A 144,179-nucleotide genomic window follows, 5' to 3' on the forward strand; every position below is an offset into this window, starting at 1 on the left:
TTACTCACTCTGTGAAATCTGCGGGGGCCTGGGGGAGTTCACCGGGGCCAGCATTGCTTTAATGGGCCATAAAAATTAGCATTGGCTCCTCTGGAAAAAGTCACGCCATGCGGAGAGAAGAATGTTAATAAAAAAGAGGCTAAACCCACAGCCCTCCTTTTCTTGCATTGGAAAGGCTCACTCACGGCTGTCAGCTCAGTCCCCTCCTCTAGTCAAAATCAGCTTCCGGCATTGGGGTGGGGTGGGGGGCTGAAGGAAAGAAAGATCTGAACACCCCAAGAATGGAGAATCGAGATTCCCCAACAACCCAGACGCACTTGCTTGAAATTGGGTGCCAAGAGAGGATGGAGGGGTTCTGAGAGGCTCTGTGCTCCAAGGTTTAGGGTCAGGCAGAGCCTGCGGAGTTGTGGGGGTCCTGCAAAGTAAGGGGGCGGGGGGCCTCACCTCAGAGAAGGTGCCTGGCCACTTTAATTCTGTCAAGATTCCCAGAATATTAAAACATGAAAAGGTGTCCGAACAGGGCCACAAACGGTGGCATATATTATGTTCTTAACAAATTAGCCCTTTTAATACACAAACAAACCAAGAAAAAGGCAATTGTGTGAATCCAGGACTTCTGCCCTGACCGGTTTGGCTCAGTGGATAGAGCGTCGGCCTGTGGACTGAAGGGTCCCAGGTTCGATTCCGGTCAAGGGCATGTACCTTGGTTGCAGGCACAACCCCTGTAGGGGGTGTGCAGGAGGCAGCTGATCGGTATTTCTCTCTCATCGATGTTTCTAACTCTCTATCCCTTTCCCTTCCTCTCTGTAAAAAAAATCAATAAAATATATTTTTTTTAAAAAGTGTGACTTCCTAGAGCCCTGCAGGTGGCAAGGATGGACATGGGACACGCACGCGTGTCTGGCAACGTCTTTCTATTTTGTCAGTGGATACAGTCGGGAAGTCAGAGGTACTGTCTAAAGTCTAAATTTGAGTCCTTCATGAATGGGGAGGAGCCCTCCTCTCCTTGCTCGGGTACTCGGAGCTAGGAAGCCACAGCTGGCCATCCTATGCTGTGTTACTGCTTGTCCTGCTTTGCTATGGAGCAGACTGAGGGGCGCAGAGGGTGGGGTGGCTTAGCATGAGTTGGCAGCTGGATGGCTGGCTCTCTGGGGCCTCTCCAAACACCAGGGTTTGTTCAGGACATTTTCTCGGAGTCGCCCTGGTGATAAGACTGGCGGGAGCCGCTAAGCAAGCCAGGTTTTAGATTTAGAATCTTACCCCCAGAGGTTTGATTTCAGAATTTGCAAGTTCCTTAACACAACTACTGTGGCTTTGACAGAACTGTAGTCATTCTGGGAACCAAAGCACCAGAGACAATGATAAACAAAATGCTGAACCTGCTGCATAAGACTGAGGGAAGCTTTATTCTCTGGCTCCCCACTGCTGCATTTATTTATTCACTCAACCAGTATGTATTGCGCCCCTTTAAGGACCAGGCCTCACGCTAAGAGCTGGAGAAATAATGGTGAGCAAACACAGGCCTGGTCCCCTCCCAGGTGAAGCCTGCAGTGCAGTTGCGTGGCCAGGGACCCCAACTGAAAACCACAAAGCCGTGTCAATAGCCATGCAGTAAGTGCCTGAGAGGAGAGGTGCATGGGACTGTGAGCGCATGTTTATGGGGTCTGAATTGGTTAGGCAGGACAGGGAAGCATCTCTGAAAAACAGATATTGAACTGGATCTGAGGGGTGAGATGGTAAAGAGGAAAGGGAAGGCTGTTTGGGGAAGCAACAATGGCATGTGTAAAGGCCCTGAGGTGGAAGAAAGGAGAATAATGCAAACTGATAAGGGCTGGAGCAGAGTGGGGGAGATATAGGTGGTGCCCAGGAGACCAGGGGCACAGTGGGGCTGGGGCTGGGGCAGGGGCAGGGGCAGGGGCAGGGCGACCTCGCAGGTAGGCAAGAACCAGTCCCCTTGTGCAGGGCATCTGGGTCTCAATGGTTCTTTTCTTTCCTTTTCCCTTCCCTTCCCTTCCTTTCCCTTCCCTTCCCTTCCCTTCCCTTCCCTTCCCTTCCCTTCCCTTCCCTTCCCTTCCCTTCCCTTCCCTTCCCTTCCCTTCCCTTCCCTTCCCTTCCTTTCCCTTCCCTTCCCTTCTCTTCCCCTTCCTTCCTTCCTTCCTTCCTTCCTTCCTTCCTTCCTTCCTTCCTTCCTTCCTTCCTTCCTTCCTCCTTCGTTCCTTCTTTTTTATTGACTTTAGAGAGAGAGGAAAGGAAAGGGAAAGACAAAGAAACAGACTGGCTGCCTCCTGCACGCCTGGCACTGGGGATCGAGCCTGCAACCTTGGCGTGTGCCCTGACCTGGAATTGAAGCGGTGACCTCTAGGTGCACTGGACGACGCCCAACCAACTGAGCCAGCTTTTTTTCCTTTCTTTCTTTTTTTTTTTTTTTAAGAGCAACTAGAAGTCACTGAGATGCAGCGGGAGGAGACTGGGGATGCGGGAATCACATTTGCATTTTGAAAGGTCACTCTGGCTGCAGTGTGAACATCTTAGAAAGTAATTTCTGCTTTGCAAATCCAATATGCAGGGTCAGTATTCAGTTACTGGAAAGAGAAGCTGGAGTCTTACAGATCTGAGTTTGAATCCCAGGTTCATTTCCACCATGGCCTTGGGCAAGCCAGCCTTTTAGAGCCTCAGTTAGCTCAAATATAAAATGGGATAATAGCCCTAACCAGTTGGGCTCAGTGGATAGAGCATTGGCCTGCAGACTCAAGGGTCCCAGGTTCGATTCCGGTCAAGGGCATGTACCTTGGTTGCGGGCACATACCCAGTAGGAGGTGTGCAGGAGGCAGCTGATCGATGTTTCTCTCTCATTGATGTTTCTAACTCTATCCCTCTCCCTTCCTCTCTGTAAAAAATCAATAAAATATATTTTAAAAAAATAAAAAATAAAATGGGATAATAATACCTCCTTCTGTCTTGTTGTGAGGGTAAGGTAATTAAAGTTAATAAAAGTCTTGCTTGACACAAAACTCTTCTTGGGATTTTCAAAAGTAGAAACCCACTTTGATATTACATACGGCATGAAACCACCAAAACTCCAGTCATATGGCCTTTCAGCTCTGCTTGGAGAAAACATCTTGGACTTCACTTGAACTTCACCTTAGAAATACCTTCTCCCACTTTGAAATAAGAACAGCACAATAATAAAACAACTGCTTGTACAAGGTGCTGCAGTCATGCCTCCTGGCTTGGGCATTTATCAGATGATAGACCATGGAGAGATGAACAAGCCAAAAACATACAAATAACAAGTGAGCTTTGTAAGTATAGAAACAAAGAGGTAAGCCATTGGCTGTTTGGTAAGTGGATGTGTTGGTGATGAATAAGTGACTGCCAGTATCTTATATTTAGCCAGAGTGGGGCTGGTAGATCAGTCCAGGATTGGACATTTCTCATTTCCTAAATAGCCCAGGGCCCTGCTACAGTGACATTCCAGTTGACCGTAAGTCAAGGGTGTTGCCCAAAAGACTCAAGAATCAACTTTAAGAGGCTCTTGTTGGCCAGTGATAAGACAATGTGAGCACCAAGGATATGAATGAAACACATCAAATAGGTTGAAATTCTTGAGTTTATAATGACACTGAAAAAAATGTTAATTACTATTGCAAGGTGATACGAAACCAATATGAAACCTGGATTCTAATCCTACTTTCCCATTCTCCAGCTGAGTGACTTGGAAACTTCCCTCTCTGGTTCTGAGGGGCAGGAAGGGTTTCTAACATCCTGCAGGCTGTGGATTCTTACAATGATTAAGAGATTTGGGTCCTGCAGCCTGACTGTCTGGGTTGGAATCTTAGTTTTCCCATATGTATCCTTGGGATATACATTGAGTGGCCAGATTATTATGATCTCTGAACACATAATAATCTGGCCACTCAGTGTGAGTGTGTGTGTGTGTGTGTGTGTGTGTGTGTGTGTGTGTGTGTGTATTAGAGGCCCGGTGCATGAATTTGTGTATGGGTGGGGTCCGGCCAGCCTGGCCAGGGGGAGGGGACATGGGTGGTTGGCCGACCTGCCTGTTGGTCGAACTCCTGGTCGAGGGGACAATTTGCATATTAGCCTTTTCTTATATAGGATATACATTGAGTGGCCAGATTATTATGCGTTCAGAGATCATAATAATCTGGCCACTCAGTGTATATCTAGATTTTGTAAAACGTAAAGAATGCTTACTTTAAAGGGTTCCTGTACTAAATGCAATCTATAAACATTGAATACATAGCCTCTGGCTCAGTGAGGGTGAGCTGTTTGGAGCCTAAAGGTAGATTTCTAGATAACACATAGTAAACGCCAAATAAGAAGCAGGATTTCAAATAGCTAGAAGTGTGAAGAAAACACCTCACAGCAAATTTATGGAGAGCAACTTTCCAGGAAGGTGGGCTGCAACCTTAAATTGGTTGATTGGGCTGAGGGTAGTTGCCTGCCATGGAGGCAGGTGTGATGCAGCCTTCCAAGTGGTTCTCAGCTTGGCTGATTTCATCTCCCTCTCCCACGGTTCCCCATTTGGCAGTGTCTGGGGGTTTTTGGTTGCCACAACTGTGGGAGAGGTCCTTCAGGCATTTAGTGGGTAAAGGACAGAGCTGCTGCTCAGTATCCTACAATGCATAGACCTCCCACACATCAAAAATGACCTAGCTCAAATGTCAATAGTGGCAAGTTTAGAAACCCTAACATAGAGAGAACAGCAAGGGTAAGGGTCCTGAGCCAGAAGGGAGTTTTCTGTGATCAGGGTGCAAGTGAAAATCCAGTGTAGATGAGTTAACCAAGAGGAAGTGATGGAGGCTGGGCTAGAAGATAGAATGCTTTTTAGGGCACAGTGTGGAACCTGGAATTATCTCCAAAGCAGTGAGCCGCTCTTGAAGAGTTTTAAGTAGGGGAGGAAGGTAACCCATGTAATGCGCGATGTACATCTAAGAGTTTAAATAAATACTGTCTATTATTATTTTTAATAAATATATTTTTATTGATTTCAGAGAGGAAAGGAGAGGGAGAAACATCAATGATGAGAATCATTGGTTGGCTGCCTCCTGCACGCACCCTACTGGGGGTCGAGCCCACGACCCGGCATGTACCCTTGGACGGAATCGAACCCGAATCCTTTAGTCTGCAGGCCGACGCTCTATCCACTGAACCGGACCGGCTAAGGCAAATACTGTGTATTATCATCATCCCTTGTCTATGCTCCCTGCTTGGCCCCAGCCAGAATCCGGGTCTCAGCGTGGCCGCAGTGACTCCTCCTGGCCAGCAGGGGGCGCAAGCCGCACTTGGCCTCCGGCCGCTCGGGGCGGGCCTCCTCTTGCCGTCCTCCTCTCTCGTCTTCTCCCTTCTGGAGAAGTCGGGAAGGTGGCAGCGGCGGCGGCGGCGGTTGTCCCGGCCGGGCCGGTTGGTGTGGCCGGTCAGTCCGCGCTTCTCAGCGCCCGCGCCGCGCCCAGCCCAGTGGACTCGAGCGGCGGCGGCGGCCAGCCCGGTGCGGGGCGCGCGCTGACGGAGGGCGGCGGCCGCGGCCAGGGCGGCCCGTGGGAGCGCGGGCCCCCGGCGCAGCGCCGCCCGGCTCCCGGCCCTGCCGGCCTGCTCCCCGGGCGCCGCGACCATGGCGGCCAGCGCCAAGCGGAAGCAGGAGGAGAAGCACCTGAAGATGCTGCGGGACATGACCGGCCTCCCGCACAACCGAAAGTGCTTCGACTGCGACCAGCGCGGCCCCACCTACGTGAACATGACGGTGGGCTCCTTCGTCTGTACCTCCTGCTCCGGCAGCCTGTGAGTGGGGCGGCGGCGGCGTGGGGAGAGGCCCGCCGGGCCGGGGTAGGGGCTCCGGGCGGCCGGGGCGGCCGTTGGGGTGCGGGTGGGCGGGTGGGCGGCCGAGGACGGACGCTGGGATGCGCTTGGCCCCGGCTCCGGGCTGGGATGAGCTTTCGCTTTCGCCGGGCGAGGGTCCAGGCTCGTGCAGCCTCCGGGGTTGGGGCGTGGGCGGGCTGCGGGGGGAGGACGGGGCGCCCGGGGTGATCATCTCTGGCCCCCGCGGAGCCGCCGCCTCCGGGTCCCGGCCCATTGGGGCGCTGACCGGTGCCGCCGTGGGGGGAAGGCCGGGGGAGAGGAGCCGGAGAGGCGTGCTGGTCCTTAGGTGCCCCGCCCCTCGGCGGCGGGCGGTCGGCCCGGCGAGGCACCTGCAGGCGCCGCTGGAGTGGGCTGTGGGGAGCTGGGGTGGGAGCGGCAGGGAGGACGCCTCGCCTGGGCTTCCCCCCGCGGGTCCAGAGCCCCCGAGTCCCTGGGAGAAAGCTGGCACTTAGATAGAAATAGTAACAAGATTAAAATGTCCTGATGGCACAGGCGTGAATCCCGAGGGAAAAGTTCGGGAGGCTTATTTCTGGCGAGGGAGGAGAGAGAAGCAGATGTGAGGTGGAAGGGGTTTGAGCGTCAGGGTCCAAAGAGCGTCCTGAGGAGTTTGGGGAAAGTTTTAATGGAAAGAAGGCATTGGCCAGGAGCTGTGTCATTCCAAACATGGTGGTGGTATCCGCACGATTTCCCTACCGATACCCGAGTGTCCTGGCTGTGCACGGGAACGGGGAGAGGTGGAGAGACAGCATTGTCGAAGAAAAACGGAGGCCACCGTCTTGACTTACTGGGGCGGGTGGTATTTGTTTATCTTTGCTTCAGTAAGCTTTATTTTGGTAAGATTTTTGTTGCTGTGAAATTTCTTTTGGAAAGTTTGCAGATGGTTTGGGAACTGATAAGTTGCTTTTATGCAGTAATTATGTATAGATTCAAAGTAAGTTAATTGACGAAGTAAGGCTTACTAAATGCTAAGAGCTTTATTGTTCCAAAACACCTAGTTTTTTCATTTGTACTGTTCTTTCAAATAATTTGGTTACTACACACACAGACACAACCTTTGTAATATTAATACTGAGACAAAGTACATGGCATAAGAGAAAACATATTTGGAAAATGCAGGACATGTCCAGTAGTGTACGATTTCCTTTTTTTTTAAGTTGGGCACAAAGAGGCATTATTAGTCTTCTAAGACTGTTATTTCTTCAACAAACATTTACTGGTGCCTCGTAGGTTCTGTGTGAAGGTGTGGGGTGTTCTAATAAATACAGCAAAGTTCTTGTTCTTCTGGTGCTTACATTCTAGTGGGGGAAATGGTAATTAGATGAGAAAAATGTCAGGGGTAAGTATGCACTAAAATAGTATGATAGGAGAGACCTCCTCTGAGAGTTACTTTTAGATGGTAGTCAGGGAAGCACTGAGAATTTGACAAGTAATGATATTACTGAATTACCCCAGCATGGGAGGGCTAGGTTGGTATCTGAGATTGTCTGGTTCATGATTGTCACTTACAAATAGTTAAGTGACTTACGTGGGCAACTTTGCTTCTAAAAATGAAGTCAATAGTCCAATTTTTTAGATGTATTTGACATTTATTATGTGCATAATGTCTTTTACTAAACACAGGGTCCTTTGATATATTTTAAGTATTTGGTTTGAAAAATATATGTATTTACTCTTCTGGATTTTGACATTTCTTTGTAGCCCTTTTTAAGTATAGTGGGGAACATTTAATTTATTGCAGCAAATGCATAATATCAAGAAATATTTACAAATTTCTTTCTAGATTCCATGTCTCAGAAGCATTCTATATAAAAGTATACCTCACTGTGATGACAATTGGTTATTTCAGTGGGGTTTAATCTATAATAGATAGTGCTTCAGATTTCTGTTTAGTGGTGATTCCACACGTATTTATTGGTCACTTGGCCTGTGTCAGACATTGTGGGAGGCATTGGTGTTAGGTGGATCCTCCTATCCTTAAGGGGCTTGCATTCTAAGTATATACATTTAGTTATAATACATTATAACATTTCCTTTCTTTGAATGAGCTATCCGTGAAATATGTAAATGGTAGAGAAAATTTCATAGAGGACTTGATGCCTAAGCAAAAACCTTCAAATCCAAGATCCATTTGGCAGGTAGGTTCATGGAGTTGAAAGAACAGGTATTTATGAGCTATATAAACCTGGTTTTGAATCCTGGTTCCACTACTAGCTATGTGGTATTGAGAATGCCACTCAGTCTCTTTGAACTTGAGTTTCATCATCTATGAAATGATTTGCCCTGTAGGTTTTGGATGTAGATTAGGTTTCAGTATTTGAGATAATGTGTCTAACATTTCGTACAATGTCTGGTTCATGATAGATGCTCAATAAATGAGAAGCATTGTTAACAAGGTGGAGAGGACATTTCCCAGGTAGGAAACAATATATGAAAGACATCAAAATGAGAATAACTTTATAAAAATCAGTTTTGATTTTTTAGATATAACTCAAAACCTGACTCAGATTGGTTTAAAAATATGAAGGGGATGATTGTTTGGTTTTAAGTAAGGCTTTATCCAATGGCTTAATGAGGTTGCCTAGATTTCCCTCGTCCAAAGATGGCTGCCTCCAGCTCCCGAAGCTGCATACTGTCCTTCCAGCTTGTCCGGACGTTCTGCAGTTCACTCCTGGTTAGCTTGAACAAGTGCCTTTATTGGACACCTGTTCTATGCTGACTTCATTGGAACTACGAGGATCCCCAAATAGAATTCCCAAGTCAGAAATCTGGTATTCTTGGGAAGGAGGGAATGGATACTGGATCAAATGTCTACTGCAGAAATATTGAAGGGACAGTAAGCTTCTGAGGATTTTTTTTCTTTCAAAATCAATAATGCAGGAAAATAATTTAAGGGTAACATAACTATTGAATTTAATAATAATTAAATATTTATTATTTAGATGACATGGCTTAATTGAAAGAATGTGAATTTTGAAGTCAGATTTCTTACACCTCCGCTAGCTTTATGACTTAGGGCAAGTATTAGCCAGGCCATAATGTGTGCAGATTGGCCTGGAGCCATCCTCTCAGCCTCAGTTTCTTCATTTGTGGTAACGATGATAGAAGGTTGCTATGAGGATGAAATGGTACAATTAAAATATTCATTGAACGCATACTAAATGTGAGGGCAGGGCTTAAGTAGTAGATATAAAACGGGTGGGCAAAAGACAGATACAGTTGTTTGTATGGGAAATCGTATAAAAATAAAAGGCTAATAATAAGAGGCTAATGTACAAATTGACCAAACAGCGGAATGACCGGTCGCTATGACGCGCACTGACAACCAGGGGACAGACAATGCAGGAGCTGCCCCCTGGTGGTCAGTGTGCTCCCACAGTGGGGAGCGCCGCTCAGCCAGAAGCTGGGCTCATGGCTGGCGAACGCAGAGGCGGTGGTGGGAGCCTCTCCCGCCTCCACGGCAGTCAGACACCCCCAAGGGCTCCCAGACTGTGAGAGGGCGCAGGCTGGGCTGAGGGATGCCCCAAGTGCACGAATTTCGTGCACCAGGCCTTTAGTAAATACAATTATCTATATATATAAAAGGCCTGTTGAGTTAACGCTGTGATGCCCAAGATTGGACTCACCAGGAGGTGCATTGATGGGTCCCGTGGCGGTGCCGGCGGCCGGGGCTCTGGGTTCTGTGGCACCGGCAGGCGGGACTCTGCTCTGGGTCCCACGGCATCGGCGGGTGGGGCTCTGTTCTAGGTCCGCAGCTTGTGGCTCGCATGGTGGCTCGCGACAGCGGTCTACTCACGTACGATTTCGTGAGTGCTGGGCCTCTAGTTAGTAAATAATAATACAAGAAAACTGTGTTTCGTGTACTCACAAGTCTAAACCTGCTTTTGCCCACCCCTGTATATTAAAGAGGGCATGCTAGCCTGCCATTCCGAAACCTTGATGTGTCTAGAAAATGCCAATACACAGTAAATGATGTATACTATCAGAATTCTAAACTTTTAAGGTAGTCACATCTTTCATCATTAACTTAACAATATCTTTGTTTAAATAAATTACAACTAGACTCAGCTAATATTGTCTTTATTTTCAGAGGGCTATCCTGTATTTGTGTATGATGTTCATCAGAGTACATAATTCATTTCAGATTGTGAAACTTGAAAATAGACTTTAGATTTAGATATAGCTAAACTTTTCTTTATTGAGGCAGAATGGGGTGATGTAGCAGATTGATTTGTCACTGTCAGGTCCTATCAACAGAAATACTTTCATTACAACCAATAATAAAACATTGCCTTCCTGTTAAATACTTAATTTTAGAACAAATGGTTTGTTTTGTGTAGACTACATTAGTATAATCAGTGAATAATATAAGAATTGTTCTATCCTTAAAAAATGATTCATAGCCCTGGCAGGTGTTGTCCAATGGTTAGAGTGTCGGCCTGTGAACTTGAACTGGAGGGTCTCAAAGTTCGATTCCCAGTCAAGGGCATTACCTGGGCTGTGGGTTCACTCCCTAGCCTTGGTCAGGAGCATGTAGGAGGCAACCAATTGATGTGTCTCTCTCACATGGAAGTTTCTCCCTCCCTTCCACTTTCTGTTAATGAGAAAAATATCCTAGAATGAGGATTAACAACAACAAAGTTATTCATTAATCTTTTAGAAAGTGTTTAGATAAAAAAAAATAACATTTGAGAAATATATATTTTGTTTTGTTTCTCTTACTACCAGCTATTTTATGTGGACAGTACATTTAATCTTGGAATTTTACTGGTGGATAAATGTAGCTGGTTATTAATTTTGTGTGCATTTTGATTTATGGTGAATCTTGCAAGAATATTAACCTTTCAAAATTAAAGTTGAACAGATGAAGAGAGGCATTTTACTTATTTTTAAATAGTTACTAGAGGCCCGATGCATGAAAATTTGTGCAAGAGTAGGCCTTCCTTCCCCCGGCTGCCAGCACCAGCTTCCCTCTGGCACCCGGGACCTGGGCTTCCCTCCTCTGGCTGCCCGCAGGCACCTGGGACCCAGGCTGGCTTTCTTTGGGCTTCCCACAGGCACCCGGTACCCAGGCTGGTTTCCCTCGGGCCTCCTGCAGGCACCTGGGACCTGGGCTGGCTTCCCTCCTGCCTGGCTTTGTCAGGAAGGACGTTTGGTCTAATTAGCATATTACCCTTTTCTTATTATAGATTATTAATATAGATAGATTAGCATTAGATTACAATCAAATATCCTTTAGGAGCTCTGCTTATATATACTATTTAGTTCCTCATGAGGTCATAGTCGGCAGTGACTTACATCCTTAAATTCCTTTTCACTTAAACAAAAGTTTTTATTGATTTTAGAGAGAGGGAGAGAGAAACATCAATGTGAGAGAGAAACATGTATTGGCTGCGTCCATCACATCCTCTACTGGGGATCTAGCTGCAACCCAGACATGTGCCCTGACCAGTAATCGAACCCAGTGACCTCTCAGTTCATGGAACAATGCTCAACCAACTGAGCCACTCCTGCCGGTCTCCTTTTCACTTTTTTTTAGTACTATAACGTGGTTACATTCAGGGAGATACTTTGACACTGTAGTACAATTTAAATTTACTGTACTAGTAAGTGGGAAAACTATTTGATACATTTTCAGTTGCTAAATTTTGTAGGCTCTATGATGGGGGAAGTAGGAAAATCAGTACGACTAATAATATGAGAAGATATGAAAATTCTTCCTAATTTCTCTCTTCAAATCTTTATCTCTTACTCAATAAATCTTGGTGGCTCTAACTTGGAACACTCACTTAGAACAGTTGTGTTCAGTAGGTATGTATTTCTGCAAGAGTGCTAGTATATATTGAAGAAACTTGGTATTTTGGGGAAATGTAAAAAATCACTCAAGTTTTCTAGGAATGCCTTTTTTTTAATCAGTTAAAGAAAACACCCTATAAGTATATGTTAAGTTTAATATTGACAAGAACTGTTTATTTTTCATTCTTTTTTGTTTAATTTTTAATTCAATTTTTATCAAAAGAATACATGCATATAATTTAAAAATAGGAAGGCTTATAGTGAACAATAATAGACATCTGTTACCTTCTTCCATTTCTTAATACTATAGACAGTGATGCTGGACTGTTGTCTGTTTCCTCTTTCTATTTTTGACCCTCCAAACCCCCCAACCTTTGTCTGATTCATTTGGTAATCTTTCAAGGGTTCTGTGGTGGGAACCAACTTCTAGCTGGCTTCTCCCACCTCTGCAGGAGCTTCCGTTTTAGCTTACTCTGTAAAGTCAGTTACTGCTGGTATACTAACATTTTATCTTCCAAATTTTGTTATTCAAGAGCAATAGTGTGCTTTGGGGCTCCTCCCTTGTTCTCTTTCCCAATGTCTCTTTCTTGGTTAATGCATTTTATGCCTTTGCTGTTATTTCAGAGGTGTTTAGAGAGATAGTAAAGACATTCTTGAGTTTTGTCTACTCTTTACTGGAATATCTTAATTAAGTTGTTACTTGCGTATTATTTTCTAGATGCTTGCCCTAAGTGTTAAAAGGATGTTACAGTGTAATATTTGTGATTTTCAGAAAAACAAAATAACAACTGTGTTTTACATCATGGTGTGTGTTTGTGTGTGTGTGTGTGTGTGTGTGTCTGTTTTCAGTGTTTTAAAGTTGGGTTCTGGATGATATTAAATAACTAGTATTGGAATAGATTTAAATCTCAAGTTAACTTTATTACTTTATGCCAACCCCATAAATTTCCATAGCCTATTGGCAATATTTTACCAGCTTCTCCCCCAGCAGGGGAAAAACAATTTAATAACACTAACTAAATAAGCTTTCTTATTCATCCAGCACACATTGTTATTTGAGATGAACAAATGGGTATTAGCAAGATTGTTTGAAGCATAGTTAAGAGCAGCATACTGGTGGACATATGGAATGAGTCACACCATCTGGTTGCAGTGATACCTGGGTGGTGGTCGTTAAAACTCCCAACTCCTGGGGATCTGCATATGACTTAATTATACTGTAAAAACATTGGACTCCACCAGTAGGTGAGTTTGGAAGGTCTTAAAACCAATTAACTGGCAAACATCTTTCAAAATATCAATACTGCTATTATTAAATGTCATTATTTAAATTAAACTGGAGACTTAAAATGTGTTTTTTTGGGGGGGATTTAGAATGGGTGGTACCTCAATAGTGGCACTGTAAAAATGATGTGGTATACTTGCTCAACACTTATTCAATAGTTATGACTAATGTCATTACAGTAAAATGTTTTACAAACACTGAATTCACATGACAGCTAGACAAGGTTAGAGAAAAAGGGAAGTAACATTAGCTTCCAGGAATACACCTTAAAAATAATTAGATACATAAAAATTCATTTTTGATCAGTTAAAGATTTTGTTCATTAATGATATCTTGTAGGTGGAGATGTTCTGTTAATGAGAAAAAAATTATTTTAATTACTGTAAAAATTTTGGTCACTATAGATACTAATATGGAATCAGAACTACAGTGTTTTATTTTTTAAGTTACCATACAGTAAAATTAACTTTTTTTGTTGTATAGTTCTGTGAGTCTTAACATATAGGTATAGGTTTATGTAACTACCACCATAGTCAGAACATGGCAATGTTCCATCACCCCTCAATCTTAAATCTTGTCTTAACTCAGTCCCTCGCAATTACTGATTTGTTCTCCAACACTGTAGTTTTTCTTGCTGAGAATGTACTGTAAATGGAATCATCCTATCTAATAAAAGAGTAACATGCAAATTAACTATCACTGCTATACCCACAAGCCACGCCCACCAGCCAATCAGGAGCGAGCATGCAAATTAACCCAACCGAGATGGCTACGGCCACGGAGAGAGCAGGATGCTTGAGTTTCCCCGGCAATGGAGGAAGCCAAGCTTTCCACACACCCTGGTGGGCCCAGGCCTCCACTCAAGGCTACAAAGTTTCAATTATAGAAGATAAATAAATCCCAGCAAAAATGGCTGCGGCCACAGAGCGAGCAGGAGGCTTGGCTCTGCTCAAGGCTACAAAGTTTCAATTATAGAAGATAAATAAATCCCAGATACCAGGGCCTTCGCTTGGGTCACCAGGTGGGCGTGGCCGGCCTGCAAACCACCACAGGCCCCTTGCCCAGGCCACCCCATGCCCCAAGGGAACCCCCACCCTGATCCAGGATACCCTTCAGGGCAAACCAGTTGGTCCCCACCTGTGCACCAGGCCTCTATCATATCTAATAAAAGAGTAATATGCAAATTGACCATTACTCCAACACACAAGATGGGTGCCACAAGATAGCCAGCAGGGGAGGGCAGTTGGGAGGGACAAGGCCTGCAGGGAGGGCAGTTGTGGGTGATCAGGCCATCAAGGGAGGGCAGTTGGGAGGGACCAGGCCTGCAAGGGAGGGCAGTTGGGGGCAATCTAGCCTGTAGGGGAGGGCAGTTAGGGGTGACCAGGCCGGCAGAGGAGGGAAGTTGGGGGCGACCGGGCCTGCAGGGAAGAGCAGTTGGGGGGACAAGGCCTGCAGGGGAGGGCAGTTAGGGGTGACCAGGCCTGCAGGGGAGGGCAGTTGGGGCAAACAGGCTGGCAGGGGAGCAGTTAGGCATCAATCAGGCTGACAGGGGAGTAGTTAGGGGGTGATCAGGCTGGCAGGCAGAAGCGGTTAGGGGCAATCAAGAAGGCAGGCAGGCGAGCAGTTGGGAGCCAGCAGTCCTGGATTGTGAGAGATGTCTGACTGCCCATTTAGGGCAGTCGGACATTCCTCGAGGAGTTCTAGATTGGAGAGGGTGTAGGCTGGGCTGAGGGACACCCTCCCCCCTCCCACCCCCCCCCCCCCGTGCACGAATTTTGTGTACCGGTCTTCTAGTACAGTATATATAACCTTTTCAGATTGCCTTCTTCACTTAGCATAGTACCTTTAATTTTAAAGCTGACATTATTGCAGATGTCCCCCTCTCCCCTCTTTGTGTACTAGTACCTCCACCCACCCCCACCTCCCTCTCCCTTGGCCTTCACCACACTGTTGTCCCTGTCCATGGGGTATACATATATGTTCTTTAGCGAATCCCTTAACCTTCTTTATTCAGTCACCCCCCAACTGAATAAAATCCCCGCCCCTCCACCCCCAGGCATCGGCCAGTCTGTTCCGTGTATCCGTGCTCTGATTCCATTTTGTTTGCCAATGTATTTTGTTCATTAGATTCCACATATTAATGAGATCCTATTTGTCATTCTCTAATAGGCTTATTTTGCTTAGCATAATACTCGACAGGTCCATAGTACTTTTAAGATTAATCCAGGTTAGTCATTAATGGATTCCAATAGTTTTCATTTCTCCTTATTGCTGAGTAGTATTCCATTGCTTGTGTATTTTCCATTTGAGGGACAATTGGGGTGTTTACAATTTTTTATGTATATGAATAGACTGGTACAAATATTTATGTACAGATTTTTGGGTGATCATAGATTTTTTTTAACCTCCCCCGAGAATATATCTATTGGTTTTTATAGAAAGGAACGGGGAGTGGGAGGGGGGAGAGAAACATCAACGTGAGACAGAAATGTTGCTCGGTTGCCTCCCATACTCAACTTTGACCAGAGATTGAACCTGCAACCTACGTATGTGCCCGGACTGGGAATCAGATCTGTAACCTTTTGCTGTAGGGGACAACGCTCCAACCAGTGAGCCACCCAGCCAGAGCAGTAATGAATACCTTCTTTAAGCATAAATAGACCTTGTGATATGGTAGGGACTCGAGATATAAGAGTGAACAAGCTATATACATTGTACTGCTTTCATGATTACAGCTGTGTAAATAACTTAAAAAGAATCAAGGATTTCCTCATCTAACGATTTGAGAAGTATAGGAGTATCATTCTTTGCTCTAAGATTTCTCTCCAAAACATAAACCCTTGTAACGTTGTTTGACATATTTTCATAAAAAGGTAATTTATTTGCCTTCTCTATTTTTAAAAAGGCTACTTTAAGGGGAGTGGAATGGTAAAGGGTTTACTGGAATAAGGAAGGAGGTATTAGGGAACAAGGAGAGACGAAGTGGCTATGTGAGAATGGAGGGAGTAGTGAAATTTGAGAGAACAATAATAAGTTCTCCTTAAATTGTTTCGGAGCTAGGTAGGTGTAAATACATATCATAGATGAATAAGTGTCCCTAAAAATGGTGAAGTTAGTTTAGTTCTCATGATAAGGATGAGGTGGAAAACAGTGTCATGCTTTAAATGAATAATAAGGATTTTTGTAAATTTTCACTTGGAAATTTGTTATCTTTAAAGCTTTAATTTGTTATTGAAAATTGTAAAGATGCTTAAAAGTAATTCATACTGTAGTTGTTTCTTTATAGTTAAGGTTGAAAGTTTTACTAGGATGAAATTTCTGTGATCGTTTTCTTCTTCTATGCAATCTCCATTTCTGTGGTATGACTTACCAAGACCTAGAAGGAAAATAATTTGTTTAAAATTTAAACCAAACCTAACTCAACACAGAATTCTCTACTGAAATGTGAAGCAGATAAAAGTGCAATAGAGTGTGCCATCTATCTCTGAAAGTTAGAGGGAGAGAAAGAAGGAGCAGGATATGAAGGTTGAGGGGCTCTCTTATGAATTCTCCTTATTGTTTTGATTTAAAATAACATTACATACCATATATAATTACTCAGAGGTGTTTCCAGAATATTTTTGAAAGACTTTTGGTCCGTAATTTTACAGCACTGATAAATTTCAGTTAGCGTGGATGATTGCAAGATGACTATTCTGTAAGAATATTGATAATCTGCTCTACAACCTGGATTCCAAATGACCCCTTTACCAGAGGACATGACTGCCAAAGTAATTTTATGAAACTTTGTATAAATTACTTTATTACTTTGCAGAGATTATTTGACCCTTATTCTTCTGGATGGAGTAGCCACTTTGTGATATTTGGACAAAATATAAATAGATCTTACTCTCTCTGAGCACATTTCTGTTCACTTTTTTATGTGCATGATAAAGCATCAAGAAACTCAAGATATAGCTTCTTAAGGCCGTCCGTATAGAAAAGACATCAAGGCTGTAAAAGATCTTAAAAATCATTTAATCATGTATCTACCTATTTTTTCGATTCCCTTCTCCAGGGCCCTACTGTTTTCTCTTGAACACTTACTGCCTCATGAGGTGATTAATAATGTCCCTTATTATCAAACCTCACTTGAATTGATGAAGAGATAGAACTTTATTCTTATTGTTAATAACTTTGCTTCCTTAGGTTAGTTTAATTTTCTAAATTAGCCTCACATTTAAAGATATAGCTATTTGATCAGAGTATTTGTGTAGCTCCATACATAACACATTATCATATTTTCTTTAAAAAATGAAAATATTTAAATCAATTACTTTTTAAATTCTTTACCATAGGGCTCTCCCACAAATATTGTCTTCTCCCATCATCAAAACACACTAAAGCACTGTTTGTGTTTCCTAGAAGGTCATGTGTTATAGGTACTATGTGTTTCTAACTAGGTAGTCACTGAATTTATCTCTAAGTATATTATTTAGTGTGGTTCTAGCAAAACTTAGCTTGACATATCTGTTGTGGAGATTAATAGTTTAAAATAATTTTTAAAGATAACCTTTAGTTTATGAAATAAACCATTGTTCCAAGTTTAAATGTGCTAGCTAAAAATGTTTTGCATTGATGTGTAATTTTAAAATTATAGTATATAATAGTAAATTTGTAAAATATTTTCTCTCTTAGGCGAGGGTTAAATCCACCACACAGGGTGAAATCTATCTCCATGACAACATTCACACAACAGGAAATTGAATTCCTACAAAAACATGGAAATGAAGTAAGTGTTTTTACAATTTCAACTTTTTTGTTGGCAGCCATTTTAATAAGATTTAATAAGTTGTTGAGAATGGTGAATTTCACTGTCTAAAAAAAGTTATTTTTGTATTTTATATTTAGGATTTTAGTATATACTCATTTAATTTATTTAGAATTAATGTTTGCTATCTAAGTACTTTGCTTTAACCTGAGGTAAAATATATATATTTAAAATTCATCAGTGATGACTATAAAAGGCATTTTAGAAGATGTCTAGTATTGGAGTAACTGTTAGTCTTTGCTTTAAAAGATTTTTTAAAAAAAGAACTTTATGGTGTTATCGTAAACTTTTGTAAGTTTTCACTTGAGGTTCCCTCCTTCCTATATACTACATTTTATGTGATGTTTAATGTCATATTGAGCTGGTGCTCACAAGGGAGGAGGCTGGTAGTTCTGAGGGTACAGCATAGTGTCCTGGGAAACCCAATAGTGTAAATATTTGGAGAGGAGTGTTGTCCTTCTACTCTGCTTTATTGGGCTTCCAATAATTCCCTTCTCTTTGTTTGCTTTTTTGTTTTTAGTTCCATATTTTGCATTAGTAAAAGTTGGTGATGTAATATTTTTTAAAAACTATTACAAAAAAATCACAAAGAAAGCAGGCATATTTTATAACCTGGAGTAAGGATGAGCCAGTCACCTAATTAATTAATAGCCATTATACTTTTATAGGCAACTCTTATCATTTCCGATAAAGGAAAGAGTAGTTCTGTTGTGTTCTGGTTGTATGTTTTTGATACAAGAGAAGTTAAGTGTTAAGATTTTGTTAGTTTCAATCGTCTCTTTCACCTTCAGAAGATGTATGCAAGCATTTTGCACTCTACCTGTCTTCTAAATACTTGATAATAATATCTTAAAATTGCTTGCCTACTTGTGATGCACATGTGTTTTTGGTTCTATAATAGTGAAGAAGTGTAAATTCAAGATTATATGAAATATTTTTAAGTACATGGATTTCTAGAAGTGAGCACTTTATAGTCTCCAAATTTTACTGATAACACATTTTGAGTAATCAAGTTCCGGACTGATTGTGGTACATTATAGGAAAATCGAAACTAGAAGAAAGGGCAGAAAGTTTGTAATGACAGTTTAGTATAGAATAATATATTTACAGGTTAAAATACAATTTGGACTATTTGTATAAATTTTAGAATTAGCCTAGTACTGAAAATTTCAAATTACTTTCTTAGAATGTTGACCTAGTATGCAAAATTTTGGATATCAGAATGAAATCAGAAATAAAAGTATATTATTGTTTTTTTAGATTAAAAGTCTAATGACTGTGACAGAATCGGAAAAGTAACAAACAGTTCATTGGGGAAATAAGTAAAAATATCCAAACTTGTTAGTTGATAAGTTTAGGTGTGTTGCCAAAATATTAAGATTTCTCAAAAAAAAGTTGTGGTAATGACACTTAACATGAGATCTCTCTTAAATATTTTTAAAGTGTACAATACAGTGTTACTGACTATAGACACAGTGCTACAGCAGATCTCTAGCACTTACTCATCTCACAGACTGAGCTTTATACCCATTGAACAGCACTTCCCCATTCCCCCTCCCAGCCCCTGGCAACCACTGCTCTGCTTTCTGCTTCTATGAGTTTGACTATTTTAGATCTCATATAAGTGGAATCATACAGTATTTGTCCTTCTGTGACTGGCTTATTTCACTTTAGCAAAAAGTCCTCAAGATTCATCAATGTCTCGCATATGGCAAGGATTTCTGAAGGAACATTTTTTAAGACTATAATATCAAAATGAATTTAGAAAATATGAAAGGCACTGGTTGATTTTAGGCAACCCATTATGTCAAAAGGTAGAAACAAAATATAAATATGAGAGATGACTGGAATGGGTTCATGACTCTTAAATTCTAAAGAGTCAAATTTATAGGCCACTTGGAAATCCTCATCATGACAGTCACTGAGCTCAGTACTATGGATGCTGTCACAGATCTGTGCATCGGCTTAGCTGACATAACACTACAGTTGAATTGAGGGAGACAGATATGTAACATATTACAACACGGCATTAGATAATTAAGATGAGTAAGAATTTCAGAAGTTATATGGTGACAAGGAGGGTGTTGGGAAGCTCTCACAAAGAACATGACACGTTTGCTGGTTTTTGAGAGAGAGTAGGACTTAGGCTGGTAGGAAAAGGTATTGAAGGCAGAGCAAACAGTGCACAAAGAAAAGGGGAAATTTGTAATAGTTCTTACTGTTAGAAAACATACTGACCTTTTAAATGCTTGTTGAGGAATACAGGCATACCTTCTTGTGTCCCTAAGGACATCTTAGAACCAAAATATTCGGGTAGGTATACTTGATTCTTTACAATATTAGCAATATCTGTGTTCTTAAAAACTTAAGATATGTGTAAAATGTGAGGACTAATATTATGAAGTGCAGGATGGTTGGTACAACTTCATAAAAATACAGACTTCAACTGCATGTGCTTTATCATCAGTTTATCATACTTAAAACTTTAAATCAATGGTTCTCAACCTTCCTAATGCCGCGACCCTTTAATACAGTTCCTCATGTTGTGGTGATCCCCAACCATAAAATTATTTTTGTTGTTACTTCATAACTGTAATTTTGCTACTGTTATGAATCACAATGTAAATATCTGTGTTTTCCGATGGTTTTAGGCGACCCCTGTGAAAAGGTCGTTCCACCCCCAAAGGGGTCGCGACCCACAGGTTGAGAACCACTGCTTTAAAACTTACGAATAACATGCATACAGAAAAGTATACAGATTTTAACTTATTTCAAAATATTTTGACTATGTTTGTAAAGAACCATACTTAAATCACATACAATTTTGGATTAAAAAGGCACTATCATGCATCTTGTATGTGAATGGCTTCACACGTGAAGATGAGTGCTTCTGAAGTTAAAAGATCGAAAGTGTATTGACTTTGGAAGCAGTCTTGGATCTTCTGCCCCCATGTGGGAGTTTTAGTGTTCTGAGGAGCATGTTGAGTTGTCACGCCTGGGGGTGTTACTGGCTTCAGCAGGTAAATTCCATGGTTATTGGATAGCTCAAGTTGTGTTGAACAGAAATAACCTACATTACACATGCTTTTCATGTTCTTCCAGACATTTTTATATGGGAAACACCTGTTAACAATCATCTGCATGTATAACTTAGGTCTATTTTACATGCTTACATTACAACTGTAAACAACTTTTTGCCAAAGAAAGTCATTCTGCCAAGTCCAGAATTAGGATGGGAGGGGACTACCAAGTTACCTGGCAAAGGGCATGGGCACAGGGAAGCCAGTAATTGAGACCATTAATGCAGTGGCTTAGTACATGTGACTATCTAGAAATGATTTCACTTTTCATTCAGAACTTTGAAAATTGTTTATTGTTTGGAGAATCACAACACTGATGGCAACACAATTCATGGTATTTGGGTCATTAATAAAGTATATCTGTATTGGTCGGCTTTGGTAGCTGTGGTAAGCAAGTAGTGTTATTACATTATGTATCAAGGGCACGATTGATATTTCTAACAGTATATCATTAGTTTCTACAGGTATGGCTTACAAATTAGTTTACTAGTTAGTATCCTCAGATTCCAACAGTGTGTTCAGTGGAGCAGATATGTATGTTTTTAGGTTATGGAATATAGTATGCCAGAATTTAGTAAAATATTTTGCAGCAAAGCAGTTTGCATTTAGCATTTGTTGAAATGGTTTTGACATTTATTCTAAAATTAAAATATTTCCGCATGTTATCTTATAATGCTTTCTTTTGTATTAGAAGTTGCTTTAAAAGAGAGTGTGTGTATGTAGTGGCTTCCTCCATATGTCCTCTTGTGATATAGATAAATCATGGCTCTATAGTTAAAAGAAATTTCACTCTTGGGTTAACTTCTGATTATCAGAGTTAATGGAAGGAGGGCTGATGAACCGTGCCAGAGATAATTCAATAAAAAGAAAATGTAGAAGTAATTTTATTTTGAAACCTTCAGTTTTTCTTTTCCAGTAACAAATTTACTTTCCTGATTTTTTTAGGACTGAGAGTAAAGGGTTACTACTGATGCTCCACAGGCATATTAAACTACATGTAGAAAGAAAATCATGCATTGATTGACAGTATTTGACCTTTATGCTAGATTATAAAAATAACCCCAAACATCAACTATTGTTTTATTGTTGTGGTTGTTAATCCTCACACGAGGATATTTTTTCATTGATTTTTAGAGAGAGTGGAATGGAGGGAGGGAGTGGAAGAGAGAGACATTGACATTGATGTGAAAGACTAGTAGCTATTTCCTAAAGCATCCTGTTCTATAAACTATAATAAGTGTTGGTCATTCTCAGTACAGAGTAGTGGTCTCTGAAAAGTGGAAGGCCAGTAGCAGAAAGAGCCTAAGGGACATTATCAGAGCAGAAACAATAAGCTTTTGAATGAATCCTAAATCAGTGCATGGAACTATTATATCTTTTGATTATAAACTAAGCAATCTTAAATTGTTTCTCTCTAGGGAAATAGATAAAGTTGGGTGTGGCTTGTTAAATATTTCTTGAAAGGATCAGATTGGACATGGCAGGTTAAGATTGTTGGACAAAGTGCCTCTGAGCCTCAATTTCTACAAGTATAAAATAGTAACAATATCATCTTGATGTAAAAAGGTTGGACTGCTTTGAACTCAGGCAACCTATGAAAATTCTCAGCATAGCTCTAACCGATTTGGCTCAGTGGATAGAGCGTCAGCCTTCAGACTAAAGGGTCCCAGGTTCGATTCCAGTTAAGGGCATGTACCTTGGTTGTGGGCACATCCCCAGTAGGACGTGTGCAGGAGGCAGCTGATCAATGTTTCTCTCTCATTGATGTTTCTAACTCTCTATCCCTCTCCCTTCCTCTCTGAAAAAAAAAAAAAAGAATAAAATGCATATTAAAAAATAAAAAAGAAAATTCTCAGCATATTTCTTGTTGAATAATAGAGATTCATATGCTTATTGAATCAGGATCTAAGATAGAAGATGTTAATAGGATTATTAATATTAGTTTTACTCCTTGCTCAGAGTAGTTTAATTAGGGAGATTTTTCAGTTTTCATAAGTGTCATTTATATTAATATTAGAGGCCCAGTGCATGAAAATTCATGCACTGGAAGAGGGGGTCCCTCAGCCCAGCCTGCCCCCTCTCACAGTCCGGGAGCCCTCAGGGGCAGAGGCGACCCAGTGATCAGGGGAAGGTGACGCCCCATCACACTTCTGCTGCTGCCACTGCCAGCAGCGTAAGCCTCAGCCAGCCCTTGTTACCTGAGCCTTGGGCGGCTCTGGGCGGCTGGGCAGCCACCATCTGAGGCTTGCCTGCACCTTGGGCTGGCCCTGGGCAGCTGACATCTAAGGCTTGCCTGCACCTCAGGCCAGCCCTGGGGGCTGGGGGACTGAAGGGACTGGGGACTCCAGAGGCAGGTGCGCAGAGCGGCCAGGCCCACCTGGGGGCGGGCCTGGCCTTGCCCGCATGTCTGCCGCCCCGGCAGGGCTGAGGGGACTGGGCGCCATCATCTTGTGGCTATGGGCACCGCCATCTTTGAGGGTGTGGTAGTCAATAAGCATATTCCCTCCTTATTGGCTGTGGGCGCCGCCATATTTGAGGGTGGGGCAGTCATTTAGCATATTCCCTCCTTATTGGCTGTGGGCGCGCCATCTTTGAGGGCAGGGCAGTCAATTAGCATATTCCCTCCTTATTGGCTATGTGGGTACTGCCATCTTTGCGACAGCGTGAGGGTCAATTAGCATATTCCCTCTTTATTAGATAGGACTAGAGGCCTGGTGCATGAAATTCATGCACAGGTAGGGTCCCTAGGCCTGGCTGGCGATCATGGCTGATTTGTGGGGCGACCAGCGGGGTGATCCGGGTGGCCCCTGCTCGCACCACCTTGGCTGGCCTGGCGCGGCTCGCTGGTCGGGGCCTGCGGGCTGGGGGAAGCTCCTGTATTGAGCGTCTGCCCCCTGGTGGTCATAGCGACTGGTCATTCTGCCGTTCGATCGATTTGCATATTAGACTTTTATATAAATAGATATATTTGTGTTATGTATTTAAATTCCTTGAGCATTTTAACTTTGAATTTATGTGAGCTTAAATAATAATAAAAACTGGCAGTTTTTTTACATGTTAAATGTCGTCATTGAGTGGCAGAGTTAAGTTTCATACTTAATAATTCCAGGATTTACATGTACCTTGTTGCTTATAGCAGAAGTGGAGAAACTTTTTTCTGTAAAGGGCCAGGTAATAAATATTGTAGGCTTTGCAGGTCATCTATAGTCTCTGTTGCATATTTTTGTTTGAAATTATAACCCTTTAAACGTGTGAAAACGATTCTTAGATGAAGAATAGTTCAGAAACAGGCCAGTGGTCCTATTTGATCTGTAGGTGGTTGGTTGAAGACTCTAGTCCAGCCATGGGCAAACTATGGCCCGCGGGCCAGGTCCGGCTGTTCTATCTGGTTCTCTTGCTCTCCCCTCCGCTCCTTTACTTTGAATTTATATTAGTTCACACAAACACTCCATCCATGCTTTTGTTTCGGCCCTCAGTCCAGTTTAAGAACCCATTGTGGCCCTCGAGTCAAAAAGTTTGCCCACCCCTGCTCTAGTCTGTAAAATTCCAATGTTTTCAGTTCACAATATAAATCCTTTTATAACTGGCTTTTTCTTGCTTCATTCCCAGAAGAAATGTTTAATAACAGTGACCTCGGTTTTTGTTTTCCATATCTGCTCTCTGTATTCCAGTCTTCTTGCCATTTTGCTGATGCTATTTTATTTATATGGAATCTTTTTTGCAAGGCCTATCAGAATTTATACTTTCCTGTCAAATCTTCTAGGAGTCTTTTAGCCCACAGGGATGAAAACCTCCACTCATATTTTAAACTCCTCAAAAAAAAAAAAAATAGCATTCACTATAAGATTTTACATGTGTTTTTGTTTTTATTGCTCTCATTGTTTCTTCTTTATTAGTCATTTCCATGCCATAATCTTTCATACTTGTTCATTATACCTAGAGCAGTGAGAATATATAAGAATATAATATCTAAGGGAATTTCAAACTTTATACACGTTAGTTTTATTGGACCTAACTTGTGGTTTTAAAAAAACATTAAATTTAAAATATATTTTGGTAAAAAATCTTGGGTCCTGCTCCCCAGAGATTCTGACCCCAGGAGCATCTGTATTTCAGCCAGAATCCCATGTGATTCTGATGTTGACTGCTGTGGACCACCTTTGAGAAAATCAATATAGAATCTAAAGGTTCCAGACTAGGGCTCAGAACCTGTGATCTGGTTTTAGCAACACTAATTGATGAACCTCCTCACCTTGGGCAGACTTCTTTTCCTTAGCTTCATTTTCCTTGGTAATCCATGGTAAGCACCTGTCCTGCCTATTTCATGGGGTTGATTTGAAGATAGTGTATGTGAAAATGTTTAGAAACTGACGTAACATGAAATGTAAGATGCCAGTTTTATGTGCAAAGATACCTTTTCAATTGATTCCTAAGCTCAGAGAAAAATAGCATCATATAGGAAAATAGTGTGCTTTGAACTGAATTCAGTGTGTTTAGTGTAGAGAGAAATTTTTGCTGAATTTCAGTCAATATGATGGTATTATTTTTCCATGTTGAGCACTCTTTTTTTTAATTTAAATTCTTTATTGTTCAAAGTATTGCATATGTCTCCCTTTTTCCCCCATTGACCTCTCCCTGGCCACTCCCACCCCCCAGCACATGCCCTCACCCCCCTACTGTCTGTGTCCATTGGTTATGCTTATATGCATGCATACGAGTCCTTTGGTTGATCTCTTACCCCACCTCATACCCTCCCCTGCCTTCCCTCTGAGGTTTGACAGTCTATGTCTCTGAATAAATTTTTGTTCATCTGTTTACATTGTTCATTATTATGATAGTATTAATAAATGTGAAAAGTTAGCTCATTAATGATGATAATAACATTAAAACATTAACTATAAAAATTTAATTACTTGAGAGAATATCTACCTAGTGAGGTATTTGAGGTTTAAGACCATCTAACTAAAATATTGAGGCACACTGTTGAATTATTTAATTTTTGATTATTTGTAAAGAAATACACATATGTATTTTGAAATAAAGGCATGGTGTTAGAGTTCTATCTTAGTTCTAGCTGAATCTAATCAGTATTAACATAATAACCTTTAAAATATACAGTGTATTCTTTTATACTAATTGTGGGCTTTCAGAGAATAATTAACAAAAAGAATGTAGGAAATGTTATATTTGCTTTGTACATGCTGTAATATGTGGGTCTTTTTGAATGATGACCGACAACCCAGAGTATCTAGAAGGAGCCAGATGTTAGTTTGTGACTACTCTGAGCATTTATTTAACTTTTTGTTGCATTGATATCCATTCCTCTCAGCCATTCTAGCTCCCTCTCATATCTCAGCTTTTCTTATTTCTTTCTTGTCAGTAAGTGTTATCTTTTTTAAAGTCTTATTTGAGTCTAATCTATATATATAAAAGCCTAAGCAACTGTTATGACGGAACAACCGGTTGCTATGACGTGCACTGACCACCAGAGGTCAGACACTCAACTCAGGAGCTGCCCCCAGACCAATGGGGCCTGCCAGCCAACCTCCTGGCCCTTTCCCCTGGCCAGGCTCCCAGGCTGGGATGGGGAATCGGGGTTGGGTGGCGGCAGACACGGCCCCTTTCCTAGGGGGACCGAGGGCCAGCTCCCTCCTCGGGGTCAGCGGCTAACCTCCCCGGTCTGACCGACCAGCCGGTACATATGATGCGTACTGGCAATTTAAAAATAAATGCTGACTCGCTCATGCGCAATACATATAAAGCTCTCGGCCCCAGTCACATGCGTGTTTTAATTTTATAATACTACTAGTGGCCCTGCACGAATCTGTGCGCGCGTAGCTCATTGCCAGTCACACGCATGTTTTAATTTTATGATACTACTAGTGGCCCTGCACGAATCTGTACACGTGTAGCTCATTGCCTCTTGCCTCAGCTGGCCATCCTGCCCACCGCCGCTCATAGCTCTCCGCCACATGTAGCTCACTGCCCCGCCCTCTTGTAGCTTTCCACTGCTTGTAGCTCACTGCCCTGTCCTCCTGCTGTTTGGTCATTACATGTCACGGTGTAACGACCGTTTGCATACTACCTCTTTATTTTATAGGATATCATATATACTATTTTGATATGTAATTTTTTGCAGTAACGTTATTGCACAAATCTTCTAATAATTTCCTTTCAATGTGCACAAATCCATACACCGGGCCACTAGTTAAAAATATAAATTGTTAAGAGTTTTTTGTTCTTTTAAAAACCTTGTTAATGGAGATGTTCATATATCTACAAAAGTAGACAGAATAATATAACAAACTTCCATTAACATACAGGCTTATCCTTTTTTTATTCTTTGGAAGCAAATCCAAGTCAATACAATTTCATCTGTAAATTAATCAGCTAATTTATCTCTGAAAAAAAAAGGGTTTAAAAAATAACCATAGTACCATTTTTTTGTACATAAAAGTTAACAGTGATATAGTTATTTATCCAGTGTTCAAATTTCTTTTAGTTGCATAAATTTCCCCTTTTTCCTTCCCTTGTTTGTTTGAATTATGATGCAAGTAACGCCTACATGTTATGAATGGAAATATGGGTTTTAAAACTATACTGCTGATAAAGGATTGGAGGCTCAAAAGATCACAATCTGATCTGCAAAGGCCTGGCTGGCAGGCAACTTTTTGGGGCCTGTATTACTTGATCTGTAGGAGAGAGTCAGGTTTGTGTCAAGACAGGGAGAAACAGTGCTTAGACCTGGTGGCTACTCTGGGTCTGGATACTCTGTAACCTGGGGGCCCTTCCATCTTATTAAGTCCTTGGGAAACACTGCCGCTCAGGGGGGGTTGCAGGCCTTGGAGCAAACTCATAACACAGGTGTTCCATGGTATACATCTCAGTTTTAGTCCTTCACCTATGTCTTTTCCATTGCTCCAGCATCTGCTGCTGCTCAGGCTCCTGAAAATTGATGCTGGATTCTTACTACAGAGCAGGGAGCCTGTTTGGCTTTTAGGACAGTATCTGGCATTCATCTTGGCAACAGAGGGTGCCATCTGGTCGTGGGGTGCTTTATGAGCTGGTAAGAAGAAACTTGAAATAGGCTCTGGGCCCATAGATTTTTGAAGGATTGCTGATGACATTCTTGGTTCTGTTTCATGAAATTCAAGCCATCCTGCGCAGGCAAGATCAGCTGTGTATAAGAGTAGCCAGAGGCCATGTCTAGCAGGAACTTATTGAAGATTTAGATACGTTTTTTCAGTATTCTACTGGACCATGGATCCCACTAATTCCCCTAGGACTAGCTCATACTGGCCTGTAATGCTGGGATCTTTTTAGGGATGGGGTGGCTGCGAGCATCCATCTGGTACCAGAACTTGTTCTACTTTGTGCCATCTAGTGCAGTGTGGTGCCATAGGTCTTAGCGCAGGTGAGTAGCGTCTCCTGGTAGTGTGAATGCTGTGATGCAGCACCTGCTCTGCTTGCTGGGGCGGGGGAGATTGGATTGGGGTGAGCGTGATTGATTTGGGGTGAGGGTGATTGGTTCGGCTACCTGCTTCAGTGACTCTCAAAACCCCCACTCATGAATGGCCATTATAAGACTCTGATCTCGGTCAGAGGCTGCTCAAAGCCATGGCACAACAGCCAAATCTGTATTCCATCCTCCCCCCCCCCTCCCGCCAACATTTTATTATGAAATATTCAAATATACATAAAATTTGAGAAATTATGCAGGCACAGTAAACATTGTGCTATATTTAGCAAATATCTATGTATCCATTAGCTAGTATCCATTAGCTAGTCATCTTATATTTTTTATGGCATTTCAAAATAAGTTGCAAATGTTACTTCACATTACACCTAAAATCTTTAGTATATCATTAATTACAATTCATTATTTGTTAATTTTTTGAGCTATAATTTACATATAGTGAAATGTAAAAATCTTAAGTGTTACCTTTAGAATAGTTTTGATAAATGCATCTAGTTTGGTAATCCGAAGCTCTATAGAGATATAGAACAAGACCATCATCCCAAAAGTTCCCAGACATCCCTTCCTATTTAATCCCTTCCCCTTCCAGAGGCACCCACTGTTTTGATTTTTACTCATATTCATATAAGTTATAAAGAATGTGCTTTTTGTGTGTGCAGAAAACTTTGAGTTATGCAGCTTGTTCCTCTATTACTGAGCACTATTCTGTTGTGTGAATATATCAATAATTTATTCATTCTTCATTGTCAGATATAAGTTTAGTGAATATTTTCTCTCAGTCTGTGGCTTACTCATTTATTTTTATGTTGGTGTCTTTTGATAAGCAGAAGTTTGCTTTTTAGTAAAATAACAATTCATAATTCTATACTTACTACTTTCTCTATTCTCTTAAGAAATCTCTGCCTGCTCTCGAATGAGAATAATCTCATTTTATATTTTAGAAGCTCTGAAAGCTTTAGTTTTTTATGTTTACATCTATGAATCATCTCATTAATTTTAGTGTATGTATCATGTCAAACAAAGTTCAGATATTTTCATGAATCTATATTGTTTCAGCTTCATTTGTTCAAAACACTTTCTTCAATGGATTGCTTTGGAGTCTTTGTCAAAAATGAGATGACTTTATAAATATTAGTATGTTTCTGGGCTCTCTATTCAGTGTCATTTATTTATTCATTGGTACTTAGGCCAGTATCACACTGTGTTGAAGTAAGTCTTGAAGCCAGCTAGTGCAAGCCCCTCAGTTTCATTTTGTAAAAGGTTGCTTTACATATTCTGGGTCAGAGGTGGCAAACTATGGCCACCCAGCCAAATTTATATGGTCATTAGAGGCCCGGTGCACGAAATTCGTGCGCGGGGGCGTGTGTCCCTCAGCCCAGCCTGCACCTGGGTCCTCTCCAATCTGGGACCCAACTGCTCGCCTGCCTGCCTTCCTGATTGCCCCTAACCGCTTCTGCCTGCCAGCCTGATCACCCCCTAACTACTCCCCTGCCAGCCTGATTGATGCCTAACTACTCCCCTGCCAGCCTGTTTGCCCCTAACTGCCCTCCCCTGCAGGCCTGGTCACCCCTAACTGCCCTCCCCTGCAGGCCTGGTCACCCCTAACTGCCCTCCCCTGCAGGCCTGATCACCCCTAACTGCCCTCCCCTGCAGGCCTGGTCACCCCCAACTGCTCTTCCCTGCAGGCCTGGGTCCCCCCCAACTGCCCTTCCCTGCAGGCCCGGTCACCCCCAACTTCCCTCCTCTGCTGGCCTGGTCACCCCTAACTGCCCTCCCCTGCAGGCCTGGTCCCCCCCAAATGCCCTCCCCTGCTGGCCATCTTGTGGCAGCCATCTTGTGTTCACATGGGGGCAGCCATCTTGTGTGTTGGAGTGATGGTCAATTTGCATATTACTCTTTTATTAGATAGGATAGAGGCCTGGTGCATGGGTGGGGGCCAGCTGGTTTGCCCTGAAGGGTGTCCCGGATCAGGGTGGGGGTTCCCTTGGGGCTTGGGGCGGCCTGGGCGAGGGGCCTGTGGTGGTTTGCAGGCTGGCCACGCCCCCCTCGCCCCCGGCGACCCAAGCTTGAGGCCCTGGTATCTGGGATTTATTTATCTTTTATAATTGAAACTTTGTAGCCTTGAGTGGAGGCCTGGGCCCGCGAGAGTGTGTGGAAAGCTTGGCTTCCTCCATCGCCGGGGGCAACTCAGGCCTCCTGCTCTCTCCGTGGCATCAGCAATCTCGGTTGGGTTAATTTGCATACTCGCTTCTGGTTGGCTGGTGGGCGTTGCTTGTGGGTGTAGTGGAGGTACAGTCAATTTGCATATTACTTTTTTATTAGATAGGATTAGAGTGATCTACCATTGTTTGATATGGAGAGCAATTCAGTTGTCCCTTTCTGTCCTCATAATCCCCCTCCCCTATTGGAAGCTGCTGGTCCCAGTCTTCTTTGGGAGTTGATGACACAGTCACCTTTGGCCAGCTGCTCAAATGATAACTGGGCTCTTGGGAGGACAGAAAGGAACACTGGGATCTGAGTGCCACTGGGACAGAGAATGAGAGTGGCCCAGGGTGGTTATTCAGATATCTGTTTCTTGTATCAGTTTTGATGAGTTGTATTTTTCAGGGAATTTGCCTGTTTCATCTCAGTTGTCATGTTTATTGATGTACAGTTATTCATAATAGTTCCTATTTTATAATGTATACGTGCGTGGTTAGGGTCCCTAGGCCTAGCCTGGCCCTCGTTGCTGGCCTCTGCTGCCCTGCGACGCTACATGAAGCTCTCCGCCCTGGGACGCTATGCGATGCTCATGGCCCCTCGACTGCTCCGCAAGGCTCCTCTCGCCCCGCCATGCTCCACGAAATTCCTCCTGCCCCACCACTGCTCCATGAAACTCCCCCCGCCCCACGATTGCTCTGCGAGGCTCCTTTCGCCCCGCCACTGCTCCACACAACTCCCCCCGCCCCACCACTGCTCCGAGAGGCTCCCCCCGCCCCTCAACTGCTCTGTGAAATTCCCTCCACCCTGCACCTGCTCCGTGAGACTCCCCCCTGCCCCTTGACTGCTCCGCGAAGCTTGCTGCCACCCCATGAAGCTCGCTGCTGGACGCTCTGCAAAACTCCCACTGCTGCTCCGCAAGGCTCCCCCCGCCCCGCGACTGCTACGCGAAATTCACTGCCGCCGCCGCTCAACAGTCACCAGCCACGCCCACTGCCACTTCTCCCTCATGGTGAGCGGCTCAGGGGTGGGGGGGGCAGTCGTCCATTCAGTCGTGACAGCACCTAGCTCTTTTATATATTAGGATAGGGTCTGTAATAATTTTGCTCTATAAACTATGACTTTGGGTTATTTGCTTTCCTTAGCTTGTTAAGGTGTAACCTAATGTCATTGATTTGAGAACTTTCTCTTCTAGTATTATTTTAAAGCAGTAAATTTCTCTAAGCTTTGCTTTAACTGCTTTGTACAAATTTTGACATGTTGTATTTTATTGTTCAGTGCAAAATGTAAAGAATTATCTGATATTTATATTGTTCCTCTGTAGTGATATGTCAATTTGAAGCTTTTTAACTTTTTAAGAGTGTGACTTTAATGTCTCTGTAGTGTGTGTGTGTTTTTTCCTTCTTGGGGTTTGTTGAGCTTCTTAATCTATAAATTTGTTTTTCATCAAGTTGTACATTTTTTTTACCATTTTTTTCTTCAAAAATTTTTTTCTGCTTCATTCCTGCTCAACTCTTCATCTGAAGCTTCAAACTGCATTTATGCTAGACATTTTGCTATTGTTTCACAGTGCCCTGAAGCTCTTAATTTTTGTATCAGTCCTTCTGTTCTTCAGGTTTTATTAATTTACTAGAGACGCGGTGCACAAATTTGTGCACCAGTGGGGTCCCTTGGCCTGGCCTGTGGGATCGGGCCTACACTGGCTCTCCAACATCCCCTGAGGGGTCCTGCATTGTGAGAAGGCGCAGACCAGGCCAAGGGACTCCACCGGTACACGATCGGGGCTAGGGAGGGACGCGGGTGGTTAGCCAGCTGGGGAGGGACTGCAGGAGGGTTCTAGGGCATGTCTGGCCCATCTCGCTCAGTCCTGATCAGCCGGACCCCAGCAGCAAGCTAACCTACCAGTCGGAGCATCTGCCCCTTGGTGGTCAGTGCACGTCATTGCGAGCAGTTGAGTGGCCTTAGCATATCAGCATATTACACTTTGATTAGTTGATGGACGAGCGGATGACCAGACACTTAGCATATTAGGCTTTTATTATATAGGACTAGAGGCCCGATGCATGAAAATTTGTGCAAGAGTAGGCCTTTCTTCCCCTAGCTGCTGGCACCAGCTTCCCTCTGGCACCCAAGGGCCACATGCAACCCACAATGAATATTTTTGTGGCCCAGCCAATATAACAGTATGTAAAAAATGTTTTAATAAAAATTTTGTAACTTAATTTTTACAATATCATGTTATACAGAATTATTAATAACGAACTACAATGTTCGCTAATGTCTGATTACTGTAATCGTGTTGAATTCATTTCCCTTACGCGCAGGCGCACTATTTCTGATTGCCACGTCATTAGTCTTGTACTGACTTGTTTGGTGTGCGCAACAGGAAATATTTTGCTTTCGGAGAACAAGAAAAATAGGTTTATTTGCGTTACGTTTATTAATTTGTGCAGTTATTTAGTGTCTGGTAAGTTAATGTTCAAGAAAAAACATTAATTTTTATTAAAATGTTCTGTTATTTTATGTTAACAATTACTCATTTATTTCAGCCCTTTGTATTCAGCATGTCTCTATCGAAATAAACCTGTGTTTCTATGAAAATTGAAGCTTTTGTTTTTTTGCGGCTCACTTGTTTATTTGGCCCTTGTTAGCCTTTGAGTTTGACATCCTTGCTCTAAAGAACCTTTTTGTGATAATTGGCTGTGGATTAGATAATAATAATATAAAATGTTGATTTCCTGATTTTGATAATTTAGCTGTGGTTATATAAAAGAATTCTTATTTTGAGGAGATACACATTTATGGGTGAATGTTCATGTTTCTAATTTAACCAGTTAACTGCCACGATATTTTGAATTTAATTAAAAAAGGTCCACAGCTTTCGTCTATAGATGCTTATAATTTACAAATGATTAAATGGTTAGGAAAATTTGTATCTAGAGAGAATGATTTAGCATTGTTAACAGTAGAGACTGAATAAAGAGTGTATGTGACTTCTTTCTACTATTGCAGCTTTCTGTAAAACAGACTATTTCATAAGAAAAAAACAGGCAAAACTGAATTGTAGTGTTTAAGGATGTATACACTTGGGGTGGACAATAAAAAAACAAGTGATTGTAAAAATTTTAGAAAATATAGCTGACTATGTATTTAACATTTAAATGTGTAAGGACTTGATAGACTAAAAGCAGTGGAAGAAATAAAGTAAAAATTGATAAATGTAACTAGCTAAAACGTGGAAACTTGTTAAAGACATCAAAAACAAAATTAAAAGGCAGAATAATTGTTTTGTTACCCATACAGGGTAATTTGACGTCTTAGTTTGAGAAAGTAGGGCAGTTTTCCCAAAACTATTCTGACTTCAAAAATGAAATAAATCTTCATTTATAAAACTATAGTTTGTGAAGCACATTCATGAATAAACCAAGCTAATGCACCTTACTGAGGGAAGAAGAGAGGAAGGCTTCCTGTCCCAAGAAAACCACAAAATGCACAGCTGATTGGACCAGGAGTGAACACCTAACCCTGGGGGCTGGTGATTAATCAGATCCTCTCTTAGGAAATTGAATTCAGGCTCACAGAAACTGGATTTAAGTGATCAATCACTTGATGTGCCATCTAATGAATAAACAGAAAAAAAATTACTGAGATAGAAAGAGCAGGATTAGACATGGTATGAGAAACAAAAGTCATAATCTTTGTGTTTGGGGTGGGAGTGTGTATGTGATGTGGAGAGAGGGCTTTGGAAATAGATACTCAGACCACCTGGGTCCCAAATATCTTCCTATTTGCAAGCCAGGTTCCCATAAAGTTTTTTGTCTTGTTTTCTTCAAGCATTGTTTTATGCCTCTCTAAACTTGTTTTATCTGATCTGGTGGCTGGATTGTGGTTCTTTGCAGCCTAACTGGAATACAGTTCCATCTGACATTAGAGACATTAAATGAAATAAGGCATGGAATGTGCTGAGTTGTGTATACAGCCTTTTACTAAGCCTCCACAGTAGGTGTCTGAATTAGAGCTACTGGTCTCCTTCACAACCCACAGACACTTGCAAGTAAGTTTTATCGCTATTGACACTGCTTAATTTCTCTCTAGTGTTCTAAATATTTGCTCCCCTTATCTTTTCTATTTCTTTGTACTTATCAGTTATTTAGAAAACAAGTGTTGCCCTGAATGGTTTGGCTCAGTGGATAGAGCATCGGCCTGCGGATTCAAGGGTCCCAGGTTCGATTCCGGTCAAGGGCATGTACCTTGGTTGCGGGCACATACTCAGTAGGGGGTGTGCAGGAGGCAGCTGATTGATGTTTCTCTCTCATCGATGTTTCTAACTCTCTATCCCTCTCCCTTCCTCTCTGTAAAAAAAACAATAAAATATATATTGAAAAAAAAAAAAGAAAACAAATGTTAAACACTTATTAATCTTCCCTGAAACTTACTTTAGTACTTTTTCTCCTTTATTCAAGGGAATATGTATGTATAGTAAATTGTCCTCCTCACTTTTGGAAAGTCCTTCCTCCAGGGAAAGGCTTCTTTCTTTTTATGCTCATTTCTAATATTCTCCCTGCACATTACATAACCAGACTCTAAAACAGGATTTTACTTATTACTCTATTTAAATTGTTACTGTTCTTGGATGCTGGGATGGCATCATAGTAAGTCCGTGGTTTCAGGTAAGTTGGGTAGACAGACTTTTTCTATAAAGGATCAGATAGTCAATATTAGGCTTTGTGGACCATATAGTCTCTGTTGTAACTACCGAAAAAGCAGCTATAGGCCGTAGATGAATGAGTGGGTGTGGCTGTGTTCCAATTGAACTTTAGCTGCAAACATAGGCCTTAGGCCAGATTTAACCTGTGAATTGTAACTTGCTAACCTCTGGCCTATATATGATGAGAATTTGGATCAGTTAATTTATTACTTCTGCATGAGTAAGTTGGTAAGTTAAATATTCTAGGTCAGCATGTATACTTCAGATGGAACAAAGGAGAAAAAGATAATTATACTGTACATATATTTCAGGACTGTTAGGAAGTTGCTTTCACTCATGCACCAGATATTTATTTTGTGTCTACCATAGTATGCAAGTAGCAGTGGCACTGAGTTACAAATAGTGGTGACTCAGAGAGAGAAGGTTCCTGCCTTATGAAATTTACATTCAGAAACTGTGATATAGAGGGCATGAAAATAATATGTTGGGATAAGTGGTATTTGAAGTTTGGTATGGTGGATGTTGCCTCTTTGGATGGGTTGGTGAGGGAAGACTTTCTGGGGAGGCCTGTGTTACTGGAAAGAGTGATGCTGATTGGAGTTTGGAGAGTTAATCAGGATATTAGAATCCTGTGGGGCCCAAATTGGCTGTGATGAATAATTTGACTCTTATGCTAATGAGGAAGCCATTATAAGGTAGTTTGTTCTTAAATTGAAAAAAACAAACACTGGATTAAATAAATTGGATTTGATATTTCATAAATCTGGTAATCCTTCACGTATCCTTGTTTCTAGTTCACAAAGGCTCTGGTGTCTTAATGATCTGCACATATAGCCGGTTTTCAGTGACTCATAAGTTCTAGTTCTTGCAAGTACATTTTTATAAAACCAAATTTTAAGATGGAATATACCGTATAGTTGTGGAATGCAAAAAAAAAACAATTTTCCTCCCATCTTTTTAGGTTCTTCTGACTGGGCTAATAATCAAATGAGACAAATTAACAGGAGAAAATGTCTAAAATTTATTATGGATGTTCATGCAGGGGTGTCATAAGAATATGAGACCTGAAATCCAGTGGACAGTTAAGGTTTATATGCCATTCTGAACTAAGGAGTGGAAGGGGACAAAGGTCTGGGATTTCAAAGGCAAAGTAAGCAATTCACAGGTAAAGGAGAAGGAGCAAACGTGGTAAACAAATTCTTGCTGAGCCACCCAGAAACAGCAGGACACAGAGGGAAGTCAAAGGATAGGCCTTTGCCAGATTTCTCCCTGTCTTCCCTATTGAGTTTATAGTGTAATGCAAAGGAGATGCCCCCAGATTTTTCTTTCTAAATTCTTTTTGGCAGATAAGCAGGAGAGTCAAAGGTTCTTTCTTAGTCTTTTGTTTTGTAATAACTAGCTTAAAATCAATATCCCAAAAGGCAAAACTTTGGTCCCCTTCACAGTCTAAAAAGATTCCCAATTTCTATATGTGGATACAAAAGTTGGACGATGGAGGAGGCTGATAGGAAAAAAAAAGATTCATTTGAAATATGGTGTTGGAGAAGCACTCTGTGGATACCTTGGACTGCCAGAAAATACAAACAGGTGGGTCCTAGAGCAAATTAAGCCTGAAACATCACCGGAGGCAAAAAACGACAAAACTGAAGCTGTCCTAGTTCTAGCACATCATGAAAACGCAGGATTCTTTGGAAAAGACAATAATGCGGGGAAAATAGAAAGTAGCAGGAAAAGAGGAAGACCAAATATGGGATGGATTGACTCTGTAAAAGAAATCAGAGGCATGAGTCCACAGGAGCTGAGCAGGATTGTTGAGAATAGGACATTGTGGACATCACTCATTCATAGAGTCGACAGGAGTCAGAGCCATCTCCTAGGCACATAAAACACACCTAGAATGATGACTATAAATGGCAGGACTGACTGGAGCTTTCTCCTGCATAAGACACATGGATAGTGTTTTTGTTTCTGCAAGCATATAATGAGTATATATTCTTCAGATAGCCTCCTGAGAAATATCTATCAGTTAGTGGTCTAGAACTCTAGGGTAGTCCTGCAAATATAGTCTGGATGAGTATAGGAAATGTTAACAGTGGACTTGTTTTTCCAGTATATTTAACTTGAATCATTACATATGTTTGATAAAGGTATTGGAGATACTTTTCGGACTGGATTTTTTTTGGAGAAAAATTTAAGGCAAAAGTTGTTTTTTCCTTTTAGTGCAAAATAATATGTTGATTGTAGAGTTGTGTATAAATTCATGGTAGCTCTCCAGAGAGCCTTTAATGGTATTTCCCATTTGTTAATATTTATTTCTAGTCCTTTTTTCTTTCTCTCTTCAAAATGTGGATATTAGTTACTTGTTCATCAATTATTCAATTCTTCAAGTGTCCAATTATTCCTGTATTTTATGGGCAGTATTATGAAATGGTGTAATTATATCTTACACACAGGAGGAGGCAGTAATCCTCCATCTTTCCATTAAGGAGAGAAAGGACAATAAGTCTGAAATCTAGTTGGATGTATATAGATTGGCTTAATGAAAAAAAAAGATTTTCTAATTTCAGAGCATCTTTCTGTCTTTTCCATATTTTTATATCTTTCTACATACAGTTTGCAAGCAGTCATGTCACATATTTATTCTTTGTATACTTTTTATGAAAATAAGTGCCTGAATAAATGAAATATCCATTCCAGTAATTTTCTGCTTTATTTTGCTGTCCCTGAAAGGATTGATTACAAAGCTGTATTATCACTACCCTTATCTATTTTCCTTCTCAAACCTGATATAACACTGTTTTCTTACCTTTTTATATATGAGTAATTGAGAATTGGTAAGGAAATTTCCTGGTTTTGGTGTTCCTAATTGAGTTTGTTAAATTGTTTGCACTGCATATATTTATTTTGATTTGGGTGCTGTGTTGGAATACCTTTCATATGCCCTTACAGCTGGAATCTTTACCAGCTCTGTCTCCAGGCAGCTAGTTTGTCTGTATACACAAATGGGCTTTCTTGCCTCCTGGCTTCTAGTTGGATCTGGTCTGACTGAGGGGGGACATTGTCAACAGATCAAAGGAAGGAGGGAGAGGTTAGGATACTTCTTAACTTGGTTCCTGTGGGACATCCACAGTCTGGCTCATCCTTCCATTGAAAGTCACAGCTCCATCAAGTAGCCCTTTTGTTTAAGGTTCTGCTGACCTCTTCTCCCCTCCCCCCATCTCTCCCTTTCACTGTGGGTGGTGGTTAGGCCCTGCTGTTACTAACTTTGGGGTACAGTACTCGTGATTTCTTCACAGCCTACCTATGCTTTGTAAACAGTCTCTATTAAACTTTACCCAAACCCAGTGTGCCATTTGTTTCCAGTGGCAATCTGATTGATAAGTATACTTTAAAATATTTTAGATTGTCAGTATCTATTCCAATTGCACTTCTAAAGTGGATTAGCACTAGAATAAGGAAACATTATTCTGACAATTTGATGGATTTATTCTCTTAGCTGGTATGTGGCTATTTTTAATTCCTCTGTAAGATCTGTTTTTGAGTAATATGCTTACAATTATGGCACTACCCACTGTTTTAAGCATTGTGGGGAATTCAGAAGTAAATGAGATATATTCTCAGTAATTGTAATATAAGGCAGTTTGTAATGAGTTTCATGTGAGAGGCACAAAGTGCTATGGAAGCTCAGAGGAGAGAGATTGTCCCATCAGGACCACTTTGATTCTATCTGCAGCAGGAATAAATGGAGACCCCATTACATTGCCTGTGTTTCTTTCTGGTGAGATTTCTACTTCCCGGTCTTGCTTTCTTCATCACTCCATAATCCACTGCAAACCACTTAAGAGACCAGGCCCCAAAGTAATAAGTAACACTATCTAAAGTTCATTCTGTATGCCTGTTCTGAGTGCAAAACATATGTTAACTCATTCCTATCAACATTCCTGTGAAGCAGGTACTATTATTAAACAGAGTTCCCTTGTCTAGGCTTATAACTACCACAACCACTACATTATTCTGTAATTAGGACTGATTATCCACTCCCCCACAGAGGTCATCATAACTAATTCCATCATGTGGGAAGCCCTTTCACATGATGGCTTTTAGGTATCTGGGTCCTCAGTGATGTTTCTGGTCCTCCAGGTCCGTGTTCCTCAAGTCAATAGATTTTATCACTTGCTGTTTCTTACTACAGTCATATCAAGCAGCTCCCCTCATTGATTATGGATTTAAGCACCTTATGTGTCTTTTTTTCCACTAGTGTAAGTCACTTCTGCCAATTCCAGTGTCCATATAAGCCAGATTATTATCATAATCTATAATAATAAGAGTAATATGCTAATTAGACCAGATGTCATACCCAGTGTCCTTCCTGACAACGCCAGGGCCAGAGGGAAGCCAGCCCGGGTCCCGGGTGCCAGAGGGAAGCCCGTGCCAACATCCAGGGAAAGGAAGGCCTACTCTTGCACGAATTTTCGTGCACCGGGCCTCTAGTAATAGATAATTTGGTTTCCTGAATTCCTTGACTTCTTATTTCCAGTGAGTTTTCATCCTATTTTAGACTTGATCAGTAACTATATCACCTCTCAGATTTCAAGTTCAAGCATCCTGTTCTCTCACCTCTATTTCTTTCTTCCCAGCTCATTTCTCTCATTTTTTTAAGTCAAGCAGCTTTGGGACAACTGTCAGGACCTCCAGCCCACTGAAGTGAAACTTCTTTCTTGTCCATCATTCATCATATTCTCGTGTTTGTGAGTCTACCTTAGATTCCATGGCCTGTTCTAATCGTTCCCTTTGAACTCACCATATTTTACTTAATTAAAGCCAACACTCTACCTACTTTGTACCTAAACAACCAAGTGAGCCTGGAGGAAAACACACTATTCTGACTAGTTTCATTTTTAATACTCATGAACACAGATCCTAAATGCTGCCTGCAGTTGTAGTGGATTCACTCTATTCATCTTCAACCTTGACAAGCCTTCCCTTTTGAGTTGATGATGTTTATTATTTTGCTAAAACAAAAAACAAAGAAAGCAAAATAAGCAGAAAATAGAACTTGATACTTTCCTATCAGCAAATCTACAAACCTGAAAGAGCATTTCTAGGGAGCAGAAACGAACTTTTCAAGGACTAAAATGTGACTGGGTCACAGAAACTATAGACACTATGTCCCCGGAACACTGTCTCTGTTAAAAGAACCTTGCCTAGTAACAGGTTTAGTGTCTTAAGTAAATTTGAGAAATGCCAGAAGTGTAAAGTGTATAATGTGTGTGTGTGTGTGTGTGTGTGTGTGTGTATACACACACACACATATATATATATAGAAAGGAAGTTTCCATCTTCTGGCTGAGATTTTTCTAAAGCATTAGTTTGGCCTCTTTCACAATCACTTGGAGGGCTTGCTACTTCCAGAGGTTCTGATTTCATAGGTCTCCTTGGCTCCTGAAAATTTACATTACAACAAGTTTTTAAGTGACTCAGATGCTACCAGATGCTACCAGTCCAGGGAATTAAGGAATTCCATTTTGAAAGCCATTTCACTTAAGAACTCCATTGACAAGAGTGGCAGATAAGGTTTAGGATTTTGAGCAACCTATAAAATAGCCTTTGTGGAGTAATGTAGCTAGAAATAAGAGCTAAGAATGTGAAGAAGCTCTGTTAGTGACACAGCATTAATTTGTAGTGGACCCAAGCAGTTAGTTTGAATGATTTTCCCTAGCAGTTTGTCCTGTCCAAGAGAAGGAGCAGAACTATCAGCAATAGTAAACAATTTTGCGCAAATCCTACTGGCTGCTCATGTCAAATATAAGTTTACCATCAAGCACTCCATTTTGCTTTGTATTCCCATGATGAGTGCCAAGACAGTAACTTTATCATCTCTCTTCAGTCCATCTTTTTAAAAAATGTATTTGTTATTGTTGATAGTATTGTAGGTATCTCCCATTCCCCTCCCCGTTTACCCCCCTTCTCCCTGTTCAATCCATCTTTTTAAAATGTGTTTGTATGTTATTTTTTATTCACTAGTAGCCTGGTGCACAAAATTTGTGCACAGGGAGGGGAGGGTTCCTCAGCTTGGCCTGCACCCTCGCCAATCTGGGACCCCTCAAAGGATGTCCTACTGCCGGTTTACAGGGATTGGGCCTAAACCGGCATTCGGACATCCCTCTCGCAATCCGGGACTGCTGGCTCCTAACCACTCACCTGCCTGCCTAATTGCCCCTAAAGTCCAGAAGGTCTCCTGGATGGTCTCCCAGTCTAATTAGCATATTACCCTTTTATTAGTATAGATAAGAGTCCTGGTGCACAGGTGGGGGCCAACTGGTTTGCCTTGAAGGGTGCCCCGGATCAGGGTCGGGGTCCCGCTGGGATGCCTGGCCAGCCTGGGTGAGGGGCTGAGGGCCATTTTCAGGGCGGGGGTCCCTGCTGGGGTGCCTGGCCAGCCTGGGTGAGGGGCTGATGGCTGTTTGCAGGCTGTTCACAGCCCCCGGCGACCCAAGCTCCCAGTCCCTCCTTTTTTGCTTTTTTTTTTTTTTTTTTTCCAGCGCCTTCTTGAGTGGAGGCCAGGGCCGCCTGGAAGCAGGTATCTGGGATTTATTTATCTTCTATAATTGAAACTTTGTAGCCTTGAGCAGAGGCCAGGGCAGGCAGGAAGCTTCGTGGCCGCTACCATCTTTGTTGGCTTAATTTGCATAGTCGCTCCTGATTGGCTTGTGGGCGTAGCGGAGGTATGGTCAATTTGCATGGTTTTCTTTTATTAGATAGGATTAACTAGAGGCCCGGTGCATGAATTCATGCACCAGTGGTGTCCCTCGGCCTGGCCTGTGGGATCGGGCTGAAACCAGCTCTCCGACATCCCCCAAGGGGTCCCGGATTGCAAGAGGGTACAGGTCAGGCCGAGGGAATCCACCAATGCACAATCAGGGCCTGGGAGGGACTTAGATAGTTGGCCAGCTGGGGAGGGACTGCAGGAGGGCTCCAGGGCATGTCCGGCCCATCTCGCTCAGTTCCAATCGGCCGGACCCCAGCGGCAAGCTAACCTGGTTGGAGTATCTGCCCCCTGGTCGTCAGTGCACATCATAGTGAGCAGTTGAGTGGCCTTAGCATATCATTAGCATATTACACTTTGATTGGTTGAATGGACACTTAGCATATTAGGCTTTTATTATATAGGATTGTTTTTGTATATGGTAGTTAACAGGGGTTTTGGAATGTAAAGTCTAAATGTTTATGTTATTTATTATCCTGAACTAATTCTGTCAGTTATAGTTAATAATTCTTTGGGCAAATGACTACCATATCTCTTGTTTTCTTGTTTGGGAATTTTTAAAATAGAAAAATTAGCCTGGCTAGTGTGGCTCAGTGGTTGAGTGTCAACCCATTAACCAAGAGGTCACTAGTTTGATTCCTGGTCACAGCACATGCCTAGGTTTCAGGCTTGATCCTCAAAAGGGGGTGTGGAGGAGGTGCTGATCAATAATGTTTCTCTTTCACCTATGTTTCTAGCTCTCCTCCCTTCTTCTTTCTCTAAAAATCAATGGAAACATTTTTTTTTAAAAATAGAATTATAAACTTCCACTTTTCCTGTTTTGAATGTAACTATAAAGTCACAGAATCTTTTAAAATTACATTTTGGGAGAATTATTAGTCAGTTTTCTGGCTAAGGACAGTCTTCTTTTTAAGTAGCTAAATACTATTGCAGAAGCTGGGTCACTACAGGGTTTATGGCATTTCTGGCAGTAAGTTGCATTACCATTCCTGGGTGTCTGCACTTTTCTGTCTTTGCCTCTTAAATGTTTTTATAATGAGATTTCATCTTGGCCCAGGCCTCGCAGTGATGTGTCACCTTTTCTGCCTTAATGAGGTTATAGTAGTATTCGTATTGAAGGAGCCACAAGAAATGTTTTGAAACATGGTTGGTATTTGATAGGAAAAGGGGTGAGTCTTTTTTCCTGTTCTCCCTTACCCACTTTAGTGAGCAGGTAAGATTGAGAAAGATGCTGCATTTCCTTCTCTGATTTCTCAAATTTCTGTCAAGTTTTGAAGCTAGATACTGTGTTCTTTTCGCAGTATTAAAATAGGTTATTCTTCAAAATAATACAATTTTGGAAACTTGTGGATTTGTTTTTATAGCTTTATTGAGGAATAATTAATTATAAGAACTTTTACTTATTTCCAGTGTTTAATTTGAAGAGTTTTGACCTATGTGAAGCTATGACTATAATGATAAGATAGCACACATTTTCATCATTCCCAAGGGTTTTTTGTGTCCCTTTGTAATGTATCCATTTGATCTGCTTTCCATCACTATAGATGAATTTACATTTTCTAAAAATTTAAATGAATAGAATCATACAGTATGTACTTTTGGGGGTGGATGTCTGACTTCTGTCAATCAGCATAATTATCTTGAGGTTTATTTATGTAGTTGTTTGTATCAATAGTTCTTTTTACTGCTGATGAGTCTCCTATTTGGATATTCCAAAATTTATCTATTTACCTGTTGATGGACATTTGGGTTATTTTTCTTACAGTTTGGAGGTATTATCAACAATGCTGCTGTGGACATTTGTGTACAGATCTGAGTGTGGACATGTGCTTTTATTTTTCTTGGATAGATACTTAGTAATGGGATTGCAGGGCCATATGGTAGGTGTATGTTTAATTTTTAAGAGATTGCCAACTTTCTCAAAGTGGCTGTACCATTTTACATTCTTGAGAGTTCCTACTGTTCCACATTCTCACTAATACAAGATACGGTCAAATCTCTTTATTTTTAGCCATTCTAGTAGTATCTATGTAGTGGGATATCAGTGTTGTTTAATTTGCATTTTCCATATGACTAATGGTGTTGGGCTGCATTTTGGTAAAGTGGTTATAAAATTTTCTGCCCATTCTTTTGAACAATTTTTTGTCTTTATTATAATTGAGTTTTAATAAAATTTTTGTATTTTCTGGATTCAAGTTTCTTCAAGTTCTTACATGTTTTGCAAATACTTTTTATGAGTTGGTAGCTTGCCTTTTCATATATTAGTTTTTTGAAGAGCAACTTAATTTTGATGAAGACTACTTTATCAAATTTTCTTCATTGTTTTCTTTATGCTCTTGTGTCCTATTTGAGTTCTTCATCATTTCATTTCTTTGATTTGTCTAAAAAGTTAAATAGCTCAGATTCTCATTTTTTAGCCATTAGGAGGAAAAAAAGCATAGGAGGCAACTATACAGCTAGAGTTGTATCTGCCTTATATTTCTCTTGTTGTTATTCTTTACTAGCATATTAGGCTTTTATTATATAGGATTGTTTATGATTCTAGTAATTTTTGCTTGTTCTTTTTGGTTGATTTTTGAACCTATTAAGGATTTGTGAAATTGCTGCGGGTCTAGTTTATTCTGTTTTACGTAGTGAGGTAACTGAGGTTCATAAAGAGTACATGGTTTGCTAAGAGCTTATAGTCTTGATCGTTCCAACACCAAAAAATCTCAGGTCCTCTCCAATTCCATATCACTATTTGTTTCCTTATGAAGTGCTGTTCTTTATGATGCTGTTCCTAAGATTTTACTGTATACTGTAACAATAAATTTAGTTCATTTGTTGCCTCTTCATTTCTCATTGTAATAAATATTCTCATTGAAAGCAGTATTATTACAATTAAGTAGGTTAGTTTTTTGAGAGATCATAATTTTCCCTTTACATTTTATTAAGTGAAGATGTTGATTTATAACACTTTTTTTTTTTTAATTCTTTCCAAAGGTCTGTAAACAGATTTGGCTAGGATTATTTGATGATAGATCTTCAGCAATTCCAGACTTCAGGGATCCACAAAAAGTGAAAGAGTTCCTACAAGAAAAATATGAAAAGAAAAGATGGTGAGTGAATAGTTTGTATTTAGAGCAAAGGTTTCCCAAATTACATTAATTATGGGTAAGATTAGTCTGACATAAGGAAGGAAAGAAGGGAGGGAGGGAGGAAGGAAATAGGCAGGTTAGGTAGATAGGAAATAAAGGAATAGGTGAGTAGGTAGATAGATACCCATTATACTTTGGCTTTTTATTGGATTTGGTTTCCAAAAACCTTTACTTCTACTTTATCTTAACTCAGCAGCCTGTTCCTTGTAATTACCAGGCCTCCTACCCTTTTTTTGAAAGTTAGGGATACTTCCTTTGAATCTTTCTGTAGCCCCGTTAGCTTCCTTAGATACTTTTAGTCTTATAAAGCCTCCTTTCTTAAAATCTTTATTCATTTAGCAAGTATTTATTTAGATTCTTCTGTATACTAAGCACTATGCTAAAGCTCTCATGTGGTCCACTCACAATCTATCCACTTAACTGCAGCTTGCAGTAAGTCTTTGCTCAAAATATCCCTCACTTCCCATCCCAGAAATCATTTTACTACCTGGTTAAGAAGGGAGCCTTTATACTCCCGTCACTCTATCAGATGGTAAATTTTAAAATTAAATAAAATAGGTTGGACAGGTGGCTAGTAAGCCCTTTAAAGCAGAACAGGGTGGAGCTAGAGTTTACTTTAGGCTCTTAATTTTTAGCTATATGAGCACAACTTAAGTCAATTTATTAAGACTCATTAATGATGAATTCTTAGTTTCTTTATCAATATTCAGTAGTGTATATTTTTCCTTACGGGGGTGGCTAAGAAGATGAAGGAGAGAGTAACAAATAGATAATGAAGAGATAAATGGCTTGTTGTTTTCTGAGGAGCTGTATTTTGACCCAGAGAATGATACGGTCAAGAGCCTGTTTTGGTCCTGAAGGAATACTTGCTGTGGTTTTTAAGTGAAGTGTCTCTACCTGTATTCATTGAGCACGTTAGAAAGAAGTAGCTCTGATTTTAGTGCTCTGCGAACTTTGTATTCTTACTGTTCTTTTGAGGAGACTGCATTTTGCAAGGCAAGATTAGCTTGGGCTATATTCAGCAGCACTAGATACCATTAGGTGTGAATGTAGATAAAATATACCAGTAAAAATTAGTTGAGGAAAATTTTAGAAGGTGGGGTGACAGTGAAAGCATGGTGTCATAAATGATTCTTTTAAAATGACATATGTAATTATATTTTTACCACTTTAATTTCCTAGACCTTCCACCCCATAACGTATTCTTCTTATATAGCCCCAGCCTAATTTTTTATTTTCTCATCAGTTTTACCAATTCAGAATATTAGTTTGAATAGGACTTAGCTGGAATTTGAGATAGTTTACCTCCAGTTAGCAAGATAATTTTGTGTGAATAAGAGTCAATAGAAATAAAACCATATATTTCCCCAAATTTATAATAACAATAGTAAACAATAATGAAATTTACCCATTCAAAACATAATCCAAGTAACTGTAAACCTCAAGTAATTATAATTTGTGTTATTTTTTTTCTGCTCTAAGAAACAGGATAGTAGTAACAAGATTAACAGTAAGTGAGAATTTAAATTGGTGGGTGGGAAGAGGGAGTGACCATTCAGGAGGGCCAGGGGCTGTGCATTTTAAAGCCATGCTCCTGCACACCTGTGACATGTAACTAGAGAAGAGTGCAGTTGGTTTTTAATAAGGCATAAGAACTCTCCAAATGCAGACTTCCTAAAAATCCCTCCTTTGAGCAACTATTCTTAAAACAATGAGACTATTGTCACCTAAAGGGATTTTAAATAGTTCTTTTGACCAATTTTCAAACTTTTCCTATGTTATACGTTTAGCTTATTACTTTTAGTTAGATGAGTCTTTTGAACTAAGTGCTAGTATTTGATTTTATCCTTTGATAAGATGTGGCTGTACTCAAAAGTTGATATCATCAGTGGTTTGCCAAATTATAGGAAAGCTTAACTTCCTCTGTTCATTGTCATATTCCATCATCTTCCATTTACTGGAAAAAGCAAAGCAGTTTTATTTTTTGTGATTAGTGTGTAATTTGATGGTAGCTAACACTTAATGTAGCTAACACCTGTACCAGGAACTGTTCTAAGTACTTTACAAATGTTAACTCGTTTTTGCTTCACAGCAAACGTATCTTCACTTTATAGATGAGAAATCCTAGGCACCAAGAGTTGAAGTAGTTTGCCTTAGGTTTCACAGCTATTGAGTAGTGGAGCTGGTATTTGAACTGTCTCTAGAATAGATATGTGCTCTTAACCGTTTTTTCTGCTTTCTCCACCTACCTGAAAAGAGGGTTGGGGAGGAAGGAGAAAACCCAGATATACAAGGAGTGAAAAAACTCTCACATATTCCTAACCCTAGAGATCAGCATTGCCGATATTTGGGCATTATATTTTTACTGCCTTTCTTTTCTTTCTTTACTCCGTTCCTCCCGTGAATCTATATTTACATAACTGGGATCAAAACTGAAAGACCATAAAGTAACCTGGACATCTTTTTGTGTCAAAAGAATAGCTGTGTAGTATTACATTAAACAGATTTAAGAGTGCTGTGGTAACATACATGTACATGTATCTGTGTACACTCATCCAGTTAATTCCTAAGGATGAGTTCTGCAGGGGCACAGAGCATACCTAGTAACATATTTTAATAGATAGCAACACAATTTGTAACGTTTACACTCACATCAAATGCTAATGAATTAGGTTAAAAGTGTTTTCATTTCTATGTCTCTCTTTGTGAATTGCTTCTGCCCATTTAAAAATTGGGCTGTTTACCTCATTCTTACAGATTTGTAATAAGCCTTTATATTTTATACTTAACTGTAATGTTTTCCCTGCTCTCTGTTCTGTTTCCAAATGTTACTTATGATCTTACAATACTTGAGTTTTTAAAAATTAAATTATAATATTAACTATTCATCATGATTGGTCTGCTGTCTTATAAAAAAGCAGTTAACTTATTTTGTTTATCTTAGAAAAACTAAATTACAGAGGATTTTCAAAAAATTTATTTATTGGTTTTTAGGGAGGGAAGTAGAAAGGGAGAGTGAGAGAGAAAGAGAAACATCAATTTTTGTTCCATTTATTTATACATTCATTGGTTGATTCTTGTATGTGCCTTTGACTGGAGATTGAACTCACAACCTTAGTGTACCGGGATGATGCTCTAACTATCTGAGCTACCAAGACAGGGCCCCAGAGGGATTTGAAATAAGATAAGTATCAACATTCATGCAAAATTAGAATTTCGCTTATCATTTTTGAGTATGACATTTCCTATATTTTTCTTAATTAACTACCTGTTCAACTTTTCATGTGTTTTAGGTATGTCCCACCAGAACAAGCCAAAGTAGTGGCATCTGTTCATGCATCTATTTCAGGCTCCTCTGCCAGTAGCACAAGCAGCACACCTGAGGTCAAACCACTGAAATCTCTTTTAGGAGATTCAGCACCAGCCCTGCACCTAAATAAGGGCACACCTAGTCAGGTGAGTAGTCATTAAGTCTTTGTAGAGGCTTCTACTTGAGGACTGAATGCCATGAATTTGAGACTTTTTTAAAAACAATAGTATAACCTTGTATGCCAGTAGCATTATGTGCCAATGGTTTATAATACATTAAAGCATTGTTGGTTAAGTGGTTGGAATGTGTATTTATTTGCTCCTTTGCTATTGCTAATATGAGTTTCTTTGAATTCTCCACAGCTTTGTGAAGGTCTACAGGAATATTGCTATAGCTATCTGTTATATAACATACATTATAAAACATGAATCTGTGATAACTATCAGAGTCAGAACAATATAGCCTCTGTGATGTACTTTTATAGGAAAGGATTTCTCAAGCAGTGTAATCCTCCACCCCCCCCCATGCCCGATTTGTAAAGCACAGGTGTCTTTGCATTGCAGTATATATCTTATTCTAAAAAACTGAATAGACTGAAAGTTTTTGATAAGTTGGTACCTAAAGTTTGTACTTCTGTACTTCATTACAGTTGACTGAGCTGTGACAAATCTGTTACTGTGTGACATTACAGCGTCTACCCTACACAAGAATGATTCTGAGGCATGGTACTATTTGAATTAAATCCCACTCTTTTAATAATACATACTAGGGCATTTGGATAAATTGCTCTGTTTTACAGAAAGTTTGAGTGAAAAATGAAGAGGGGTTAAGCCAGTATTTTGTAACTCTTCTTATGTATAAAGGATGTAGTCTGTGAAAGTCTTATCGCTGGCTTAGCAGTAAGTCCATCCTTTCTTGTGAGGTGTGATCACTATTGTAATTGTGTTTCTTTGCTTTTGACTCTGTAACTAAAATTGAGAGATAATTTAGGAATAGATAGTGAAAATTGGTGCTTTTTAAAAAATATCAAAGTACCAAAACCACAAATAGAAAACTGTGTAATTTTTAAACTGTGTTTTAAGTTTGATTAGTTGGGAATAGCGTGGTAAAAATTTAGCAGATCTGACTGGAAACTCTTTATAGCTAATATGTGGTTTATAGTCCCCTGTTGTAGGTCGCTCTCAAGGACAGCAGCAGGAAAAGAAGTTTGACCTTTTAAGTGATCTTGGCTCAGACATATTTGCTGCTCCAGCTTCTCAGTCATCAGCTACAGCCAATTTTGCTAACTTTGCACATTTCAATAGTCATGCAGGTAAGTGTTTTCTCCCCAAGAACTTTTATTAGAGATGTGTATAAAACACCAGAAACAACTTTTTTTGTTTGTTTGTTTGTTTTGTTAATCCTCACCTGAGGATATTTTTTCTTTTTTTTTTTTTTTATTTCGGGTTTTTTGTTTGTTTGTTTGTTTGTTTTTTGGGTGAGTGGAAGGGAGGAAGGGAAGGGGGAGAGTAATACATTGATGTGAAAGAGGCACATCTATTGGTTGCCTCCTGCATGTGCCCCCACCAGGTCTGGGGATGGAAGCTGCAACCAGGTATGTGCCCTTGACCAGGAATCAAATCCGTAGCCGTTTGGTGTTTGGGCTGATAACACTCTAACCACTTAACCACACTGGCTAGTGCAATAACCTTTGTTTGTTTGTTTGTTTGTTTGTTTTTTAACTTAAATACCAGGAAACATATTCTGTTGAGAATGTCTGGTCACTCATACCTGTTGAGGTGTATAAATCATGTAGCCCTCCCTGGTGCTTTTTAATCACAAAAGAGACTATACTTAATGTCAGGTATTGACATGACCTCTTTCCATAGAAAACTAAGGAAAGACTATTAAATATTTTTAACCCTTTGATAGGGACAATTTCAGATACTCAGAAATGATCAGATAATATAACTTCATGTACTCATCACTTATGGCTAATCTGGTTTTATTTCTCATTCTAGTCATTTTTTCTCAAGTTACTTTGAAGCAAATTTAGACATATTAATTTATTCTTAAGTACCTATTTTATATGTATCTGTAAAATAAGATTTCCTTTGTCAAACATAATCCTGGCCCTAGCTGGTTTGGCTCAGTGGATAGAGCATTGGCCTGCGGACTATAGGGTCCCAGGTTCGATTCCGGTCACGGGCACATGCTTGGGGTTGTGGGCGCGATCCCCAGTGGGGGGCGTGCAAGAGGCAGCCGATCAATGATTCTCTCTCCTCATTGATGTTTCCATCTCTCTCTCCCTCTCCCTTCCTCTCTGAAATCAATAAAAATATATTTAAAAAACAACAACATAATCCTGGTAGTATTACCATTCCCTAAATAATAACAATAATAATCTATATATATAAAAGCCTAAGCAACTGAACGACTGGTCGCTATGACACGCACTGACCACCAGGGGGCAGACACTCAACACAGGAGCTGCCACCTGATGTCCTTGTGCTCTCACAGTGGGAGCTCCGCTCAGCTGACCAACCCATCCTGGTGGCAGCCACTCACTCCCTCAATAGTCCTGCAGTTCCAATCTCTGGAGAAGGGCCCGGCACCGGCGGACCTGCGCCGCCAGCACGATCCTGACAGCCCCGCCAGCCTCCTAGAAGTTGGCCTCGGGCACTGCATCTGCTTCCCCTCCCTAGACGCTCTGCCAGGAAGAAATGATACAAAAGCGGCCGCCAGGTGGCTCCCGACAACCGGCGTGAACGTCAGCTGGACGCATCCAGATCCCGGGCCGGCAAGGGCATCCCACTGCCTGCTGGAGAGCCAATTGCATCCCAGCCCCGCACGCCCCCTTGGGATGGGCGCCAGACGCAGGGCTCGCAGCTGCGGCGGTGCAAGCCTCTCCTGATCAGGACTGACTGGGCGAGAGCCTGCGGCAGTTGTAGTGGGGCCGGGATAAGCAGGAGCAGCAGGCGGCGTTGGACTGCGGGTTTTGGCCCAATCCCCGTAGGCCACCCCGAGTAGCAATGCCCACTTCCTCTCCCTAGCGATTAGCCTCTTTGGAGTTTTCTTAAGCCCAGGAACACGACTTGCTTTATAGCCAGGTGCAAACATTTTACACTGTAACCAAATGTCTGTGAAGCATTTTCCCCTGCCTCATCTCATTTGATCCTCACAGAAGTCCTGGAGTAGGTAGATAGGAGACTTGGTAGAATCCTATTTTCTTTTAATTAGCTGGAAAACGGAGATTTAGAAAGCTTAGAAACTTGACCTGACTGAAAAGAAGTGAGAAATGGTGGACCTTGAAAATGACTTCAGGTTTTCTCACTGCGCAGAATATAGTCAAAACCCTTTGTTCTCCCTGCGTGATCTACAATAATAATTTGCTTCATGTTGATATTTGCTGCTGTGTTGCTAACAATTACCTGAAAGGGAAGATGGGGTGCTTCACTGGGCTGGCAAAAGTTTAGCTAAATCAGAAAGCAGTTCTAATTAAGCGTTTGTTCTATATCTATAAAGGCTATGTTGACTCGCTCATGCACCATACATATAAAACTCTCACTGGCACCAAACACGTGTGTTTCCATCTGTCATTGTCGATCTTGAATTTGGTTGACACTTATAGAGAACGGCAAATAGTGATATTAAAATATTCCTCTTAATTAATTTCCTTTCAATGTGCACAAATTCGTGCACCGGGCCACTAGTAATAATAATAATTCATTAGTATTCAAATTTCCATTCCAGTTCAAACACACATACACAGTTTTTTCAGATCAGGTTTCAAGTAAGGTCTGCACATTGCAATTGTGAGATATGTCTCTTAGCCTATAGGTTCTTCCTCCATCCCTTTTTTCTTTGTAATTTATTTGTTTAAGAAATTGTACCATTGTGGGGTCCTTTATCAGGTTTCTGTCTTCTGTATTTTCTGTAAATTGATAGATACTTGATCTGTGAATGCCCCATGTTGGGCTGCCAGTTGCGAATGCCCCACGTTGGGCTGCCAGTTGCAAGTGTGCCCCCCATGTCCCTCATGGTTCAGGCTTCGGGCTATGGAGGAGGCCGCACACAAATGAAAGACACAAGATAAGAAAATACTAATTTGGGAATTGGGGGCCAGGCGGAAGCCCAAGAGAGGACTCGCGCTTTGCTCTGGCCTTGCCATCCCTTTTATTCAGGTTTGGCATCCACCTATAGCCCTTAGGCAAGCAATTTCCAGTAACAGGCAGACTATAGACTATCTTATCAGTAAGGATTTACATGAGACTAAAAGGTGGAAGTTGCTTTAGCTACCTTTATCTCAACTAGACAGTGGGTGTATGGCTTTGTCCCTTGCCAGAGCCTCAAGGTTGACCAGCCTTCCACTCCTTGTCCACCTCTTTCTGCTAGTGAAGGCAATGGTCAGCTTCCAACATTGATCTGTTACTGTTTCTTTTTTATTTATTTCTTATAAAATATATTTTTATTGATTTCAGAGTGGAAGGGAGAAGGCGAGAGAGAGCTAGAAACATCAATGATGAGAGAGAATCATTGATCGGCTCCTCCTGCACACCCACTACTGGGTATTGAGCTCGCATCCAGGCATGTGCCCTTGACCTGAATCAAACCTGGGACCCTTCAGTCCGCAGGCCAATGCTCTATCTACTAAGCCAAACCAGCTAGGGCCCGGTTCTTTTTTAGAGCATGGTGGTGGTGGAGGGGGCAAACTTGCTACTTAGGGTTTAAGAGGCATATAATATTGATTGCCTGGTTTGGTAATATTAGCTCTTGATGCCCAGTACTGGGATCTGTTATGCAAAATTGTGATATTCTAAATTTATCATTCCTTTATAACTGAAGTACTTCTTTAAAAAATTTTATCTTCCACAAATATGCATGCAGTTAGAAACAATTTACTTATGGAATTTAATAGTTATTTTATTAAATAAACATAGCATAAAACCTATGAACTATAAACTGTAATTAAATTTTGTCACAGCTTATACCAGAGGTGTCAAACTCAGTTGCCTTGCTACCCAGTTAAATACAAATGAGTAATACAGTACAGTGTGTAAGAAACCATGGTGCTCTTTTTAAAGGGGGATGTTCTAATCTTCTGTTGCCACACGGAAATACAGGTTCAGGATTACTAATATGTTAATTTTCTTTTAAGAAAAGCCAGCACTCGTATTTAAAGTAAAATGTTCTCTTTTGAAATGTTGGAAATTGATGGAAAAAATTAAATTTTTTCATAGGTGAAACAAAGTGTATCTGTCAGCTGAATATGATGAGGGTTGTTCAATTCCATCTCATCCTTTCTCATGAGTACCTGTTTCTTGTTGAAAAGGAAACACAGCTCTCAGCAAGATTCAGGCTCATTAACTTGTTACCTTAAATTTTAAACTTAGTCGACGCCTTTGGACTTTTTGAAATGAAATTATTTAAAACGTATCTTTGTCACATTCTTTTTAGTTTGGATTTCTTTGTTTGGAGATTGCTTAAGGTTCCAGATAGTAATTTTTATATTATTAAATTTATTAGAGCTTAATTACCAAAGTCATGTTTACCAAAGTTTTATTTCACAGTACTTAGAAATTTTAAAAGTCATTATAACCAGTTGCTGAAGACTGAATAGATACAGGGTCTACAAATAAAAACTGATAGAAATTTCACAAAGAATTAATGTGTTTAGTGCTCTGGTTGGAAAACACTGGGAAAATGTAAGTGTGGATGCAGTAGACTTGACTTAACTAAGTGGATTGTATTGAACTGATTTTTTTCCTAATGATGTTTGAAACGTCAAATATATATTTTCCGCTTTTTAAGTTCTAAATATAAGCGTAGAATATATATTATATACTATATACTCATACATGTTTGAGGTTATAAAGGATAAACTACCTTAGGGACCTAATTCCTATTTCTACAAGGGACAGATATGTTTCATTTGTTCTTAAATGTATAATTAAATTATTTTAAAAACTTAGACGTTTACCTTTTGGAATATAGCCCATTCTGAATTTGAGAATTTTCTATACCATGTCTCTATTCGTTTGGTTTATATTGCATTATCTATATGTATATTATATATTTTGCCCTTTTAGTAGGATTTTTTTTTTTTTTTTTGCCTAGTATTTCAAAACTCTTTAAGAATTTCTATTGTCTCATAAATTGTAAAATCATAATGCTGGATTTGTAAGTGGAGACCATCTAGTGAATCCTCTCATTTTGCTAATGAGAAAACTAAACTGGTAGAGCCAGAACAATTGAGGGAATTGTCTAAGACTTTATAGTAATTTATGTTAGGATGGAATTGGAATTCTCTGATTTTTATCTGATTCCCTTTACACTAAATTGTACTAGCTTACTCTCCTTAGCAATACTAAATGGTAACTTTGTTTAAACTTGTATATTTGTTACTTAAACTATATAGTAGATATTCCAAAATATTTTTCAAGAAGTTAATTTCAAAATTTATTTGTTAGTATTTCTTCCATTATATTTACTTTTGGGAATGTAAAATTTTAGCCTATAAAGAAATTGAATTTTAAATAAAAATAATGACAAAATATTGGGACATCCTGCAAATACAGAATTTTATATTGTTAAGCAATAAGCAGCTATTTAATTTATGTATTTCTATATACTGTTTGAGAGCTAGGACAAACATGTTTTAAAAAGGTTCTCAAGAACAAAGTGTGACCAGTGATGTGGAATAGTACCCCACATTTCAGCAATGCTAGGTGCGAGTACCCAAGAAGGGAAGTGGCACAGGTACCTAGTAGAAGGGGTCTATTTTAGATACATTTCCTCCCCTACTGTCCTTTCAGATACATACAGAACAGTAATTACATAAACTGCTGTAAGTTTTCCTGATTTTCTTCCTACAATATGTTGAGCTCTGTTAATGGAAAATTTTGTTGTTTAGTACCTTTTATTATTTTGTTCAAAAGTATAATACATATTCATTAAAAAAGCTTGGTAAATTCCTTGGTAAAAAAGGAAATAGGTAACTATTTGAAATCTTCCTATTTCGAGTTAATTAAAATACAGGTTTTTTTATGTATATAATACCATATTTTAAAAAGTAGATGAAAATGTATCTGGAATTCATTAACCGTATTTGTCATAAACATTTTTGTATAAGATTGAATATTATTTTACATGATTTTTTAAATGGCTGCATTATATCCATCATATGATATTGATATTCCATAATGTATTTCAGTGTTTTTCTCTTTGCTGGCTATTTGAGTTTCTAATTTTTTCCTCATAAAAAAACATGTTTAGCTATTACAAACAGCCATACACATTTACAAGATTATTGCTTTACAAAAACTTCCTGGAAGTAGAAATGCCTGCAAAGGATTTATGTTGATGTCTATTTTTTGGACATTCTTTTCATTCTTGTCACTTAGCATTCCTTTTTCTTCATATCAACCCCTTATTCTCAGATCCTTTATAAAAATCTTACCCAACATCTGTTTTGTCCTCTAAAAAAATCTCTTGAATTGAGATTTTTTTAGAGGACATAATTGCATAATTTAGAGAAGCCTAGAATTTTGCTGTTAGGTTGATGGCCAGTCGGAAATACCAGTGGGTCTTTTTCACTGAGTATGAGTGCATTTATGTTATAATTTTTACTATTTTTCATAGTTTCTTACATTTTAAAGTGTTTGAAAGTGGCAAGCTTCTAATAGAATATGAATATTTCTATTTGTTTGACAATCATGTCTTGTTATACATTCAAGTTTATTTTTATATGCCATGGTATGCAAAGTTGTGAACTTAAAAAGAAAGAATCAAAAAGAGGATATTAATCTTTATATCATTGTTTCATATTTCATCCAGCCAGTGAATCACTCATTGCCATTTTAAATATGAATTTTCCAGAATGTATCCTGTATCCTAAATTTCTATCTGCTTTATTGTAACTCGTGTATTTAGTGCCCTTAATTCAGAGTTTTCTTTAATAGGGTTACATTTATGATACTGTTCCTGAGGTCATTCAGTGTATATTGCATACAAATTTATCATTGTACAAAGTGATTTTGGAAATTTCTGGATAACCTTTTATAAATTGTTTGAAATTAGGCTAAGTAAACACTGGTGGGATTTAAAATCTGATCTCTAAATGTCTTCGAAGTGAGCTCTAAGATGTAGAAACCTTTCATAACATTCTTAAATTCTTCTGTCATATTTGTTATTTATAGTTTTCACATTCATTAACATGTATTGTTCCTTACCATTTACAGCTCAGAATTCTGCAAATGCAGATTTTGCAAACTTTGATGCATTTGGACAGTCTAGTGGTTCGAGTAATTTTGGAGGTTTCCCCACAGCAAGTCACTCTCCTTTTCAGCCCCAAACTACAGGTAGAGCTTCTCTAGCATTATGCCTAAATGTTTACTTTAAAAAAAATAGAGTAAAACTCTCTAGATGTTGTTTTGAAAATTACTCTAAGCTTAAATTCTATAATTCTCTGAATTTACAATACTTCTATCTAGCAAAGCTCTGGGGAAACCTGAAATCTTTATTTTGTTCTGTGTTCATTTGTTTTTCTAAACTCTTTGGTATGTTGTCTAATTCACAGAATTCTCCTTTTCCTGCACATGAATCTTAAACTTCTTATGTAAGGAAGGATTAATGTACTAAAGTTTTTTAGGTTCAAAAAACACATTGTGATTTAGGCTCTAAGTAAAGGAAGCTAATTTATTGCTTCCATAGAACTAAAAGTAGAAGTAATTTTTAGGCAACAAACTTGAAAAGTAAATGTTATTAGCCAAGAGTAGGTTATTTAAAGATTGCTTTAATCAAACTGGGAAATCATTTTCTGTGCAGGAATTGGTCTTTAAACATTGAATACTCTTCCATAAACTATATTGTTTTCTGAAACTCATTGAACCCCTGTTTAGATCTTTGGCTGATTACTTTTCTTTCAACTTGAACTCTGTGTATTGTCTTAAAGCTTTTTCTTTCAATTTTCTTTTTTTCCCCCCTTTAACTTTCATCATTTACATAATTTCTGGCTATCCAGCATTTAGAATGCTTTCATCTAGCTGCAGTTTTGGTGAATTTACTTCTGCTTTTCCTCTCCAGGCTACCAACAGTAAGTTCTCTTTGTCAAGTAGGCATCTTTTACTAATTTGTATGGTTTATGCTGTATTTCATGTATTTTTCAATTATAGAATGTTAATTATCTTTTAATAATCTTCATAAATACTCACTTTTACTTTCCCTTCACTATTCCTGAACTCAAGAACACAGTAATATACAATAAGAGAGTTAGTTAATTTAAAAATTCCCATTTTAATTTGAAATAAAATTCTTCATATGAACTTTGAAAGCTTTAGTATGTACTTTGTTCACCAGCTACTTATAGCAGATCACAATCATTTAAATATTCACATTACTTAATTTTAATTGGAAACAACCAGAGTTTTAATGCCGAGAAATTTTATCTGTACATATTGTTTTAGAATGTTTAAAAAACAGATTGATGGAAAGTGTGTGTGTTTTTTTAAATAGGGGTGTATCCGTTCTGTTTTTAAAATATCTGTGTGCTTTGTATCACTTTAATATAAAACTACACATATAAATTATTTTGATTGCTGAAACTAATGTGTAGGCATAAAGAACTGGTATCAAAAGCATAGAATGAAATATATTAGCTTTAGTCTTTGGTAATACTTTAAAGAAGTCTCTAGATTACAGAACAGACTTTAAAATCTTATAAGGATATATACCTGTATGTGAATTATGCTCTATACAGTAAAAAAAATTGCTATAATATTTAAACTATTTTGATATTGTATACTATAATTTTCTTTGAAATATATAAAGTAGGTCATGATTTTTATGAGGAAACCATGGTGTATGAGCATTAAATTATTATGTGGAATTAAATAATAGCTCTTCAAATAAAATAAGTCTGGAGCTCAAAGATCACCTATTAAGAAGCTCTGGATCAAAATAGTACATTTTAAGACATTTTAAATTTCTATTCCTAGGATTTGTTTCAACCAAGTTTTCGTTAGAAGCTACAAAAACTTGTATTGTCAGATACTTTGCATCTTATTAGCGGGAGGATTAGTAAAAGGTGATAGTATATAGTTGAATGTTATATATTGTAATGAATCTCAAACCAGGTGAGTTATATCCTTTACTCCAGGGTAGATAATTACACATAGAAATTTGCAACTCTTCATATTGCCAGGGCCTTTGGAAATCTAGATTTGCAAATTATAAGTTATGTGTAGATGGTTAAAGTTGAATGCTATATGCCAGTTATCTTTAGGAATGCAGATTGCTTATAGAATACTTAATTTAAGAAGAAATGACCATATTATCTACCACAGGATATTGGGGGAAATCTAGATATTTCAAGTGTTCTGTTTATTCTGTTACAGGTGGAAGTGCTGGATCAGTAAATGCTAATTTTGCTCATTTTGATAACTTCCCTAAATCCTCCAGTGCTGATTTTGGAACCTTCAGTACTTCCCAGAGTCATCAGACAGCAACAACTGTTAGTAAAGTTGCAACAAATAAAGCTGGCCTTCAGGCTGCAGACAAATATGCGGCACTTGCTAATTTAGACAATATCTTCAGTGCTGGACAAGGTAATCAGACTTTAAACAAATACAAATTTCTGTATTAAACAGTTCTTTACATTTGGTTGTATTTATTAAAATATAAGGATGCTATGCTTTTCTTAGTGGTTGTATAGAAATTTCATTTACACTAAATGTTCAAGACTTCTAGGATCTGAAATACCAACTACAAAACTGAAGTTATAAAAACTAATTTGTTTACTTCTGGTTTTAAAAGAAAATAATTGACAGAAATTTAATTTTGTCTTAGAAAGCCTGCTTTCCTGTTCTATGGCTATACATGGTTAAGAATCTTAAAAATAGAACTGACTGTAAGGCTATTTTGTGGTTTCTATAATATATTTGGTGGTTTCTGTAATATATTTATTTTGAACGACTTTCTATTAATATCTTGGTAATTTTTTAAAATGATTTTTACAGTATATTCTTATGCCTAGTTTTGGTCTTGAAGGCCAGTATTTTGCCTCTCAAAGTGTATAGTACAGTGGGGAAGAGCAAGGGTATGCTTTCAGGCTGCAGGGCCTACTTTCTAATCTCCATAATGAGGGTAATAAATAGCATTGAACTCATGGAGTTGTGTTATTACACGTAAGGCATTTAGAACAGTGCTTGGCACATAGTAAGTGCAGTAAATATTTCTTCTCATTACTTTCTCTATTTTTTTTTATGGACAACCCTAGGAAAATGATATTAATTGATTGTTCACATCAGGGTCCTGTATTTTAAGAATTTATATGTTTACTTGAATGGAATACACGTGTGTCAGAGATGTTAAGTAGCGATTTTTGAGAATTTCTTCTTTATGCACACTCTAAACCTGTTACTGACACAGAGTCTTAGTTTTTTGTTATAGAAGCAGTATTGTCTTTTCCACAGCAGTATGTGTTGCAACTAATCTTGCCCAATATTTTCTACATTATTATATGTGACTCTAGAATCCTGTTTATTTGCTTAGCTCCAAATCAGTTGTAAATTTACATGGTTGATAAGTTGGAAGTATACCTTTAAATTTGGGGGATAATTTGTTTGTTCACAGGTGGTGATCAGGGGAGTGGCTTTGGGACAACAGGTAAAGCTCCTGTTAGTTCTGTGGTTTCACTTCCCAGTCAGTCAAGTGCGTCTTCAGACAAGTATGCAGCTCTGGCAGAACTAGACAGCGTTTTCAGCTCTGCAGCCACCTCCAATAATGCGTACACTTCCACAAGTAATGCCAGCAGGTACCTTGTCTTTGTGTTCCTGCTTCGTGTTTAAATCTTTTTTCAACTTGGAATAATAATGTTAAATAAAGACTGGGGCATAATTTTAAAATTATTAAATATTTTTATAAATTTGAGGAAACCGAGTTTAATTTGCTAATTAAAATATAATCCTTGATTAACTGCCTAATTCTATTTTTTTCATTTAATCAAAAGTTTTATCATTTTCTTGAACACCAAAATGTAACTAAGAGTATGTACACATCTCAAAATGGACAGCTATATACAGATTTAATTATACTCAGCAGAGAATTTATTTAGGAAATTATATACTTTTAAGGTACAGTTTTTAGTCATGAAGACTAAACAGTGAAAGTAACATTGTGTAGCCTTAGTTGTAAATATACATTTTTAGAAATGTTTGCACCAGAACAGAACACTAATTCTATATCTCTTCAGTGTCATATTGGCATTTATTGGTAGACATATCTATTACTGTGTTCAAATATATCTGGTACAAAGGAATTCTTTGTAGCAGGAAGTCTGACACATTTTAACAAAATTAGATCTTTAAAAGCTCTAATCAAGAAGCAGTTTTGATTTCTTGATTTTAGAGTTAAGTTATACAGAAATACAGGTGACTTACATATACATTGTTTTATTCATCTCTGTTTTTCTAATTACTACTTTTTTTTAATTTTACTGATTTTTTACAGAGAGGAAGGGAGAGGGATAGAGAGTTAGAAACATTGATGAAAGAAAACCATCCATCAGCTGCCTCCTGCGCACCCCCTCCTGGGGATGTGTCCACAACCAAGATACATGCCCTTGACCAGAATGAACCTGGGACCCTTCAGTCCGCAGGCCGGCGCTCTATCCACTGAGCCAAACGGGTTAGGGCTGTTTTTCTAATTATTATTTTAATCCTCACCCGAGGACATGCTTTTTTTTTTTTTAATTGATTTTAGGGGGAGAGAGGGAGAGAAACATCATGTGTGATTGAAACATTGATTAGTTGACTCCCACATGTGCCCCAACTGGGAATCAAACTCGCAAAAGGTGTAGGGGGGTGGTGCTCCAACCAGCAGAGCCACCAGCCAGGGCTTATGAACATTCTTGATGAAACAGTCAAGAAATTAATTTTATTAAATCTTGATCCTTAAACATGTCTATTTTCTGTGTGTGGAAGTAAAGTGTGCATCAGGTAGGTCTGCTGCTTATTGAGGTACTAGTGGCCTGGTGCACAAAATTCATGCGGGGGCGGTGTGTTCCTCAGCCCAGCCTGCACCCTCTCCAATCTGGGACCCCTTGAAGGATGTCCTACTGCCAGTTTACAGGGATCGGGCCTAAACCGGCAGTCGGACATCCCTCTCACAATCCAGGACTGCTGGCTCCAAGTGCTCACCTGCCTGCCTTCCTGATTGCCCCTAACCACTCTGCCTGCTGGCCTGCTCGCCCCCAAATGCCCCCCTGCCAGCCTGATCACCCCCAACTGCCCCCCCTGCTGGCCTGCTCGCCTCCACCTTCCCTCCTCCCCACTCACCTGCTCACTCCCAACTGCCCCCCTGCTGGCTTCACTCCAAACTGCGCCCCCCCCCCCCCCCCCAGCTATTCTGATCACCTCCAACTGACCCCCACTGACGGCCTGCTCACCCCAACTGGACCCCTGCTGGTCTGCTTACCCCCAATGGCCCCTGCCATCCCATCCTGGCCTGATCATCCCCCGGCGACCCAAGGTCCCAGCCCCTCCTTTTTTTCTTTCTCTTTTTTTTTTTTTCAGCACCTCCTTGAGTGGAGGCCAGGGCCGGATGGAAGCAAGTATCTAGGATTTATTTATCTTCTATAATTGAAACTTTGTGGCCTTGCGCGGAGGCCAGGGCCATCCAGGGCGGGCAGGAAGCTTGGCTTCCTCCATTGCCGGGGCAACCCAAGCCTCCTGCTTGCTCCAGCTCCGTGGCTGCCGCCATTTTTGTTGGGATTTATTTATCTTCTACTAGAGGCCCGGTGCACGAAATTCGTGCACGGGGGGGGGGGTGTGTGTCCCTCAGCCCAACCTGCACCCTCTCCAATCTGGGACGCCTAAAGGGATGTCCGACTGCCCATTTAGGCCCAGGACTGCTGGCTCCCAACTGCTCGCCTGCCTGCCTTCCTGATTGCCCCTAACCACTGCTGCCTGCCAGCCTGATCACCCCCTAACCACTCCCCTACCAGCCTGATTGATGTCTAACTGCTCCCCTGCCAGCCTGTTTGCCTCTAACTGCCCTCCCCTGGAGGCCTGGTCCCCCCCCAACTGCTCTCCCCTACAGGCTTGGGTCCCCCCAAACTGCCCTCCCCTGCAGGCCTGGTCCCCTCCAACTGCTCTCCCCTGCAGGCCTGGTCCCCCCAACTGCCTTTCCCTGCAGGCCTAGTTGCCCCCAACTTCCCTCTGCCGACTTGGTCACCCCTAACTGCCCTCCCCTGCAGGCTTGATTGCCCCCAACTGCCCTCCCTTGCAGGCCTGGTCCCTCCCAACTGCCCTCCCCTGTTGGCCTGATCGCCCACAACTGCCCTCCCTTGCAGGCCTTGTCCCTCCCAACTGCCCTCCTTTGCTGGCCATCTTGTGGTGGCCATCTTGTGTCCACCTTGTGTCCCCATGGGGGCAGGATCTTTGACCACATGGCGGCAGCCATCTTGTGTGTTGGAGTCATGGTCAATCTGCATATTACTCTTTTATTAGATAGGATAGAGGCCTGGTGCACAGGTGGGGACCAGCTGGTTTGCCCTGAAGGGTGTCCAGGATCAGGGTGGGGGTTCCCTTGGGGCGTGGGGCGGCCTGGGCAAGGGGCCTGTGGTGGTTTGCAGGCCGGCCATGCCCCCTGGCGACCCAAGTGGAGGCCCTGGTATCTGGGATTTATTTATCTTCTACAATTGAAACTTTGTAGCCTGGAGTGGAGCCAAGGCTTCTGCTTGCTCTGAGGCGGCAGCCATTTCTGTTGGAATTTATTTATCTTCTATAATTGAAACTTTGTAGCCTTAAGCGGAGGCCTGGGCCGGCCAGGGCTGCAGAAGCTTGGCTTCCGCCATCGCCACGGGCAACCCTAGCCTCCTGCTCTTCCCAGCTCCGTGGCTGCCACCGTTTCTGTTTGGTTTTATGTATCTTCTATCATTGAAATTTTGTGGCCTTGAGTGGAGGCCTAGGCCGGCAAGGGCAGGTGGAAAGCTTGGCTTCCTCCATTGCCGGGGAAACCCAAGCCTCCCTCCTCCTCTCTGTGGCCATAGCCATCTTGGTTGGGTTTATTTGCATATTCGCTCCTGATTGGATCGTGGGCGTGGCTGGTGGGTGTAGTGGAGGTATGGTCAATTTGCATATTACTCTTATTAGATAGGATAATTGAAACTTTGTAGCCTTGAGCGGAGGCCAGGGGCCGGCCAAGGCAGAGGCGGGAAGCTTGGCTTCCTCCATTGCCAGGGCAACCCAAGTCTCCTGCTTGCTCCAGATCTGTGGCCGGCCACCATCTTGGTGGGGTTAATTTGCATAGTCGCTCCTGATTGGCTGGTGGGCGTAGCGGAGGTATGGACAATTTGCATATTTCTCTTTTATTAGTGTAGATGATGACTGTCTTGTTTGGTTATTGTGGTTTGTTTTGGTTGTTGTGTTCAGCCACTTGTTTTCTGAAACACCGTTTTTCCTTGGAAGATGACTGATAGGCAAACCAAGATTATTCAGATTTGGATATTGGGCAATATTATCTAAAAAATGGAGTATTTAAGCCTCTCATTTAATTAAAATAACTGATAATAATCACACATTCAATCAAATATTAGAATTTTGGAAAAATTTTTAACTCTACCATGAGCATGACAGCTTCCCATTACCTTTTTGATGAGTGAGTGGTGATATTTATGAATGTGATGTGTTTTTTTCTTGAAATTTTGCATAAGGAAATGTGTTGACATTTGGAAGATTGACATTAAGTATTTTCCAGATGATAGAATGTCAGTAAAAAATGCATTTAAAGTGCAAGATAGACTAATGAATGTTAACTTTAATCCAGCAAAAAACAGTTCACTGATAAGGTTTCAAATTCCATATTGAAACTAACCTTCAGGAATTGTTGCTGTTTTTGGTATGATAACAAAGAAAATATCCACAACTAGAGGCCTGGTACATGAAATTCGTACACGTGGGAAGGGATTCCTCAGCCTGGCCTACACCCTCTTGCAGTCCGGGACCCCTTGGAGGATGTCTGCCTGCCAGCAGTCAAACATCCCTCTCACAGTCCGGGGTTCTCGCAGTCCAGGACCCCTCGCTCCTTATTGCCAGCCTGCAGTGGAGGCAGGAGAGGTTCCTGCCACCACTACTGTGCTTGCTAGCTGTGAGCCCAGCTTCTAGCTGAGCAGTGCTCCCCCTGTATGAGTGCACTGACCACCAGGAGGCAGCTCCTGCTTTGAGCCTCTGCCCCCTAGTGGTCAATGCACATCATAGTGACTGGTCGTTCTGTCGATTTGCATATTAGCCTTTTATTATATAGGATTATCTGAAAAAGCTATTAACATACTCCTTTATTCAACTATGTATCTGTGTGAGGACAGTTTTATGTATCTATGTGAGGACAGTTTTGTGGGGGTTTTTTTCATATGTACTTCAACCTAAACAACATGTCACAGCTGATTGATCTTCTGTTAAGCCAGCCATTAAAGGGATTTGCAAAAATATCAAACATTGTTACTGTTCTCATTAAGTTTTTTTGTTTCGGAAAATATCCTATATAATAAAGAGCTAATATGCTAATTAGACAGGATGGCGGAAAGACCTTCTGGAATGACCTTCCGGAACGACCAGTGGACGGGGGTGGGGCCACGAGGCAGCCGGGGCTGCAAAGACCTACACGTGCACGAATTTCATGCATCGGGCCTCTAATACTTGTCATAAAGTGCTATTTATTTGTTAGCATGTAGTAATGGCTTGTTATTTTTAAATGAAAAAATATTTTAAATATGTTTTAATTTTTGTTCTATATGCATATTGGTAAATAGAGCACACTGAAGCAAAGGCTCTGGGATTCTCAGTAATTTTTCAGAATATAATTGAGCTCTGAGACCTAAACTTTGAGAACTGTGATACACTGTATGTTTATAATGACCAGTTTTCACATGTTGATGGCCACCCTATAGATAGAATATCCTTGCTATTTTTAAAAATTAGAACTCTTTTAATACTTGTTTTTAGCAATGTTTTTGGAACAATGCCAGTGGGTGCTTCTGCACAGACACAGCCTGCTTCTTCAAGTGTGCCTGCTCCCTTTGGAGGTATGTGTTTCTGGTAGTCGTCCCCCCTTTATGTGTGGAAGATACGTTCTAAGACACCCAGTGGATGTCTGAAACAGTAGATAGTACCAACCCCCATATTTACTATACATACATACCTATGATGAAATAAAGTTGAATTCATAAAATTTGGCTATTCACCATACAAATTTTTTTTTGTTTCCTTGTTAAGTTGAGAATTTTCACCTTTTCACTTAAAGGAAGCACTTTATAGCTTCTCTTTGGCATATACGAATTGCCAGCATCACTACTCTTGCACTTTGGGCCATTAATAAGTAAAAGTTGAGCAGGGTGGAGAGAGATTTCATCACCTTACTCAGATTAGTGCATAATTTAGAAATTATCAATTGTTTATTTCTGGAATTTTCCACTTAATATTTTTGGGCTGACATTAACTGTTGGTAACTGAAGCCACGGAAAGTGGGAATCATGGATAAGGGGGGGAAGAATAATGTGGACACTGTATAGCGCCCAAATGTATATTGTATAGCAATTTCAGGAGAACCAGATGACAGAGCAGCAGTTTATTATTAGAAAGCTCTAGTTTTCTATCTTCATAAATATATTAACATATTTTTATATATTTTAATATAAATGTATTATGATTTTATAGTGTATTTTATAATTTTTTTTTAAAGCTACGCCTTCCACAAATCCATTTGTGGCTGCTGCTGGTCCTTCTGTGGCATCTTCTACAAATCCATTTCAGACCAATGCCAGAGGAACAACAGGTAAGAAATATAAATTACGGAACAGCAAGTTTGGAAAAGGTATTTATTGCAAGGAAACCATGTGAGCAAACTAGAAAAATAAGGATTCTTTCTTATTGAAATGAATGGATAGTGGATAGGAGAATTTGTTCCTAAAGACAAATACTTGCTGAAAGTTTATAAAATCCTGGAACTTAATGCATATTTGAGAAGGACCTTAGAAGTTAACTAGTGCCTACCACGCTCGCTCACAGCTTTAATTTTCAGGGAGGAAGCCCAAGTATGGAGATGAGACCTCCTTGAACCACACAGCCAGTTTATGTAGAGATGGGACTTGTACACAGTAATTCTGACTTACTGTGGTGGTCTGCTTTCAGAATTATGGATATAACTCATTCACTCATAGTAGAAACATGTTTAAGAAGGTTTTTTGCCTTATTTCTGACTCTTGACATGAGATTGCAAGGGCCAAATTGGCTTTATTACATGAGGTCTTAAGATCAGGTCTTTTTCAAGCACATATCTCTTTTGGGATGTTAACATTTTAAAAATTGTGGGAACCTGATTTAATTTGGGGTATAATGTTTTGAGTATTTTCTCAATTGCTGCTTCCCCAAATTTAATTGTTAAGTATGCTAATTTAAAATGAATGGACATATATTTTAGGAATAATTCCACCCAGATGGTTAAAACAAACACAAAAAGGTTCTATTACATAACCTAAATTTGTTTTTTATTAATTAGATTTATTTATATGTAGCCTCTCTGATCTCAGTCATGCCAGGTGGGAAAACACAAGATGCTTTTTTTTATTCTGTCTTTTCAACTATTATATTTTAAACTGAAAGTGCCACTCACCTTCTAATGAACTATAGCGAATAATTTTCCCCTTGTAGTACTCAGTTTACTTGAGTTACCTTCATGTATTTCTAGTTAATATAAAAAGTTGTAAATAAAAATCAAGTATTACCCAGGTGCTCTCTCCAAGGTTTGACTTTGCAGAAGCTATGTCATTTTAGATGATCCTGTAAATAGCATTTTTGGGTGTGACTCATGAAGCCTACAAGTCTTTATGGATATAATTATATCTTCACATGAAAAAAAAAGTGTTTATTTAAAATGATGGATTTCATAAAGGTTTCTTCGTTTGGTATTATCTAATCTCCCCTTCATTGCAAACTAAATATTACAGTGTCATGAATATAGTTCAAATAAACTGGATGTGTTTTATCATGTATTATGCTACCCACTTTGTAAGAGTACATTCTAATTTTAGAACTTTTAATGAAATACATTTACTTTTATTTTAACAATAGTTACCATTAAGTTAATGACATTGGTCTCTTTATGGCTTTCCATAAGGCCTTTCTGGAGCAATGCATTCTCAAGTGTTTCCTCACGCTCATTTTGGTAGGTGGCCACCACGAATGTCTAGATTTCTGTGGCAGTTTGTCTGCCTGCTTGTGGAAGCTTCTGCTAGTGTTCTGAATCCCTGCATGTGGAATTAAGTTCTTTCATGTTTTAAAATGGAGTGGGCATGAATGTGTGGCATTGGGATTGCATTATATTTAAAATTACATGGAAATCTTCTGTAGTGATTTATGTTTTAATGCTGAAAAGCATTATTGCTTACCTCCATGGTCATAATAGAATGTCATAGCTTTTTCAATTGTTTTTCTTGAGTTTGAATTTATAGTAGTTTGAGTGACACCTTTTTGATATACCAAACCATTTTACCACATTATTCCATGGAGTTTGGTTTTGTTTAACTGTGCCCAAGTTCTGCTTTTTAGTGCTTTTTAAAAAGTGGTTTGTCGAAGTTATGTCAGTGCATTGTCTGTTATGAAACCCTCCTGTTTCCTCGCAGTGTGCTTATTATTTATTCACTTGCTTCCCAGTGGCTGTTTCCCTCCTTTTTCTCCTTAATAATGAGAAAGTAATTTAAATTTTTTTTTACATTCTAATTAGTTTCATTGAGGATCATTGTTATAAACATTAGGAGTATGAGGATTACTTTGGACAACATCTGTAACATTTTTTTAGTTTTTTTACAATTTTTTGTAACATTTTTAGTATTTCTGTGCTTAAAATCAGCATTTGAGTAAAATTTTTAAATCAGGAAATTAAGTGAGTTATGTTTTTTGATAGCATACCTAAAACTATTTCACTATATAATTACTACTGTTTTGTATTAAAAACTACATTATTGGCTCTTATTTCACTGAGGCCTTCCTAGAACACATACTCTTCTCTAACAATAGTGATACACTGTTCTGCTACTACCTGTGTTTCTATAACGCAAATTATTTCCTGAGAAATTCTTCAATGGGGAATGATGGCAGCATACCACATATGTAATGGTAGTTCACAGATTCCCCAACCTGTGACTGCTCTGTTCCACAAAGTTAATAATGGCTAGACGTGGCAAGCCGTGGAGAAGCACAGTTTTGAACACAGTGTTCATTTATACTGTGTGCTTTGTCTCTTCTAATAATGGTTAGTTCAAGTCCTTTTTCATCTTTGTGCATTTTGCCCTAATTTTTATAACTCAGCAGTCCTAACCTTCCTTAACCCTTTATCCAGAGCAGTCTTTATTTACCATCCATAAAAGGAATGTGGGAGTCCATATATTTCTTTTGGAATTGATTTATTAGGAATGTAACATGTCCTTTTAATTGTATTCCTGTTTTTATTAAATTCCCCTCCTTCATTTGGCTCTGGTTAAAAAGCTGCATAGGTTTTGCGTGGCTTGCATCTAACTCCTATAAGTTTTGTTATTTTTGGTGAGCTACTTTGCACAGGTTCTAAAATTTTTTCCAGGAATTCACATACTATGTTATAGTACACAGTTCAATAGATACAATTAAATATTTGGCTATTTTACTATATATAGCAAAACAAAATGGAAAAAAAATACTAGTATGTATACATGTGAATTGTCATGATGATGGGCTTTAAAAAGTAGATTACTGTTTAGAGTTGAATTTTATTAATACACTTTGAGAAATTTTTCTTCATTAGTTTTATTCTGGTTATTGGGTTTTAGGAAAATAAAATTTTATAAGTTGTTATACTGTACAGTGCTAAAACTTAACTGACTTTGTTGTTTTGAAATTTAGAATGCCTTTAATGTACATCTTAATATTTTTCAAGGTAAATGATATCCCTGCTGTAATGTTGAATATGAAAAACAAAATGTGCCCTTTTAAATGTAAGTGATCAGCCCTTTTCTTCTCCTGTCAGCGGCGACCTTTGGCACTGCATCCATGAGCATGCCTGCGGGCTTCGGGACGCCTGCGCCCTATAGTCTTCCCACCAGCTTCAGTGGCAGCTTCCAACAGCCTGCCTTCCCAGCCCAAGCAGCTTTCCCTCAACAGACAGCTTTTTCTCAACAGCCCAATGGTAAGATCTGACATTTACTTGTAAGTCCCCTGTAGGTCTCTTGTCCTATATAATAAAAGCCTAATATGCTAAGGTTGCTCAACCGCTCACTATGACGTGCACTGACTGCCAGGGGGCGGACAGTCAACCGATCGCCCAGTTGCTATGATGTGCACTGACCACCAGGGGGCAGACGCTCCGACTGGTAGATTAGCTTGCTCCTGTGGTCTGGCCATTCGGGACTGAGTGAGACGGGCCAGACACGCCCTGGAGCCCTCCCATGGCCCTCCCCAGCCCCAGTCGTGCACTGGTGGGGTCCCTTGGCCTGGCCTGCACCATCTCGCAATCTGGGACCCCTCAGGGGATGTTGGAGAGCTGTTTTCGGCCCTATCCTGCAGGCCAGGCTGAGGGACCCCACTGGTGCATGAATTCGTGCACTGGGCCTCTAGTATGTCATAATGTTATGTGTTTGGACAAAAGAACTTAACCGAAGAACGCTGTAGTGTGGTCTACTGAATGTGTATTTGGGCCTCAGAAAAATGACTAAATTAGTAAGTTTTTGTGACTAGATTATCGATGCAGGAGAAATCAGAGACTCTAAAGAGTCCCCAGTGTCTTTCTTATTCTTTTATCTATGTTCTAATACATCTCTTGATTTTAAAAAGAAACTTTAAGGACATAGAGTGTTTTTTGTTTTTGTTTTAAATATATTTTTATTGATTTCAGAGAAGGGAGAGCGAGAGAGAGATAGAAGCATCAATGATGGGAGGGAATCATTGATCAGCTACCTCCTGCACTCTCCTAACTGGAGATGGAGCCCACAATCTGGGCATGTGCCCTTGGCTGGAATTGAACCTGGGACCCTTCATTCCGCAGGCCGACGCTCTATCCACTGAGCCAGACTGGCTAGGGCTAGAGTGTTTTTTGTTTTTGTTGTTGTTGTTGTTTTAATATTTTTATTGATTTCAGAGAGGACGGGAGAGGAAGAGAGAGATAGAAACATTAATGATGAGAGAAGATCATTGATTGGCTGCCTCCTGCACCTCCACACTGGGGATCAAGCCTGCACCCCAGGCTTGTGCCCTGACCAGGAATTGAACCATGACCTCCTGGTTCAGAGGTTGATGGTCAACAACTGAGCCACGCCAGCTGGGCTAGAGTGTTTTTGTTTTTAAATTCTTTATTGTTTAATGTATTACATAAGTCTCCTTTTCCCCCATTGACCTCTCCCCGGCCACCCAAATCCCGTTCTCACCCACCCAACCCCCCCGCCCCCCCCGCCCTGGTCTGTGTCCATTGGTTATGCTCATATGCAAGCATACAAGTCCTTTGGTTGATCTCTGAGTGTTTTTGTTTTGCATCAGAAAACTGTGCCATTTTGTTTAAGGTTTTTTTGGTTGATGGTGGTGCCATAGAATAATAGGCAACAAATATATATTATGGTTAGAAATTTTTACTTGTTTTCAGGAAGATTCACTAGAGACTAGTTTGTGTGGTTCTTCCCCCCCCCCCCCCCCCCCCGCTCCCTCCTACCCCTTATTTTGTTTATGCCTAAAGTTTGAATTCCATAGATTTGAAGATTATCCTAAAATTATGGATATTCCTTTCTAAAGTCGTGCTTAACTAAAAATTTGGAAATAGGGTCTGTGACAGCCATAATGATGAAATGTTTCCTAAGGAATACTATCATGTTCACATAGAAACTGTTGTGTGGTCCTATAGCCCCTCTCAAATAGTCACCACCAGTGCTCATCTATTTATTAAGTCCTTTGAATGTCAGTAGTTTACGTACCTGAGACAAATTGGAATTAACTATTTCTGGGGACTATATAAAAGCTCTTTAAGACATGCCACAGGAAGTTTATTTCTGGTTTTGAAAGAGCATAAGACTTAACAATTTAACATTGATATTTTATTGTTGCTCTGGTAGGAGTTTCTCTGAAATGCATTGGCTTTATAAACATCAGATTGTCTCTCAAAGGTGGAATGGGTTATAATTGGTTCTGTTTTTACAAGGTGCAGGTTTTGCAGCATTTGGACAAACAAAGCCAATGGTAACCCCTTTTGGTCAAGTTGCAGCTGCTGGAGTATCTAGTAATCCTTTTATGGTAAGTGAGGTGCAATTTTAAGCACTTTGTAAGTTGTTGCGTGTTATTTTCAAATTAGGAAAAGCAGGATGTGTCTCCTCCTGGATGCTGTTTGCTACTGTACTGATAAGACATTGCGGGAGGGTACACTGAGGGAGCCACTATGCAAGATTCCTTTGTGACTCAAAAAACAACATTAATCAGTTGAAATCAAAGAATTGACAGTAAATAAGCTATTTTATAACATGAAATTTGTCTGCTTTCTTGCAAAAGGAACACTTTATGAGCAGCTGTAAATGTCATAAACATTGTGGAAAGGGGTCTTGGAGTCAGATTTAGTTTGAATCATAAATGCATTTTTTTTAGAGTCAAGTCCATTTTGAGAATTACATGAAATAATTATATAAAAGGCACAACTCAGTGCCTAATACCTAATCATTTTATTACAGTATGTTGCTAATAACAGTAATAAATGTGATTGCCAATAATTAAACCTAATCTAAATACTCTTTAGTATTTTCATCACACACCACTTTTGTCTGTTTGTTTATTTTGTTTTATGTTTTCCTTTAGACTGGTGCACCGACAGGACAATTTCCAACAGGAAGCTCATCAACCAATCCTTTCTTATAGCCTTATATAGACATTTTACTGGAAAGAACTTTTACATGGTCACATTACATCTCTCCGCCTCTTGCACTGTTGTCTTGTTTCACTGATCTTAGCTTTAAACACAAGAGAAGTCTTTAAAAAGCCTGCATTGTGTATTAAACACACGGTAATATGTGCAAAACAGAGGGCTCCAGTAACAACTTTTAACCTGTGAATTGGCAGAAAAAGGTAGCGGTATCATGTATATTAAAAATTGGCTAATATTAAGTTATTGCAGATACCACATTCATTATGCTGCAGTACTGTACATATTTTTCTTAGAAATTAGCTATTTGTGCATATCAGTATTTGTAACTTTTAACACATTGTTATGTGGAAAATGTTACTGGGGAAATAGATCAGCCACTTTTAAGGTGCTGTCATGTACCTTGGAATGAATGACCTGAAATCATTTTAACCATTGCCACTGGAAAGTTACAAAGTCAGAATTGGAAGGTTTTATTCAGTCTTGAATTTTTCCCTCCTAAAGAGCTCTTCTATTTATACATGCCTAAATTCTTAAAAAATGTAGAAGGATACCTGTCTGCATAATAAAGCTGATCATGTTTTGCTACAGTTTGCAGGTGAAAAAAATAAATATTAGAAAATATGCTATTGTTTTTGTGTTCTTGCTGCAATGCCTTTACCAAAGTGGCCTTAAATGTGAGTAGTGAATTGAGAACATCTTGAATTCTTAAATTAGGATTTCAGAAGACTTCTAGTGTCTAACTTTTATGTCTAAAAGAGAAAATTTTATAAAAAGGCCATGTAGAAAATGTATTAAAACTACTATGACTGCTATATTCAGGAATATGTCAGTGGTAAAGCATTTACATGTAGCTTGTCAGATTCACCATAATCCTTCTAATTTCTTTGCAACTTCTTAATTTTGTGAAATTTGTAAATATGAAGAATTTGCATGTATGTGTATTTACAAATTTTTTAAAGTATCTTGAATTCTCAGACTTCAAAAGGCCTATTTTAAATATTGATTTTAAAAATACTGTCTTTGAATGTATTGGAAGCAGACATGCATTAACTGTGACATGATTGCACCTCAGATTTGTTTTCTGTTTAGACAAACTGATATTATTAATAGGACATTTGTTTATGTTCATCTCTGCGGGGGTAAAGAAACTGGAACCCAGTGTTACCTTGAAGTTATAGAATACTTTGTTTAAAAGGGCAATGATACTAATGTTTAGTTATATCTTTTTGTTAATATTCAAATGAACTTGTTTAAATATTTATGTGCAGCAATGCCTCGTTCATCCAGAGATAATCTGGCAGTCTCATCAAAACAACACAACTGGGAAACTTGGAATCAGCTTTTTTTTTTTTTAGTGCCTTTGAGCAACCTACTTAAGTCATGAACTCTTTACTGATTATTTGGTTTCCCAGCCCATAACAAATTAGCAGTTCAGAGGTTGTTGCTCAAAAGGAAGGAGATAGAAAAAAAACTATGAAGAGTATACTCTTGAAGACTTTTTAGTGTAGGGGCAGCCAGCCCAGCTTAGATCACTAAATCACATCATCTTCTAATAATTGTCTATTTCGCTGACTCTCTGTCATCAAGAAAAGCTGAAATTACATATACAAATGGGTAGCATGTGTTTATAACATTTTATCTTACAATGATTAGACATTTTTTAAAAAGCTTTGGTATTAAAAGAGGTGAACATCTGTTTCCTCAAACATTTTATTCATGTTGAATACCTTTTTCAGTGGTGGCTACATGAGTTATCCTACTATACTCAACCTGTGTAGTGTTTTAGACTTGTTAAAACATTGCTGTTTGTTGCATATCTAGCTGAATGTGTGGTTTACCTGACCCATTTGATAAGAAGACTGGGAGATCTCTGCCCCTTTTCTGAGCAGTATGCCTCTTCTTTTAGAATTAAATGAATGCTGCAACGGTTGTGGTGTGTGTTGGTGTATACTTGAAATGTCTCTACATTTGTGGGGTCTCCCTCCACCCTCTTTTCATGGAGGGAACACTAAAGAAATGTCTTTGAATGTCTCTGTTTTAGATTGTATTGGGTCCCAATCAATCCACATGTATAAAGTTATATAATTGTAGGCATTACCCAAATAACCTTCCAGCTTTCCATCTAAGAAATAAGTAAATTAAACAGTTATTATGAAAATAATTTTAAAGACTATTTCTTCTGAGTAAATTCTGAATTTTGTAATTAAATGGGAACTCTTAATGACTTACTTGAAATGAATGCTTATAAAATTAAATACTTAGTTTAAGAAGTGGTCCAGATTTATAGTGGATTTAAATCAACTTCAGTTAGACTTCCCTATTCAGATTTGCATCTGGTTTTCAATAGACCACCAGCATTGTCTCTACATTTGTGGGATCTCCCTCCAGCCCCTTTTTCATGGAGGGAGCACAGAGTACTGAAGAGGAGAAAATTCTCCAGGTGACAAGGCTGAAGACCTTGTTTCCTGGCTTCCTGGTTGAATTTAGATCTTCTCTCCTATCTTTACTCAGGAAAGAAAATTTTCTTTTCTTTTAGGGTGGCGAACTTTGTTATGTTTAAAGGCATGCTGTATTTTCATTTTTGTGCAAAATAGAGATAATTACTTTCTTTGTTCAAGTAATTCCTCTAAATTTGAAGGAACATATCAGTGGTTTACCTCTGAGTTGTCCCTTCCCCCAGTGCACATTGTCTTTGCTACATACAGTTCTTGGAAATTGGTAAAATGGATGCTTTTCTACCATTTTCCCAACAGTTTTGAGAAACTGGGTCTCAAGACCAAAGAGCTTTTGTTTATATAAATTCTGTTGGTCAGAATTTACTGTATTAGAAATTAATACTAAGTCATTTAAGAACTATGTTTATTTAAATATAACAATAATAAATCCATTACATGTTAACATAAATACCATTTTTATAAAAATAAGTGTTATCCAAAAACAGTTAATGAGAACATTCTGTTTTGCTCATCTTTTAAATATCTGGACCAAGAGACGCAGCGGAGTCTCATTGTGATTCTTTTTCTATCATATGGCATGTGGATGCTGGAAAACTCCTCTGTGAACTTGCAAGATCATGGGTGAAGCAGAGATACAACATTTTGGTACTGTTATGGAAATAGTTTGGATCTTGTGTTTTGGGGACCCTCAAGGGTCCTCACACCACACTTTGAAAACCACTGCACTACACTTTAAATGTGTATATTTTTGGAACAACAGCATTTAGTTGAAAGCATAGCACTCCCTGAACGTCTATGTTTGGGGTTTTTTTTACTTAGTTGGTGGGAAAAATGAAAATTCCTGTTGAAGTTGCAAATGTTAAGCCCAGCAGCCAGTGTTGCTCAGTGATTGAGCATCAGGAGTTCACTACTTTTTTAGAAAATATATATTTTATTGATTTTTTACAGAGAGGAAGGGAGAGGGATAGAGAGTTAGAAACATCGATGAGAGAGAAAAACATGGATCAGCTGCCTCCTGCATACTCCCTACTGGGTATGTGCCCACAACCAAGGTACGTGCCCTTGATGGGAATCGAACCTGGGACTCTTGAGTCCGCAGGCCAATCCTCTATCCACTGAGCCAAACCAGTTAGGGCAAGAGTTCACTCCTGTTTGAATCCCAGTCAGGGCACATACCCAGTTGCAGGCTCAATCCCCAGTAGGAGGCATGCAGGAGGCAGCCGATCAATGATTCTCTCATTGATGTTTCTGTCTCTCCCTCTCCCTCTCTGAAATCAAGAAAATACATTTTAAAAAGTGCTATCATGCTTATGTGTAAGATTTTTAAAAATATTTCCCAATCCTGAGAGGGTTTGCATATCCTATATATCTAATAAAACTTAATTTAATTTGGGTTCCATTTATAAGTTGATAAAATCAGTACAGTTTATTCTTTAGGGGCTTATTTAAACTTTACAAGTAAATTAATAGGGTAATTAGTGGAGCATGTTTTAAATTAAAGAGATCTTTAAAGTACCACAATTTGTGAAACAACTTTATTTATAGTTGGTTCCCCAGTTTTTAAATTTGTAAAGTATGTTCCTCACATTTGTATTAAGTTAGCCGATTGCATTGAATGCATCCTCATTAGTTAAAATTTTCTTTGCATCTTTTAAAATGTCATAATGTCAATAAAAATTTTATGTGATGTATTTGGACAAGCAAATATATGGCCAAGATGTAATTGAATGTTGTACTGGTGAATATTTAGCAACTGCTTCTGATGGGAAAGTGCCCTGTTTTGTAGTGTTGACTGATTGATACTTGTGGTATAAATATTGTCACCATGGCTGATTTCACCTACCAGTCTGGTATTAAACTTGGAGTTAGAAAGAGGTAGCATACTAGCAGCTCTCCTAAGCTTTTGCAAGCCAGCACTAGCACACACTGACATATAATTTGACAACTCATTCATTAAATTTATTGTTTATTTGCTGATTATATCCAATATTTGAAGAGTCTTGTATTGTTCAGCAAGATTTGAACACTAATTCATTTCTAGAAGTAAACTGGGTCTGAGTTATTTAATCTGAAAGTAAGTATTGTGAAACCTTGGTTTTTAAAAGTCCAGTTATTGTGCTGCAGGGGTTGTACATTCATGGCATATACTCTGAATTCTGTCTACATTTGTGTTTTGTTCAACAGTATTTTAAAAACTTGGAATTTGAATAGTTTTAAGGAAAGATGTGCTCTTAAGTTGTCCACCAACCTACCACTCCCAGCTTTCTTAGCCTCAAACATTCGAATGAATTTTAAGGCCATTCAATTGCAAATCCAACTTGACATAAAAGGGCTCTTATGCTTCCTCTTCTTCTGATTTTGGGGCCAGTCCTGTAGTAGTTGAATTTATGATATTTTGCAGTGAAGGCTTTTGCCAACAGTATCTTTTCTTTCAAACATATCTTTAAATGAATTTTTGAAATCTGCTTGTCCAACTCACAGAACTTTGTAGTTGAATGACAAAAGGATATTCAGGATTTCATGTAAAGGAAAAGTGATCTTTGGTGTAAAATACTTCAGTTGGGAATTTAAGTGCCCATTGGGTTGTTTGTTTTTTTTAATTGGTTCTTTGGAATTTTGAGTAGATGTTACCCAAGTTATAATTTAAGCAATATTTAAACTAAATTCTCAACATTTCCCCTCAATCTTGAGGGACAGAGGAAGCAGACACCAAAGAGCCTTCTAATTTTCACTAAATGTCATTAAGTAAAAGGCAGCAAAGGATTGTAAATTGTTTCATAGAAGACCAGGGGTACAGTCAGGCTTTTTAAATACTTTAAGTTTTTTTAATAATATTAAAATAATACATGCTTACGATTTTTAAAAATCATGCAATATACAGTGGGTATGAAGTAAAGTGTCTCCTTCCTGTGATCTTATTCCCATACCCCCGAGGAATATTTTGTCTTGTATAGTCTTTCAGAAATGTTATTTAATACTGATGTATACATATATATGCCTCTCATCCCCCCTTACTTTAGATGTATAGTTTTGTATGTTGATTCTTTTTAAGTTGGTTATCTATCTGTATTATCACATCCATTTCTAACTCATTATTTTAATGGCTCCAAGATTTCATTATGTGGATGTTCCTTTTGAAGAACATTTGTTTATAGATTTTTTTGTACTAAAAACATTGTTACAATGTAAATATCTTTATGTATAACATATATGAAGATTAGTCTTGATTCTGCCTGATGGGAAACTCAATAAAATAGATATTCTATTTTGAGGCTCACCAGCTGTTTAAGTATGAACTTGCACTTCCACTTAGAAAATTGTTTCATCTGAAGAAGAAAAAAAATCTTTCAAATCAAGTACCTTAAAATATTTGGAAAAATTCTATGCTTTTTGGCATTTAGTCACATCTGTTTTGCATGTTGATTTTGCCATTGCTCCTACCCATGACTCTCGGAGTTTCTAAATGTCCAGATTGGGGCTCTGCTTACTACTTGTTGGTATTGTGCCTTATCTATGTTATCTTAGAATATATCATTTTTTAAAAAACATTTTTAATTGATTTCAGAGAGAGGAAGGGAGAGAGAAACATCAATGATGAGACTCATTAATCAGCTGCCTCCTGTACACCCCACACTGGGCATCAAGCCCGAAACCACGGGCGTGTGTCCTGACCGAGAATTGAACCATGACCACCTGGTTCTTGGGTTGACACTCAACCACTGAGCCAGATAGGGCCAGGCAGAATATACCATATTTTTAAGAAGAAAAATACAAATTTACTGTGCCAAAATATTTGCACAGTATTTATTCATTCTTTTTTTTTTTAAATAAATCTTTATTCAGATTATTACAATTGTTTCTCCTTTTTCCCCCCATAGCTCCCCTCCACCCGGTTTCCACTCCACCTTCTGCCCTTAACCTCCCCCGCACTGTCCTCATCCATAGGTGTATGATTTTTGTCCAGTCTCTTCCTGAACCCCCCATACCCCTTTCCCCCTGAGAATTATCAGTCCACTCCCTTTCTATGCCCCTGATTCTATTATATTCACCAGATTATTCTGTTCCTCAGGTTTTTAATTCACTTGATTTTTAGGTTCACTTGTTGATAGATATGTATTTGTTGTTCATAATTTTTGTCTTTACTTTTTTCTTCTTCCTCTTCTTTAAGAATACCTTTCAGCATTTCATATAATACTGGTTTGGTGGTGATGAACTCCTTTAGCTTTTTCTTATCTGTGAAGCTCTTTATCTACCCTTCCATTCTGAACAATAGCTTTGCTGGGTAGAGTAATCGTGGTTGTAGGTTCTTGCTATTCATCACATTGAAAATTTCTTGCCACTCCTGTCTGGCCTGCATAGTTTCTGTTGAGAAGTCAGCTGACAGTCGTATGGGTGCTCCCTTGTAGGTAATTAACTGTTTTTCTCTTGCTGCTTTTAAGATTCTCTCTTTGTCTTTTGCTCTTGGCATTTTAATTATGATGTGTCTTGGTGTGGTCCTCTTTGGATTCCTTTTGTTTGGGGTTCTGTGTGCTTCCTGGACTTGTAAGTCTATTTCTTTCACCAGGTGGGGGAAGTTTTCGGTCATTATTTCTTCAAATAGGTTTTCAGTATCTTGCTCGCTCTCTTCTTCTGGCACCCCCATAATTCTGATGTTGGTATGCTTGAAGTTGTCCCAGAGGCTTCTTACACTATCTTCAACTTTTTGGATTTTTTTTTTCTTTTTGCTTTTTCAGTTGAGTGTTTTTTGCTTCTTTGTATTTCAATTCTTTGACTTGATTCTTGTGTTCCTCTAGTCTGTTTTTGGGTCTCTGTATAATATTTTTTATTTCAGTCAGTGTATGTTTAATTTCTAGTTGGTCCTTTTTCATATCTTCGAGGGTCTTGTTATATTATTGGCCTTTTCTAGGATATTTTTGAAAAGCCTTATAACCGTGGTTTTGAATTCTATATCCAGTCGTTTGTTTTCCTCCATTTCTTTCGTTTGTGATCTGTTTTTTTGACGCCACATTTTCACTGTTTCACTGAGTTGGTAGAGTAGATTTGTGTGCTAGGTTTCCTATACGGCCCAGTGGGTCGGCCTCCCCAGTTAACCTGAGGTGGACAATCTTGGTGCACCCCTTTGTGGACTGTGTGTACAGCCTTATTGTAATTAAGTTTTGATTATTGTTGTTATCACTGGGAGGAATTGACCTCCAGGCCAGTTGGCTATAAGGATCAGCTGTGTCTACGCTGGGAGAAGTTCAGTGCTGGAGACAGCCTTATAGGATTAGACTTGCCAAATTGCAATAGCCTCTGTGCTCAGCTTGGATGGGGTGGAGTCTGAGGGCGGAGCATCAGCCTTGGCTTCCAGTCAGCCTTGCCCTTGCGCATGCACACCTCCAGACCTCTGCCTTCCCCGGCTCCCGAGTCTCCGCCTGAGAGTCCAGATTCCCCCCATAAGAGCGTGGGTCCCCAGGGGCTCGCCTGGAACTGGGGTTCAGTGCAGTCAGGTGCTTCTGACTCCATTCTGCTAGGGAAAGCCTGTGGCAACCTCTGCAGCCTTTGTGCACACTGGTGCGCGCGCCTTCAGACCCCTGCCCGCCGGGGCTCCCCCGGGTCTCCGAGTCTCCGGGTGCCTTTCTCTCTACCTGACAGTCCAGACTCCCCCTGTATGAGCCTGGGTCCACGGGGTTTCGCCCGGGACTGGGGTTCAGTGCAGTCAGAACGGGTTCAGTGCAGTCAGGGGCTTCCTTCCCCCTTCCACCAGAGAAAGTCAGCCAGGCTCTCAGCCGCCCTTCCTCTCTGCGGGCACAAAGACCCTTTGCCGTACCTCCAATTCTCTGTGAGCTTTTCTCTTTCCTTCTAGTAGGATTTTAGCATATTACCCTCAGCCAGCTTTCCTGTGGTTCTGGATGGTGTCCTTTCTGTCTTTTAGTTGTAGTTTTGAAATTGTTGTGCGAGGCAGCAGTTTAGGTGCTTACCTATGCTGCCATCTTGGTTTCTCTCCATTCATTATTTCTTCAAAATTAGTTCTCTTTGCCTTAGAAAAGACTCGGGTAGAAATGAAAAACTTCTTTTCATTCTTTACAAGATTAAAGTTCAGAGAGTTTCTCTAAATGTATTTATCATTAGTCAAGGACAGGGTTTGCTTCCTGGAGTAATTTGTTTATGAGGAATAATATCAGCCCTAATTAATTATTAATAGAAAAGATATCTTAGCACATGAAGTCTACGAATCCGGAACCAGAGAACTTTCTGAGTAGTTGGAGGAAGAATGAGACACTTTTAGTCAGCAATGTATGTCTTGGAAGTTGTATTAATGTGCCAAGATTTATGAAGATCAGTCTTAATGCAGGAGCACTTCATACAATTGATGTCATTTAATGGCTACAACACTACACTACTGCTTCTAGGCAGTATTTGTCACAGGAAAATGGACATTTAGTTGTTTACTTGGCCAAGATTATTCAGCCAATGGCGAGTAGACTTATTGCTGACTTTGAAGTTCTCTCATTTATATTGTAATAGAGGCCTGATGCATGAAAATTTGTGCAAGAGTAAGCCTTCCTTCCCCCAGCTGCGGGCACCGGCTTCCCTCTGGCACCCAGGACCCGAGTTGGCTTCCCTCAAGCCCCCCACAGGCACCCGATTCCCAGCTGACTTCCCTCTGGCCCCACCTTCATCAGGAAGGACGTCCGGAATGACATCCAGAAGATGTCTGGTCTAATTAGCATATTACCCTTTTATTATAGAAGATTAGTACTTTGAAGCTCCTGGTTCCAGCAGAGTTTGGGTTTAAAAAACTTGTTTCACCATCATTAATAGAAGTTAAAATACTACTCACAGCCTTTCTATCTGAAATTGTCTAATTTTGTTTTTTCTCCATACAGACAGTCCTCAGGTTATGTCAGACTTGACGTATATCATTTCGTGGTTAAGTGGCCATCTCGCATTTATTTAAAAAAAAAAAGTTCTGTCATTTTGATGTATGTACAATATGTGCTTTATGTTTTTTTTATTATTTATTTACCACAAGTAAAGGTCAGGAATTGTTATATTTCTTTTAATTTTTTTTTTTACTCTTTCACTTCATTACTGCTGTGTATGTGCTCCTTGTGAGTGACGTAGGTACTTATGTAGGTGGGTTCCGACTTACGGCGAAAATCGAGTTACGTCGCGCTGTAGGAATAGATCTCTGATGTAATCCGAGGACCCTACTGTATTTTTGCTCATAGGAAGTTTTGCATCTCAAGCATAGCCAGTTTTTAATGTTGTATTTTTGCCATATAATTTTCCAAAATGGAAACATATTTCTGATTGTGAAAATAGTATATGCTTGGAAAGAATCTGAAAGTAGCGAAGATATTTTAAAAAACAAATCCTGTGCAGATATAAATACTGGGTTGTGTTCCACGTATAGTTAACATAAGGACCTCTTACAGAATGGAATCATGCTTCCTATTTTGTAACCTTTTACTCAATATATCATGGGTTTTACTTTCAAATATAGATTTCCATTCTCTTCAGTGATGTTTTATTAGGTGGGGTTCCAATTTTTCAGCATCGGAAATGTTGCCTATACTTTTGCACATGTACGGTTTGGCGTCATGTCTGAGAAATGGAATTGCTGAGTGAATAGTGTATATCTCAAACATTTTCTATATTGCTCTGTAGTCTTCCTGGTCATTTATCATTTTTTCATAATTTAAATAACATTAATTGAATACCTTGCTGTGTATAACCTTTTATTTGTATTATATCTTGGAATAAATTATAAAGTCACACTATTGGCTTATAAGCATTAAAATTTTGTCCTGTCAACTAAATTGCTATTTTTACAGGGATTGCTTTAATTTTTTACAAATAACAAAAAGGCAGATGGGCCATTTTTACCTCAATGTCTGGTTGTCAGAAATCTCTGGGAATTATTTTTAATAAGTGCTAATTTAAGGGAGATTAAATAATGCATCATCTTTTCTTTCCATTACTGCTGAGGTTGGTTTTCCCCATGTTTTACTAGTTACATTTTTTCACTTATAATTGTTTTAAAGGTTAATGTAGACATAGTAATGGGATCACCTAAATTTATATTTTTGTTCATCACATTCTGTATTGTTTTGAAATTACAGAGGCACCCTCGAGGAAGAGACCTCTTTTCTGGAATGCTCATCTTTTAAAAATTGTTTTGTTAGAACTTTTTGTATATTGACATTAAGTAAAATCACTGATGTATTTAGCAAATATTTCTCCTATTTTTTTATGTATAGAAGTTCTGTGTTTTTATAGAGTCAAATCTATCCATCTTTTCTATATTTTTTTAAAAAAAATATTTTCTTTATTGATTTTAGAGAGGAAGGGAGAGAGAGAGAGAAACATCAATGATGAGAGAATCATTGATTGGCTGCCTCCTGCACGCTCCCTACTGGGGATCAATCCTGCAACCCGGGCATGTGCCTGGACTATACTCAAACATCAACCACTGACCCACACCAGCTGGGTACAATCTTTTCTATAATTTTTAACTTTGAATTTATGCTCAAAACCTTAACCAACCTGATGTTATATAATATTTACCTGTATATTCTCATAGTGTTTCTGTGGTTTAGTTTTTATATATAAATATTCAGGGCTGATAACATTTTTTAACTTTGGCTGAATGTTGTTAATAATACCAGAGGGAGTTCTGTGTCGACATGGAAATTTAGAAGTTGAGGATATGAAGCTATCTCTGAAGCCCAAACAACAGCAAGTACTGTAATCTCTTGCAGCGTAGCATGATGTCAGCTTTAAAGTACCTACTGAGATGGCTCTAATAAAGATGGACAATAGCAAGTGTTAGAGAGGATGTGGAGAAATTGGAACCTTCACACACTGCTGGTGGGAATTGAAAATTGTGCAGCCTGACTGGCGTGGCTCAGTGGTTGAGCGTCAACTTATGAGTCAGGAGGTCGGTTCTATTCCTGGTCAGGGCGCAGGCCTGGGTTGTGGTCTCAGTCCCCAGTGTGAGCCATGCAGGAGGCAGCCAATCAATGATTCTTTGTCATCATTGATGTTTCTATCTCTCCCTCTCCCTTCCTCTCTGAAATCAATAAAAATATATTTTAAAAAAGAAAATGATGTAATTGTTTTGGAAAACAGTTTAGCAGTTGCTCAAAAAGTTCAACATACTAGTAGAGTTACCATGTGACCCAGCAATTCCACTGCTAGGTGTATGCTCAAGAGAAATAACATGTCTACACAAAAAGTTGTACGCCAATGTTGATACTATTATTCCCAATAGCCAGAAAGTAGAAACAACCATCCATCCATTAGCTGGTAAGTGGATAAATAAAATGTGGTATAGCCATACAGTGGAATAACTTTCAGCCATGAAAAAGGAATGAAGTGCTGATTCATGCTGTAACGGATGAACCTTGAAAACACTATGCTAAGTTAAGTAAGCCAGATATAAAAGGCCTCATATATAATTCCATTTGTATGGAATGTCCAAAACAGGCAAATCCACAGAGACAAAGTAGATTAATGGTTTCCAGGGCCTGGGTGGGGAGGAGGGATGGGGATGGTGGTGAGGAGGAATAGGAAATGACCATTAATAGATACAGGGTTTCTTTTGGAGGCAATAAAAATGTTCTAGAATTAAATAGTGAGTTTTGTAAACATGCTGAAACCCACTGAATTGTACACTTCAAAAAGGTAAATCCTATGGTATGTGAATGATAATTTAAAATGCAAAAATAAGATAAAAGGACTGTGCATGATTAAGTTATCCCAATAATTCCTCTCCCCTACTGGGCTATGGAGACTTCATCCAAATCCCTGACATTAAACCAGTGCTGGCAAGTTGTAGGCACTTTCTTTCTTTCTTTTGGGTAATTTAACCAAATGAATGAAATGCATATGTCATCCTAAATTGAATTCCTTGACTCACTTCCTGGGGTGATAAAATTGGGTCCTATGACTCATTACCCAGTGGGGAGGTGGCTGCCCTGCTTCCGGGTGCATCCACGGCCTCCCTTGCCGGATGGCTTTGCCATCAGCCACTTGCCAAATGTTACCCACTTGCTCAAGTGACGTTGTGCTGAGCAGCCTCATCATCACTGGTTATGTTCCAGCACTTATTATGATTATCCTAAGAGTTCACATGTGATGCCATGATAAAGGGGGAAGACCCCAGATGGATGTTTCTGCAATGAAAGAATCTACTTTTGTCATGCCATATATGGGTTGAGATGGGGGACATAGGGGAAGAAGAGAAGATACAGGTGTCAGGGAGAAAAGCAAGGGGTGGTGTAACCAAGGAACAATTGGAAAATTACCCTATCCCCACCCCCATTCCATTAGAACCTGATATTTTACAAGTCTCTGCTACTTTTAAAGTGATAGAAAGCCGACACTGTTCAAATTGAGAAAATAGTTTAGTTGTCCTCCAAGTATTTCCTGATAAATTGGTTTTACTTATCCAGGAAGAAGGAACAATGCTAGAAGTTACGCTAAAACATACCTGGGCATCTAGTCATCCCAGCCTGCATTTGCCCTTGTTTACCTGGGCGCAACTGCTGGTGTTGAAGGCCAGCAACCAGGAGCGTGGCGGTAGAATCTCTCAAGTCTGGATTCCTGTTCCAGCTCCAAAGCCTTGCACATGTGGCACTTGTCTAATCTCCCTGGATGTTAGTTTTTCCATTTGTAAAAAGGGGAACATGATACCTTTCAAGATTGTCTTCAGAATTAAATTTGATTGATGTATGTATGCCCTCCATAAGTGGCAATGATTTATGTCCTCATTATTGTCATTATGGCTTTTATTTTTGAGCTTTTATGTGTTCCAAGTCTATATTTCTTTTATATCTGGCCCAATTTTAAGAATAGAATGTGGTTCTATATCCTTATATTAATGTAAATTACAATTCTAGCATTATCTGCTTAACCCTTATCATGAAAGTAAATTTGACTGAAATCACATTAGTTATATACATCAAATTGAATGAAATCTTCAATCCAGACTAAATAAAAATAACAATGAAATCTTCAATCCAGACTAAATAAAAATAACTCCTGCCTTTGGTAGACAAATCGGTACTTTCCTTAATAAGCATATATCTGGGGAATACATTTTAATTAAAATGGACTGTTCTTTATTATCACTGAACTCTGAAGAATTTAGGAGCTGGAAGGTACCCTTGGCAGAATCTGAGCTCAATGTTTACAAAGGGAAGAAATGGCTGCTTAGAGAGGGTTAGCGACTTGTTGACATGCAGACAGGTGCACGGTGATATGGACAAGACCAGAGGGCGCTGTCCCCCATTCCCATTCGTTGCTTGTTCCAAGGCATCCACTTCTGAGCTAAGAAAAGGCAAATAGTGATACTGGTCACTTGCCCTTAACGTTTTGCTATATGTTATCCCTTCAATTACCTGTGTGAACTCTGGTGGACATCTCCCCCCTCTCATGTCCTCATGACCCATCCTAGCTCATCAACCTTACAACACCAGGTTCTTCTCTGACCTCAAGTTCAAAGGCTTCGTAGATCTGCCTGTGGCAATTATAGCCTCCCACACTGTATTCCCACAGTCTTATGAACGATTACAGATCTGGTTATTTCTGGGTAAAAATGCTCAGCCCTATGCTCCCGTGGAGAAGTGTTTGATGAGGACTGGCTGCTGGTAGGTGAGCAAACGTTTCCTGACACCTGTTTTCTGTTCCTTTCCATGACTCCTTGTTTCTAACTCTTGATTCTGTTCTGTGTCAGAACAACTCAAAGGAAAAAGAATATTCATTAACATCCTCCCTAAAAAAGTAGTCAAAAGCTATTTTAAAGGCCTTAGGTTCTAGGAAATAGATGTGTCTGTTCTTGCCTTGGTCCTGCTGGCAAAATGTCTTAACCCAGGATCAAGAGGCTAGTGATTGAAGGAAACAAAGGTGCTGCCCCCTGGGTTAGTGTGGGTGGAATCTGGGGGGGGGGGGGGGGGGATGGGGGCAGGTAGGTCTCTGGGGGCTGAATTTCCAGCCTGTGGAAGCACATTGGATGGTCTCATGAAATATTCTCATAGATTAGACATTTTAGATACCTCATTCCAAAGGTTTTCTTTTTATTGCCCAACTATTTGGCCTGAATTTTAGTTTTTTGGTAGCTCAATTTTGCTTGTATCTAATTACACTTTTTTTGTAACAAGCAACAAAAACCACAATAGCAAAAAAAAAAAAAAAAATCAACTCTAGATGGATCGGGAGATTATTTTTATGCCTTTTTAAAGGAGTACCAGCTCAATCTTTAAAAAAGCACACGGAAGTTTTGCTTTCAAGATGACGTTATTTTCTGAGTTTTCATCACCTGCTCTGGTGACCTCCAGAAGCTTGGGAGACTGACCTCAGAGGTCACCTGGGTATCCTTTATGAAAACCATTGATTTTATTTTAAATGAACTTCCTTGTATTATTATGGGGTGTTTTCCACCTGCTGTTTTAGATGAAGTGCATTTTTTAAAGTATTTCAATTTAAAATGTTCCTGGAAGACACATTGTACTTTGGGTTTACTGCTTTGCTTCTCTGCTTGGTGAGTTTTCTGTGAAGAATGTCTTTGGCCCGAAGCCTAATGACGCGGCTGAATTGCATACTCTACTGAGAAAAGAAGGGTCAGATCTCTCTGTGACCCACATGCCTCACATAGACACTGTTCAAAACCCAACCTCTCTGGCCTTGTAAATGGCCTTAAATTGATTCTTGGTGATGTGACCACATGCTGCCATCCCCTGGAAAGAGGGTGAAGTCATTCATTCATCAAATATTAATTGATGCCTTATACTGTGAAAGGACCTGGGAGTTCAAAATCAAAGCCACGTGGTTCCTGCCCTCCAGAACTTCAGGGTCTTGTAAACAGGCACATACCAGTCAGACCATGTAAAAGGCAGGTGCTCACACAGGTGAGGGGGTAATCGAGTGTGAATGATCTTTCATTTGTTCAGTAGCCATTTTGATGTAAGGTTTAGGTTAAGATTTTTTGCATGGATGTGCCATTGTTCTAACATCATCTGTTGAAAAGGTTATTCTTCGTCCATTGAATTACTTTTTCTCCTTTGTTAGTAATCAGTTGAGCCTCTTTGTGTGGGTCCTCTCCTGGACCCCTACCCTGTTCCCTTGATCTAGGTGTCTGTCCCTCTTCCCAACCCATGTGGTCTTGAGTACCGTGTCTATATAATAACCTGGGTCATTAGGTAGAGTGATTTTGTTCCCTTTATTTTTCATTTTCAAAATTCTTTTAGCTAAATAGGTCTTGTGCTTGACCAATAAACTTTATTTTTTTAATTGAATTTATTGGGGTGATGCTTAATAAAATTATATATGTTACAGGTGTACAATCTATAATATAACATCTGTATTTGTATTGTGTGTGAAGGTCAAGTCTCCTTCTATCATCATTTTCCCCTCTTTACCCTCTTCTCCCTCCCCTAATCTCCTTTCCTGCCGGTAATCACCATACTGTTGTCTGTATCTATAAATTTGTTGGGTTTTGTTGCTTAATCCCTCACCCTTTTTTCACCTAGTCCCACAACTTCCTTCCCCTCTGACAGCTGTCAGTCTGTTCTCTGTATCTATGAGTCTATTTCTATTTTTGTTTGTTAGTTTACTTTGTTCATTAGATTCTACATATAAGTGAAATAATATGGTATTTGTTTTTGTCAGACAGCTTATTCACTTAGCAAAATGCTCTCTAGGTCCGTCCATCCATACTGTCACAAAAGATAAGATTTCCTTCTTTTTTATGGCCACATAGTGTTCCATGGCATAAATGTAGCACAGCTTTTTTATCCTTTCATCTACTGATGGGCACTCAGGCTGTTTCCAGCGCTTGGCTATTATAAATAACACTGCAATGAACATAGGGGTGCATATATTCTTTTGAATCCATTTTTGGGATTCTTAGGATATATTCCCAGAAGTGGGATCACTGGGTCATAAAAGAGTTACATTTTTAATTTTTTTGAGGTTACTCCATACTGCTCTCCCTAGTGGCTGCACCAATTGTCCAGAATAAGCACCAATTGTACAAAGCACCTGGCTGAAATTTTGGAATTGTATTAGACCTATAAATCAATTGGCATCTTCACTTTGTTGAGTCTTCCAATCCATGAACATGACGGGCCTCTCCATTTATTTAGGTCTTCTTTGATTTCTTCCTTCTGCAGAAAACAAACAATCCTGTAATGTTTTGTTGTATTTCTACATAAGTATATTTTTTTCCTTTGGGAAACATGAAAGCAAGTGGTATGGTTTTAAATCTGTTTCCATATGCTTTTTGTTAGTGTAGAGCTTATTTTTTGCTCTTCCCTTTAAAAAGAATCTGTCTTCAGGTGGAAGATTGTTTCTTGCAGTGTATAGAAATCACTAAGAGAATCACAGGTCCTAGAATTGTAATTTCCCAAACATAATGTCTCCTGGGTAGGGGTTAGACCACCTCTGCATCCTTGGAAACTTGTGATGTTTGGTTGAGACTCATTGGGACTGCATGTGTGGGGGACAACATGGTAGCCTGATATCTAGAGAAAAAGATTTTGTTGATAGCCAGATGGCTACACTGCTCTTTGCATTAGCTATTTTTGTCTTTTCAGATGTGTCTAGAATTAGGCAGCTGGCCATTGATGACAGGGCATTGGCACATGGTTTAGCTTGACTAGCAATATGAAGCCAAAAACTGTGACTCTATTTTTTATTGTATAACTGACATTATAAAAAGAGTGTTCCACACTTGGTATTGTTAGGGTGATCATGCTTCCTGACCCCAAACTGGGCTTATAGTTGAATAAATGGGCTCTGAGTTATTATTTGTTGAAATGAAAAATCACATATACGTTGAGATGTGTGTGTTGAGATGTGAGCCTAGAAGTACAGGAGAATTATCAGGAAACACTGTGTTATGGGTTTTATTGTGCAAATTTAGCAGATGATAAAGTCTTAGCCAGAAAAAAGATGCTGCTTTCAAAGTAGTAAACATCAGCTCATAGCGCTAAGAAAACATATGGAAAAAAATACTGAAGACAAAGTAAACATAAGAAAAGTGACTGAATAATGCAAAATAGTAAAAAGTGATCTTCCCCTATATTGACACAGTCCAAAGGTCTCAAACTTGAACATGCATCAGAATCACTGGGAGGACTTATTAACCACAGATTATTGGGCTCCACACCCAAACTATCTGAGAATTTGCATTTCTAACACCTCTTGTGATGCTGATGCTGCTGGTCCCAGGGGCCCCACCTTGAGATCTACTAACTCCACTGAAGGCTAAAAAAATTAGGGTTGTTAGCTATTACAAGAAAATTATTGAAGACTGTCCTCAGGTCTATAGTTTTGATGACCAGACTCCTAGATTTCACTCTTGGGTCTACAGTGGACAAGAGGCAACATGAAAGCAGGGAAGATTGCTGTTGTACCTACAGAAGACATTACTAGTAAGTGCTAGCGGGATAGTGCATTGGGATGGACCAACAATGGAAGGCATGAGTTTTCTATACCCAGAGTCCTCATAAAGAAAATAGTCCATAGGCCATCCTTTGCCCTATTTAGAAGTACTCCTGTCTAAAAGTAAGTGGTTAAGTTTCTAAAACTATAGGATATGCCACAAAGTGTAGATTAATTCTTTCCAATTTCTAAGTCTACTGAGTGTAGTCACTGAATTCTTCAATTGTATGTATGTTTGAGAACCACTGCTCCTTCTTTCTATTTCTGTTCTCTGCAGTGAATGTGTTAATGTGCTTTTCTAAATCCACCATCAAAATCTGAGCTCTCACCTGACTAGAGTGAAAGTAAGTTCTGTGGTCTAGTAGTTTTGACTCCTTGTGAGTCACAGGATCATGACGAATCGAAGCCTTAGAGTCTAAGAAGATCTAGAGTCAAAAAGACTGTTTAGCTTTATTTAAATGGCTTACTTTCAAGCATATTTGAATCATTTTTGTCTTGTGTGCTTTAATATCCCAAGGAACTGTCATCAGCACCAGAAAAGGTGTTACTGGACAGCCCCCTCCTTGGTTCTTGTAGGAAGGAATTCAAATGAGTGACTCCAAACAATTGCATTATAGTAAAGCCAATTTATTAAAAAGTAAAACAAGTAAGTTTATTAAAGAAGCAAGGCAAGCAAATCTGTTAAACTACATCTGGCCTAGAGCACAGATAGGCTTCTTGGCTAACCTGAGAAGTGAGCCTGGTGGGGGTTCAAGAGGTTATATACCCTTCTGTCTATAGGTTTTAAAACTTCTCTGCCAGATATCTTGGTACAGATTAACTCTCAAGGTCTTCCTTTTGCTCTGTTATAGCTTTCCCAGAATTGATGAGAAATATTTGGCGATTTTATCGTGACAAGCCCTGAGATTGCTGGCTTCTCTGTTTAAACAGTGATGTGAACACTCCCTCTTCTCTCCTATGTCCCCCAAACGGCTGACTTCTTTGAGATGAATATCTTCCTCTTTCCTTCCCCTTTCCCCTCTCCTGCCTTAGCAGTTCCAGGGTGATTTATACCCTGCTTTCTATGGTTAGGGAGAAGAGGCAGTGAAACTCCCCTTTCTTGCCTGCATTCTTTGGTTAGAGAGGTAATAGCCATTTGTTCTCACGAGTCCTTGGTTGGGTAAGATAAGATTTTACTGCAAATCAGCTGCAAGCTGCCCAAACTGTTGTTTAATTTTCTTGTTGTTAAATTTTCTTGTCTCAGTTTCCCTAGTCCTCTTGTCCTGGAATTTGCCTAGCTCCTCAGTATCCTGTAACAGAACTAGTGTTCTACCAAACAAATCTTGGGAAGCCTCTATGGCCAGTGGGTCTTGAGCTAATACTGTAGAAATCAGCCCTTAGATGACAGAGTCCCCGAAAGGGACAGAGGAGCTTCCTGGGGCCTCTGAAACCTCACGTCAGTGGCCTTGTTGCCTACTTTATGATCAAGCCTGGGCCTACAGATGTGAGTCATGCAGGAAGAATTAATTACTGGGCAGAAAGCCATCCTTAAGTTGCAGCAGGAGCCTGCAGGTGTCCCAAGTGGGGTGATTTTTATAATCCACTGAATGAGTTCACGGTTTGCAGTCAGGGCATCTACCCAGGGAGAAGAAGCAGACATAACCGCAAGTTTAGATATACGTGGCCCCAATAGCAATTTTGGAAGTTACCTTCTTTATTTAAGTTTGTATGTTCTCCTTCTCCTACTGAGGGACCTCGGGAATGTTCCCTGGAGAGGTGTCAAGGGAAGCACACAATGTCCCTGGGAAAATGCTCGTGAGCAAGGAAAGTGTCAATGGGAAGATGGGTTTCCCTGGCTCATCTATTCCAAGAGAGGCTGTATTTGAAAATAGGGATAGGTCCTTTGCTAAATATTCTCACTGGGTGAGACAGAGTTAAATTTAGCTAAACTGAAACTATGTGATTTAATAAGACTAAAGGTATCTAGCAAGGAAATAAACAGTAGGAGCCTGACGTTTTCCTATAGAAACTGAAATAAACAATAACAAGGAAGTGGTCATGTGTCCTCCCTCTCTCATCCCCAGAGGTGGTATATAAGGGCTTTCCCAGCAGAAGGGGCATCAGACCTCCCTCACCTCCTGACTATCACTCCTCATCTCTCCTGAGTCCTCTCTACTGACACCATGGGGTGCTGTGGTTGTGGTGGTTGTGGTGGTGGCTGTGGTGGCTGTGGCGGCTGTGGCGGCTGTGGCGGTGGCTGTGGTGGTTGTGGTGGTGGCTGTGGTAGCTGCACCACCTGCAGATGCTACCGGGTCGGCTGCTGCTCCAGCTGCTGCCCTTGCTGCCGTGGCTGCTGTGGGGGCTGCTGCAGCGTCCCCATGGTCTGCTGCTGCCGCCGCTCCTGTGGCTGCAGCTCCTGTGGCTGTGGCTCCTGTGGCTGTGGCTGTGGCTGTGGGAAGGGCTGCTGTCAGAAGTGCTGCCAGAAGAAATGCTGCTGCTAGGCAGTGGCTGGGATACACCCCGGCCCAGCAGCTGAGGGAGGCCACACTCTACCCTGCTGGTAAGACTTTGCTTCGCCCCATTCTGTCTACTTTTTCCTTCGAGCCCTCTGTCACGAGCTTTCCCCCTCACGCTTCTTATGCCTCAGGCTTTGTCTTCCTGGGATCTCCCTTTGCTCTCACCCTGCACAACGTTGCCCAAACCACATAGTGTGGATTAAATATGCGACCGAGGAACTGATGCTCCCTGGGCAAAGTCAGAGTCTCCTGGGAACCCTCATAGTTTCTTCGCTTGTACTGTTTACCTTTTTATAAATAACTCCTGCCTGGATTTGGCCATGTGGAGTTTTCTGCCTGTATGCAGTCTTTTCTACTCCTCTGTCAACATTTGCTATTTTCAATTTGCTAATAAAATGACTTATTGCATGATCAAACTCTCCATCAGTCACACGTTGTATCATTTCCTTTGTTGGCTGCTCTCGCCACTGCACTGTGAACCCAGTCCTGGCTCCCCCACTGCTGCTTCTCCTGCAGCCAGTGGGGGAACTGGACCCTGCGTCCAGGGCCATTTATTAGAGAGAGGGACAGCCCCCTTGGCTGCTGCCCCCAAATGACATTTTGCCTGAGGGATCCCTGTACTCACCCAAGGATTTTTGAGGTGGGGTGAAGGTGATGGGGATTGGTGGTAGTGATGGGTTTTTGTTTCCTGAAACATTCAAAACGTGAAAAATGGGGCCCCAAGGGGAAAGAAAAGAATATGTGCCAGGCACACCTGGGCTATTATGGAAACACAGACAGGGTACCTGAGTCAGGCTTTGTGTAAGGGAAGAGGGTAGAAATCTCAGGGGGTGGTGACGCTTGGGCCAAGTCATGAAGGACGAAGGCTACCCCTTGGACAAGGGTGTGTCAGGAAGCATTTGAGGGAAGGCCATCGCAGGCAGAGGTGACTCTGTGTGCAACGACCAGAGGGGAGAGGCAGTGTGACCAGTGGGGACAGCTGGCTCAGGCTGAGTTGAGTGTGAGGGGGTAGCATGATGAGAGATGAGGCTGGAGAGGTGAGCGAAGTCCAGATGCAGAAAGATTGCATTGAAGTGTTTGGATGCTATATTCCACACTAAGAAAAATTCTTTGAAGGATTTTGGTGGGCGAATGAGGTCCTTTGTAGAAAATATCAGTCTGGCAGCACGGGGAGAATGGACTGGAGGGAGATAAGTCCAGAGGCGGAAAATCAGACAAGACACTGCTGGAGGGATCCGTGCACTGGGGATGGGGGCCTGAACCACAATGGAGAGATTCAAGAACGGTTTATTTTTAGTATATTTTTTATTGATTTCAGAGAGGAAGGGAGAGGGAGAGAGAGAGAGAAACATAAATGATGAGAGAGAATCATTGATCAGCTGCCTCCTACACACCCAACACTGGGGATGGAGCCCACAACCTGGGCCCACAACCTGAGCATGTGCTCTGATTGGGAATCGAACTGTGACCTCCTGGTTCATAGGTCGATGCTCACCACCGAGCCACACTGGCTGGGCCAAGAACGGTTTAGATGTAGAGTAGGATTCAAGGAGAATTCAAGAACGATGGTTCCAGCTTGCACAAGTGGTTGGGTGATAGATGGTGGCGATCTAACTTGGGCCGGTGGGGAACAGGGTGAATGAATCATTCGGTCACCCACTGAGATGGTGATGATGATGGTAGCAGCTGACATGGCCAGCAAGCATCATCCCATTTAGTCCTCCCAACGATCTAAGAGGCAGGCACTAATATCGTCTCCACTAGCTACTTCAGGTAATCAAGGTTGTGAAGAGAAGTATCAGCCACTACATGGTAGGGCCAGGATTCACATCCAGTCTCCTGGGCACAAAAGCTTGCTTTCTTAGCTCCCAGACTGCAGGCTGTAGAGGAGGAGTGGGGTGGGGAGTGAGCCTCGCTCGTCTTTGTGGCCTTTCGGACCCTGGCACAGTATTCATGGTGGAGCTTCCGGAAATATTTTGTGCAGTGAATACAACTGAAAATCTGCTCCATGGGGAATGGGACCTTTGAATTCCCTACTATTAACCACAGGTCTCTTTCCTCCTGCTACAATCTTTACTAGATGGGAGGTAGAATCTGCAGAATCATGGCACCATTGAAATTCGTAGTTGGTGCTAAACTGTATCAAATTTTGTCAAGAAGTAGCAGGGCTGGGACCAAGGGAGGATGAGTCAGGCAAGTGCAGAGTCCAGTCCTCTCTTCATGTAAAATTTTGATATTGGGCTTATCATGAATATTTTGCATTTTTTAATATATTATTTATCTTGAGAACTTGAGTTTTTTGGTGCCACCTTAAATTTTGCAACCCAGGCAAGTGCTTCATTCATTCCATCCTAGTCCTGGCCAGGGGAAGAAGTATTACATAGATCCAAATACACCCCCACCCCCACCCCACCCCCACTGTTATTTCTATGCTGGTTTAAGTAGATTGTCTACATGGGATCATATTCATTTGTTGGAAAGAATGACTACTTCAAATTGGTTAGTCTCACACCCTGACGTGGCTTCTGTGATCCCAAGGACTGGTAAATAAACAGGTAGCTCACCTAACACTCATGGAAACAAAATCAGGTTCCACTTAAGGAGGGAAGTCAAGTGTAAAAGCTCATCGAAGCTGTGGCTTATTAAGACTGAGAGAGAGAACAAGGATGTCTAACTCCTTTGCATTGCCGCTTATCACAGTGAATCAGGTCTAAAACAACGTGCTTGCACCCAAAAATTGCCTTTCTAACTAAAAGTTCTACAGGAAATAGGCCAGTGTTTGGGAGATTTTTCTATAAAGAACCAGATAGCAAGAACCCTATGATTTTGCTCATATGTGGGATATAAAACAAAAAGCAACAAATGAATTAACAAAACAAACAACAAATCTCATAGGGCCCTTGCTGGTGCTCAATGGTTAGAGCACAGGCCCACGGACGTAGGGTCATGGGTTTGATTCCAGGTCAAGGGCACCTACCTTGATTATAGGCCCAATCCCCGGTCCCAGTCAGGGTGCGTGTGGGAGGCAACCCATCGATGTGTCTCTCTCACATCGATGTTTCTCTCACTCTCTCACTCCCTTCCACTCTCTCTAAAAATCAGTAGAAAAAATACCCTCAGCGGACAATTAACAAAAACAAAACAAAACAAAAACCTCAAGTAAACCAACAGAGAGAAAGGGGTTGGGGAGGCTGAAGAGGGAAAAGAAGATCAAATACATGGTGGCAGAAGGAGACTAGACTTCGGGTGGTGAACTCAATAGTGTAGACAGATGTGTTATAAAGTTGTACACCTGAAATTTATGTCATGTTATTAACCAAGCTACTCCAATACATAAGTAAAAAAGAACCAGATAGTTCATGCTTTCTGCTTTGCAAGCCATGATCTCTGTTGCAACTACTCAGTCCAGTCATTGAGACTTGAAACAATGATAGACAACACGTAAATGCTTGAGTGGCTTTGTTCCAATAAAACCTCACTTACAAAATAGGTAGCCGGCCAACAAGTGGGCCTTAGTCTGTTGATCCCTGATCTAGACATTGAACTTTGCAGTTAAGCAGTGCAGTGTCGCATGGTGGTTCCGAGGACTGACTCCGGGATCAGGCTGCTGGGCTTGTTTTCGGACTCTCCAATTTCTTTGTGACCTTAGACAATGAATGTTCCTGTATCCTCCTTTTTCTTCATCAGTAAAATAGGAGTATTAACAGTCTCTTCATTCGGAGATTATTGGCAGGAATTAATTAAAATGATACACGTAAAATACTTAGAATTATGCCTGGAACATTGTAATAGCTCAAAAATATTGATTGGTACATGGAACCAGAAGAGGGTTAAGCATTATGGAGGAAGTACTTGTAGAATGGATTTGACTTTCTCTGCAACTGGAAAAAACACACCTTTGTGCTTGAGTGTGCTGGTAGGCCCCAATCTCAGCAAGACCATGCAGGGAATGTGAGCCCCTTCAGGGAGTGGGCTTTTTCCTCGTTCCTCAGGGTTTAGGTCAGATCCCATCTCTGGGGTCCTGTGACTGCTCTCTCCCAGGACCCAAGACCCCTTCCCAAATCTCTAACAAAACCCTTTGACATTGGACCAAGAGCTTCTGCTCAGTTTTCCGTCAGCCCATGAGATGATCAAAGCACAGGGCAGGAACCCTGTCTCAGTCTTCTGTAGATGAGCCTCCCACCCCCTCCCAAGGCCAGTGCTCAGAATGGCAAAGCAGAATGCAACATGATTTGGTTGTCCGTCAGCTGGCTTGTGTTTCTGTTGTCAACTGTCCCTTGAAGAACTACCTTCATTGTATTCATCAGTGTAACATATTGTGATGAATAAGAATTTTAATAGGAGCCCAGCCAGAGTAGCTCATTGGTTGAGTGTCATCTTATGCACTGAAAGGTTGCTGGTTTGATTCCCAGTCAGGGTACATACCCGGGATGTGGGTTCTATCCCTGGTCGGGACACGTATGGAAGGCAACCTATTGATGTTTCTCTCTCTCTCTCTCTCTCTCTCTCTCTCTCTCTCTCTCTCTCTCTCTCTCTCTCTCTCCCTCTCTCTAAGTATGTCCTTGGATAAAGATTAAAAAAAGAATTTCAATTTTTAAGGAGGATAAATTCCCAACCTATAAGCATGTAACTGGTCTCTCTTTAGGTTTTCTTTAATGTATCCTATAAGTTGCTGCCAGATACATCTTCCTGAAAAATCATTTTCCCATGCTATATAATTTACTTGCAAAAGAGTTATCAAAGTCTCCACTCCTTAAAGTTCATAACTAGTTTCAACTTTTATTTCCAGCTTGAACACCTGCTAACTCCCTTGAATAAACTTTCCACTACACATAATTCTGCTTTTCTTTCTGTCTCCTGAATAATTCTTGCATTTTCCCTTACAACGTGTAGCCTAACTTGAAATACTAGTAATAGCCAGTATTTATTGCCCACTTATTGTGTTCCAAGCTCTATTCTAAGTGTTACATTTCACAATAACCCTATGATATAGGTATTATTATTTCCATCAGGAGCTCGAGGTACAGAAGGATCAGGTCACATAGCTGGAGGTGAAGGAAGGATGCAAGTCAAGCAGGATGATGGCAGATGGCACGCTCCACCCTTCACTCTTCCTCCACCCCCTGCATGGCCAGTTCCCATTCATGCCCCAACTCAAGCCCTGCCTTCTACATAAAGCCTTCCTTTCTTCACTATCTAATTGGAAGCAATTTGGAACTCTGAGAATCTTTGTAAACCTTAATATTCACTTGGAACTTAATCAGCCAGTACTTTGAGTCAACTCTTATTGGACTATTAAGTCTTTTCCTGTCCTTAATTTAATCAATTATTTTTTTTCTCATCTCTCTTACTAGTTTGAAGTTGCTTAGACGTACATTTCTGTGTATTGCCCACATTGCCTGGCACATAAAATGTGTCCAACAAGTATTTGTTGATTTGATTTGCATCTGTTGGCGTGTTTATCGTTAGCAATAGAACTATAAGCAGGAAGTTGATTGATAGATGCACTAAACAGTGTCCTCTATTTAGGACAGCAACACCTGGTTATTTTTAACTGGCATGCTTACACAGTTGAGCCATGCTTTACCTAGGAATTTATGCTACTGACTAATGGGTGGCACATTGGTTCCAATGAGCTGTTTGTACAGGTCGGTAGCTAGGATTGCTGTCTGTCTCTACAGGGTACTGACAAGCTGGCAGCACTGAATGTAGATGACTCTGAATGCAGACACACTTTGAATGAGTTCTACTCAGGATGTGCCACCAGCATCTGGCCTGAGATTAAGGACACTCTGTAATGACCTTGATAACCAGGATCCCCTCTCCTCTGAGTCAGAGTCCTAACCTGTGTCACAGGATGGACAAATGCCCAGCATCTCTGCCTCAGGGCGATGACATGATATGACCTGGGATCATCTTCCCCTTTCAATTTTCAAAATGTCCTCTTCTGTCTGAAGCGATGTTCCACAGCTTAGTAAATGGGTATATGTGGTGTACCAATGAAAAATCTTTGTCCTGGGCTGCTACAACTGAGAATGTAAAAGTAGCCAGGGGAACTCTGATCTTGCTCAGATTTTTACGATTACAAAAAAAAAAAAAAAAAAGACTTAATAGTTGTTTCCTTTTCTACTTTAAAGATGGCTTTAAAAAGATAAGTATAAGCTAAATTTACAGGGTTTGCAAGTCAGAAAGACCCATTAAGGAAGTACACAAAGGCCATGTGAGATGCTGCTGTGGATATTTGCATCCACAACAGGGAAGTGACCTTGAGTCTTGGGTCAATAATCTCCCTTAGAGGTGGTATATAAGGGCTCCCCCCAGCACAGGGGGCATCAAACCTTTCTAACCTCCTAAATCTCCCTGCTCACCTTCTCCTGAGTCCTCTCTACTGACACCATGGGGTGCTGTGGTTGTGGTGGCTGTGGCGGCTGTGGCGGCTGTGGCGGCTATGGCGGTGGCTGTGGTGGTTGTGGTGGTGGTTGTGGTGGTGGTTGTGGTGGTGGCTGTGGTGGCTGCACCACCTGCAGATGCTACCGGGTCGGCTGCTGCTCCAGCTGCTGCCCCTGCTGCCGTGGCTGCTGTGGGGGCTGCTGCAGTGTCCCCGTGGTCTGCTGCTGCCGTCGCTCCTGTGGCTGTGGCTCCTGTGGCTGTGGCTCCTGTGGCTGTGGCTCCTGTGGCTGTGGCTGTGGGAAGGGCTGTTGTCAGCAGAAGTGCTGCCAGTGTAAGTGCTGCTGCCAGAAGCAATGCTGCTGCTAGGCGGCCGGCCAAGCCTCTGTCCCCGGGCAGCAGAGGCCTTTCCTCCACCCTGTCCACCTGCCCTACCTGCTATCACCTGGCATTCTGGGACTTAGCTCTTGGCCTGTGACTTTGGTCCTGAATGTGGGTTCCTATCTTTTCTGCTTTCTGTGTTTTTAATGTTCCTACCCCAAAAGTTTCCAGTCAACTAGTTTAGAGCCAAAACAAAGACAGGACTATGGCCTTGTTCCTAAAGAAAAGCTAACCTCACTGAGCTTAATCCAATAGGGTCACGATTCCCAATATTCTCTACCTGTGTCTGATTATTTCCTTTCATTTATATGTTTTTCTCTCTGCCCCCTTTCCCACTTGTATTCTTATTTGTCAACAGCTGTTCTTTACATTTCCAAATAAAGTAAAATAATCATTAAAAGTTTCCCTTTGCCTTTATTTTTGTTTGACCATATCCTACCTCCTGGGAAATCTTAATCTCCCTTAAAAGGCCTTGGTGATGGGTAGCAATAGTGAGCAAGGTCCATGTGGATACTTTTCCTGTCCCTGCACCCCAGTTACCCACATAAACAGAACACCTAAAGTATGACTTTTATCTACAGTTTGGATTCTATTTTGAGGCAAGAGTTCCATTTACAGATAGACAAATTCCCCTAATTTATTAAAAATCTCAGAAGGGCCCTAGCAAGTATGGTTCAGAGGATAGAGTGTCGGCCTGCAAACTGAAGGGTCCAGGGTTCGAATCCAGTCAAGGGCACATGCCTTGGTTGCAGACTCAATCCCTCCGAGTAGGGGCTGGGCAGGAGACAGCCAGTCAATGATTCTCCCTCATCATTGATGTTTCTATCTCTCTCTCCTTCTCCCTTCTTCTCTGAAATCAATAAAAATATATTTTAAAAAAAAGAAAAAGAAAAAAAGAATCTCAGAAGGAAGAGGGTGGGGGGCAGGAGGAGATTAACCAAAGATCTTATATGCATATATGCATTGCCTATGGGCATAAACAATAGTGTGGTGAAGGCCTGGGGCAGGGCTGGAACTGGATGGAGAGGGGCAATGGGGGGAAAAAAGGGGATGTCTCAACAATAAAGATTAAAAATAAGTAAATAAAAGACAACCCTAAAAAAAATCATGTTTTATTCACAAAGAACCCATTTAAACACATTTTCAGAAACACCCCTACTACCAAGATAAGGATGACTACATTGATTTTTGATTTCCATCCACTGGGGCCATTTCTTCTTTGCTCAGAGGGCAGAGTTCCACCTCTGCAGTGCAGCCTTTTATTTTTCCCTCTAAATCCAGCCAGCAGTGCCCCTTAGAGCTTTGGTGTTGCTAGTTTAGCTTTTGCATCAGGCTGTGCTAAATGAGTCATCAGCAATGGACATGGAATTTACCAGCCTCAGGCTTCACTGTTTCTTTCCAAGTGAATTGCTGTTTGCTTTTCTGTCTGAATTCATTTAACCTTGAGTGGGATTGGTAAGGTTTAGGATTTCCCTCAAATTCATTTCAGATCTTACTCAATAACTTAAACCATGTTTTCATTTATTTCTTCCCAAGCCTAGAGGGACCTTGAGCAGTCCTTACCTAATTTGTGTCTTTTTGTCAGACTGTGATTGTCCATTCCTGATAGGAAAACCATTAGATGGGTAAGATCTATTTATTTTATACCTAGAAAGGAAACTCGACTTCAGTTAATCCTCAACAACTATCATTCACTTTGAAGATGCAAATTGAAATACAAATAGTATTTGATAATTGAGACCATGAGTAGTATTTAGGACATAAATATTTTATTTATTATTTATTTATTTATTTATTTATATATTTATTTTTATTTAAATAAATCTTTATTCAGATTATTACAATTATTTCTCCTTTTCCCCCCCATAGCTCCTCTCCACCCATTTCCCACCCCACCTTCTGCCCTTACCTCCCCCCCACTGTCCTCATCCATAGGTGTATGATTTTTGTCCATTCTCTTCATGAACCCCCCATACCCCTTTCCCCCTGAGAATTATCAGTCCACTCCCTTTCTATGCCCCTGATTCTATTATATTCACCAGATTATTCTGTCCCTCAGGTTTTTAATTCACTTGATTTTTAGGTTCGCTTGTTGATAGATATGTATTTGTTGTTCATAATTTTTCTCTTTACTTTTTTCTTCTTCCTCTTCTTTAAGAATACCTTTCAGCATTTCATATAATACTGGTTTGGTGGTGATGAACTCCTTCAGCTTTTTCTTATCTGTGAAGCTCTTTATCTGCCCTTCAATTGTGAATGATATCTTTGCTGGGTAGAGTAATCTTGGTTGTAGGTTCTTGCTATTCATCACATTGAAAATTTCTTGCCACTCCTGTCTGGCCTGCATAGTTTCTGTTGAGAAGTCAGCTGACAGTCGTATGGGTGCTCCCTTGTAGGTAATTAACTGTTTTTCTCTTGCTGCTTTTAAGATTCTCTCTTTGTCTTTTGCTCTTGGCATTTTAATTATGATGTGTCTTGGTGTGGTCCTCTTTGGATTCCTTTTGTTTGGGGTTCTGTGGGCTTCCTGGACTTGTAAGTCTATTTCTTTCACCAGGTGGGGGAAGTTTTCGGTCATTATTTCTTCAAATAGGTTTTCAGTATCTTGCTCTCTCTCTTCTTTTGGCACCCCCATAATTCTGATGTTGGTACGCTTGAAGTTGTCCCAGAGTCTTCTTACATTATCTTCAACTTTTTGGATTTTTTTTTTTGCTTTTTGCTTTTTCGGTTGAGTGTTTTTTGCTTCTTTGTATTTCAATTCTTTGACTTGATTCTTGTGTTCCTCTATTCTTTTTCTGGGTCTCTGTATAATATTTTTTATTTCAGTCAGTGTATGTTTAATTTCTAGTTGGTCCTTTTTCATATCTTCGAGGGTCTCGTTATATTTATCGGCCTTTTCTAGGATATTCTTAAAAAGTCTTATAACCGTGGTTTTGAATTCTATATCCAGTCGTTTGTTTTCCTCCATTTCTTTCGTTTGTGATCTGATTCTTTGACCCTGCATTTTTACTGATTCCCTGAGTTGGTAAGGTAGATATTTGTGCTAGGTTTCCAATATGGCCCAGTGTGTCTGCTTCCCCAGTTAACCTGAGGTGGACACTCTTGGTGCACCCCTTTGTGGACTGTGTGTACAGCCTTGTTGTAATTAAGTCTTTATTGTTGTTGGTATCACTGGGAAGAATTGACCTCCGGGCCAGTTGGCTGTAAGGATCAGCTGTGTCTATGCTGGGAGAAGTTCGGTGCTGGAGACAGCCTTATAGGATTAGACTTGCCAAATTGCAATAGCCTCTGTGCTCAGCTTGGATGGGGTGGAGTCTCAGTCTTGGCTTCCTGTCAGCCTTGCCCTTGCGCGCATGTGCGCTTTCAGTCCTCCGCCTTCCCCAGCTCGAGTCTCCGCCTGAGAGTCCAGACTCCCCCCACAAGAGCGTGGGTCCCCAGGGGCTCGCCTGGAACTGGGGTTCACTGCAGTCAGAACTGGGGCTCAGTGCCATCAGGAGCCTCTGACTCCCTTCCACTAGGGAAAGCCTGTGGCAACCTCCGCAGCCTTTGTGCGCACTGGCACGCGCGCGCGCTTTCAGTCCTCCGCCTTCCCCGGCTCCCGAGTCTCTGTCCGAGAGTCCAGACTCCCCCCACAAGAGCGTGGGTCCCCAGGGGCTCGCCTGGAACTGGGGTTCACTGCAGTCAGAACTGGGGCTCAGTGCAGTCAGGATTCTCTGACTCCCTTCCACTAGGGAAAGCCTGTGGCAACCTCCGCAGCCTTTGTGCGCACTGGCCCGCGTGCGCCTTCAGACTTCTGCCTTTCCCAGCTTGAGTCTCCTCCCGAGAGTCCAGACTCCCCCCGTAAGAGCGTGGGTCCACAGGGGTTCGCCCAGAGCTGGGGTTCAGTGCAGTCAGAACTGGGGTTCAGTGCGGTCGGAGGCTTCCTTCCCCCTTCCGCCAGAGAAAGTCAGCCAGGCTCTCAGCCGCCCTTCCTCTCTGCACGCACAAAGCCCCTTTGCTGTACCTCCAATTCTCTGTGAGCTTTTCTCTTTCCTTCAAGTTGTAGAATTTTCACTCAGCCAGCTTTCCTGTGGTTCTGGATGGTGTCCGTACTGTCTTTTAGTTGTAGTTTTGAAATTGTTGTGTGAGGCAGCAGTTTAGGTGTTTACCTATGCCGCCATCTTGGTTTCTTCTCTGTATGTGTATTGTTCAGGACATAAATATTTTAGAAGATTCTTTACTTTGTGTTGACACATGTTCACATTGAGAAATGCCTAGACATAAAGGCAGGCCTTTGGGCAGAGTGGGCTGTGCTCAGGTCATTATGATCCAAGGCTGAATGTGAAACCTGCCATGCGTGTTTCCATCAGAGGTGAGAAGATAGTTCTTGCAAACATTCAGAATGATGTCATGGAACTGAATCTTGTGGCTCCTTGTTCCCTGTAGACTTTTCAGAGTATGTTCTCTCCATCACATTTGGTTTATTTTGGACTAGAGGCAGAGAGTGGTGGAGGTGCTGTCACAGCAAAATGAAGGCCAGCCATCCCTGTCTCTACAGTAAGTTGCCGCATACCTTCATCACAAGAAGCCAGTTTTCAGAGGGACTAATTCCTGAAAAGGTAACATGGTCACAATTAAAAATATGTATCTGTAACTCAACTGAGCTCAGCAAATCTTTTTCATTTTCAATCTACTATTGTTCTCGCTTTGTTTTCAAATCCTTATAGGTCCTGCCTATAAATTTCCCACAGTAAGGGATATGGACCATGTTTAGGCCAATTACTCGGATAACCGAAATTAAGACCCAAATTTGAAATCAAATTATAGAGAGGAACCTACAACCATTCACCAACTGACATGAGATGTAGGATGTGTGCACAGAGGTGTTCTTCCCGTATTCTTCAGTCCCCATCACCCTACCCCCACCCCCCATGCATATTTCCTGTCTGATTTCCTTGTGAATTTCATGATAGCTTCATGTGGTGGGAATTGTGTGGACTATGCTCTGGCGGAGGAAGAGAGAGCTGAATGTGTTAGGGAAAGCCAGAAACCACACTGAATCCATGTGCACATTTCTTTCATTTAAACATCATGGATGATTCATCACATGGGTTCACTTTAGCCACAGCATCCCTTTAGGCCCACAGCTCAGCACACACACAAACATGTGTATCATTGACACCCATCACACATGACCAAAAGAGTGTGTTAGTCTGCCAAGGCTGCCATAACAAAGTAACACAGACTGGGTGGCTTGAACAAGAGGATTTTATTTTCTCACAGTTCCAGAGACTGAAAGTCTAAGATCAAGGTGTTGGTCAGTTTGGTTTCTTCTGCAGCCTCTCTCCTTGGTGTGTAGATGGCCGTCTTCTCTCTGTACATGTCTGTATCCTATTTCCTCTTCTTATAAGAACACCAGTCCCAGAGATCAACCAAAGGACTTGTATGCATGCATATAAGCCTAACCAATGGACACAGACACCAGGGGGGTGAGGGCATGAGTGGGGGTGGGGGGTAAATAGGGGAATAAAGATACATATGTAATACCTTAATCAATTAGGAAAAAAAACAAAAACAAACAAAAAAAAAAACAACAAAAAAAATCCCCACCAGTCCCATTTGTTTAGGGCCCAACTTAATGACCTCCTTTTAACTTAGTTATCTCTTTAGCCCAGCTGGCATGGCTCAGTGTTTGAGTGTTGACCTATGAACCAGGAGGTCACGGTTAAATTCCCAGTTCAGGGCACATGCCTGGGTTGTGGCGTGATTCTTGGTGTGGGGCGTGCAGGAGGCAGCTGATCAATAATTCTCTCTCATCATTGATGTTTCTATATCTCTCCCTTTGTCTCTGAAATCAATAAAAATATATTTAAAAAAATTCTATCTCCAAGTATGGTCACATTCTGAGGTTATGGGAGTTGAAACTTCAACATATGGATTTTATAACAAAAGAGTAACAAAACTTAGAGATGTCATATGCTTTGTCTTTCATTTATGTGATTTTGCTAGTGACCTATGCTCAATATAATATGCCCTTGGTTTTTCTTCCCCCGTAGCCATTATGGATTTATATTTATCTTCTTTCCATATCAAGCTGTCACTTATTTCACTGTAGGAATTCTGTCTTGGTGGCCCCCAAACGACCCAGCATGACGCCTGGCAAATAAATGTTCAGCAAGTGTCACTGGTTCACCATGATCCCTGGGTCCTTCTCTCATAAATCAGTGTAAACACTGTGGTATGACCCCTCAGTGAATCCTGACAACTCCACGCCTTCTAGTTACAGTGACTGAAAACAAACTCAGGTTCTAGTGAGTGGGGCAGGGGCAGCAAGGGCCTCCGAAGCTTTACTTCTTTGCTGGGAGGGGCCGCATGTCCCAGAACGGTGCCAATAAACCTGACTTTGTGGGAAAGCTGTCTCAGAATCCTCAGTGAGGAAAAGCTGGGTAAGATAGATGTATAAAGGCATCATTCCTGGTCCCTTTCTCCTGGCTGAGAACAGCCATGTGAGAAGATGTGGTCCTAAGGGTGGAGTCTGGGGAGGAAGGATGAGTCAGAGGGTGGGACCCTGGGATAAATCCTAGAGACTGAGAGTAATGAAGGGGTTCTGGGTGGCCAGAGGGAACTGAGGCTTGGGACTTTTGAAGGCGAAAAAAAAAATAGAAACAGAGCCAGGTGGGTACCCAAACTACCTTGTCAACGTAGAATTTGAGGAGGCTCATCTCATACCCCCTCCTCAAACCCAATCTTCTAAATTCCACAGGGAATGACCCCTTTGGGAGTTTTATATGACCTGGTTATTCATGTTTCCTTTGCTTATTTCATGCTATTTGGTCAGTTCTACCTGTTTAAGCATCCATCTTTGTCAGGTTCTGCTTGGGATGGCAAGGAAGCAGCCCACTGTGGGGTTGGCGTAAGAATGTCCTTCTCCTGGGAGACACTCCCAAGGGGCTTGGCTGCCTTTGACCTCAGGCCCATCTGCCTGACCCAACAGGCATCCCCCTGACCCTTTTCCCTCTCATTTTGCTCTAAACCAACCATGATTGATCAAGAATCCAGAGTCTACAGAGAAAAGGGCCAGGGGTCATGACAGGAAATTAACAGAAGGGGCGTCTGGGGACAGGTTTTATTGTGTATGTGGCTCTTCAGAGAAGGCTGAGGGGGTGGTATGGAAGTGGCTCATAATATGATTATTTTGAATCTAATGTTCATCTTCTCATGTTACAACTGAAAGCTGATTTTGTAGTTTGACGTGGCTGGTAGATGTCCATGATGCCTGCCCTGGTTGGAGCCGACTTCATCATTGGGTTCCGGGACAGCTGAGTTGGAGGATATGGGTGCTTAGGGAGGGGTGGTGGCCGAATGGAAAGCACACATGAGCTATAGTGCTAATGGTCAAAGAAATGTGATGAGATGCAAGCCTCCATTTATGTTGTGTTTTGGAGTGATTCTCAGCAATGAGTCATGTCAATCAAAATCAACACGCAGTAGAAGAGGACACTGGAAGCAGACAAAAGTGACCATCACAAACGATGATCCTCAAATGTGGCAAGTTCCCCAGTGGCCCTATGACCCCGCAGGGTCATGCACATGGTCATGTACCCAGGCTTCGGTTGCTAAGGCTCTATCGAGGGAGAGGTGTGGGGAGAGCTTAATTTATGACATTGAGGTGCTAAGATTGGGGATGTGCCTCTAAATCCTTTGATTCTTGATAAACCCACAACAGATTAGCCATTCATAAACCATCTACATCTATTGCAAATAATTTATCTAGTTTTTGATTCATTGATTGCTTTACACATATAATGTCTGCCTCATCTGATGGAATCTACACATATTTTCCCCCATGAGCGGGCAGTGTTAGCACTGGACAGAGAAGAAGAAATGGCTCTTTGAGGCTGATTTAATATAATTTATTAACAAGGAAGTTGTTTTGCATACACGGAGATGACAATGCAGTGGTAAGAACAGGAGATAAATAAAGAAGCATTTCAAGAAGGTAGAACATTAACTATCTTGTCTCTGTTTTGGAGAGGACATGATTGCAATGGTGATTGACAGGGAAGACTGTACAATTATTACTTTGGTTGGTGGTTATTAAATGTGGGCATGATCACAGAAACTACAGAAATGTGAGGTTCCTGTGGTTGGTCATAAGGCCCAGGTCAAGGTTGTGACTTGCAGGTCAGAGAAGAACAGGCAGGAAGGGAGGAGGAAGTCTTACCTGCAGCACCTCTCCAGAGGCCGGCTGGCCCCGTCTAGCAGCAGCATTGCTTCTGGCAGCAGCACTTCTGGCAGCAGCACTTACACTGGCAGCACTTCTGCTGACAACAGCCCTTCCCACAGCCACAGCCACAGGAGCCACAGCCACAGGAGCCACAGCCACAGGAGCCACAGCCACAGGAGCGACGGCAGCAGCAGACCACGGGGACGCTGCAGCAGCCCCCACAGCAGCCACGGCAGCAGGGGCAGCAGCTGGAGCAGCAGCCGACCCGGTAGCATCTGCAGGTGGTGCAGCCACCACAGCCACCACCACAACCACAGCTACCACAGCCACCACCACAGCCACCACAGCCGCCGCCACAGCCACCACAGCCGCAGCCACCACCACAGCCACCACAGCCACAGCACCCCATGGTGTCAGTAGAGAGGATTCAGGGGAGGTGAGGAGTGATAGTCAGGAGGTGAGGGAGGATGATGCCCCTTCTGCTGGGGGAGCCCTTATATACCACCTCTGGGAGTGGGAGAGGGAGGACACATGACCACTTCCTTGTTGCTATCTGCCTCCATTTACATGGAAGAATCCATCATCTCTTATTTACTTCCCTTTTAGATATCTTCCCACATTTTCAGTTTTGTTCATTTTTTAAATATTATGTTTTAATGTGAGTAAAAAAAGGCCTAAGAGTTCCAGGGAAGCATTCTGGGAACCAGGCTTTCAGCAGGAATGGGCAGACTTCTCTGTGCATCCATGATTCTCAGGGGACATGCACCGTGTGTGTGACCTGTGGGCGGGGCTTACATCCTCAGGCAGCCTCTGGGCCAGGTGATCTGTGGGCTTTGAGAGGGATTGAAGGGGGGCGGGGGCGGGGAGGGTGGGCACAGGGAAGGTTAAGGCACCGTCCCAGACCTGAAAGAGCTTGCAATAGAAAGTATAATCGGGAGCTGGGGATGCGAAAAGGGTAACATATTCAAAGGCCGCTGCCAAGGCCAGATGCCATCACTGGATTTGCTGACCAGTGGAAATGTTTAGTTTTTACCTCTTCATTTGGAGCATACCATTGTGACTGGTCTTCTCACACTTGGGCCGGAATGATTGTTTTAAAAACGGAAATAAATCCTCTCACGCAATTACACCAACGATGTAATGGTTGGTGTGTTTTGCTTTGGATGGGAACTACTTCTTGTCCTTGATTATATGATATCAATGGATGTCTGAGAGCAACAGCCCTGTGCTAAGTAGCATGACCTTGGCAGCTCTGGAGCAGGTGGGTCCCTTAGGGAGTGCAGGTGGAGAGACCAGAGACACAGGAGGCCTGACAGGGGAGAGGAGTTTGCACCTGTACGGAGGAGGGTGTCCAGGTGGAATGTGAGGGATGGTGACTAATACTAATGCTAAAAATACATAAGGCAAGAACATGAGAGTGAGAGTGGGCTCTTCATCGCGCATGCTGCTGTCGGAGCATCTGGGGCCATCACTGAGGGTGCTGGGACCTGGATGTGGGCACGGTGGCTCTCAGATTCCCCAGCTTCATTCTGTAACAGGTTTGCTGCTCAGAGTCTATTTTTCCCCATCTGGTAGGATTGTTCTTCGGGAGTTTGAGTGCGAGGAAATACTGTAACGTGATTTCAACCGAATGTATGGAGAGAAAACCAGTGAGATGTGGAAAGGAGCCCATAGCAACTGGATGCCTTCTTACTGCCAAATCTCAAAGATTCAACTGTGTTTCCGTGAAATTGAAGATCCCTACAACATGTTAGCATCTTGTTTGCTTCTAACATGACCTTAAAAAGAAAAGCTGAAATGAGCAATTGTCAAATATAGTTCAGAAGAATGTAAACAGGCATAATCCTAGATACCCTATTTAGAAACTGTAGTAACAATAACGAGGAAGTGACCACTGGTCATGCGCTCTGGATCACTCCCTCTCCATCCCCAGAGGTGGTATATAAGGGCTCACCAGGAGAAGGGGCATCACACCTTTCTAACCTCCTGAATCTCCCTGCTCACCTTCTCCTGAGTCCTTTCTACTAACACCATGGGGTGCTGTGGTTGTGGTGGCTGTGGCGGCTGTGGCGGCTGTGGCGGCTGTGGTGGTGGCTGTGGTGGTTGTGGTGGTGGTTGTGGTGGTGGCTGTGGTGGCTGCACCACCTGCAGATGCTACCGGGTCGGCTGCTGCTCCAGCTGCTGCCCCTGCTGCCGTGGCTGCTGTGGGGGCTGCTGCAGCGTCCCCGTGGTCTGCTGCTGCCGTCGCTCCTGTGGCTGCGGCTCCTGTGGCTGCGGCTCCTGTGGCTGTGGCTCCTGTGGCTGTGGCTGTGGGAAGGGCTGTTGTCAGCAGAAGTGCTGCCAGTGTAAGTGCTGCTGCCAGAAGCAATGCTGCTGCTAGGCGGCCGGCCAAGCCTCTGTCCCCGGGCAGCAGAGGCCTTTCCTCCACCCTGTCCACCTGCCCTACCTGCTATCACCTGGCATTCTGGGACTTAGCTCTTGGCCTGTGACTTTGGTCCTGAATGTGGGTTCCTATCTTTTCTGCTTTCTGTGTTTTTAATGTTCCTACCCAAAAAGTTTCCATTCAACTAGTTTAGAGCCAAAACAAAGACAGGACTATGGCCTTGTTCCTAAAGAAAAGCTAACCTCACTGAGCTTAATCCAACAGGGTCTCGATTCCCAATATTCTCTACCTGTGTCTGATTATTTCCTCCCATTTATATGTTTTTCTCTCTGCCCCCTTTCCCACTTGTATTCTTATTTGTCAACAGCTGTTCTTTACATTTCCAAATAAAGTAAAATAATCATTAAAAGTTTCCCTTTGCCTTTATTTTTGTTTGACCATATCCTACCTCCTGGAAAATCCTAATCTCCCTTAAAAGGCCTTGGTGATGGGTAGTAATAGTGAGCAAGGTCCATGTGGATACTTTTCCTGTCCCTGCACCCCAGTTACCCACACAAACAGAACACCTAAAGTGTGACTTTTATCTACAGTTTGGATTCTATTTTGAGGCAAGAGTTCCATTTACAGATAGACAAATTCCCCTAATTTATTAAAAATCTCAGAAGGGCCCTAGCAAGTATGGTTCAGAGGATAGAGTGTCGGCCTGCAAACTGAAGGGTCCAGGGTTCGAATCCAGTCAAGGGCACATGCCTTGGTTGCGGACTCAATCCCTCCAAGTAGGGGCTGGGCAGGAGACAGCCAATCAATGATTCTCCCTCATCATTGATGTTTCTATCTCTCTCTCCTTCTCCCTTCTTCTCTGAAATCAATAAAAATATATTTAAAAAAAAAAAGGAAAAGAAAAAATCTCAGAAGGAAGAGGGTGGGGGGCAGGAGGAGATTAACCAAAGATCTTATATGCATATATGCATTGCCTATGGGCATAAATAATAGTGTGGTGAAGGCCTGGGGCAGGGCTGGAACTGGATGGAGAGGGGCAATGGGGGGAAAAAGGGGGATGTCTCAACAATAAAGATTAAAAATAAGTAAATAAAAGACAACCCTAAAAAAAATCATGTTTTATTCACAAAGAACCCATTTAAACACATTTTCAGAAACACCCCTACTACCAAGATAAGGATGACTACATTGATTTTTGATTTCCATCCACTGGGGCCATTTCTTCTTTGCTCAGAGGGCAGAGTTCCACCTCTGCAGTGCAGCCTTTTATTTTTCCCTCTAAATCCAGCCAGCAGTTCCCCTTAGAGCTTTGGTGTTGCTAGTTTAGCTTTTGCATCAGGCTGTGCTAAATGAGTCATCAGCAATGGACATGGAATTTACCAGCCTCAGGCTTCACTGTTTCTTTCCAAGTGAATTGCTGTTTGCTTTTCTGTCTGAATTCATTTAACCTTGAGTGGGATTGGTAAGGTTTAGGATTTCCCTCAAATTCATTTCAGATCTTACTCAATAACTTAAACCATGTTTTCATTTATTTCTTCCCAAGCCTAGAGGGACCTTGAGCAGTCCTTACCTAATTTGTGTCTTTTTGTCAGACTGTGATTGTCCATTCCTGATAGGAAAACCATTAGATGGGTAAGATCTATTTATTTTATACCTAGAAAGGAAACTCGACTTCAGTTAATCCTCAACAACTATCATTCACTTTGAAGATGCAAATTGAAATACAAATAGTATTTGATAATTGAGACCATGAGTAGTATTTAGGACATAAATATTTTATTTATTATTTATTTATTTATTTATTTATTTATTTTTATTTAAATAAATCTTTATTCAGATTATTACAATTATTTCTCCTTTTTCCCCCCATAGCTCCTCTCCACCCATTTCCCACCCCACCTTCTGCCCTTACCTCCCCCCCACTGTCCTCATCCATAGGTGTATGATTTTTGTCCAGTCTCTTCATGAACCCCCCATACCCCTTTCCCCCTGAGAATTATCAGTCCACTCCCTTTCTATGCCCCTGATTCTATTATATTCACCAGATTATTCTGTCCCTCAGGTTTTTAATTCACTTGATTTTTAGGTTCGCTTGTTGATAGATATGTATTTGTTGTTCATAATTTTTCTCTTTACTTTTTTCTTCTTCCTCTTCTTTAAGAATACCTTTCAGCATTTCATATAATACTGGTTTGGTGGTGATGAACTCCTTCAGCTTTTTCTTATCTGTGAAGCTCTTTATCTGCCCTTCAATTGTGAATGATATCTTTGCTGGGTAGAGTAATCTTGGTTGTAGGTTCTTGCTATTCATCACATTGAAAATTTCTTGCCACTCCCGTCTGGCCTGCATAGTTTCTGTTGAGAAGTCAGCTGACAGTCGTATGGGTGCTCCCTTGTAGGTAATTAACTGTTTTTCTCTTGCTGCTTTTAAGATTCTCTCTTTGTCTTTTGCTCTTGGCATTTTAATTATGATGTGTCTTGGTGTGGTCCTCTTTGGATTCCTTTTGTTTGGGGTTCTGTGGGCTTCCTGGACTTGTAAGTCTATTTCTTTCACCAGGTGGGGGAAGTTTTCGGTCATTATTTCTTCAAATAGGTTTTCAGTATCTTGCTCTCTCTCTTCTTTTGGCACCCCCATAATTCTGATGTTGGTACGCTTGAAGTTGTCCCAGAGTCTTCTTACATTATCTTCAACTTTTTGGATTTTTTTTTTTGCTTTTTGCTTTTTCGGTTGAGTGTTTTTGCTTCTTTGTATTTCAATTCTTTGACTTGATTCTTGTGTTCCTCTATTCTGTTTCTGGGTCTCTGTATAATATTTTTTATTTCAGTCAGTGTATGTTTAATTTCTAGTTGGTCCTTTTTCATATCTTCGAGGGTCTCGTTATATTTATCGGCCTTTTCTAGGATATTCTTAAAAAGTCTTATAACCGTGGTTTTGAATTCTATATCCAGTCATTTGTTTTCCTCCATTTCTTTCGTTTGTGATCTGATTCTTTGACCCTGCATTTTTACTGATTCCCTGAGTTGGTAAGGTAGATATTTGTGCTAGGTTTCCAATATGGCCCAGTGGGTCTGCTTCCCCAGTTAACCTGAGGTGGACACTCTTGGTGCACCCCTTTGTGGACTGTGTGTACAGCCTTGTTGTAATTAAGTCTTTATTGTTGTTGGTATCACTGGGAAGAATTGACCTCCGGGCCAGTTGGCTGTAAGGATCAGCTGTGTCTATGCTGGGAGAAGTTCGGTGCTGGAGACAGCCTTATAGGATTAGACTTGCCAAATTGCAATAGCCTCTGTGCTCAGCTTGGATGGGGTGGAGTCTCAGTCTTGGCTTCCTGTCAGCCTTGCCCTTGCGCGCATGTGCGCTTTCAGTCCTCCGCCTTCCCCAGCTCGAGTCTCCGCCTGAGAGTCCAGACTCCCCCCACAAGAGCGTGGGTCCCCAGGGGCTCGCCTGGAACTGGGGTTCACTGCAGTCAGAACTGGGGCTCAGTGCCATCAGGAGCCTCTGACTCCCTTCCACTAGGGAAAGCCTGTGGCAACCTCCGCAGCCTTTGTGCGCACTGGCACGCGCGCGCGCTTTCAGTCCTCCGCCTTCCCCGGCTCCCGAGTCTCTGTCCGAGAGTCCAGCCTCCCCCCACAAGAGCGTGGGTCCCCAGGGGCTCGCCTGGAACTGGGGTTCACTGCAGTCAGAACTGGGGCTCAGTGCAGTCAGGATTCTCTGACTCCCTTCCACTAGGGAAAGCCTGTGGCAACCTCCGCAGCCTTTGTGCGCACTGGCCCGCGTGCGCCTTCAGACTTCTGCCTTTCCCAGCTTGAGTCTCCTCCCGAGAGTCCAGACTCCCCCCGTAAGAGCGTGGGTCCACAGGGGTTCGCCCAGAGCTGGGGTTCAGTGCAGTCAGAACTGGGGTTCAGTGCGGTCGGAGGCTTCCTTCCCCCTTCCGCCAGAGAAAGTCAGCCAGGCTCTCAGCCGCCCTTCCTCTCTGCACGCACAAAGCCCCTTTGCTGTACCTCCAATTCTCTGTGAGCTTTTCTCTTTCCTTCAAGTTGTAGAATTTTCACTCAGCCAGCTTTCCTGTGGTTCTGGATGGTGTCCGTACTGTCTTTTAGTTGTAGTTTTGAAATTGTTGTGTGAGGCAGCAGTTTAGGTGTTTACCTATGCCGCCATCTTGGTTTCTTCTCTGTATGTGTATTGTTCAGGACATAAATATTTTAGAAGATTCTTTACTTTGTGTTGACACATGTTCACATTGAGAAATGCCTAGACATAAAGGCAGGCCTTTGGGCAGAGTGGGCTGTGCTCAGGTCATTATGATCCAAGGCTGAATGTGAAACCTGCCATGCGTGTTTCCATCAGAGGTGAGAAGATAGTTCTTGCAAACATTCAGAATGATGTCATGGAACTGAATCTTGTGGCTCCTTGTTCCCTGTAGACTTTTCAGAGTATGTTCTCTCCATCACATTTGGTTTATTTTGGACTAGAGGCAGAGAGTGGTGGAGGTGCTGTCACAGCAAAATGAAGGCCAGCCATCCCTGTCTCTACAGTAAGTTGCCGCATACCTTCATCACAAGAAGCCAGTTTTCAGAGGGACTAATTCCTGAAAAGGTAACATGGTCACAATTAAAAATATGTATCTGTAACTCAACTGAGCTCAGCAAATCTTTTTCATTTTCAATCTACTATTGTTCTCGCTTTGTTTTCAAATCCTTATAGGTCCTGCCTATAAATTTCCCACAGTAAGGGATATGGACCATGTTTAGGCCAATTACTCGGATAACCGAAATTAAGACCCAAATTTGAAATCAAATTATAGAGAGGAACCTACAACCATTCACCAACTGACATGAGATGTAGGATGTGTGCACAGAGGTGTTCTTCCCGTATTCTTCAGTCCCCATCACCCTACCCCCACCCCCCATGCATATTTCCTGTCTGATTTCCTTGTGAATTTCATGATAGCTTCATGTGGTGGGAATTGTGTGGACTATGCTCTGGCGGAGGAAGAGAGAGCTGAATGTGTTAGGGAAAGCCAGAAACCACACTGAATCCATGTGCACATTTCTTTCATTTAAACATCATGGATGATTCATCACATGGGTTCACTTTAGCCACAGCATCCCTTTAGGCCCACAGCTCAGCACACACACAAACATGTGTATCATTGACACCCATCACACATGACCAAAAGAGTGTGTTAGTCTGCCAAGGCTGCCATAACAAAGTAACACAGACTGGGTGGCTTGAACAAGAGGATTTTATTTTCTCACAGTTCCAGAGACTGAAAGTCTAAGATCAAGGTGTTGGTCAGTTTGGTTTCTTCTGCAGCCTCTCTCCTTGGTGTGTAGATGGCCGTCTTCTCTCTGTACATGTCTGTATCCTATTTCCTCTTCTTATAAGAACACCAGTCCCAGAGATCAACCAAAGGACTTGTATGCATGCATATAAGCCTAACCAATGGACACAGACACCAGGGGGGTGAGGGCATGAGTGGGGGTGGGGGGTAAATAGGGGAATAAAGATACATATGTAATACCTTAATCAATTAGGAAAAAAAACAAAAACAAACAAAAAAAAAAACAACAAAAAAAATCCCCACCAGTCCCATTTGTTTAGGGCCCAACTTAATGACCTCCTTTTAACTTAGTTATCTCTTTAGCCCAGCTGGCATGGCTCAGTGTTTGAGTGTTGACCTATGAACCAGGAGGTCACGGTTAAATTCCCAGTTCAGGGCACATGCCTGGGTTGTGGCGTGATTCTTGGTGTGGGGCGTGCAGGAGGCAGCTGATCAATAATTCTCTCTCATCATTGATGTTTCTATATCTCTCCCTTTGTCTCTGAAATCAATAAAAATATATTTAAAAAAATTCTATCTCCAAGTATGGTCACATTCTGAGGTTATGGGAGTTGAAACTTCAACATATGGATTTTATAACAAAAGAGTAACAAAACTTAGAGATGTCATATGCTTTGTCTTTCATTTATGTGATTTTGCTAGTGACCTATGCTCAATATAATATGCCCTTGGTTTTTCTTCCCCCGTAGCCATTATGGATTTATATTTATCTTCTTTCCATATCAAGCTGTCACTTATTTCACTGTAGGAATTCTGTCTTGGTGGCCCCCAAACGACCCAGCATGACGCCTGGCAAATAAATGTTCAGCAAGTGTCACTGGTTCACCATGATCCCTGGGTCCTTCTCTCATAAATCAGTGTAAACACTGTGGTATGACCCCTCAGTGAATCCTGACAACTCCACGCCTTCTAGTTACAGTGACTGAAAACAAACTCAGGTTCTAGTGAGTGGGGCAGGGGCAGCAAGGGCCTCCGAAGCTTTACTTCTTTGCTGGGAGGGGCCGCATGTCCCAGAACGGTGCCAATAAACCTGACTTTGTGGGAAAGCTGTCTCAGAATCCTCAGTGAGGAAAAGCTGGGTAAGATAGATGTATAAAGGCATCATTCCTGGTCCCTTTCTCCTGGCTGAGAACAGCCATGTGAGAAGATGTGGTCCCTAAGGGTGGAGTCTGGGGAGGAAGGATGAGTCAGAGGGTGGGACCCTGGGATAAATCCTAGAGACTGAGAGTAATGAAGGGGGTTCTGGGTGGCCAGAGGGAACTGAGGCTTGGGACTTTTGAAGGCGAAAAAAAAAATAGAAACAGAGCCAGGTGGGTACCCAAACTACCTTGTCAACGTAGAATTTGAGGAGGCTCATCTCATACCCCCTCCTCAAACCCAATCTTCTAAATTCCACAGGGAATGACCCCTTTGGGAGTTTTATATGACCTGGTTATTCATGTTTCCTTTGCTTATTTCATGCTATTTGGTCAGTTCTACCTGTTTAAGCATCCATCTTTGTCAGGTTCTGCTTGGGATGGCAAGGAAGCAGCCCACTGTGGGGTTGGCGTAAGAATGTCCTTCTCCTGGGAGACACTCCCAAGGGGCTTGGCTGCCTTTGACCTCAGGCCCATCTGCCTGACCCAACAGGCATCCCCCTGACCCTTTTCCCTCTCATTTTGCTCTAAAACCAACCATGATTGATCAAGAATCCAGAGTCTACAGAGAAAAGGGCAGGGGTCATGACAGGAAATTAACAGAAGGGGCGTCTGGGGACAGGTTTTTGTGTATGTGGCTCTTCAGAGAAGGCTGAGGGGGTGGTATGGAAGTGGCTCATAATATGATTATTTTGAATCTAATGTTCATCTTCTCATGTTACAACTGAAAGCTGATTTTGTAGTTTGACGTGGCTGGTAGATGTCCATGATGCCTGCCCTGGTTGGAGCCGACTTCATCATTGGGTTCCGGGACAGCTGAGTTGGAGGATATGGGTGCTTAGGGAGGGGTGGTGGCCGAATGGAAAGCACACATGAGCTATAGTGCTAATGGTCAAAGAAATGTGATGAGATGCAAGCCTCCATTTATGTTGTGTTTTGGAGTGATTCTCAGCAATGAGGCATGTCAATCAAAATCAACACGCAGTAGAAGAGGACACTGGAAGCAGACAAAAGTGACCATCACAAACGATGATCCTCAAATGTGGCAAGTTCCCCAGTGGCCCTATGACCCCGCAGGGTCATGCACATGGTCATGTACCCAGGCTTCGGTTGCTAAGGCTCTATCGAGGGAGAGGTGTGGGGAGAGCTTAATTTATGACATTGAGGTGCTAAGATTGGGGATGTGCCTCTAAATCCTTTGATTCTTGATAAACCCACAACAGATTAGCCATTCATAAACCATCTACATCTATTGCAAATAATTTATCTAGTTTTTGATTCATTGATTGCTTTACACATATAATGTCTGCCTCATCTGATGGAATCTACACATATTTTCCCCCATGAGCGGGCAGTGTTAGCACTGGACAGAGAAGAAGAAATGGCTCTTTGAGGCTGATTTAATATAATTTATTAACAAGGAAGTTGTTTTGCATACACGGAGATGACAATGCAGTGGTAAGAACAGGAGATAAATAAAGAAGCATTTCAAGAAGGTAGAACATTAACTATCTTGTCTCTGTTTTGGAGAGGACATGATTGCAATGGTGATTGACAGGGAAGACTGTACAATTATTACTTTGGTTGGTGGTTATTAAATGTGGGCATGATCACAGAAACTACAGAAATGTGAGGTTCCTGTGGTTGGTCATAAGGCCCAGGTCAAGGTTGTGACTTGCAGGTCAGAGAAGAACAGGCAGGAAGGGAGGAGGAAGTCTTACCTGCAGCACCTCTCCAGAGGCCGGCTGGCCCCGTCTAGCAGCAGCATTGCTTCTGGCAGCAGCACTTCTGGCAGCAGCACTTACACTGGCAGCACTTCTGCTGACAACAGCCCTTCCCACAGCCACAGCCACAGGAGCCACAGCCACAGGAGCCACAGCCACAGGAGCCACAGCCACAGGAGCCACAGCCACAGGAGCGACGGCAGCAGCAGACCACGGGGACGCTGCAGCAGCCCCCACAGCAGCCACGGCAGCAGGGGCAGCAGCTGGAGCAGCAGCCGACCCGGTAGCATCTGCAGGTGGTGCAGCCACCACAGCCACCACCACAACCACAGCTACCACAGCCACCACCACAGCCACCACAGCCGCCGCCACAGCCACCACAGCCGCAGCCACCACCACAGCCACCACAGCCACAGCACCCCATGGTGTCAGTAGAGAGGATTCAGGGGAGGTGAGGAGTGATAGTCAGGAGGTGAGGGAGGATGATGCCCCTTCTGCTGGGGGAGCCCTTATATACCACCTCTGGGAGTGGGAGAGGGAGGACACATGACCACTTCCTTGTTGCTATCTGCCTCCATTTACATGGAAGAATCCATCATCTCTTATTTACTTCCCTTTTAGATATCTTCCCACATTTTCAGTTTTGTTCATTTTTTAAATATTATGTTTTAATGTGAGTAAAAAAAGGCCTAAGAGTTCCAGGGAAGCATTCTGGGAACCAGGCTTTCAGCAGGAATGGGCAGACTTCTCTGTGCATCCATGATTCTCAGGGGACATGCACTGTGTGTGTGACCTGTGGGCGGGGCTTACATCCTCAGGCAGCCTCTGGGCCAGGTGATCTGTGGGCTTTGAGAGGGATTGAAGGGGGGCGGGGGCGGGGAGGGTGGGCAGAGGGAAGGTTAAGGCACCGTCCCAGACCTGAAAGAGCTTGCAATAGAAAGTATAATCGGGAGCTGGGGATGCGAAAAGGGTAACAGATTCAAAGGCCGCTCCAAGGCCAGATGCCATCACTGGATTTGCTGACCAGTGGAAATGTTTAGTTTTTACCTCTTCATTTGGAGCATAGCATTGTGACTGGTCTTCTCACACTTGGGCCGGAATGATTGTTTTAAAAACGGAAATAAATCCTCTCACGCATCTGCATTTCAACGATGTAATGGTTGGTGTGTTTTGCTTTGGATGGGAACTCCTTCTTGTCCTTGATTATATGATATCAATGGATGTCTGAGAGCAACAGCCCTGTGCTAAGTAGCATGACCTTGGCAGCTCTGGAGCAGGTGGGTCCCTTAGGGAGTGCAGGTGGAGAGACCAGAGACACAGGAGGCCTGACAGGGGAGAGGAGTTTGCACCTGTACGGAGGAGTGTGTCCAGGTGGAATGTGAGGGATGGTGACTAATACTAATGCTAAAAATACATAAGGCAAGAACATGAGAGTGAGAGTGGGCTCTTCATCGCGCATGCTGCTGTCGGAGCATCTGGGGCCATCACTGAGGGTGCTGGGACCTGGATGTGGGCACGGTGGCTCTCAGATTCCCCAGCTTCATTCTGTAACAGGTTTGCTGCTCAGAGTCTATTTTTCCCCATCTGGTAGGATTGTTCTTCGGGAGTTTGAGTGCGAGGAAATACTGTAACGTGATTTCAACCGAATGTATGGAGAGAAAACCAGTGAGATGTGGAAAGGAGCCCATAGCAACTGGATGCCTTCTTACTGCCAAATCTCAAAGATTCAACTGTGTTTCCGTGAAAATGAAGATCCCTACAACATGTTAGCATCTTGTTTGCTTCTAACATGACCTTAAAAAGAAAAGCTGAAATAAGCAATTGTCAAATATAGTTCAGAAGAATGTAAACAGGCATAATCCTAGATACCCTATTTAGAAACTGTAGTAACAACAACAAGGAAGTGACCACTGGTCATGTGCTCTGGATCACTCCCTCTCCATCCCCAGAGGTGGTATATAAGGGCTCACCAGGACAAGGGGCATCACACCTTTCTAACCTCCTGAATCTCCCTGCTCACCTTCTCCTGAGTCCTCTCTACTGACACCATGGGGTGCTGTGGTTGTGGTGGCTGTGGCGGCTGTGGCGGCTGTGGTGGCGGCTGTGGTGGTGGCTGTGGTGGTTGTGGTGGTGGTTGTGGTGGTGGCTGTGGTGGCTGCACCACCTGCAGATGCTACCGGGTCGGCTGCTGCTCCAGCTGCTGCCCCTGCTGCCGTGGCTGCTGTGGGGGCTGCTGCAGCGTCCCCGTGGTCTGCTGCTGCCGCCGCTCCTGTGGCTGTGGCTCCTGTGGCTGTGGCTGTGGGAAGGGCTGTTGTCAGCAGAAGTGCTGCCAGTGTAAGTGCTGCTGCCAGAAGCAATGCTGCTGCTAGGCGGCCGGCCAAGCCTCTGTCCCCGGGCAGCAGAGGCCTTTCCTCCACCCTGTCCACCTGCCCTACCTGCTATCACCTGGCATTCTGGGACTTAGCTCTTGGCCTGTGACTTTGGTCCTGAATGTGGGTTCCTATCTTTTCTGCTTTCTGTGTTTTTAATGTTCCTACCCAAAAAGTTTCCATTCAACTAGTTTAGAGCCAAAACAAAGACAGGACTATGGCCTTGTTCCTAAAGAAAAGCTAACCTCACTGAGCTTAATCCAATAGGGTCTCGATTCCCAATATTCTCTACCTGTGTCTGATTATTTCCTCCCATTTATATGTTTTTCTCTCTGCCCCCTTTCCCACTTGTATTCTTATTTGTCAACAGCTGTTCTTTACATTTCTAAATAAAGTAAAATAATCGTTAAAAGTTTCCCTTTGCCTTTATTTTTGTTTGACCATATCCTACCTCCTGGAAAATCTTAATCTCCCTTAAAAGGCTGTCAGCAGAAGTGCTGCCAGTGTAAGTGATGTTGTCAGGAGCAACGCTGCTGCTAGGCGGCCCGTCTGCTGGTGCGGGTGGTACCCAATCTGTTGGTAAGACTGTCGTCCTGTCCATCCTCTTGCTCTCCACCCCTCAATCCCCATGGTCCTGGGCTGTCTTCCTGTCTTTCTTTGAAGTTTTTCATCTGAAAAATTTTCAAACTATTAAGCACCATCTCACAGAAAGGATATCAGCTCACCCCAGCACCCGAGTTATTGTGCAAATTGCTCAACTCAGCCAAATTAAATCATGATTCCTAATGTTTGGTTTGATGGCTATGCTCACTGCCTGTCAGCTCTGTTTTTGTTCTATGTTTCCCTGTCCACATGCATCCTTTTCCCCTTTGTGTGTGTATACACTGAGTGGCCAGATTATTATGATCTCTGAACACATAATAATCTGGTCACTCTGTGTATATCCTATATAATAAAAGGCTAATATGCAAATTGTCCCCTCGACCAGGAGTTCAACCAGCAGGCAGGCCCACCAACTGCCCATGTCCCCTCCCCCTGGCCAGGCTGGCTGGACCCCACCCATGCACGAATTCATGCACCGGGCCTCACACGCCAATCAGGAGCAAGTATGCAAATTAACCCAACCAAGATGGCAGTGGCCATGGAGAGAGCAGGAGGGAGGCTTGGGTTTCCCTGGCAATGGAGGAAGCCAAGCTTTCCTCACACCCTGGCCATCCCAGGCCTTCACTCAAGGCTACAAAGTTTGAATTATAGAAGACAAATAAATCCCAACATAAATGGCGGCAGCCACGGAGCTGGAGAGAGCAGGAGGCTAGGGTTGCCCCCAGCGATGGAGGAAGCCAAGCTTCTGAAGCCCTGGCCTGCCTTGGCCTCTGCTTAAGGCTACAAAGTTTCAATTATAGAAGATAAATAAATCCCAGATACCAGGGCCTCTGCTTGGGTCGCCGGGGGGGGGGGGGGTGGCTGGCCTGCAAACCACCACAGGCCCCTCGCCCAGGCCATCCCATGCTCCAAGGGAACCCCCACCCTGATCCGGGACACCCTTCAGGGCAAACCAGCTGGCCCCCACCCATGCACCAGGCCTCTATCCTATCTAATAAAAAAGTAATATGCAGATTGACCATCACTCCAACACACAAGATTGCTGCCCCCATGTGGTCAAAGATGGCAGCCCCCACGTGGACACAAGATGGCTGCCACAAGATGGCCAGCAAGGGAGGGCAGTTGGGAGGGACCAGGCCTGCAAGGGAGGGCAGTTGGGGGGGACCAGGCCTGCAGGGAAGGGCAGTTGGGGGGGACCCAGGCCTGCAGGGGATTGCAGTTGGGGGGACCAGGCCTGCAGGGGAGGGCAGTTAGAGGTGACCAGGCCTGCAGGGGAGGGCAGTTAGGGGCAAACAGGCTGGCAGGGGAGCAGTTAGGCATCAATCAGGCTGGCAGGGGAGTGGTTAGGGGGTGATTAGGCTGGCAGGCAGAAGCAGTTAGGGGCAATCAGGAAGGCAGGCAGGCAGGCGAGCAGTTAGGAGCCAGCAGTCCTGGATTGTGAGAGGGATGTCCGGCTGCCCATTTAGGCCCAATCCTGGTAGCCTGTTACTCCTGGCTACGAACCTGTACAGCATATTACTGTACAAAAAAAACAAAAAAAAAGATGAAATCAAGCCCAAAAGCAAATGATGCAATCGATAAACACAAGGTGTATGAGACTGTTCCCGGAGTAACAAGACATACTGTTTTATAGCAAACTTGGTTGTATTTTTTTTAATAAGTAGAAAGAGTTCACTCTAAAATAACAACAAAATTATTAGATGCATAGAAGTTTAGAATATATATTTTTAATATATATTCTTAATCATTTTAATCTAGATCAACAGGTATTTTTAAAGAATATTTTTATTGTTTTCAGAGAGGACAGGAGAGGGAGAGATGAGAGAGAATTATTGATCTGCTGCCTCTTGTACTCCCCACACTGGGGATCAATCCCCTAGCCTAGGCATGTACCCTGACCGGTAATCCAACTGTGTACTCCTGGTTCACAGGTTGATGCTCAACCACTGAGCCACGCTGGCCAGGCAAGATCAACAGGTTTTAATTATATTTTATCTTTAAAAATTTAACTAGCCCTAACTGGTTTGGCTCAGTGGATAGAGCGTGGGCCTGCGAACTGAAAGGTCCCAGGTTCAATTCCGGTCAAGGGCATGTACCTCGGTTGCGGGCACATCCCCAGTAGGAGGTGTGCAGGAGGCAGCTGATCGTTGTTTCTCTCTCATCGATTTTTCTAACTCTCTCTCTCTCCCTTCCTCTCTGTAAAAAATCAAATATATATATATATAAATTTAACTATATTAACTTTTAAAATTTTGCGTTTGCATGGAGTGAATTTTCCATCTCCCCTCCCCAAGCTTTAGATGTTTTTATGTTTTATTTCTATTTTCTATAAATACAGTATAGTTATGACCTTTTTAAAATCCAACTCAACCATATTTTTTATAATTTTTAGTTTTTTACTGGGTAGTTTAGCTTAGAATTGCTTGATTATTAAGAATTCAAATGCCCATATATCCATCATCAGGTTTCATCAATTACCAACTCAGAGCCAGTCTCATTTCATCAATACCCCAAACACTTTCCAAAAAGATGATTTGAATCTTGTATCATATAATTCGATAAAAATGTCACTTGTATCTTTAAAAATAAGGGCTCAAAAAAGCATAAGCAGAAACTACTATCACACCTAAAATGTTAATAATTTTCTAATATTGTCTAGGCAATGTTCAAATTTCCCGAATTGTCTTATGTTTTTAGTGTCTTGATATGAATCAGAATTCAAATAAAATTCACACATTGTGATTGATTGAGAAATCTCCTAAGACACTATCAATCTCTTTTCTCCTCAAATTTCATTTGTTGAAAAAAACTATAGTTTCCTGCCTTCTACTAGTTTTTGGTGATATTCCTGGTTGTCATTTAATAAATTCTTCTGTCTCCTCTATTTCCTGTAAATTATTCAATCTAGAAGTTCATGTATTATTTTAGTGATAACTGACATGTTTGTACATATTTTTTTGCCATTATAGTTCCCCCTGTTTCATGTTCCTTAATTCCCCCTTTCTTCCTTTAATTCTTTTTGTGTTAATATTTTTCTATATAATATGTTTTATTCCTCTTTTCTGTATAGCAATTGTGTAATCTGTTTCCAATGTTTTAGGGAGTTGGACTTGAAACGTTAACTCTTAAATAAACAAAGCAATGGTGTTTGAGGGTGGTGGTGAGCGTTGTCTGCCCGGGGACAGGCAGTAAGGGGGAGAATTATCTGAAGAGAATTTGAAAACACTAATAAAACTGATTAAAAGTCTGCCTTCATTTTATTACTCCCATGATCCAACAGTTCTAAGCTACAGTTCTAAGCTATGATGGTGATAAAATCTGCCTCTCTGCCCGATGGACTGCTAGCATACTCCCTGCTTGGTGACTAGTCACTAATTTTTATCCTCCTCCAGAGCAGTGTAAAAATCTTTAGTTTTGAACATTCTTCTACTGACTCATACTCTTGTCCAGTATTTTTTAGTCATCTGTTTGAAAACGCCTCAAGATAAATATAAGTACAGATGCTCTTCGAATTACGTTGTGTCCTAATAAGCCACTGCCCATCAGCACCACTTTAAATTATCACCTCTCTCTCTCTCTCTCTTTTAAATTTAGCCTGTAAGAAATGGGCCCCAGATTTATGTGAGTGCTGGCTTATGAAGACAAATTCCTAAGGTGAATTCCTCTGTCACTGCCCTGATTAGTTTTCTTTGTGAGCCTGCCCCCGACCTGCCTTGTTATTCCATATTATGTCCTGTTGCACTCACGGAGGATGCAGCCCCTGGGTTGCCACTGAAACCAACATTCCAGGTCACTGGGAGAGAGCACATGACAGATTCAGTGCTTCCTTATCTATCTGGTCTCCTGTTAAAATTTTTTTTACCAATTCGACCACTGATTAAAAAAATTATATTTATATCCAGAAATTTTGAATGGTTTGTAAGGTGAGGATTTTTCTAATATCTAACCTATTGTTGCTTTAATAGAAGTAAGTCTTTCTTAATTTAATATTTTTAAAAACACTTGTTGAAATTTCAAGCAACTTTGGAAACCCCCCTTCTCCTTCTTCAAGCTCAGTCCCCCAATCCCATCTCCCTGATTGATTCGAATGAGGGGGGTGGCATTGAGGCCATCTCCATTAGAACAGAAAAGTAAGAAAACAGGATGATGCTTGAATGATCACCTCCCACACTAGCTCAAAATCGATATAAGTGGTTATTTTGTTTGCTAATGTAAAGCTGGCCTTCACCTTCAGCTATTTGTTGAGTTAAGACACCAAAGTAGACGATGAAATAGTGATACCTAAGACCACACATATCACATGTTTGAGTTAATGAGTGGGAAGTAAAAACACTCATCTGGACTGGATAATATCACATACATTAAACACAGGGGAAATTTTTCAATTTTGACATATATGAGGCTGCCCCAAATCTGAACGAATCCCCACTTCATGCACTTAAAATAAAAGCATCACTATTCTACTTTTGTGAGGTAATCTTTCTTTAGAGTGCCCTTTCCCTTACTAAGCCCTTTGGGGTTACAACTAATATCCATTTTCATGATTCTGACTTTATGTAATTTAAGGTAGACGAAAGTACCAGTTATCCTACTTAGATAATCTAATGGGTGTGCAATCAGGGCCCATCTGGCGAGTCCCAGCGGGCTGAGTGCAATGGCTTCCTGCCAAGAGAGCTCCAGTGTCACTTTGCATTTCCCAGTGAGGACGGGAAAGATGGCAGCACAGCAGCTGAGGTTTTCATGACCTCGAGGGGCCACTTAGCAGCACTGGCTTCTCCCTTTCCTGTTTCATGTCTATACTTCCCACTCGTAATGGTGACGAGGTTCAGGACACACTGCTTCAAAATGCGGCACCTTGGCACACTGAATGTTTTTAATGGGAGGAACTTGAGATGTAGCAGGTGCAGGAGCAAGTCATAAGACCCTCATGTGAGAGGTGCCCCCCCATACCCGGAGGAAAGGAGCAGCCTTATCTCTGAAAATGAAGGGGCACTGAGAGGGGTTGAATGGATGGGCCATCCTTTTCCCCCAGTTTATTCCTCTTATTTTTTGTACTATCACATTCTTTCATGACTCTACATTCTTCACCAGAACTAGTATAAAAAGCCCTAACCGGTTTGGCTCAGTGGACAGTGTCAACCTGTGGACCAAAGAGTCCCGGGTTCGATTCCAGTCAAGGGCACATACCTCAGTGGCAGGCTCCTCCCAGGCCCTGGCCCTGTCTGGGCTCTGGTCAGGGTGCGCGCAGGAGGCAACCAATCAATGTGTTTCTTTCACATCAATATTTCTCTCTATCTTTCCCTCCCTCTTCCACTCTTTCTTAAAAAAATCAATGAAAAAATATCCTCGGATGAGAATTCTAATATATATAAAGAGCTAGGTGGCATCACGACTGAATGGTGGCGTCACCATGAAGTGCATGGAGCACCTCTAGGTCTCCTCTCTCCTCTCTCCTCAGCCCCTGAGCTGCTCACCAGGAGGGGGCGATGTTGGCGGGGCGGGGTGGGGCTGGGGACTGTTGAGTGGCGGTGGTGGGCTGCTTCTCACGGTGGCTGTGAGCTTAGCAGAGCAGTCACCCAGGCGGCAGCGAGTTTGGCGAAGCAGTGGTGGGGCGGGGAGTTTTGTGGAGCAGCTGCAGGGTCGGAAAGCCTCACAGAGCAGTGGCAGGGCGCGGGGAGCTTCACAGAGCGTCCAGAGGTGAGCTTTGCAGGGTTGCAACAAGCTTCGCGGAGCAGGTGAGGGGCCACGAGCAACACGGAGCATCCCGGGGCAGGGAGCTTCGTGTAGCGTTGCAGGGCAGCAGAGGCCATGCGACGGAGGTCAGGCTAGGCCTCGGGACCCTAACTGCGCCTCTAGTCCTATCTAATAAAAGAGCAATATGCAAATTAATCATCACTTCGCTACACCCACAAGCCACGCCCACCAACCAATCAGGAGTGAGTATGCAAATTAACCCAACCAAGATGGCTGTGGCCATGGAGCTAGCAGGAGGCTTGGGTTTCTCCAGCAATGGAGGAAGCCAAGCTTTCCACACACCCTGGTGGGCCCAGGCCTCCACTCCAGGCTACAAAGTTTCAATTATAGAAGATAAATAAATCCCAGATCCCAGGGCCTCCACTTGGGTCACCAGGGGGTGTGGCCAGCCTGCAAACTACCACAGGCCCCTCGCCCAGGCCACCCCATGCACCAAGGGAACCCCCACCCTGATCCGGGACACCCTTCAGGGCAAACCAGCCGGCCCCCACCCATGCACCAGGCCTCTATCCTATCTAATAAAAGATTAATATGCAAATTGACCATCATTCCAACACACAAGATGGCTGCCCCTATGTGGTCAAAAATCCTGCCCCCATGTGGACACAAGATGGCCACCATAAGAAGGCCAGCAGGGGAGGGCAGTTGGGAAGGACCAGGCCTGCAAGGGAGGGCAGTTGGGGGCAATCAAGCCTGCAGGGAAGGGCAGTTGGGGGGGACCCAGGCCTGCAGGGGAGAGCAATTGGGGAGGACCAGGCCTGCAGGGGAGGGCAGTTAGGGGCAAACAGGCTGACAGGGCAGCAGTTAGGCATCAATCAGGTTGGCAGGGGAGTGGTTAGGGGCAATCAGGAAGGCATACAGGCAAGCAGTTGGGAGCCAGCAGTCCTGGATTGTGAGAGGGATGTATGACTGCCCGTTTAGGCCTGATCCACAGGCAGTCGGACATCCCTCGAGGGGTCCCAGATTGGAGAGGGTGCAGGCTGGGCTGAGGGACAACCCCCTCCCTCCCCCCCCGCTGTGCATGAATTTCATGCACTGGGCCTGTAGTTAAAAAATTAAAAACTAGTATAAAAACGCTCAGGTTTAATTATTTCTTTGGGTCTTCATTTTCTTTTGAAGGCTCCTGTGTTACATATAATATATATTAAATAAATGTGTATGCTTTTCTCTTGTTAATCTGTCTTTTGTTACAGAGACCCAGCTGAGAACCAAAAGGAGTAAAAGTAATTTTTCTTCCCCCCAGTATCAAGAATTGCTTTTAATAGGTTAAGCCTCAAGGTCACGCAGGGAGGGAGAGGGTGAAGGTAGTGAGATTCGTGAATGGAAGAGGAGCCTCCTTGCCCACTCTCTTAATCAAGAAGACATTGATGTTTGTCTAATCAGTTCCCCATCCCAAAGGGTATCTCTGCAAATTGGAAGGTGGAACTGGGGCAGGGTAGGGGGATGGAGAGATATAGTAATGGGCAACTGATTTGTAACTAGTTGTGTGTTTTGATGTGACATTTGTGGGAAGTTATTACTTCATTTACCTAATTAAAAGTGAATTATTTTTAAAAATTAACCTTTTTGAGATTTTGTGTGGTTATTTACACACTCCTTCCAAAACCCCTTCATACTTCAGACATGGATTTCATCTATTTTTTAAAAGATTTTCCCAGAACATTCTATCATCGGTATATCACATCATGTTCTCATGCATTCAGTAAAGATACTTTATAGTTATTATCTTATATAACTAGCTGTGTACTCAAAGATTCTTACGTTTTCTAGCTGAGGTAAAAAGATTATTTAGCTTTTCTCATGGGCCTTTTTCCCTAACCTGCTAACAATCTTTGAAATGTGCTTGAAACCTCTTTTTTTAAAAAGATCTCCATGGTCCTTTCAAATTGGAAAAATCCATAAAGAGCCTATATTATAACAGTAGTTTTAGATATGCTAAAAAAATAAAGGAAGAATTACATCAGAATGTCTGAATGAAGCCTTTTCTCTCATGAATCTCTGTGTCATATAAAAATGCTGAGTCATTGTAGTTTTTAAATTCTAATCTTTTAAAATGACATTTGGCATTATATTAAGGAGCTCATGGGATATCAAAAGTGCATAATAAATGATAAATTCACATTTGTGATTGAGATTAGGTAGTTAGCAATCAATATATCTCTGCATTCTTGGCTTTTAGAGTTTAATTCAAGCATATTTAATTAGATTCCTACCAAAATCAATTTTTAAGAAGGTTGCTTTTCAAGACCAGGTACCTCCAATAACAAATTTTGGTCTAGGGAAATATTTTATAGAAATAGGATTTGTCTTCTGTTATGCCTTTGGACTGTATATTTTTTGCTTACCCTACTCTGGCATCTGCGTAAACTTTAAAAAGTTTTAAATAACTTTTCATGAAAGAACCTCAATAAAAGTTGTTCTAGCATTAAGGAGGTTGGCAGAAATGATAAGAGATGATAGAAATACAAAGAAACATTTTAGAAGAGGGTCTTAACTCTATCTAGATTTTCCTTGGTGGAGCAGGTGAAAAGATCTGGAAATATTGAATTTCCTGGGGTAACAAAGGTAATGCTTGACCTTTTCTGCCCAATTTAATTCCCTCCCCCATGCTTTTGATGTGTGTGAATATTCAAGAGGTCAAAGTGTATTGATTTTCTAAGAAAGCAGACATTTAAATCAGGTCAGGAAAGATAGATTAATGGATTATCTTCATCTCAAGTTCTCTTTTGCCTACTTTAGTTATAAGAATAAATTAATTTCAATTTAAGACACAATGAATTTGTGGAAAAATAAAGGAACTATCTAGAGATTGTTAATGTAAAAGTACTTTGAAAACATAAGTGAATCCTAACAGTGTTGACTAATGTGAATAGATGTTTATTCAATTAGGAAAAGAGAGAAATACACCCATGAATTAAGTACACTGTGGATCAGGAATGGTGTGTTTTACACTAGCATTTAATTTGTGTAAGATCTCATGAAATAAGTATTATATTCTTCATTTTATTGATGAAAAAACTGAGACAAAAAAAAATACTGTATCTCTGAGGCAGGGGTGAGGGATTGGGTAGAGGGTACAGATGAAACAAGATTGGCCATAAAGTAATAATTGTTAAAGTTGGATGATGGGACATGAGACTTCATTAGGTAGTCTCTCTATTTTTTAAAAATACATTTGAAATATTCCAAAATTAAAAGTGTTTTAAAAGTCACTAATAAATCTGAAGATTCAAATCCATATTTTGCTAATTTCAAACTTGCATTCTCTCCATCATATCACACACTTAATAATTTCTGAAAAACTGGAGAGTAAATTGCAAGCTGGATAATAAATCAGGAATTCAAATTTTATTTCAGAAAATAACAATGGCTTGTTTTATGATCTTCAAAAGGATTGAATCTATCTGACTCTTAGTTTTAATATTTATTAGTTGAAGATTCCTTCCTTCTATTGAACAAGTGTGAGATTAAAATAGATTATTTTAATGTCCTGGTGGTATTTCATTTACCTGTGTTTTCTGAAATGACTTCTTTTTACCTTTTTGTTTTGTAAGAGGATAGCTCATTTGACACCTGTTTTGTGTCAAATAGTCATAGAAATATGTAAGATTGACCATTTTGTTCATGAGACTAACTAGGTTTCCAGAATTTGTGAATAAAACTTTCCTATGATTGAACTTTAGCCCCGGCAAGGAAAACCCTTTTGCTGTAGGAAATGAGAACCACTTTAACTGGAATGACATTATGGCTCTCTCTTGGGTAGTTCTTTCATTCCTTCACCTGCTTAATCAAAAGGTTTCTTAATAAATGGGATGTATCTTAACTACATCTTATTTATATTTCTCAGTACAAATATTTTTTATTGACAACATTATGTTAAATGAAAGAAGCCAGATTCCATTTATACGACTTTCTAAATTCACAAAGCTAACAGGGATAGAAAACCCATTAGTGATTGCTGGGGAGTAGGATGGAGGGAGGGGAGAGAAGGGATTGACTACACTGGGGCATGGGGTACTGTGTGGGCTGAAGGAACTGTTCTTTATCTTCATTGTCAGCTCTGATGGGGAGAGGATTTCTTTAAAACAAGAAAGACTACTGCAATCAGGAGAATGCTCTGATTTCTGAAATCTGCAAGCATTTTAAAAATCAAACAGAAAAAGAGTTTTCTTTTACGGGATACTCCTTTGCTATAGGGCAAGCGGACATGAAGCAGGATCTTTGGTGGAGAAGCTGGACCAGCAAGGGGAAATGAGCAGTGTCCCACTGTGGTCAGCTAATTCTCAGGAGAAGCTGATAAGGTGGAGCACGTTTCAGGTGTGTGTGTGTGTGTGTGTGTGTGTGTGTGTGTGTGTGTGTGTGCATGCTTGCTCAGGGTTGGGGGGGCAAGCAGGGCATAGTGACCTGTAGAAAAGAGAGAAGAGCCAAGCGAGGCTGAGAAAATGCACAAGCACAGGGCAGAGGTAGAGGAAGGATATTTGAGCTGTGTGTGTGTGTGTGTGTGTGTGTGTGTGTGTGTGTGTGTGTGTTGTGCTGGCAACTATAGTCTCCATCCCAGCCCCCCAACATTGGGTGCAAGCAACACATTTGGAATCCGGAAGCCACAAGAGACGATGATAGTGGGAATAGCACAGGCATAGGCGCAAAAAGCCAGCTTAGATACCTAGGATGTTCCAGCAGGAAGGGATAGACAGGTGACCTGTCTCCACCCCTGCTTTGAACCATTGGGAGCCTGAGATCCAGGCAGCCATGAACCTGAGTCACAGCCAGAGATGGGATTTAAATTCAGGGCCTCCAATTCCCAGGTCACATGCTATCTGGGGGTCAGAACTTACAAGGCCCACAGTCCAGTTACCAATAGCCATAGGGGTCATTGGGCGCCACTGTCTTAAAGAAGGAAGCCTGGGCCTCAGGGAAGAGGGTGCCCCCTATATTCCTGGCAGTGTGGCCCCAGGAGAAGGACCATTTTTCTGCCTCTGGAGTTCCAACAGCCATGTCTGCACCACTGCTCAAGGCTGTGGGCCCGCCTCCCAGGAGCCCTGTTTTCGGAACACAGAGCAGGATGGCATGCTTCAGGGGGCAGCCTCAGCTACAGAGAGCCCTCTGTCTTCCCTTTGCTGGTGGCCATTAGGTGACGTCAGCCATCCTGGTGAGCAGACCTTCCCTGTACGCTCTTCAGCTTCCATCATGTGACCAGTTTGTGTTTTACTCTGGGTTTTCTCCCATGTCTTGCTCTTCCTCTGAAGAAGGCCACCTTTTGCCATCTCAAACTGAGAACCCAGACTATTTTTGCAGAACTGCCTGGCCGGCGCCCACAAGCAATACCTCTCCTTCCAACAGATCCAAGAGAGCCAGCCTCAGTGAGTGGGAGTGACCTGCACATTCACCTCTCCCTCCAGAGTCAGGAGCGCCAAGGCCAAGTGTGCTCACTGAAGGTCCTTTCCTTTAGGCAATCTTGGGGACACCAGGCTTCCCCATGGCCCAGGTCAATGGACTCTGCACTCTCTGAAAGGGATCTGATCCTTTTGAATTTTGCACAGCCCTAAATATAATCCCTTTTGATAAAAGGCTCTTTGCTCCTGATTATCAGAACACTATGGAACGCCTAAGTATGTTTTTATAATTCCATGTAAAGTTGGTGTGCACTCAAATGAAACCAGTCTGAGGCAGCTGCTGTTCTCTGGACAAGCCCATGATGGAATTCAGAAGGAATAGGGGGATTGGAATGAGTGACTGTTCCCTGCAGGCCAGTCTGGTGCTCAGACCCTTTAGACTCATTGAAGTTGTCACTGCCAACACAAAAACGAAGCCTGTGACTTCTCAATGTGCAGCGTGACTTCATTAAAGACTGATCTTAGCCTTGGAATCCAGCCTAGCCTCCGAGCATCAGAGCTGAGACTGGGAGCCTTGGAAAGTGGAGCATCTCTCTCCAAGAGCCTGGCGAGGCCCACAACCTGGTGAGAAGTGAGCAATTGAGAACTCTGGGTGGTGGAGTCGGGTGCCAGTTCTTCAACCTGAATGCAGCTCTTTCTCCCATGTCCTTTCTCTACTCCACGTTCCTGATGCTTGAGCAAGAATGATCTCTAGCCAGTTTGGCTCACTGGATAGAGCGTCAACCTGTGGACTGAAAGGTCCTGGGTTCGATTCTGGTCAAGGGCATATGCCTGAGTTTCAGGCTCTATCCCTAGTAGGTTTGGTGCAGGAGGCAGCCGATCAACGATCCTCTCTCATCATTGATGTTTCTATCTCTCTCTCCCTTTCCCTTCCTCTCAGATAGCAATAAAAAAAATATAAAAAAAAAGAATGGCCTCTCTCTTTACCCTTGTTTCTGTTTTCTCTATTTCTACTGTAATATCAGTTAAAAAATTTCCTCAAGATCCTTGACAGAATTCTTCCTTTCAGAATTCTCTCTATACACTTCTACCCCATTTGAGTGTTTGATCATTCACCTTTTTATTTTTTCATTCATTCACTGATTTATCCACCAAGTATTTTGGAGCTTCTATCTGGGACAATAGGTGATAAACTTTTGATCTTTGTTCTTGAAAATAATACAGTCTAGTAGGGAAACTTGAAAAATAAATTTGTAGTTTTATTAGTGATAGGGTTGTAAAAACTCTGACCTGAACACCAATCTAACCCAGTGGTTCTCATCAGGGGCGTTTTGCCTTCTAGGGATACAGATGTCAACATCTGCAAACATTTTTGGTTGTCATGACAGGGGGGATGTGTGTGTGTGTGCTAATAGGATCTAGTGGGTTAGAGGCCAGTGATGCTGCTGAACATTCTACAGTACAGTGGATAGCCCTCCATGACCAAGAATGACCACACCCCAAACGTCAATATTGCTGAGGAGGAGAAACCCTGACAAAGGGCTTCAGAGCACATATAGCCACAAGGCACATTCCCAGGAGAAACCCATTTAATAACGTGCACTCTTTGTTTTTTGTTTTTTAATCCTCACCCGAGGATATTTTTCCATTGATTTTTAGAGAGAGTAGCACGGAGGGGGAGAGACAGAAAGAGAGAAACATCAATGTGAGAGAGACACTTTGATTGGTTGCTTTCAGCAAGCACCCAAACCAGGACCCAAAATTGAGCCTGCAACCAAGGTACGTACCCTTGACCGGAATTGACCCTGGGACCCTTCAGTCCACCAGCTAATGCTCTATCCACTGAGTTAAACTGGCTAGGGCTATAATGTGCACTCTTTGCATGTACTTATAAGGTGTTCCTATAATGTGCTGTGAACTAGGTAGTTAATTGTCAGGTTTCTTACTACCCTCAGCTTTTTTTTTCTTAATGATGTGGTTTAATTTACATGAGGCCTTAGTTCAATCCTAGTTCACTTGGTTTTGCCTAAAAATTTGACAATAATTAGGGACCTTGTTATCACAAGGAGACAAAGGACTGTTTGTGTTAAAAGAGTTTTTAAAGAACAAACTTTATGGAGAAACCAAGATGGCGGCATAGGTAAACACCTAAACTGCTGCCTAGCACAACAATTTCAAAACTACAACTAAAAGACAGAACGGACACCATCCAGAACCACAGGAAAGCAGGCTGAGTGAAAATTCTACAACTAGAAGGAAGGAGAAAAGCTCACAGAGAATTGGAGGTACGGCAAAGGGGCTTTGTGCGCACAGAGAGGAAGGGCGGCTGAGAGCCTGGCTGACTTTCTCTGGCGGAAGGGGGAAGGAAGCCTCCGACCGCACTGAACCCCAGTTCTGACTGCACTGAACCCCAGTTCCAGGCGAGCCCCTGGGGACCCACGCTCTTTTGGGGGGAGTCTGGACTCTCGGGCGGAGACTCGGGAGCCGGGGAAGGCGGAGGACTGAAAGTGCGCACGCGCGCACGCGCTGGTGCGCACAAAGGCTGCGGGGGTTGCCACAGGCTTTCCCTAGTGGAGGGGAGTCAGAGGATTCTGACTGCACTGAGCCCCAGTTCTGACTGCAGTGAACCCCAGTTCCAGGCGAGCCCCTGGGGACCCACGCTCTTGTGGGGGGAGTCTGGACTCTCGGGCGGAGACTCGTGAGCCGGGGAAGGCGGAGGACTGGAAGCGCGCCTGCGCCGGTGCGCACAAGGGCTGCGGAGGTTGCCGCGGGCTTTCCCTGGTGGAGGGGAGTCAGAGGCTCCTGACGGCACTGTGCCCCAGTTCTGACTGCAGTGAACCCCGGTTCCAGGCGAGCCCCTGGGGACCCACGCTCTTGTGGGGGGAGTCTGGACTCTCAGGCGGAGACTCGAGCTGGGGAAGACGGAGGACTGAAAGCGCACGTGCGCGCAGGGGCGGGGCTGACAGGAAGCCAAGACTGAGGCTCCACCCCATCCAAGCTGAGCACAGAGGCTATTGCAGTTTGGCAAGTCTAATCCTATAGGGCTGTCTCCAGCACCGGGCTTCTCCCAGCATAGACACAGCTGATCCTTACAGCCAACTGACCCGGAGGTCAATTCTTCCCAGTGATACCAACAACAATAAAGACTTAATTACAACAAGGCTGTACACACAGTCCACAAAGGGGTGCACCAAGAGTGTCCACCTCAGGTTAACTGGGGAAGCAGACCCACTGGGCCATATTGGAAACCTAGCACAAATATCTACCTTACCAACTCAGGGAAGCAGTGAAAATGAGGCGTCAAAGAATCAGATCACAAACGAAAGAAATGGAGGAAAACAAACGACTGGATATAGAATTCAAAACCACGGTTATAAGGCTTTTTAAGAATATCCTAGAAAAGGCCGATAAATATAATGAGACCCTCGAAGATATGAAAAAGGACCAACTAGAAATTAAACATACACTGACTGAAATAAAAAATATTATACAGAGACCCAGAAAAAGAATAGAGGAACACAAGAACCAAGTCAAAGAAGTGAAATACAAAGAAGCAAAAAACACTCAACCAAAAAAGCAAAAAGCAAAAAAAAAAATCCAAAAAGTTGAAGATAATGTAAGAAGACTCTGGGACAACTTCAAGCGTACCAACATCAGAATTATGGGGGTGCCAGAAGAAGAGAGAGAGCAAGATACTGAAAACCTATTTGAAGAAATAATGACCGAAAACTTCCCCCACCTGGTGAAAGAAATAGACTTACAAGTCCAGGAAGCCCACAGAACCCCAAACAAAAGGAATCCAAAGAGGACCACACCAAGACACATCATAATTAAAATGCCAAGAGCAAAGGACAAAGAGAGAATATTAAAAGCAGCAAGAGAAAAACAGTTAATTACCTACAAGGGAGCACCCATACGACTGTCAGCTGACTTCTCAACAGAAACTATGCAGGCCAGACGGGAGTGGCAAGAAATTTTCAATGTGATGAAAAGCAAGAACCTACAACCAAGATTACTCTACCCAGCAAAGCTATCATTCAGAATTGAAGGGCAGATAAAGAGCTTCACAGATAAGAAAAAGCTGAAGGAGTTCATCACCACCAAACCAGTATTATATGAAATGCTGAAAGGTATTCTTAAAGAAGAGGAAGAAGAAAAAAGTAAAGAGAAAAATTATGAACAACAAATACATATCTATCAACAAGCGAACCTAAAAATCAAGTGAATTAAAAACCTGAGGAGCAGAATAATCTGGTGAATATAATAGAATCAGGGGCATAGAAAGGGAGTGGACTGATAATTCTCAGGGGGAAAGGGGTATGGGGGGTTCATGAAGAGAATGGACAAAAATCATACACCTTTGGATGAGGACAGTGGGGGGGAGGTACGGGCAGAAGGTGGGGTGGGAAAGGGGTGGAGGGGAGCTATGGGGGGAAAAAGGAGAAATAATTGTAATAATCTGAATAAAGATTTATTTAAAAAAAAAAAAAAGAACAAACTTTATGAAAATTTTACCTTTTCTACACATGCCCTACATAATGGATACATTATCTAAAGAGAAGAGGACTTTTCTCTTTTTCCCAGAAGCAAGTTCGTATAGAGGAAATGAGTTTAAGGTGACTCAAATCCTAGAACAGGTTTCTTGGAGTCAAATTGGAATTTTCAGGAAGCACATGAGAATAATATTCGCTCAACAATGGACCTGAAATGTTGAATAAATATGAGGGTGTGGAACACCCCAACTTCAAAAATAATAATCTTCAAAGTCTTATTTGATGTAGAAGCTGCATTATGTCAGGAAAATCCAAGTGAATTGTTGGGCTCACTTCAAAGAAGGCTCTGAGCTCCACCCTTCTCACTATGGAGCATTAACTCTTGCATCAGCCCACCTCCCCTCCCCTTCCGTACCTCACTACCTTTGCAAAAGTGTTTCAAATGTCCAAAATATGTTCTGAGAAAAGGAAGAAGGCATAGACAAGTATCTAAAAACTCCCCAACTATTGTAGCTTCTCAGCGGGGAGGGAAGTTTTGCCAAGGCAAAAAGCCGGGGGTTGCTGAAGGGTGAATCCAGACCTCCTCAAGGTCACTCAGTCTCCCTGCCTTTTTCCTATTGGAAAAATGCAATATCAGAATCCAGCTGTAGGTAAATAAGGACGAAGCAAACACTTACCAGCCAACTCAGGGAAAAGCAATAAGTACTCAGGGACACACGTGTCCTCTCCCCTGCCCCTCCTACCTTGTCACACCTTGCCCGTCCCCTTTCCATGGTACTACTCTTTGTTGTCAGCTGCCATTGTCACCAAAATCAAGGCTTACTATGTATTAAGGGCTTTTAATGGCAATTGAATGAAATTATAATATGCATGAGAGGCCAGAGAAAAAAATTATATTGTCTAAAAAACAACTTAATTGTGGAGAAGAGATAGGATTGAAGGTTGTAAGACTCCAGTCTGGATTAACTGGGTTATTCTAGCAGATATCTGGTTATGGTAGGGCATAGGGAAGCTGGGTGTGGAAAATAGTATTAATTAGAAGGTGACAAGCTTAGGCAAGTCCCCACAGCTACGATTAAGAAAAGATGCAAATATTTAAGTTGCCTTGATTGGGAACCCTTGAAATAAGAAGGTAACTCGTAGAGTAGTAGTTTTCAAACTTCTTGGAACATAGCCTGAGAAAGAAACATATTTCATATGTCAATCAGTACATATGTGTGTGTGTGTGCATGTGGGTGTGTATAAACAGAATGTTCACAGAATAGAACTTATCTTTATAAGTTGATCTGCTCTCTATTCTATCCTACTACAGGACTTGAACATTGCTCAAGACCTGATTAAAACTTGCTGTGGAAGAGCCCGCCCCAGAAACTAGCATAAAAGACACATCGAGGAATAGCGCTCCTTCAAATCTTGGGACACTGCACAGAAACTCCCAGAATGACGTTTTCTGGCTTTGGGCCGCTCCCCTGGACGTCATCCAGTTTCCCTGAAATGGCGACTAGCTTTTGGCAGACTGGCTCGTAGTTCTTCTGAGCTCCTCTAAGACACATCTTTTCCTGGTGTCTTTGAAAGAGCTTCTTTGCTGGGTTTTGCATGAAAAAAAAAATATGCTTTTCTTGGGCATTGGGAGAAAAAAGTGAGAAAAGAAAAGCCACAAAGACAGAGGCTGAGGATATGACATTGAGGTAAAGCTATGATATTTTGGCCAGCAACACCAAGAGTTGGGCCGTGTAGGCTACCAGCGTGATGCCCCTGCAGTGGCTGCGCACTTTCTGGTCGTGCTCTGGGCTGACCACGCTGTATATGTAGGCGAAGTAGGCCACCTTGGTGGCAGGGACTATCCCATAGGAGAACTCCACCACTTGTATGGCTTTCACTCCTTGGCCAAACAAGAGCAGCAGCAGCAGGTAAGAGTATGTCCAAAGTGGAAAGATGTCTTTTATTATCTGGAACATTAAACGAACAAAGTGTGAGGACAAAAGCACACGGAAGTGAAATGCACCATGGGTTTCTGACGTATACATTATCCAGGAGGTATGTATCAACATGTTGGTTGGCCCAAGCCAAAATGGGTCCACTCTGAAACTTCACATAAATTTCTGACAATAGCATGAAAGCCATGAGAAACTGAAATTCAAGAAAACAAATTGCAGAGATGACAGATTGGATTCATTCCAGGTGTAAAAAGAGCAATTATTACTTTTACCTGCTTCTTACATTATTGGTGTTGTTTTTGTTTATTTTTGTACTCAGAGCAAGAAGTATTATATTATAAATAATCAGAACACTTCATATTCAAGATACAACCATCATAAATTTTTATGCACTGACTAACAGCATCAAAACACATGAAACAAAACTACCAGATACACAAGGAGAAATCAAAAGAAATACTACAGTTATAGGAGACCTTAGTACTTCTTTATCAGTCCTCAGCAGATTAAATTGAAAAAATGAATAGTAATTCTTACATTTTCCATTGTAATTTGATCTGCAAGAGCTACTGAGGCTGGGAAAAGAGGTTAAAATGCATACATTCATTTTTCTCACCTAACAGTATTTCCAGGGCAATCTGGGGCTGTTCAGGCACTTTGCTTGTGAGTACTCTTCCTGAAAGTCACTCTTCCTGAATAGTTTACTCTTCCTGAAAGTCAGAGCCATAAAGTTAAAAAGAATGTTTCAGTTCTGGAAGAATCTGACCATCTTCACCTTTATTCATCTCAGTAGGTCAATGTGCAGACCATTGAGATGCCATCTGGGTGACCAGGCACATATCAGAGTCACCTAGAGGGTTTGCTAAAAAACAGGTGTTCCGATTGAATAGGTCTGGATGGGGCTTGAGAATTTACATTTCTAACAAGTTCCCTGGTTATGTTGAAGCCTGATTAATTGGCTTCTGAGAATTAAAGCCTATGACCTGGCCAAAAGTTAAAAACAGCCTTACTATCTATATATATAAAAGCCTAAGCAACCATTACAACAGGTCGACCAAATGACCCCACCCGTGCAAGAATTTGTGCACCGGGCCTCTAGTTTATAAACAAAGAGGGGAAAATATTCAGAGCATTTTCACAGGCTTTTTCAGTAAACTTTTCCTCTCCAAATTTTTACTATTCTCTATGATTTGTACTCATAACTAGGGATGACTTTATTTTAGGTTACTGATAATAAGCAACAAAGTCCTGGACTATGTTTTTGTACAAGTGAAAGACTAAAGGAAGGTTGTTTTGCACCTTCCTCATTTTTGTTGTAGCAAAGAGTTTCTATTTTATTTTTTTTAAAAATATATTTTATTGATTTTTACAGAGAGGAAGGGAGAGGGATAGAGAGTTAGAAACATTGATGAGAGAGAAACATTGATCAGCTGCCTCCTGCACACCCTCTACTGGGGATATGCCCACAACCAAGGTACATGCCTTTGACTGGAATTGAACCTGGGGCCCTTCAGTCTGCAGGCCAATGCTCTATCCACTGAGCCAAACCAGCTAGGGTGAGTTCCTATTTTCTACATGAAAATTATTACAGCCCATTTGTTCATATTTGAGATTGTAAGAAGTGCTGACATTAGTTCTAACATGACTAAAATCTACACTGAGGCTTATATTTTTATCTGGCCCAGTTAGATAAGGTACAAAAAATAGCTCTGAAGGTCTCATTATTGAGAAAAATCCTAAGAAGCAGAGAATTACTATGGGAAAAACCCAGGAATGCCTTGGCAAAGTTCCCTAACAATTCATGGATGGTTCAACTATTGCAAAAAAAAAAAAAAAAAAAAAAAAAAAGCCACCCCACAAAAAAACAAAAACAATAAGTAAAAAAGACTGGTCATCAATTCAACTGACTTCTTTTTATAAAACTTGCATTCTCTTCCCCATGTTCTTTGTCCTTCAGTCTTTAAGATGGGGGGAAATTATTGTGACAGCGAAAATACATTACGGGTCAAAACACAGAAACTTGAGTCTTTTCTTTTGTGTTTCTTGATTACTTAAAAACACTGTAGTAAGGGACTAAGTTTTATCTCAGCCGGAACAGTGGAGGTCACTGGTGAAAATCCTCCTAAGAATTGCTTAGGTAAGTTAGTCACACTCTCATTTAGTCTTTCACATTAAAACAATCAGGAAATTTATCCTATGGCAGAAATTTTGGGCAGAAGATAAATTTGGTGGGGTTTAGAAAGGAAAGAAAGTTTCTAATGGACATAATTGCTAAGTAAAAACCATTCCCTTCATCAAGAGCTTATTACCATGTAGATGGATTGGAAATTTATGTTAATTATTTTAAAATGGTGAATAAAATAGCCTTTGGGAAGTAAAGATTTATGTAGCAGATAGATCCCTTGCCTTTTCAAAATATAAAACCCAAAGAGAACATTGATTTAGCATAAGAAGCCTCATTTAATCTGAACTGTCATTCATCCAGGTGATTTGATTTGCTTTTAATACCTATTTTCGGAAGTGTTACATAGAAATCTAGATAATATCATGTCATAGATGAAATTGAAACACAACATTTAGAAGTATTTTTAATTGATATTTATCTCCACCCCATTCCCATTTCCCCCCCATTTTATGTTGCTATTATTGAAAAGTGAAAACTTCTGTTCAGGATGATAAACCTTAAGACTGGCTGACTAAAGGAAAGGCAATCAACAGCTCCAGGAGAAATCTCACACACTCAGTCATTGACCATTTCTTCTCTGAAGCTTCCTGACCCTCTCCACCAACTCCTCTTCCTCCAGCCTTGGCAAGACATCATGGCCTGTCAGTCAAGGACAGGACTCTGCCATCAATCAGGACCAAATTCTTCGCTACTTACAAGTGTGTGACTTTTGACAAAGACTGGACTTCTTAGTACCTCAGATTACTCATCTTTAAGATGGGAATGATAAAACCTACCTCACCTTGTGAAGACTGCGCACATTAGTGCATGTTAGAGCAATGCCAATCGGTAAGCATGAGTGATACAATCTCTAGTGCTGAAGGCTTTGAAAGGTACTGACCTGTTGACCTGCACATCTGCTCACCCTAGGGCAACTGGTGAGCAGGGATTCAACCTTGTCACCCAGAGTCTAGCACAGTATCTGATACAAAGGTCTCTTGGAACTTCTCATTGAAAGTGCAGCCATTGGAGCAAACAGGGTTTTCTAACTGACCAGAAAAATTCAACTAATAAGACCAAGATACTTTCCAAGTGTTCTGGCTATCTCAATTGTTCTCTGGAGTGGGAACCATAAGCCACGATTTGATTCTCAAGAACATGTAAGGCTCCTCTTGGTGTAGATTGGGCACAGGGAAAGGAGGCACTCCTGGTGAGAAGAACATGAGCTTTGTAGTTGAGCAAATTCAAATCTTTTAACCCAGTGGTCGGCAAACTCATTAGTCAACAGAGCCGCAGTTTGCCGACCACACCCTTTCAAGTCATGTGACCCTAGACAAGTTTCCTAAGGTGCCAGGACCTCCGTTCTCTTCACCTGCACAGGTGGATTATAATGCCCACCACAAAGTATTATTTGAGGAAATTTCCTGCCATGACACCTGTCATTACTGCAGGTACTTAACGTGGGTTGGGTTCCTGAATCCAGCTTCCAGGGCAATGAGTCGGGGAAGCACCATCTTTACAGACGGAGCCGGCATTGTTACCACTGCTCTGGTTTCTGTTGCAGTGTGAAGTGCTTAAGCTGGGACAAAGAGGTTTCAAGTGAGGTTAAGCAACTGAGATTGTTGTTCACAAGGATCAGACGCACTGGCAGTTAAAGGGAATATTCTTAGAGAGTTTCCCCTGGAGAGTGATGAATTAAATAAATGCATACTTCATTAAAAATTGTAATTCACCCTGTCAGGTCTGTTGCAGTTTTTGAAAGTTTTAGAGAGTAGTAGTTCTTAGGAGTCTAGTAATAAAATGCAAAGTAGAAGAAGACGGTATCTAACAGAGGTTGTATTGGGTGGTAGACACACAGTGCAATGTACAGATCTTGTATCATAGAAATGTACACTTGAAACCTATATGACCCTGTTAACCCATGTCACCCCAATACATTTAATACAAATTAAAAAGAAAAACAACAGAGTTTGTAGCAAGGAAATCTCAGATCCTTCTCTGACTCCATGTCTCAGGTATTGGTGAGGATGAAATATAACACAGCACTTCCCAGACCACTTTGATTCCAGAGACCATAGCTTCAGGATTTTATGTAGGAAATAACTTTTGCTTCCACACCCAATGTTGCCGGCCAGTTTGCGAAAGTAGAATGTTGAACAGAATATGGCTGGATTGGTTGGTTTGACTAGGATTTGGAATCCATTACCAGCACAAGGAAAAGACTCACTTAAGAAACAGTTGCAACAAATCCTCTTGAATACGTTTCTGTTATTCCAGTTAGGCTCCAAAGTTGCCCCCTGCTGGTACCTTTAATTATTGCAAAAAGACATTGTATTTCTGTTTTATCTGTTGGTGCTCTGCCCCTTTGAATTGAATGGCTTTCCTGTGCCCCACGGAAACCTAAGGGCTCATTCCGAAGAACTTTGGAAACGAGAGGGGTACCAGATTCCTTGATTATGTCTCTGCTGCGATAGAAGGGAGCAAGAACTCAGCAGGAAAGATGAAAACACTCCTTCTTAGAGTTCTTTTTCTCATTCAAAAGCATTTTTCTCTTTTTAAAATTAATGGTGGAGTTATAGCTATTAAAAAAGAAGTCACACTGAATTTACAATCCCAGGTTATCCCAGTGGCGTAATTTTTAATATTTCAAGCAGGTGGTAGTTTTTAGTTAATTTTTAACCTGTCGTTTCAAAGGTCATTGGAAAATCAGTTAAAATGTTACCAAACAAATGCTTTTATTTTCCCCTAATTATGTTAAGATACAAATCTGTAGCTTTCAAAAGAGAGTTGGGTACATTGAAAATTGTGGTTATAGAATTGTACACCTAAAACCTATATAATTTTATTAACCAATGTCACCCCAATAAATTCAATTTAAAAAAAGAGAAAGGAATTTGCTTCTGTTTCAGAACACTGGCCTATGCTAGTGTAGTTTCTGTCTAGGGGGGTCCTAGAACCCTGCATCCTGACTGTTTTTTCCTGCCATGAGTGAGTGGGCTTTTAATAAATATCCCAACTATTACTGTGATGTGCACCATCAGACTTTTCCCCCTCTGTTGTACTTAATCCTAACTGGCTGACCTTACCCAGATTTTTTAGTCTCTCTGAGTTCTGCTGATTAAAAGAAGATAAAAATGCACAGCTGGTGTGGCTCAGTGGTTGAGTGTCAAACTATGAACCAGGAGGTCATGGTTTGATTCCGGTCAGGCCACATGCCTGGGTTGTGGGCTTGATCCCTAGTGAGGGG

The 144,179-nt window shown here is 41.5% G+C and overlaps 7 protein-coding genes across 17 annotated transcripts; 5 read left to right on the forward strand and 2 right to left on the reverse strand.

The window, feature by feature from the left end:
- The first annotated feature begins 5,483 nt into the window (after positions 1–5,483).
- Positions 5,484–74,658, forward strand: AGFG1 (ArfGAP with FG repeats 1). 11 transcript variants are annotated; one of them, XM_080670501.1, is made up of 15 exons: positions 5,484–5,799; positions 17,633–17,726; positions 44,978–45,093; positions 48,426–48,588; positions 49,604–49,754; positions 56,662–56,781; positions 57,444–57,515; positions 58,816–59,025; positions 60,053–60,233; positions 65,422–65,501; positions 66,158–66,250; positions 67,592–67,639; positions 69,473–69,631; positions 71,627–71,718; positions 72,271–74,658. In XM_080670501.1, exons 1-15 carry the CDS (start codon positions 5,633–5,635, stop codon positions 72,328–72,330), a joined length of 1,806 nt encoding a protein of 601 aa, XP_080526627.1. In that variant the 5' UTR covers positions 5,484–5,632; the 3' UTR covers positions 72,331–74,658. The 11 variants fall into 11 exon arrangements, with proteins under 11 accessions (XP_080526627.1, XP_080526630.1, XP_080526631.1 ...); XM_080670504.1 differs by having other exon boundaries at positions 71,633–71,718; XM_080670505.1 differs by lacking the exon at positions 67,592–67,639.
- Positions 74,659–92,387: 17,729 nt separating this feature from the next.
- On the forward strand, positions 92,388–92,705 carry LOC308249310 (uncharacterized protein; the record flags this gene model as incomplete). Its single annotated transcript, XM_080670516.1, has 1 exon — positions 92,388–92,705. The coding sequence occupies one exon, from the start codon at positions 92,388–92,390 to the stop codon at positions 92,703–92,705; it is 318 nt and encodes a 105-aa protein (XP_080526642.1).
- A 6,411-nt stretch (positions 92,706–99,116) lies between these two features.
- On the forward strand, positions 99,117–99,476 carry LOC308249308 (uncharacterized protein; the record flags this gene model as incomplete). Its single annotated transcript, XM_080670514.1, has 1 exon — positions 99,117–99,476. One exon carries the CDS (start codon positions 99,117–99,119, stop codon positions 99,474–99,476), a length of 360 nt encoding a protein of 119 aa, XP_080526640.1.
- An 8,246-nt stretch (positions 99,477–107,722) lies between these two features.
- LOC308249307 (small cysteine and glycine repeat-containing protein 8-like) lies at positions 107,723–108,100 on the reverse strand (the record flags this gene model as incomplete). The annotated part of the gene is made up of 1 exon (XM_080670513.1): positions 107,723–108,100. The coding sequence occupies one exon, from the start codon at positions 108,098–108,100 to the stop codon at positions 107,723–107,725; it is 378 nt and encodes a 125-aa protein (XP_080526639.1).
- A 1,623-nt stretch (positions 108,101–109,723) lies between these two features.
- LOC308249221 (uncharacterized protein) lies at positions 109,724–110,071 on the forward strand (the record flags this gene model as incomplete). Its single annotated transcript, XM_080670145.1, has 1 exon — positions 109,724–110,071. The coding sequence occupies one exon, from the start codon at positions 109,724–109,726 to the stop codon at positions 110,069–110,071; it is 348 nt and encodes a 115-aa protein (XP_080526271.1).
- Positions 110,072–118,310: 8,239 nt separating this feature from the next.
- LOC308248758 (small cysteine and glycine repeat-containing protein 8-like) lies at positions 118,311–118,703 on the reverse strand (the record flags this gene model as incomplete). The annotated part of the gene is made up of 1 exon (XM_080669048.1): positions 118,311–118,703. One exon carries the CDS (start codon positions 118,701–118,703, stop codon positions 118,311–118,313), a length of 393 nt encoding a protein of 130 aa, XP_080525174.1.
- Positions 118,704–120,327: 1,624 nt separating this feature from the next.
- On the forward strand, positions 120,328–120,648 carry LOC308247964 (uncharacterized protein; the record flags this gene model as incomplete). The annotated part of the gene is made up of 1 exon (XM_080667846.1): positions 120,328–120,648. The coding sequence occupies one exon, from the start codon at positions 120,328–120,330 to the stop codon at positions 120,646–120,648; it is 321 nt and encodes a 106-aa protein (XP_080523972.1).
- Positions 120,649–144,179: the final 23,531 nt, after the last annotated feature.

Source organism: Plecotus auritus, assembly GCF_963455305.1.
Source record: "Plecotus auritus genome assembly, chromosome: 5".
Lineage (NCBI taxonomy): Eukaryota > Metazoa > Chordata > Mammalia > Chiroptera > Vespertilionidae > Plecotus > Plecotus auritus.

Excerpts from the sequence above, each read along its gene's own strand:
- AGFG1 (XM_080670501.1), top strand. The coding sequence starts at position 5,633 with ATGGCGGCCAGCGCCAAGCGGAAGCAGGAGGAGAAGCACCTGAAGATG. Across the intron at positions 48,589-49,603 it reads ATAAGGGCACACCTAGTCAG|TCCCCTGTTGTAGGTCGCTC; the intron begins GTGAGTAGTCAT and ends TGTGGTTTATAG. Across the intron at positions 59,026-60,052 it reads TATCTTCAGTGCTGGACAAG|GTGGTGATCAGGGGAGTGGC; the intron begins GTAATCAGACTT and ends GTTTGTTCACAG.